General features: G+C 45.0%; 7 protein-coding genes across 21 annotated transcripts in view; 4 read left to right on the forward strand and 3 right to left on the reverse strand.

The window, feature by feature from the left end:
* The first annotated feature begins 8,693 nt into the window (after positions 1 to 8,693).
* Positions 8,694 to 17,680, forward strand: LOC121463855 (olfactory receptor 15-like). Of its 3 annotated transcripts, none has more exons than XM_041676374.1 (2): positions 8,694 to 8,704; positions 14,835 to 15,759. In XM_041676374.1, exons 1-2 carry the CDS (start codon positions 8,694 to 8,696, stop codon positions 15,757 to 15,759), a joined length of 936 nt encoding a protein of 311 aa, XP_041532308.1. The 3 variants fall into 3 exon arrangements, with proteins under 3 accessions (XP_041532308.1, XP_041532309.1, XP_041532307.1); XM_041676375.1 differs by lacking the exon at positions 8,694 to 8,704 and adding an exon at positions 17,665 to 17,680 and having other exon boundaries at positions 14,821 to 15,731; XM_041676373.1 differs by lacking the exon at positions 8,694 to 8,704 and having other exon boundaries at positions 14,821 to 15,759.
* Positions 17,681 to 21,925: 4,245 nt separating this feature from the next.
* Positions 21,926 to 32,478, forward strand: Znf174 (zinc finger protein 174). Its single transcript, XM_041676097.1, has 3 exons — positions 21,926 to 22,948; positions 24,031 to 24,253; positions 27,851 to 32,478. Exons 1-3 carry the CDS (start codon positions 22,547 to 22,549, stop codon positions 28,447 to 28,449), a joined length of 1,224 nt encoding a protein of 407 aa, XP_041532031.1. The 5' UTR covers positions 21,926 to 22,546; the 3' UTR covers positions 28,450 to 32,478.
* Positions 32,479 to 33,156: 678 nt separating this feature from the next.
* On the reverse strand, positions 33,157 to 55,362 carry Znf597 (zinc finger protein 597). Of its 8 annotated transcripts, none has more exons than XR_005976470.1 (4): positions 42,446 to 42,679; positions 41,565 to 41,691; positions 38,334 to 39,544; positions 33,157 to 33,317 (listed from the first exon to the last, which is right to left on the reverse strand). XR_005976470.1 is itself a non-coding variant. In XM_041676093.1 (4 exons), the coding sequence occupies exons 2-4, from the start codon at positions 54,912 to 54,914 to the stop codon at positions 38,433 to 38,435; spliced, it is 1,257 nt and encodes a 418-aa protein (XP_041532027.1). In that variant the 5' UTR covers positions 54,915 to 55,001; positions 55,229 to 55,362; the 3' UTR covers positions 37,779 to 38,432. The 8 variants fall into 8 exon arrangements, 5 of the variants coding, with proteins under 5 accessions (XP_041532027.1, XP_041532026.1, XP_041532029.1 ...); XR_005976469.1 differs by lacking the exon at positions 33,157 to 33,317 and adding an exon at positions 34,055 to 36,067; XR_005976468.1 differs by lacking the exon at positions 33,157 to 33,317 and adding an exon at positions 34,055 to 37,601.
* Positions 55,363 to 55,562: 200 nt separating this feature from the next.
* On the forward strand, positions 55,563 to 76,926 carry Naa60 (N-alpha-acetyltransferase 60, NatF catalytic subunit). Its single transcript, XM_041676098.1, has 7 exons — positions 55,563 to 55,714; positions 66,691 to 66,806; positions 69,578 to 69,707; positions 72,134 to 72,230; positions 72,926 to 73,160; positions 74,063 to 74,406; positions 75,603 to 76,926. Exons 2-6 carry the CDS (start codon positions 66,697 to 66,699, stop codon positions 74,217 to 74,219), a joined length of 729 nt encoding a protein of 242 aa, XP_041532032.1. The 5' UTR covers positions 55,563 to 55,714; positions 66,691 to 66,696; the 3' UTR covers positions 74,220 to 74,406; positions 75,603 to 76,926.
* Positions 76,927 to 77,823: 897 nt separating this feature from the next.
* CUNH16orf90 (chromosome unknown C16orf90 homolog) lies at positions 77,824 to 80,921 on the reverse strand. 2 transcript variants are annotated; one of them, XM_041676100.1, is made up of 3 exons: positions 80,021 to 80,921; positions 78,842 to 79,195; positions 77,824 to 78,312 (listed from the first exon to the last, which is right to left on the reverse strand). In XM_041676100.1, exons 1-3 carry the CDS (start codon positions 80,079 to 80,081, stop codon positions 78,155 to 78,157), a joined length of 573 nt encoding a protein of 190 aa, XP_041532034.1. In that variant the 5' UTR covers positions 80,082 to 80,921; the 3' UTR covers positions 77,824 to 78,154. The 2 variants fall into 2 exon arrangements, with proteins under 2 accessions (XP_041532034.1, XP_041532033.1); XM_041676099.1 differs by lacking the exon at positions 80,021 to 80,921 and having other exon boundaries at positions 78,842 to 79,388.
* On the forward strand, positions 80,798 to 117,136 carry Cluap1 (clusterin associated protein 1). 5 transcript variants are annotated; one of them, XM_041676086.1, is made up of 14 exons: positions 81,110 to 81,140; positions 82,189 to 82,296; positions 85,206 to 85,317; positions 87,632 to 87,716; positions 89,034 to 89,213; positions 95,843 to 95,938; positions 97,645 to 97,728; positions 102,076 to 102,209; positions 105,967 to 106,108; positions 107,377 to 107,449; positions 111,409 to 111,516; positions 113,624 to 113,679; positions 113,882 to 113,938; positions 116,696 to 117,136. In XM_041676086.1, exons 1-14 carry the CDS (start codon positions 81,119 to 81,121, stop codon positions 116,843 to 116,845), a joined length of 1,407 nt encoding a protein of 468 aa, XP_041532020.1. In that variant the 5' UTR covers positions 81,110 to 81,118; the 3' UTR covers positions 116,846 to 117,136. The 5 variants fall into 5 exon arrangements, with proteins under 5 accessions (XP_041532023.1, XP_041532022.1, XP_041532024.1 ...); XM_041676089.1 differs by lacking the exons at positions 81,110 to 81,140; positions 82,189 to 82,296 and adding an exon at positions 80,798 to 80,924; XM_041676088.1 differs by lacking the exon at positions 82,189 to 82,296 and having other exon boundaries at positions 81,020 to 81,140.
* Positions 117,137 to 126,173: 9,037 nt separating this feature from the next.
* The window catches only part of Nlrc3 (NLR family CARD domain containing 3), a 16,671-nt gene continuing 2,538 nt past the window's right edge, over positions 126,174 to 140,306 (reverse strand). Inside the window, exons 3-17 of the mRNA XM_041676614.1 lie at positions 139,301 to 139,387; positions 136,419 to 136,502; positions 135,579 to 135,662; positions 134,014 to 134,097; positions 132,584 to 132,667; positions 131,948 to 132,031; positions 131,359 to 131,442; positions 130,802 to 130,885; positions 130,221 to 130,304; positions 129,737 to 129,820; positions 128,256 to 128,339; positions 127,764 to 127,847; positions 127,107 to 127,190; positions 126,684 to 126,767; positions 126,174 to 126,393 (exon numbers count right to left, since the gene is read on the reverse strand). Coding sequence (XP_041532548.1) covers positions 126,315 to 126,393; positions 126,684 to 126,767; positions 127,107 to 127,190; positions 127,764 to 127,847; positions 128,256 to 128,339; positions 129,737 to 129,820; positions 130,221 to 130,304; positions 130,802 to 130,885; positions 131,359 to 131,442; positions 131,948 to 132,031; positions 132,584 to 132,667; positions 134,014 to 134,097; positions 135,579 to 135,662; positions 136,419 to 136,502; positions 139,301 to 139,387 — 1,258 coding nt within the window. The 3' untranslated portion in view covers positions 126,174 to 126,314. The remainder of the gene's footprint in view (positions 126,394 to 126,683; positions 126,768 to 127,106; positions 127,191 to 127,763; positions 127,848 to 128,255; positions 128,340 to 129,736; positions 129,821 to 130,220; positions 130,305 to 130,801; positions 130,886 to 131,358; positions 131,443 to 131,947; positions 132,032 to 132,583; positions 132,668 to 134,013; positions 134,098 to 135,578; positions 135,663 to 136,418; positions 136,503 to 139,300; positions 139,388 to 140,306) is intronic.

Below are 140,306 nucleotides of genomic sequence, written 5' to 3' on the forward strand. Positions count from 1 at the left end.
ACCTGAGCTGTGTCTCCAGCCCCTCTGCTAATTTTTAGGTTAAATTGTCATTTAACATGTTAAGGGAAATACTTTCTGGATATTAAACCATAACTTGCACATGAATATGTAAGCAGTCGGTTTCATAGTCATGTCTTTTTAAATTTAGTTTTGGTTACATTTATTTGTTTATGTGTGGAGGCCATAGGACAGCTTGAAGGAGCTGACTCTCTCCTTCCGGCATGCAGGTACAGGGTATCGAACTCACCGCGTAAAGCTTCTGCGGCAAGCACATTCACCCCCTGAACCATTTCACCAGCCCACATTTATTCTCTCTCTCTCTCTCTCTCTCTCTCTCTCTCTCTCTCTCTCTCCCTCCCTCCCCCTCCCCTTCCCTCCTCCCCTCCCCCCACGCTCCATGTGTGTATGTGTGTCTCTCCCCCCTCCCCCCTCTCTTGGCATGTCTGTCTCATGATGGATCATGCTGGATCTTCTGCAGTGGGAGTCACAGGTAGTTGCAAGCTTCCTGATGTGAGTGTTAGGAACAGAAATCATCTTTACCACAGCTGAACTGCAGAGCCATCTTTCGGTCCCACTTCCCAGTGACTCTGATAGTATTTGCTGCACATGCTGAATGACAGCTGGGAAACGGACAACCGTGTTATTTCCCTGAATTTCAGCAGACGTTGTTTAGGCGTCTGGCTAATCAGCTGCACGCTGGAGGTTTCTACAGCTGCCCGGGTTCAGTAAATTCTTCCATTTGTCAGCATCTAAGGACCTACGAGGACGCAGGTGAACAGCCAGAAGAGCATGCACACTGGGGTTGTGGAAAGTTCCGGAGTGTCAGAGATGACGTGCTGTCATCCCTCATGCAGACGTAGTCACTGGCCCCACCCTTAAGCTATAGTTAAGTTTCTTCAGGTAGGCATGATCAAGCGTTACCTCAGTCTCCAGCTCCTCTTTCCAAGGAGTTTGGAGTCAAGATGAAAGTTCCAAGCTACTATTTTTTGTCCCCATTCTCTGATTTTTCTTATTTTCCTCTATTTTAAATATATTTTATACTTCACAAACCCAAGGTTTCACATGTGCTAGATGAGCACTCTGCCACAAAGATAAAGTCCTAGTCTTACGCATTTATTTGTTCATTTATTTACCCATTCATTCATTCATTCATTTTGAGGTAGAAAAAGTCTCACTGGTGTTGGCAGAAGTCGCCTAGTGATTCCTGGCTACACAGACCATGAAATAACCACTCAGAAACTACATTATTTAAATCACTGTTTGGTGTGTTAGCTCTAGGTTCTTATTGGCTAGCTCTTACATCCTAAACAACCCATCTTCATTAACCTGTGCATTGCTATGTGGTTGTGGTATACTTGGTAAAGTTCCATCCCCAGAATCTACATGGCTTCTCCTGACTTAGCCCTTTTTCCCCAAGTATTTAGTTTAGATTTTTCCTGCCTAGCTCTATTCTACCCTACCACAAGCCAAAGCAGTTTTTTTATTTATTAACCAATAAAAGCAACACATATACAGAAGGGAATCCTACATCTACTCCCGTTTTCTGTTTAAATAAAAAGGATGGTTTTTAAATTAACATAGTAAAATTACATATAAGAGAGGTAACAAGCAAGAATTACAGTTATTACATTTATATTTACTTTATTTTTCATCATAACTAAGTAAAACTATAACTATCTGTGTTTTAACTCCATCAAAGACTCCAGAAGGATATAATATTACCTAAGTAAACAGGAAGTACACTGTAAGCAACTTCCAAAACTCTAGAATTTACAGGGACATCTTGCTGCTGGAGCATCCATATTTAGTCTACAGACCCATAGTATCTGGCAGACTTTTTCACAAAGCAGGAAGTTTGAAAATTGTAGTTATAGCACCCAGTTGGCACCTGACAACTGTCTATAACTCCGAGATCTAACACCATGACACAGACATACATGCAGGCAAAATGTCAAAGCACATAAAAAATAAATACATATTATAAAAATTATATATTTTACCCCAGTGCATATTGTAGTAGGACTTTCCTGTCAGACTTTCTATTGGGGACCTCCAGCAACCAAATAATGACACTGAGACTTATTATTAATTATGAAAGCTTGGCCTTTAGCTTAGACTTATTCCCAACTAGCTCTTACAACTCAATCAACCTATTTCTATTAATCCATGTTTTGTCACATGGCTTTTTACTTGTCTCCACTCCGTATGTCCAACTCCTTCTGTGTCTTGCTGGTGACTCTCTCGTGCCTAGATTCATTCCCTGAGTTCCTTTCTCTCCCAGAAGTCCCTCCTAACCTCACCTGCCTAGCTATTGGCCATTCAGCTATATAACTCTTTTTTATCTTTTTTGATTTTTTGAGACAGGTTTTCTCTGTGTAACAGTTTATGCTGTACTGGAACTGGCTTTGTAGACCAAGTGGCATCAAAAACACTGAGATCCGCCTGCCTCTGCCTCCCAAGTTCTGGGATTAAAGACATGTGCCACCACTGCCCAGTCCTTAGCTTTTTATTAAACAAGTCACAGCCACACAACTACACACAGTTTAGACAAATATCCCACAAAAATATGTATTTAAATGCTAATACACTAACACATTCCATGGAACAGATGCTTGAGAGTGAACACAGAAGAAAGGGAGTAGGGACTGAGAGTGAAGTTGACACAGGAAATGATAACAGTTCACTGATGGAAGCCCTGTCTGGCAGAGAACAAGGGCAGTGTCCACAGGATTCTGCACAAGAGTCATCGTATTAAGATTAAGACATAGAACAAAAGGAAGAAAAACTAACTCTATGTAATCACTAATTATTTATGGGACACAGTTATTCTTTTATTCTTCTTTTGAGCTCAATTAGTTCTTTGTGTTTGGAGAGAGAGGTCAGTCGAAAGACTAATTTGGTTCTTCGGGGACCTCTTTCCTGTGTTCTGGCCACACAGGCCCTATGTGCTAATTGCCTGGGGTGGAGGTGGTATGGATGAGTAGGGACTGAGGCTCCCTGTCTCTTGGGTCCCTCAGTGTCAGCCCCATGAGTCGGGCCTCTGGGTGGCAGATCCAGGCCGCTCAGAAGGTCAGGACCAGTGTTGGCTTAAAAGCCAAGGGCTCTTCATAGGAGCACAGTGGACAGCTCACAGTGCTCTGGACTCATAGGCTGATCCTCTGCCTCCACTGAGCACCAGGCAGAAGGATGAGGGATCCGGAAGTCACAGGTATAGTTCTGCAGACAACCCCTCAGCGTTCATTATTGGAGAATCCAGAATATAGGAGAGCAGAGGAGAGACAAAAGGAGAGGGGACAGAGTCCAGGAAAACTGGAAGGAGAGAGAGCAGGAGTGACAAAGGCTTTTAAATACGCTCTGTTTTTTCCCTTAGGATAAAGGCTAGCGGGATAGAGCTGCATCACCTCTTTTAACTAGGAAGAGAGACATAAACGAATATATTTGAGCTGATAAGGAAAATATTAACTCGGCTCTGTTCAAAACTCTAGCAAAACTCATCTATAGACAACTGGGAAAGAAAATGACAAATAATAGAAATAAAAATGGAAAACAAGCCAGGCGGTGGTGGTACATGCCTTTAATCCCAGCACTTGGGATGGATGCAGGGACAGGAGGATCTCTGTGAGTTCGAGGCCAACCTGGTCAATAGAGTGAGTTTCAGGACAGGATCCAAGCAAAACAGAGAAACCTGTGTCAAAAATACAAAAAAAAAAAAAAACCCAAATAAACGAATAACAGCAAAAAAAAAAAAGGGCACAGGTAATCAAAGTCCCTTTCTGATTTTAAAACCCTGCCCTAGATTTAGAGTCCTCTGGCAGCAAAGACTCAAAGGCAGGGGACAGCACCTCCTGGAAGGCCTGCAGCTGAGCAAAGAGAATTTCTGCTGTGTCAGCAAGTGGAATCTCAGAATGTCCAATCACACCTTCTCCTGATTCTCCGTCTGTTGTTGTGATAAAGCAGGAAGGCACTCTTCAGCAATCTTGGGTCTTTAAAACCCCGTTATAATAGTAAAGACTTTCAAAGAACAAAGAGCAAACAAAACCCTCCATTAGCACCTAACAAACCACAGCATCAGGCTTCCCTTCCAGGACTGTTCTTCCTACTCTCTCTTTTCTAAAAAGTACATTCTCCCTATCCCTTCCCAATGACAAGTCAGGCAGGACCCTCTGAAGAAGGAAGAGCTAAGGCAGCACCCAGCAGACAGGTGCTGCTTTAGTGTTACCTTAAAAACCCTGTGTTCCTTAGGACTGCTACAGGGGCTAGCTCATGGTCCTTTCAAACAGGATATTTAAAACTTTATCTTTATTTTCTGTATGAGTATTTTGTTTGCATGTAAGTAAGTTTATTACATGTGTTCCTGGTGCCTATAGAGGCCAGAAAAGGATTCTAACAAATCATGAGAGCAGAATCAGCCTTTCAGAACTCAAAGAAGTTGCCCATTAAAATCCTGAAGGGTTATCGATGGTATGGTATGTATAGATTAATTTTCCAAACTCTGCAAAATGAAACACGCCCATTTGCAAATTTTGTTTCTTTGATTTTCTTTTTTTTTCTTTTATTTTTTTTTTATTTTTTTTTAATTTATTTATTTATTAAGGATTTCTGCCTCGTCCCCACAACCGCTTCCCATTTCCCTCCCCCTCCCCCGATCAAGTCCCCCTCCCTCATCTGCTCGAAGAGCAATCAGGGTTCCCTGACCTGTGGGAAGCCCAAGGACTGCCCACCTCTATCCAGGTCTCGTAAGGTGTGCATTCAAACTGCCTAGGCTCCCACAAAGCCAGTACGTGCAGTAGGGTCAAAAACCCACTGCAATTGTTCTTGAGTTCTCAGTATTCCTCATTGTCTGCTATGTTCAGCTAGTCCGGATTTATCCCATGCTTTTTCAGGCCTAGGCCAGCTGGCCTTGGTGAGATCCCAATAGAACATCCCCATTGTCTTAGTGTGTGGGTGCACCCCTCGTGGTCCTGAGTTCCTTGCTCGTGCTCCGTCTCCTTCTGCTCCTGATTTGGACCTTGAGATTTCTGTCCGGTGCTCCCGTGTGGGTCTCTGTCTCTGTCTCCTTTCATCGCCTGATGAAGGTTAATATTCCTGAGGATGCCTATGTGTTTGTCTTTGGATTCACCTTATTTAGCTTCTCTAGGAACATGAATTATAAGCTCAATGTCCTTTATTTATGGCTAGAAACCAAATATGAGTGAGTACATCCCATGTTCCTCTTTTTGGGTCTGGCTTACCTCACTCAGGATAGTGTTTTCTATTTCCATCCATTTGTATGCAAAATTCAAGAAGTCCTTGTTCTTTACTGCTGAGTAATACTCTAATATGTATATATTCCATACTTTCTTCATCCATTCTTCCGTTAAAGGGCATCTAGGTTGTTTCCAGGTTCTGGCTATTACAAACAATGCTGCCATGAACATAGTTGAGCATATACTTTTGTTGTATGATAGGGCCTCTCTTGGGTATATTCCCAAGAGTGGTATTGCTGGATCCAGGGGTAGGTTGATCCCGAATTTCCTGAGAAACCGAAACACTGCTTTCCAGAGTGGTTGCACAAGTTTGCATTCCCACCAGCAATGGGTGAGTGTACCCCTTTCTCCACAACCTCTCCAGCAAAGGCTATCATTGGTGTTTTTTATTTTAGCCATTCTGACAGGTGTAAGGTGGTATCTTAAAGTTGTCTTGATTTGCATTTCCCTGATCGCTAAGGAAGTTGAGCATGACCTTAAGTGTCTTTTGGCCATTTGAAGTTCTTCTGTTGAGAATTCTCTGTTCAGCTCAGTGCCCCATTTTATAATTGGGTTGATTAGCCTTTTACGGTCTAGTTTCTTGAGTTCTTTATATATTTTGGAGATCAAACCTTTGTCAGTTGCAGGGTTGGTGAAGATCTTCTCCCAGTCAGTGGGTTGTCTTTTTGTCTTAGTGACAGTGTCCTTTGCTTTACAGAAGCTTCTCAGCCTCAGGAAGTCCCATTTATTCAATGACGCCCTTAGTGTCTGTGCTGCTGGGGTTATACATAGGAAGTGGTCTCCTGTGCCCATGTGCTGTAGAGTACTTCCCACTTTCTCTTCTATCAGGTTCAGTGTGTTCGGACTGATATTGAGGTCTTTAATCCATTTGGATTTGAGTTTTGTGCATGGTGATAGATATGGATCTATTTTCATTCTTCTACAGATTGACATCCAGTTTTGCCAGCACCATTTGTTGAAGATGCTCTCTTTTTTCCATTGTATACTTTTAGCTCCTTTATCGAAGATCAGGTGTTCATAGGTTTGTGGGTTAATGTCAGGGTCTTCTATTCGATTCCATTGGTCGACTTCTCTGTTTTTATGCCAATACCAAGCTGTTTTCAATACTGTAGCTCTGTAATAGAGTTTGAAGTCAGGGATGGTAATGCCTCCAGACAATCCTTTATTGTATAAGATTGTTTTGGCTATCCTGGGTTTTTTGTTTTTCCATATAAAGTTGATTATTGTCTTCTCCAGATCTGTGAAGAATTTTGATGGGATTTTGATGGGGATTGCATTGAATCTATAGATTGCTTTTGGTAGAATTGCCATTTTTACTATGTTGATCCTCCCAATCCAAGAGCAAGGGAGGTCTTTCCATTTTCTGGTGTCTTCTTCAATTTCTTTCTTCAAAGACTTATAGTTCTTGTCAAGTAGATCTTTCACTTCCTTGGTCAGGGTTACCCCAAGGTATTTTATGCTATTTGTGGCTATCGTGAAAGGTGATGCTTCTCTGATTTCCCTCTCTGCTTCCTTATCCTTAGTGTATAGGAAGGCAACTGATTTTTTGGAGTTGATCTTGTATCCTGCCACATTACTAAAGCTGTTTATCAGCTGTAGGAGTTCTTTGGTAGAATTTTTGGGGTCGCTTATGTACACTATCATATCATCTGGAAATAACGAAAGCTTAACTTCTTCCTTTCCAATACGAATCCCCTTGATCTCCTTATGTTGTCTTATTGCTATTGCTAGAATTTCAAGCACTATATTGAAGAGGTATGGAGAGAGTGGACATCCTTGTCGTGTTCCTGATTTTAGTGGGATGGCTTTGAGTTTTTCTCTGTTTAATTTAATGTTAGCTGTTGGCTTGTTGTAAATAGCTTTTATTATAGGACCCTTGTATCCCTATTCTCTCCAAGACCTTTATCATAAAGGGGTGTTGAATTTTGTCGAATGCTTTTTCAGCATCTAGTGAAATGATCATGTGGTTTTTTTCTTTCAGTTTATTTATATGGTGTATTACATTGATAGATTTGCGTATGTTGAACCAGCCCTGCATCTCTGGGATGAAGCCTACTTGATCATAGTGGATAATTTTTCTTATGTGTTCTTGGATTCGGTTTGCCAGTATTTTATTGAAAATTTTTGCGTCGATGTTCATGAGTGAGATCGGTCTGTAATTCTCTTTCTTGGTTGGGTCTTTTTGTGGTTTTGGTATCAGGGTAACTGTAGCTTCATAAAAGGAATTTGGCAATGACTCTTCTGATTCTATATTGTGAAATACATTAAGGAGTATAGGTATTAGTTCTTCTTGGAAGTTCTGGTAGAATTCTGCATTGAAACCATCTGGTCCTGGGCTTTTTTTCGAAGGGAGATTTTTGATAACCATTTCTAATTCTTCACGAGAAACCGGTCTATTTAGATCATTCACCTGGTCTTGGTTTAGCTTTGGTATATGATACTTATTTAAAAAAATGTCCATTTCTTTTGTATTTTCCAGTTTTGTGGCATACAGGCTTTTGTAGTAAGATCTAATGATTCTCTGAATTTCCTCTGTGTCTGTGTTTATGTCCCCCTTTTCATTTCTGATCTTATTTATTTGCGTGTTCTCTCTCTGTCGTTTAATTAGTTTGGATAGGGGTTTGTCGATCTTGTTGATTTTCTCCAAGAACCAGCTTTTTGTTTCACTGATTCTTTGGACTGTTTTCTGTGTTTCTATTTTGTTGATTTCAGCCCTCAGTTTTATTATTTCCAGTCTTCTACTTCTCCTGGGCGCGTCTGCTTCTTTTTTTTTCAAGAGCTTTCAGGTGTGTTTTTAAGTCCCCAATGTATGCATTCTCCGTTTTCTTTAAGTGGGCACTTAGTGCTATGAACTTTCCTCTTAGCACTGCTTTCATTGTGTCCCATAGGTTTGAGTATGTTGTCTCTTTATTTTCATTAAATTCAAGGAAGACTTTAATTTCTTTCTTGATTTCTTCCTTGACCCAGGTGTGGTTCAGTAGTTGACTGTTCAGTTTCCATGAGTTTGTCAGTTTTTTGGGGGCAGCGTGGTTGTTGCCTTCTAACTTTAATCCGTGATGATCTGATAAGACACAGGTGGACACTGATATTTTTTTGTATCTGTGGAGGTTTCCTTTGTTTCCGAGTATGTGGTCAATTTTTGAGAAGGTTCCATGAGCTGCAGAGAAGAAGGTATATTCTTTCCTATTTGGGTGGAATGTTCTATAGATGTCTGTTAAGTCCATTTGCTTCATTACCTCCAATAATTCTCTTAATTCTCTACTAGGTTTCTGTCTGATTGACCTGTCCCTTGGAGAGAGAGGTGTGTTGAAGTCTCCTACTACTAGTGTGTGTGGTTTGATGTCTGCCTTGAGTTCTAATAATATTTCTTTTACATAAGTAGGTGCTTTTATATTGGGGGCGTATATATTCAGGATTGAGACGTCCTCCTGATGAATTGTTCCTGTTATGAGTATAAAGTGACCGTCTCGGTCTCTTCTGATTGATTTTAGTTTGAAGTCAGTTTTGTTAGAAATTAATATGGCCACACCTGCTTTTTTCTTAGGACCATTTGCTTGAAACACCTTTTCCCAACCCTTTACTCTGAGTAGGTGCCTGTCTTTGTGGTTGAGATGTGTTTCTTGCAAACAGCAGAATGTTGGATCCTGTTTTCGTATCCAATCTTTTAGCCTGTGCCTTTTTATAGGTGAATTGAGCCCATTAATATTAAGTGATATTAATGACCAGTGGTTGTTTACTCCGGTTATTCTTTTTGCTTTTGGTAGTAGAGATTGTGTGTCTCCCTTCTTTGAGATGTGCTCGTGAAGGGTCATTAGATGCCTGGGTTATTGTAGGCAGTGTTGGCATTGTTGGATTCCTTGGGTTGCGATTTTCCTTCTATTACTTTCTGTAGGGCTGGATTTGTGGCTACGTATTGTTTAAATTTGTTCTTATCCTGGAATGTCTTGTTTTCTCCATTGATAATGAACGATAGCTTGGCTGGGTATAGTAGTTTGGGTTTGCATCCATGGTCTCTTAGCTTCTGCAGAACCTCTATCCAGGACCTTCTGGCTTTCATAGTTTCCATCGAGAAGTCAGGTGTAAGTCTGATCGGTTTACCTTTATAAGTTACTTGCCCTTTTTCTTTTGCAGCTCTTAATATTCTTTCTTTAACCTGTATATTTTGTGTTTTGATTATTATATGGCGAGGAGATGTTTTTCTTTGATCCAGTCTGTTTGGTGTTCTGTATGCTTCTTGAATATTTAAATGAATATCTTTCTTTAAGTTGGGAAAGTTTTCTTCCATAATTTTGTTGAAAATATTTTCTGGGCCTTTGAGCTGTGACTCTTCTCCTTCTTCTATTCCTATTATTCTTAGGTTTGGTTTTTTTATTGTGTCCCATAGTTCCTGAATGTTTTGTGTTGAGAATTTGTTGGCTTTGCTGTTTTCTTTGATCTGTTCGTTTATTTTCTCTATGGTGTCCTCAGCATCTGAGAGTCTTTCTTCTAGCTCTTGTATTCTATTGATTATGCTTGTTTCTGTAGACTCTGCTCGTTGGCCTAGATTTTCCATATCCAGCTGGTCCTCAGTTTGTATTTTCTTCTTTGCCTTCATTTCAGTTTTCAATTCTTGAACTGTTTCCATTACCTGTTTGATGGTTTTTTCTTGGTTTCCCAGGGTATCATGTACGTATTTACTCATTTCTTCAAACTTTTTGTTATACTTCTCATCCATTTCTATAAGGGCATTTTTTACATGTTGTTTAAGGGACTCTATTATCTTCATAAAGTCAATTTTTTCCACTTCTTCTGTGTTAGGTTGTTCAAATACTTCTGTTGTAAGATCATTGGGTTCTGATGTTTTCATGTTGTTTTTCGGATTATTGGGTGAATTCTTGCCTTGGCGCCTGCCCATCTCCTCCTATTGATCCTATCCAATGGGTCCTTTAAAAACCGGATCAGGTTTCCCTGCTGGCCAAGGGCTCCGCTTACAAAATGCCCTCACTCTCTTTCGTGGTTCCTGCTGCAGGCCAAGAACCCTCTCACCCCTCCGAAGGATCTTCAGGACAGGACCAGGCTCCCCTTGTGCCAGTGACCTGGCCAACCAAAGGCCTACCTCTTTGATTCAATTGTAGTAGGGCGATCTGCTCTCCTTATTGCACGCCTATCCCCGCCGCTTGGGTCTGCTGCTGCGCTGGTCCCCGAAAGCCTCTTCCTGTATGCGGTGTTGCTCCGCCGCGTCTGGCCACCGCTCCGCCTCTGTGCGCCCTGCCGCTCCGCCTCTGTGCGTCCGGCCGCGCCGCCGCTCCTCTTTGATTTTCTTTTCAGTTACTTCCTGCAGTTAGTAGAGTTTCACTGTATAAAAAACCAATAAGACATATCCTTATAATTTCCTGTGCTTATTGTCAAGTGATGGAAAATCTTTTTTTTTGAGTCCTTGCTATTTACATGGTGCTTTTTATGCAATTCTGAGACTTCTATCATGCTTCCTACCAATAGGAATTTCATCATTTCCTTGTGCTAAAGGGCTTGGTAGACCCATATGGGATCTAATGTGTGTTATATATAAGGAGTGGTATCTATTTCTAATTATTTCTTGTAACTATTTAAGTAAAAAAGTCAATTCTGCATCATCTGGAGTAAATTCAGCAATTTCAGAATGTAAAACAAATCTTTCTGCATATTGGTAGTCAGTAACTATAATAAGAGGGTCTGAAATATATAATAATACTATGAAAATATATATAATTTTGACTTTTGGGCAGAATCACAAGGGATTTGAGCCACTTTATTCTAATTTTCTGATTTTTAACCTGCCTTTCCTGATTTGTTTGCATCAGTATAGAATATAGGGGCTCCAGATATTAGTGTTTCCCATACATTGTGAGCAAGGATACTCTCAGTTATCTTTATAAACAGAATTCTTTTGCTTCTGTGGTATTTGTGGTTAATCTCTCCAAGAAATACTGCAAATTCTTAGTCAATGTTCATTTTCTGCCCATAAAGAGGAAATTTCTTCATTATTAATGGTACTGCAATTTCTGCTGGGTCTATTACTGTTAATTGATGAAGTCTCCGGTTTGTTTGTTTCTTTTTTAGATTAATCTCAAAAATGTTCTTCTTTATAGGTCTTTTTTTTACTCTGCTTTTGTGGTAAAAGTATTCAATCTAAGATATTATCTTCTTTCTGCATTAAAATTCCCGTAGGGAAATGTGTAGAGGGTAAAATGGCCAGGACACAATCTAGTTCTGGATTCAAACGATCCATTTGTGCATCCTGTAACTTCTTTTCTACCAAAATCAATTCTCCCTCAGCCTCAGCTGATAATATTCCTGAACTTTTGAATTCCTTGTCACCTTGTAAGAATTGAATTAAATTACTTAATTTTGAGTTGTCAATCCAATTGTAGGCTATAGCCGGTTAATGGTTCCCAGCAATTTTAGAAAGTCATTCAGAGCCCATGATTGATCTCTGCTGATTTGGAGTTGAATTTTTTGTAAACCTATTTTATACCCTAGGTAATTAATACAATCCCATCTTGTGTATTTTTTTTCAGAAGCAACTAATAATCCCCAACAAGGCCAAATGTTCTTTACTTCTGCAAAGATTTTTCTAAAGTATCTACATTTGAATCAGCTAGTAATATATTGTTCATATAACAGTAAATTATACATTGGGGAAACTGTACACAAATCATTTCCAACAATGTCATACAAAATACTGGCACAGGATGGGCTGATTAACATTCCTTGAGGGAGGATCTTCCACTGATACCTCTTAAGAGAATGAGAGGTATAAGTAGGCACAGTGAAGGCAATTTTTTCTCAGTCCTTTTCCTGTAAAGGTACAGTGAAGAAACAGATTTTTATATTAATAAACATAATAGACCAGCTTTTAGATATAGAGAACGCATGGTAATTCCAGGCTTCAGAAAGAACATTGGCTAAATTATTTTATTTATGGATCTCAAATTTGTTAACATTCTCCGTTTTCCAGAATTCTTTTTAATAACAAATATATGAGAATGCCAAGGTTTGGTAAATACTTCAATATGTTGACCATTCAGCTATTCCTGTACCAGCTGTTCTAAGGCCTGTAATTTTTCTGATGTTGAAAGCCACTGTCCCACCAGAAAGGTTTGTCACTTGACCATTATTAAGGTGGGGCTGTTGGTACCTCTGAAAGATCAGCAGCTGTTATGCTCTGTCCTTCTACATGAATGGCCGGGGACTGTTCTTTATAAAACCTTTAGTATTTTCCCCAGAGACATCTTACTTTATGCTTTGCTTCTGGGATTGGAGGAATGTTAATCTGGGTATTCCATTGCTGTAACAAATCACGTCTGCATAAATTCATTGCTATATTAGACACATATGGCCTTAATTTTCTTCTCTGTCCTGCAGGCCCTATACATTCAACACATCTTGGACTTTGTTTTACCTGAGATAAAGTTGCAATACCCAAAAGCTGAACATTTACCTCCTGAAGAGGCCAATTTGGATGCAAATATTCTGTTGTATTTATTGTTACCCTGGGTCTATAAGACCTTCAATTACAATGTCATTTTTGCATATTTTTAGCTTGGGACTATTATCATTTTTAGAAGTTTGCCAAAATATTTACATTATGGTTTCTCCTGAAATATTTTTTTATCTTCTAAAGCTGTTCTATCATCCAGAGAAGTATGGTTTTTTTTTCAATAACATTAGATCCGTTAATTGCTCTGAGGAGGAGTTTCCCCCATGATGGCAAGAAAATGACTGAACCAACATAGACATGGAGGCCTGTGATAGCCCCCCACCAAGGCAATTCCCAATGACAAAGAGTTAAGGTGTCTGTTCCTTGTTGATCTGCATTCATTTTGTTTGGACTAGAAGAAACGTTGCTTCTAGGAATACCATGTCTACAATTCCTTTTAGATGACCTTGTTTGCCACAATTAAAACACTTGACATTTTGATTTTTCTTCAAGCCTGTTGAAGTCACTTTTCCTATCCATGCATCATATATATATAGTCAATATTCAATCTCATATCATGATATATATATGTATATATCAGAACCATTTTCTATGGGTGCTGATCTTACCTTTAATGCCCTAATTACTCTTTCACATTGTGAATTAGCAATTTCAAAAACCAAAGACTCAGTTATTATTTTTCTACCTTCTGAATTTGGTATCATTCTATTTATAGATGAAGTCAATCTTTCCAAAAAAAAAAAGAAGAAGAAAAGAAAAGAAAAAAAAAGGAAAAATTAGTGAGGGTTTCTTTTGTGCCTTGTTTACCTATAGTAAATGAGTCCATTCTCTCTGACTCCTTCAATTCTGTCCCAAGCATTCAAAGCTGTTGAATGAAATAGAGCCAGGGTATGATCATCATATAAAGACTGACTGTGTACATCAGCATAATTTCCCTCTCCAAGAGGTCAGTCATGGGAAATGTCAATACCTCTAGCCCTACTTCGTTGTTGAAAGGTCCCAGCCTCATCTCTCCACCAGGCCCTCCACTGCAATTGTGGACCAGGTTCCAATACTGCTGTACCCGGGTCTTTCCAGTCTTGTGGAACAATTCAGTTACTAGTTGACCATGAATCTAACATTTGCTTCAAAAAGGGCGAATTTGTACCATATGAGATATCACTTCCTTAAATCTCCTGAAATCTAACATTTCCACAGGAATCCAGTCAGTTCTCACACAGTCCTGGGGATGCATGTCACTTGGGAGTTGTTCCCATAAGGTGAATGAATGAATTGAGGTTAGTTGTTTGACAAACTTGAGCTGTTCCTTTAATTGTAAAACTGTAATGAAGAGGTTGCTTGTCAGTTAAATACCTCTGCCTTTCTATGAATATCTCTATTATCTGTTCTAGTTAAGTTTGGGATTGTAACTTATCAGTCAAAATGGCAATATATTCTCCAGTAACTTCTATAGTAAGTTCTAGAGTAAGGCTTATCTCTTTGTACTCATATCAACTGACTTGGCCTTCATAACAACCAATATTTTAGGATTAAAACAAGAATTACCAAACAAATAATGTTTAAACTGCAGTTGGCCGAAGAGGATGTCAGATCCCCTGGAGTTAGATTTACAGACCGTTGTGAGACTAGAGTACTAAGAACCTACTTGAGTCATCTACAAGAGGAGTATGTGCTCTTACTTGCTGGGCCATCTCTCCCGCCTAAGAAACAAAATTATCATAAATATCCTGTAAGATTTGTCAAAATTCAGAGTGTGTTTTCCCCTGCTCAGAGCACAGAAATCTTTACTGCAGAAACTGTGTTTAGAGAATGTCTGTATCTAATTCTACCTTGCCAGATCCCTCTGTCTGTCTTCCTACTGCTCTGGACTACTGAGCCCTACCCATTGTCTGTCTTCACAAGACACTCCTTCATCTCTGTGCTAGGTCCCTGTTGACATGCCCACTCATCTGACACCAAGGGGTCGCTGAAAGCTTCTGCCTGGAAAGGCTGGATGGCTCCTTATCTGTGGAGGCTGAAGAACATTCTGGATGCAGATTCAGCAGTAGCTGCCTCTCCCCTTTTTTCCCCACAACAGTTTTCCAGAGCAGCTTCCAGTGTCTGAAGCAGCCAGGGATGGAGGTGGACAGCAACAGCTCCTCTGGGAGCTTCATTCTGATGGGTTTATCTGAGCATCCCCAGCTGGAGAGGGTCTTTTTTGTAGTCATCCTCTTCTCCTACTTGTTGACCCTGGTTGGGAATTCAACCATCATCCTGCTTTCCCGTCTTGACGCCCGGCTCCACACACCCATGTACTTCTTCCTCAGCAACCTCTCTTCCCTGGACCTGGCCTTTACAACCAGTTCAGTCCCCCAAATGCTGAAAAATCTATGGGGGCCAGACAAGACCATCAGCTATGGTGGATGTGTAACTCAGCTCTATGTTTTCCTTTGGCTGGGGGCCACTGAGTGTATATTGCTTGTGGTGATGGCATTTGACCGATATGTGGCAGTTTGCCGGCCCCTGCACTACATGACTGTCATGAATCCACGGCTCTGCTGGCTGCTGGCTGCTGTCGGCTGGCTGTGTGGCTTAGGCAACTCGGTCATTCAGTCAACTTTCACGTTGCAGCTCCCATTTTGTGGACACCAGAAGGTGGACAACTTCCTGTGTGAGGTGCCCGCCATGATTAAATTGGCCTGTGGAGACACAAGTCTCAATGAGGCTGTGCTTAGTGGTGTCTGTACTTTCTTCACTGCTGTCCCACTGAGCGTCATCCTGTCCTCCTACTGCTTCATTGCTCAGGCAGTGATGAAGATCCGTTCTGTGGAGGGACGACGGAAGGCCTTCAATACATGCCTCTCCCATTTGGTAGTGGTCTTCATCTTCTATGACTCAGCTATATATGGGTATCTGCTTCCACCTAAGAGCAGTAATCATGACCAAGGGAAATTCATTTCTCTCTTCTACTGTGTGGTTGCACCCATGTTAAATCCCCTCATCTATACTCTGAGAAACAAAGAAGTGAAGGGGGCACTGGGAAGGTTGCTGAGGAAAGAAAGAGAAGCCAGATGAGGAGAGAGCCATCTTCTTTATTCCATACTGCTTGTTTTCCCTACATTCCTTATTTGAAGCTTTGTCCTCAGTGAAGTCAAGGCATGTTCCTGACAGACTACACTTTAGGAAGATGGTTAGTCTCATTGAGACATTCTCTTTATTTACCACAGACAACAGGGTACATATGGACTCTTACTAGTCAAAAGGTTATTGCCCTAGCACAGACCTGTTTCTCTGTCTGTTACTGAATTTTTTACATTCTAAGGAAAAAAGCATGAAGTTTACTATATTCCCATGAATTCAGGTTCTGCTTTATCAACTTCAGATGAAAATAGAATTCATCTTTATTTCTTAGCCATCCATCATCTTGGTCCAATTGTCTGTCTAGTCTCAAACTACAGGCTAACTGTTCTTCCTCTCCATTCTGTCACCTGATTAACCCCTTCGGTATGTGCCCATAAAATTTGCTTTCTACCTAATGTAATAATTAATGAGAAACCTTTGGCAAAACTACTTGCCTTTCAATGCTAGTCCCATGGTACCTTGATTTGGCTTCATTTAAATCATTCCAGCTAACAGCCATAGCATCAGGTTTGTTACCCATCTGCTCAGTGAAGGTCAGAAAAGCAAAACAGCCAGCAAACTAATGTGGCTACTGGGATTAAAGGTGTGTGTTACTACTGCCTGGTCTGTAAGGCTGACTGGTGTGGCTATTTTATTCTCTGAACTTCAGGCAAAATTTTTTATAAAAATACAAATGAAATGCCACTACACCAGAGGATGTGGTTTGAGTCCCAGCATCCACACGGTGGCTCGCAACTGTCTTTAACCCTTGTTTCAGGGGATTCAATGCCGTCTTCGGGCCTCCAAAGGCACTAGGCATAGATGTGGTGCAGAGACAAAAGTGTAGACAAAACACCCGAGTACATAAAACGTAATTAATTAAGTAAAAAAGAAATTCTCAGCTGAGTGATTTTTAGGATACACTTTTAATACTAACAGTTGGGAGGCAGATGCAGGTGAATCTCTGGGGTCAAGGCCAGTCTGGTGTACAGAGCCAGTTCCAGGACAGCTATGGCTGCATAGAGAAATCCTGTCTTGAAAAACCAATAGAAATCGATCAATCCATCCTGAAAAAAGAAATTATTATAAGAAAATAAAATGATTGCAGCTGTGTCTACAGTTCAGTGACATAATAGAACACTTGCCTGGAATACAAGAGGTTTGGGGTCATGCAAATCAAAACAACTCTGAGATACCATCTAATACCTGGATGAATAGCTAAGATCAAAAACACCAATGATAGCTTATGCTGAAGAGAATGTGGAGTAAGGGGAACACTCATCCATTGCTGGTGGGAATGCAAACTTGTGCAACCACTTTGGAAATCAGTATGGTGGTTTTTCAGAAAATTGGGAATAAACCTACCTCAGGATCCAGCAATACCACTTTTGGGCATATACCCAAAAGATGCTCAATCATACTACAAGGACATTTGTTCAATTATGTTCATAGCAGCATTATTTGTCATAGCCAGAACCTGGAAAAAACCTAGATGCCCCTCACCGAAGAATGGATAAAGAAAATGTTTCACATTTACACATTAGAGTACTACTCAGTGGTTAAAAACAATGACATCTTAAATTTCGCATGCAAATGATAGAATTAGTAAGCTCTTTCCTGAATGTGGTAACCCAGACCCCAGAAACAACCTAGATGCCCCTCAACTGAAGAATGGATAAAGAAAGTGTGGCACATTTACAAATTAGAGTACTACTCAGCGTGGAAAAAAACAATGACATCTTGAATTTCGCATGCAAATGGATGGAATTAGAAAACACTATTCTGAGTGAGGTGACCCAGACCCAAAAAGATGAATATGGTATGTACTCACTCATAAGTGGATACTAGCTATAAACAAAGGATATTGAGCCTATAGTTCATGATCCTAGAGAAGCTAAGTAATAAAGTGAAATATATATATATATATCCACCTGGAATGTGGAAACAGACAAGATCGACTGAAAAAATTGGGAATGGAGTATGGAGGTGGGGGAAAAGAGAGGATTTTAGGGGAAGAAGTGCAGAGAAGGGGAGGGGTGAGGAGAACTTGAGGGAATGGGATAGTGGAGAAAAAGGATGGACAGAGATGAGAGCAAGGAAAGAGATATTTTGATTGAGGGAGCCATTATAGGGCTAGCAAGACACTTGGCTCTAGAGAAATTCCCAGGAATCCACAAGGATGACCCCAGCTAAGACCCTAAGCAATAGAGGAGATGGGGCCCAAACTGGCCTTGTCCTGTAGTCAGACTGATAAATATCTCAAATATCACCATAGAACCTTCATCCAGCAACTGATTGAAACAGAGGCAGAGATCTGCAGTGGAGCACTGGACTGAGTTCCCAAAGACCAGTTAAAGAGTAGGAGGAATGAGAATATGAGTAAGGAGGTTAAGACCATGATGGGTTCACCCACTGAAACAGTTTACCTAAGCTAATGGGAGCTCACCAACTCTAGCCGGACTGGGAAGGAACAAGCATAGGATGAAACTAGTCCCTCTGAATGTGGTTGACAGTCGCATGGCTGGGGCAGACTGGGGAGCCACTCGCAGTGGTACCAGTATGTATTCCTACTGCATATACTGGCTTTTTGGGAACCTATTCTCTTTAGATGATACCTTGCTCAGTCTAGATATAGTAGGAGGGTCCTGGGACCTTCCCCCAAAGCAATGAGCCTTACACTCTCTTAGGATTGGATGGGTATTGGGTGGGAGGGTATGTAGAGGGAATGGGAGGAGGGAAGGGATGGGAACTTGGATTGGTATGTATAAGGAAAAAAGATAGTTTGTTTTCTTTTTTAAAAAAATAAAAACCTAAACCTTTCAAAAGAAAATGATTGCAGCTGCGTATTCAGCTCAGTGATATAATAGGACACTTGCCTGGAATACATGAGGCTTTAGGTCCAATCCCTAGTTCTAAATAAATAAACAAATAAACAAATAAATATTGTGGCTGTCTTGATGGCAAGAGTGTTTGATTGGCAGATGTCAAACCCATCCAACACAGCCTCAGTGGCAGTAGACAGGAACAGACCCCAACAACTGTCAGGTGGGGTGAGCTGGTGGAGAGTTGTAAACACTACTCCAGCAGCCCCTGAAGATCCTGCAGCAGCTCCAACTTCAGCACCACCATGTTGGGGAGTATTAGTTTAAGAGTTGTTGCTTTTGTTTGTAAGCCATTTGTTTAACTCTGTGAAGCTGTGATTCTTTCCCTGTCTAAAACACCTGATGGTTTAATAAAGAGCTGAATGGCCAATGACAAGGCAGGAGCAAGGATAGGTGGGGCTAGGCAAAGAGTATAAATAGAAGGAAAAAATGAGGACCAAGGAGAGAAAGACACTGGGGGCCAGCCACCCATCCATCCAGCCACCCATCCATCCAGCCACCCATCTATCCAGCCACCCATCCATCCAGCCACCCATCCACCCACCCATCCAGCCACCCATCCAGCTACCCAGCCACCCACTCGTCCAGCCACCCATCCAGCCGCCCATCCAGCCACCCGTCCAGTTATCCATCCAGCCGCCCATCCACCCACAGAGTAAGAGTGAAAGTAAGATACACAGAAGTAAAAAAAGGAAAAAGCCCAGAGGCAACAGGCAGTCAGAATAATTTTTAAAAATCTGACAACAAATAAGCCAAGCTTGGCATTCATAACAAAAAAAATAAGCCCCCTTGTTTGATTTAATTGGGAGATGGATCATGGGGCCCCCCAAAAAGCCAAAAGAGCAAAAATATTGCACTACATCACCATTGCCAGACAGAGTGGGGCAGCCTACTTAGGTTGGCCTTTAGATGACCCCACCCAGGAACATCATATCCCTCCCTGCTCGGGAGGAGCACCTTTCCGAGCCACAGGGTCCCTGGAGCAGCCCTGACACAGCAGAGTCTCCCAGGCTAAAGCTGCAGCTGTCTGTGGTGACAGAGGTACAATTTCTAGGCTGTAATGAAGTCTTCTCTGGGCATCCGAACCTCAGCAGAAGTTCCCACGGACTACCCAAGACCGGATTGGAGGTTTCTGAACATCTGTGAGATATGCCGTCAGGACAGGTGTGTACTGACAGGACAGGACAGCAGGAAGTGAGAGCTGTTTGAGTGGCAGCTGCCTTACCTTTTCATTTCACGAGGTCCCATCTGTCGGGAATGTATTTCCTGAGCAATTGAAGCGCTCAAAGAGCATAGCCCTGTGCCTACATCACTGCACAATTTCCCTTTCCTCTAGCATTTTCAGTTTCAGTTCTTCTGTTAAGGTCTTTGGTCCATTTAGAGTTGAATTTTCTGCAAGGTCAGGGTTTATTCTCATTCTTCTACATCTGAACTCAGGATTTACTTAGCAACCCACATAAGCCATTACAATTAAGTAAATAAGTCTAAGGCTGTCTAGAAATATATCCAATCAAATTGCTTCCTGGAAAAAGATATAAAAGCATAGAAACCTGGAACTGTTGTCTCTCCATACAATGGAATATTATGTGAGGACAATACATCCAAACAGAACAGGAACCAGGTACAGGTACAGGTTTTAAGGGTGGTGAGAATGTCTAATAACTAGATAGAGTGGCCATCCAGCACTGTAAATAACAGTGGAATTGCTCACTTTATATCGCTTATTTTTATGTTGTGTGAAATTTTACTTAAAAATTTCTGTGTTCCTGTGTACCTGTGCATGCTTTGGTAGGCCAAAGGTCAGCTGTGGAGGGCATTTCTCAGAAGCTGCTCACCTTGTGTCACCCTCATCCTTGTGACCCTGCCATCCCCTCTGCCATTCCTAGTGCCGGGGCAGAAAGGTAAGAATTATTTTTAAATAATTCAGTAGTGGACATCTTGATTAGGTTTTTGTTTGTTACTTGCTTTTAAAAGATTTCTGGTTATTTTTGTTTTGTTTTTCCAAGACAGAGTCTCACTGTGTAGCTCTGGTTGTTCAGGAACTTACAGGCAGACCAGGCTGGCCTTGAACTCACAGAGATCAGCCTGATCCTTCCTCCTGAGTCCTGAGATTACAGGCGAAGACCACTATGCCTGTCAGCTTTTTAAACTTTTTAAAGATTTATTATTTTGAATTATTCGTATGTCTGTGCTTGTAGGAGGGTATGTACATGTGGGTGCAGGAGAGTAGGCTCAGCTGGAGGCTAGAGGTGTTGTTGCAGCTCCTGGACACAAATGGTTTTGAGCTGCAAATACAACTCAAATCCTCTAGAATAAAGCAGCAAACGCTTAACCACTGAGATGTCTCTCCAGGCCTCTTGCATTTTTGTTTCTTGTCTGGGCTTTATTATTATTATTATTATTATTATTATTATTATTATTATTATTATTATTATTATTATTTCTTTTTGTTTTGTTTGTCCATCTTGTTATTTTGAGGCAGGGTCTTTCATTGTTCTGGAAATTACCACCTAGGCTAGGCTAAGTGGCCCGGGAGTTCCAGGGCCCCTCCTGCCCTCCCTCCACCTCCCCTGCACAGGGATTCTAACAACTCACTACCACATCCGGTTTTTTCACATGGGTTCTCATGCTTCTGTGGTAAGCACTATTTCCACTGAGCTAACTCCCATCCTCAAGAAAAAAAAAATTAATTAAAAAGTTTTCTAGTTCATGCTGACACATGCTGGCTGAGTCAGTGTGAGATTAGACCAAGGAGAGTAGGAAAAATCCTAGCGGTGAGGTCAGAGAAAGCCAAGGTAGGTCCTGCTCTGGATGAGAATTTCAAGGCATATCCACCTCCCAAGTCCAGCTTCCCAGCACCCCACGGACGGATCCGAAGAGGTAGGACTTTCCAGCCAGTGTGAGGCCTGACCTTAAGCCCTCCACACCGCGACCGAGCGGGCGGAGGACCGCTGGAGTCCCAGACTTCCTGCACCCCAATCTTACCCGCAACCAACCAAGTGATGTAGTTAACAGTCTGGGGTACGAGTCAGGACATTGCGCACGCGCCAGGACTCGTCACTGAACTACGACTCCCGGGAAGCACTGCGACTGTATAGATCACGTAGCCAATAAACAATTAAAAATGTTACAGGGACCCAATCACGTAGGGGAAAGGGGAAGCCAAGGTTGCTCTTTCAGCCAGTGGGTGTCTCCGTGGCCCAGCTCCGGCCCCGCCCCCAGCCCATGTTCTTGGGGGGGTCCTGGTCTCCAGGCTCCGGACGGATGGGTCGCCCGCTGAAGGGTTCTGAGCTGCTCAGCTCGCCGCAGGTGGATACTGGAGCTGACACCCAGCACCGCGGTGGATCTGCACGCCCCCTTGCTGCAGCAGCGCCTGGCTGAGCTGCTGGAGCTGCACTCGCTACCCTTGGCGGGCTGTGGCCTCGCCTAGCTCTGCGCTTTTGCTCTTAGATGTACTGGAGGTTGGAGTCTGCAGGATGCTGAAGAGTTGGTGTGAGCTATGCGCATGACAGCTTGAACTTTCTTGGGGATTCCTCTACCAGCCCGTTAGATCGTGTCATGCATGTCACCAGATAACAAAATTAAATATTCCCTCCAGTGCCCTTTTGGAATATTTTGACTTCTCTCCTTAAAAACTGACGAAAAGACCAACTCCTCCCACTGTCAGGAACTATCTTGTCTTCAGAGTCTGGGATAAGGGCTTGCAAATGAGAAAGCTATCTATGTCTCTGCGGTCCTTCCACCCCTAATGCTCCCAGAGGAGCTTCGTTCCTACCGTTTTTCTAGCCTTCAGAGAGATTTCTCCAGAGCAATGACCCAGAAGACTTGATTAGAGTGACGTTGTTTCCTGGGCCCCCAAAATGGCAGCTAAAATGGAGAAAACTTTGAGTACCTACACTGAGGATTCTGACAGGCAAGAGAGACACATCATAATGAAGCTGGAGGAGAAACGTGGGCCCGCTCAGCAAAAAGCTGGCCCCGATCCTGAGCTTTCCCGCCAGAGCTTCAGACACTTTTGTTATCAGGAGGTGTCTGGACCCCAGGAAGCGCTCTCCCGCCTTCGACAGCTCTGCAGACAGTGGCTGCAGCCTGACCTACACACTAAGGAGCAGATTTTGGAGCTCCTCGTGATGGAGCAGTTTCTGGTCATCCTTCCTCCAGAGATCCAGGCGCAGGTCAGGCATCGATATCCAATGAGCGGCAAGGAGATTGTGACGCTGGTGGAAGATTTGCACAGAGCGTCCAAAAAACCAAAGCAGTGGGTAAGGAGGGTCCTTTTTCTGTGTGTCCCAGGATCTCTCTGTCTTTTGGGGTAGTGTTTTGTCTCATGATCCCAGCTAGTTAGAGATTCCAGAGGAATGGATGGCTTCAAAGTCGCACCCAGCCTCCAGGAACTCCCATTCCCCCTAAAAACGTTGTAACAGGGTTTCAGTAAACCCAGCCACTGGCACCCAGTGAGGAGGTAGAAGACTAAGATATTCCTTCATAGACTTCATGACCTTAGGAGAGGAGTTTTAAGATTTTGGTGAAGTTTTACTACAATCAGAATTCTTGTCTGACAGGTCTAGTCTGTTCAATAGGGAACTAATTTGGGGTGAAGTTCCGTGGACTTTGTTCCAGTGAAGGGTCTACCATATTGCCTTTGAATGGGGAAGTCTCAGCTCAGTTCCGTGGTGTTGCTGCCCGACCCCATCCCCATCCCCAAAGCCAGCCCCCCAAAGCTGGAGCCTCTGAAGGAAGCAAGTCAGATGTGCTTTGGAAAATGGCACTGTGAGGGAACAGGTGAGTTTGTCTTCTTAGATCCGAGTACCTTGGACCTCTTTAGCAGAGAAACCTACCAGGTTGGAATGTTTTCCAGTGGCCCCTTATGGTATTGTTTTCTGTTCCCAGGGGTACAGAGGGGAAGCAGAAGTAGAGAGGGTTGGGATATGGAGCGGGAACAGTGGTGGTGACGGCACTGTTATCCCTGAGTCTGACATTTTCACCAACTCCTTCGGAGGAGCTTGGCTGTGAATCAGCCCCTTTTCCTTTCATGTATCTCCTTTGAAGGTCTTGGTGGTATCCGTAAAATTTGAACTCCAAGCCAGGCGGTGGTGGCGCACGCCTTTAATCCCAGCACTCGGGAGGCAGAGGCAGGCGGAACCCTGTGAGTTCGAGGCCAGCCTGGTCTACAAGAGCTAGTTCCAGGACAGGAACCAAAAGCTACGGAGAAACCCTGTCTCGAAAAATCAAAAAAAAAAAATTTGAATCCAGGTTGTAAAGGGATCACGCTATAGCAGTGAGCGGCATGCTCCCCCGACAGTCCATCAAGGAATGGAGAATTAATGGCTAGCCCTTTTCCTAGGTGGCTGTTTGTCTGCAAGGGCAGAAGGTGCTCCTGGAGAGAACAGCAGCTCAGCCTGGAGAACAAGAACTTCCAGACTTTGGGCCCCAAACTCATAGCAGAGATATTCAAGAGAACTCCCTGGAAGAGCCTTCCTGGGAAGGGTCTCAGGCCCAGCTGAGTCCCCATCACTGGGAGAAATATCCCTTCTACCAGGAACCAGTTCCCAAACTGACTGAGACAGGTAAACACTCTATACTTGGGCCCGCTCATCAGCTCTGTTTCCATCATAGCATCTCATGGTTCTGCAAACGTGTGTTGCACGTGACCACCTTTTAAAAGTTTACTGTGTGTGTATGTGGGGGGGGGGGGTCTGTCCACAGTGTACATGTGGAGGTCAAAGGACAACTCTATGGAGTTATTTCTTACCTTCTACCCTCATTTGGGTTGTGGAGATCAAACTCTGGTCTCTGGGCTTGAGAAATAAGTGCCTTTATTTACCAAGTCATTTTCCTGGCCAGTGCACACCTTTTAAAATTTTAGAGACAGGATCTCACTATGCAGCCCAGCCTGGTCTGGGACTCAGTATGTAGACCAGGCTAGCCTTGAACTCACAAATATCCATCTGCCTCTGTGTCCCAAATGCTGGGATTAAAGGCCTGCATGGCTATGCCCAGCCTGTTTGGTTTTTTTGCTTGTTTGTTTTTGGAGAGCTACTGGATTAGTCTGCAAAGTGGTTGCACCATTAGAGGCTTCTATCAACAAAGCGTGAGGGTGCTCTCCACATCCTGGCTAGCACTTATTCCCAACAGCTTTTATTATGATGATGTAATAGCCCCTGAGACTTCGATTGTCATTTCCTTAATGAGTTATGATATTTAAGCATTATTTCATATGTTTATTAAATTATATATCTTGGCCAATAGATGGCTTGGTAGGTAAAGGCACTTGCTACCAGGCTTGACAACCTGAATTCAATCCCTGGGGTATACATAATAGAGGGAGAGATATTTCTACAAGCTGTCCTCTGACCACTACACATGCTTTGTCATACAAACAGCCACCCCCTAACACACATACAATAAACATAATTAGACGTTTTAAAAAGGAAATTGCATATCTTGTCTTTTGTTGGTTATCAGGTATCTTGTAGCCTAGGCTGGCTTCAAAGCCACTACTTAACTGAAGCTGAACTTGAACTCCTGATTCTGCGGTATCCACCTCCTAAATCCTGTGAAGACAGGCCTTTGCCTTCACTCCCAGCTTATGGGAAAATTGTAGCCCTATACTTGACCCATTTTTCATTTGAGCTACTTGTCTTTTTATTGTTGAGCTTTAAGTGTTAAAATAACTGTTCTGGATCCTAGACCTTGAAGACGATGAGAATTCATGAATGTTTTCCTTCTCGTTCCGTGAATTATCCTTTCAGTTTCTGATGGTGTTCCATGAAGCACAAATGCTTTTGAAAGATGTTATGAATTTTTATATATTTCGTGTGCATCTGTGCACATGTGGAAGACAGAAGAAACTTTGGGGACTGACATCTCTCCTTCCACTGTGTGGGTCCCAGGGGTCACACTCGGGTCAGGCTTGGCCAGAGCTGCCTTCACCCAGCCATCTCACCAGCCCAAATGTTTTTCATGTTGATAGTCTAATCTTTTTCTTTGCTTGGGCTTTTGGTGTCATGGTAAAATACCATTGGCAATCGAATGATTCAGATTTGCAGGTATGCTCTCTCTAAAGAGTTAAGTTTAGTTCTTCTGTGTTTATATCTTTGGTTCATTGTGAGGTAGTTTTTTGTATGTGACATTTCATATGTGTTATTAAGGTTACTATAACAGAGTCCTTAGGCTGGGCAATAAATAACAAATTTATTGCTAACACTTTTAAAAATTAAGTACTCAGCTGGGGAGTTGACATAGTGGATAAGAGTGTTCGCTGAGTTTCAATCCACAGAACTCCCCCCAACATGAAAAATAAGGCCTATTTGTCTGCTCCTGTAATGCCGGTGCTTTGGGGGTGGGAGGAGACAGGAGAGTCAGTGAGAGACCCTGTCTCAAGAGAATAAGGCAGAGAGTGATAGAACAGGACGATTGTCATCTGCTTTCTTCACTTGTGCTTTATAGACACACACACACCTGCACCACACTCACACTTTAACACACACACAGACACCTGAACCACACTCACACTCTAACACACACACACACACCTGCAACACACTCACACTTTAACACTCACACACACACCTGCACCACACTCATACTCTAACACACACACACACACACACACCTGCACCATACTCACACACGCTAACCCCCTTGAATTACTGGATTACTAAAAAATGACTCCTTTCCCATCTAATGTTTTTAAGAACCTCAATGAAGCCAGGCATGGTGATGCATGCCTGTAATCACAGCACTTGGGAGGTAGAGGCAGAAGATCAGGAACTTAATATCATCTTCAGTTACCTAGTGAATTTGAGACCAGCTTGGGCTATGTGAGACCCTGTCTCAAAAAATGAGCAAAACAATCCCTTGATGAAAATCATTTGGCAATAACTATTTGAGCTCCTCATTAAATTTAAATGAATTAAAATTCAAAATTCAGTTCGGCAATGCAAAATTCTAATTGGTATTAATATAAAAATCCGGAGTCAGATATAGGGGTTAATGCTGAAAGACCAGAGACAAAGGAGCAAACCATAGCCACTTCCTACCTCGCAAAATCCTCAGCCTGAAGAGAGGCAGGCTCCCATCTCTGCCTGCCTTACATTCCTCTCTCCGCCCAGCCATGTATTACTTTCTGTTTCCTCCTCCCAAGTGCTGGGATTAAAGGTGTGCACCACCACTGTCTTGCCTCCAAGTTAACTCTAGTGGCTGGCTCCGCCTTCTGATCTTCAGGCAAGCTTCATTTGTTAGATCACAAATATCACCACACCACCTCAACCACCTTAGCTCTGTTTCAAACACTCAACAATCACATCTGCCTGGCAGTGCCATGTTGAATGGTGTATGTAGCATGAAAACACATTTCCCATTTCGAGGTCCTGCTGGAAAGTGCTGTTGCTGATTCTCCAGTTTCCCTGGTCCATTCTAGTTCACAGCCGTCTTGATCCTCAGTTCTCCCAGAAGGTGGACAGCGTCTCTAATTAGGCCTCATACCTACTATATAGTTCAGTCTCTGTACACCTAGATATCAACACTGTAATGAGAAACACACAGCAGTCACTGGCTTTATTATTCTTTTGAAGTGAGGGAGGTTGTCAATCTTAGTCCCTGTAAGGGAGGGAAATTTATTCAGATAATCTTTAAGTACTGGAATTTTACCCTTTAGCCAGGTACAGCTGTACATGTCTGTGGTCCCAGAAACTTGGAGGATCACTTAGGCCCTAGAGTTTGAAGCCAACCTAGACAATACAATAGACCCGGTCAGTAGTAAATGGTCACTGTCTTCTTTGTTGTTGATATTTCATTCTAATGTCTTTCATTTTTTGTTTGTATTTTTCCTTGCTATTTCTGTTTTCCTATACCTTTCTCCCCCAAAATAGGAAGGACAGAGGAGAATTTGGTTCCTAACTTTACTGTAGATTAGGGGCACTCTCAGGAACTAGTTAACGGTACAGACTTCCAGGCCTAACCTTCAGATTCTGACTCACCAATGTCAGGGGTGAGGAACCTTTTTATGGTTCAGAGGAGTCTGATGGCTTGTACATTACCTGCAGAAGGCGGCCTACCCTGACAACCCCCCCCCCCCCCCGCCGCCAACAAACTTCATACTTCTTTTGCTGAAGCTCTTTCTTCTAAGCACAGAAAATGAAGCACATTATTTTTTATTGTAGAGGCCTCCAAGACGAGAAGAGACAAGGAAAACCCACAACAGGAAGGGGCAAAAGGAGCAGAGACACATGCGGTGTCACCCGCGAGTTCCAAAGTGGGTAGTCTGCACGGCCCTGAGCCAAGACGGGTGAGCACGAGTGAACCCCGATTGTCACAGAGGCAGGCCAGACCCCCAAATGCTCAGAAGGCATTTGCTCACTACCAGAGGCATTGCAGAGAACTGGACTATATCAGCAACCCCCTCAGAGGCTACCCACTGAGAGAGTTAAAGAAAAGCAAAAGAGGCAGAAGAGGCCTGAGCAGCCTTCTGCAGTGTCTTAGCCACCAGGCGGCCCACGCGGCAAAGAAACCTTACAAATGCGATGACTGTGGGAAGAGCTTCACGTGGAATTCAGAGCTGAAGCGACATAAGCGAGTACACACAGGAGAGAGACCCTACGTCTGTGGGGAGTGCGGAAACCGCTTTGGGAGGCAGTCAACTCTGAAACTGCACCAGAGAATCCACACTGGGGAGAAACCATACCAGTGCAGCCAGTGTGGGAAAAGCTTTCGCCAAAGCTCAAATCTCCATCAGCACCACAGGCTCCACCATGGGGACTAAACAGGTGCTGGGTACTTTAGAGGCCCAGGGAAGGGTGGACCTGTCTCTCCTTTTCCTTACTTGCAGGTAAATCACAGAGCAAGGCGCCCTTGGGGAGTGATGGAGCCTGTCTGCAAAGCCACCTGATCTGGGTGTTGGGGAAGGAGAACTGTATTCTCGGCAGAGTGGGGACTAGTTACTGAGAATAGTTAGGCTGAGCAACAAGCGGTTTTAATTAATAATTGGTCCTTAATTAAATTCTTCTTGTTGCTTTGTCTTACAAAATACAGTTCTCATGTGTACTCTTGAGCAGTTCACTAGAATTTCAAGAAAACGCTCACTAGTAGTCTTTCTGCGACTAACCTTTTTGTTGTTGGTGGTGGTTTTTCATTACTTTTTATTTATTTTTGAGGCATGGTTTCTCTGCCCTGACTGTCCTGGAACTCACTCTTTTGGCCAGGCTGGCCTCAAACTCAAGAGATCTGCCTGCCTCTGCCTCCCAACTGCTTAGATTAAAGGCGTGCGCCACCAAGTGGTAGATAGCACCTTAAAAAGTTGTATTTGAGGGATCCTTTTTATAGCAAACTTTTAATTTACTTCAGTCCAAGATACAAGGAAAAGCTCCAGGGAGAAGTAAATACTGTTCTGGTAGACAGGGGAATTCTGCCTGTTCTTTCTCAAGTAAGACATTAGCTTTAAGACTGTGACTGGCATTTTCAGTGTTTACACTTGGATTATGGTGATGGCTACACAACTCAGTGACTCCAGGAAGATTACTGAAATAGGTGAATGTATGATAAGTACTTGCAGTGACTCCAGGAAGATTACTGAAATAGGTTAATTTATGATAAGTACTTGCACAACATTTTTTAAATGACAGAATACTTTATTTATATAGTGTTAGTGTTTCAAAACTGGGTCGGGAACACCATCCTGTGCCAAACTCTTGTTTCCTCAAAGTAGACAGTAGAACCCAGTCAGTATCACTCTAGGTGAAGCATGCTCTTCCTCGGTCAGGCAGACAGGATGCATACTTTGTACAAACAGTAGGAGGTGGCCGTCCTCCTGAAGGCAGCAATACCAAGTCACTGCCTTTATCTTCAGTATTCAGCCTGTCCTTACTTCTTCCCCAGCCTGCATACGAGTACTGGCTGGAACCTATAGTTCTCCCCACCAAGCACACATACCCTTCCCTCAAGGGCAGCTTCACTGTTGTCTCTGGGTAATTTCTGAGTCTCGGTCATGTCTGTATCCGTCCTATAGCTGCTGTAACAAATGACCGCGAGCTTGGTGGCTTAACACAAAATTTCTCTTGTGCGACTGGAAGCTAAAGTCTGGAATCAGCTTCACTTGGCCAGAATCACCTTGGGCAGGGCTTTCTTTCCTTCTGGAAACCCTGAGAGGTGGATCAGCTTCCTTGACTTTTTCAGCTTCTAGCAGCCTCCGACATTCTTGGACTCATGGCCCCTTCATCCTCAAAGTACATTTTTATGACTCTCCCTCTTGCCTAACCTTGTCTGACTCTGGCCCTCCTGGATCTCTCTTAGAAGGATGCTTATATTTGGCCTAGGAGGATAATTTCCCCATCTCAAGATCCTTAATAACACCCACCAAATGTTCCTTTTGCCATTTAAGGTGACATTCGCTGGTTCAGGGATTAGGATATGAATGTATGTGGAAGACCATCATACCATGTCTTTGTATCTTGGGTCAACTTGGTCACCCAAAGGGGTGAGAAGGAACTTAGAGTTGTTTACAAGGGTCGGCATAGGAGACTTCCTAGAGTTTTGCGTCTTGGGGTATTTTATAGAGCTAGTATGTTTCCTCTCTTCAGATTACACATCAGTGCTTGTTTAGTGTCTTTGGGTACCTGTTTGACTGTAGACAAACTCGCAGTCAACATCATTCTTTTCCAAAGGGTGTCGAGACCATGACACCAATTGCCTCCCTGCCTCTAGCCCAGTTTCCCTTTGCATAGGGCTCACGTCAGACAACTGATGGCAGTAAGTCTGGGCTCAGATGTGGGGTCCCCTTGTCTCCTTTGCCTGTGCACCTTCACCAGAGCCTCAAGTCTTGACCGACTTTCCTTGCAGCCAGCTTCCTTTTGCAGGACCCCAAAATAAGAAAATAGCGTTTCTCCCCTCACATGCACCGCTTGTTCCTAGGCATGCCGTTGGTTCTGCCCAACACATGCAGGTGTCAGGTTCGGGGTGACTCCTGCTTCCAGTGTTTGACCCCTGAGTGACCCCCAGGTTGACCCATGGAGAAAGGAAGCACTGGCAGACAGTGGAGGTCTGCACATCTGAAGAGCATTTTCCCATCCACAGCGGATAAGGTGCAAACCAATCTCACAATACAACTGTCCCTCTCAACAACACTGGCAATGACTCCTCACAGAATAGACTAAATATTTCCCTCTAACTCTTCCTGAAATTGAAATGCTTCCTTCTTATTGCGTCACTGAAGCACTGAACATACCAGAAAACTTGTGCGTTTGTAGCACACAGCGCAGTGGGACAGTATAGTATTCACCGCTGTGCAAGTGTCACCGCGAGCTCATGTTAGGGCACTGTCAGTATCACAGCGTTAGCAGTCACTCCCTGGTGCCCTCACTCCTGTGCCTGTGGATCCTGTCCATACACACTATCACATGTCAGCACTTTATTCCTTTTATTTCCTAGGAGCCTTGCATTACATGAAGGGGCATTCAGCTCAGCCAGACTGATGGACATTGTGGAACTCCACTTTGGCTGATGTGAGCAGAATAATGCTGCTGTGAACATTGATATGTTTTTAATTCCTCTAGGGTACATGCCTAAAGGTTGATTTGCTAGGTCATGTGATAATCCTGTTTAACTTTTCTAGGAAACAATCAAATGGTTTCCAAAGTGGATGCATATTTTACATTTCAACCAGCAGTGTATAAGGGTTCCAGTTTCTCCACTCCTTCAACATGATTTATTACTGCCTTTTGTTAGTTTGTTTTGAGATAGGGTCTTATGGCTGGCATACAACTCACAATCCTAAGGATGATCTTGAACTCTTGATCTTTCTGTCTCCACCTCCCAAGTGTCAAGATTACAGGCACGTGTCACCATGTGCAGTGTTCCTGGAATGTGTCTTGATTATTGTTATCTTAGTCAGTGTGGAATGTGTGGAATGATCTTGACTTTCCTTTTCCCCAATGATGTATCTGTTTCTTATACGTTTATTTGCTTTGAAGAAATGGCTATTCAAAACTCCCCTCCTTCCTGGTGTTTTGAGACAGCGTCTTGCTGTATAGAACTCACTATGTAGATCAGGCTGGCCATGAATTTGAGATAATCCTGCCTCTGTTTCCCAAACCTTTTGAGTTTTGTTGTTTTTGAAATAGAGTCTTGCTCTGTAGGATAAGCCAGCTAGGCTTACCTTGAATTTGCAGCAATCCTCCTGCCTCAGTCTTGAGTCCTAGGATTACAGGTGTGACCCACCATAACTGTCTCTGTGGCCAGTTAAAATGGATTGTCATTTTTGTTGCTGGGTTGTAAGAATTCTTTAAATATTCCGGAATGATGTCCTTATGAGATGTATGACTTGCCAACAGTTTCTCCCATTCTTTTGTAATACAGTCTGTTTGTTTGTTTTGGTTGAGACAGGTTTCTCTGTAGTCCTGACTGTTCTGGAACTCACTCTGTAGACCAGGCTGGCCTTGAACGCAGTGATCCACCCGCCTCTGCCTCCCTAGTACTGGGATCAGAGGCCTGCCCTCCCACTGCCCAGCCTGTAATACATTCTTGTACAATTGTTGTTTTGCAGTGGGGGTTGATACAAACTCCTGTGTAACCCAGGATAGCCTCAAACTTGCAATCCTCCTGTCTTACCCAAAGGGATGAGGGATTATTGGCGTACACTCATGCCCAGCAGAACACATCTGTAATGAAAACAGCTGTCACTTGCCAAAATCCAAGGGACCAAATTTTCAGTTTCCTAATTTCCAGTAAAACAGCCTGACATTCCTATGAATTAAGAAGTTTAGGATCGGAGACTGGAGAGATGGCTCAGCAGTTAAGAGCATTGCCTGCTCTTCCAAAGGTCCGGAGTTCAATTCCCAGCAACCACATGGTGGCTCACAACCACCTATAATGAGGTCTGGTGCCCTCGTCTGGCCTGCAGGCATACACACAGATAAAATATTGTATACATAATAAAAATAAATAAATATTTTTTTTAAAAAAAAGTTTAGGGTCATCTGGGCAGTGGTGGCACACTCATTTAATCCCAGCACTCAGGAGGCAGAGACAGGCAGATCTCTATGAGTTCAAGGCCAGCTTGGTCTACAGAGCGAGTTCCAGGACAGGCTCCAAAACTACAGAAAAATCCTGTCTCGAAAAACCAAAAAGTTGTTTAAGATCCTTGGAACACAGTTTATACCAGTTCCTCACAGTTCTCTGTGTCAACCATACATGGCTTGCAATCCCTAAGGGAAATTTAAATATCTATTGAGATCATTCTGCTGTTTAGGCTTTGGAATAAATACGTTCCCACTGAAATAAAGATGGTATTAGTTACTTCATAAGCAACAGATGTTGGTAAGTACCTGGCATACATTTTTTTTTCCAGTCATAGGGATTGAACTAATTTAATCCAGCGAACTCAGAGATTATTTTTCTATTGTTGTTGCAATTTTAGGGAGAAGAAAACATAATGTTCAGAATTCAGATACTCTAGACCACATCTCATAGCCAGCCAGACAATTAGGAGTAGGTCTGATTACCGTTTATTGTTTCTTTAGTTTCTTAGGTCTTTCGTTAGTATAATTTGATGTTTTGAGATGGGGTCTCTCTGTGTTGCCTGGGCTGGCCCCAAACTCTTGGACTCAAGCAATCCTCCTGCTTCAGCCTCTTGAGTATCTGGAGAAAAAAGCACTTGTTATTTTTTTTCCCTTGGGTTTCTGTCTTGGTCACTGTCACTTAGTTGCTATGACGAGACACCGTGACCATGGCAACTTAGAAAGGAGATCATTTACCTGGGCAGTGGTGGCGCACGCCTTTAATCCCAGCACTCAGAAGGCAGAGGCAGGTGGATCTTTGTGAGTTTGAGGCCAGTGTGGTCTACAGAGTGGATTCTAGGACAGGGCCCAAAGCTAACAGAGAAACCCTGTCTCGACAGACTCCACCGCTGGACAGCCAGCTCCAGCAGCCAGCGCAGTGCACAAGCACTGATGGAAGCAGACACCAGAAGTGGCCTCAGGTGCCAGCTTCCTGCCCGCTGGCAAGGCAAATGGCACATGGTAGACATGAGCTCCAACCTGTACCACTGGGGGCTGCTTGGCCAGCCTACAATCACTCCAAGGCCTGGGAAACCAGAAGAGAGAATTTACCATATTCCTCCCCAGCTGGTCTGGTCTCTTAGAGAACCACTGCCTGGTGGAGCTAGAGGTACTTGGTCCTGTACTGCTACCTTGCAGCTAAGACTGGAGTGCTGTCTTGGAAAAATACTAGAACTTTATACTGAATTCCAGGGAACGAAACACGTTATTTCCTTTATCAAGTGGGGTAAAGTAATTCATTCACATTTTCTAAACTATTATCCAATTAACTTTTTTGAACTTACCTTTACTACAACCTAAAGTCATTGACATATACATTTTAAGTTTACAACCTTGCCATCATCACAAGATAACATTTATTGGATGATAATTTGCACATCAAATGCACACAGTCACAGTTGAGAGACTCCAATCTAGAGCTAAGACCAATGGGAATGTGTTAGAAACAGTAAAGCTGAAAGAAACACAGAAAGCGCATATGGAGAGCATTAACTAGTCACCAAAATAAATAGACATGGGAAAAGTATTTTTAGGTTTCTATAAATGAATTAGGTTGTATCCCCGTTCTCCCTAGACCATTCTTACAGACAAGAATCTCAATTCAAAGAGACAAACACCTGTAGTTAGCCTTAAAGAGATAGATAATAGTCATTTTATATTACATAAATAGTTCTAATATACAAGACTAAAACAGTTAAATATACACCTAATAAACAATTTTCCATTTTAACAAATAGTCAAAGCAAAAGTAGTTTCCTAATGAAATCACTGCAACATTCAAAATAGGTTCTTTTTTTTTTTCATAAAAGCTATACCCTACATCTCCCTTTGAATACATATACAGTAAATCAGATTATTTAAAGCAAAGTATCTTTTCAGATTGTTTGGCATCTTACATTACAGTCACCAGACACTACTACTTAATTTTTTTAAAGAATTTTTTATGATTGACTTAACTTTATGTGCAATGGTGTGAAGGTGTCAGGTCACCCAGGAACTGGATTTACAATCACTTATGAGCTGCCATGTGGGTATTGGGCACTGAACCTGGGTCCTCTGAAGAGCAGTCGGTGCTCTTAACCTCCCAGCCATCTTTCCAGCTACTACTACTTAATTTTCTGGAACTTGAGGCGTCAAAGACAAAAATGTCATTTGTTTTAACTGCCTGAGTTACTAAGCCAGCTCTCTTCAGGGTCGCAGGGCACGTGAACAGATTGTTATTTGTAGCAGCACAGTTCTCGACAAAATGATTCAACACCACAATATAAAGTGCAAACACTGGCATCTAACTTCCACTGGGAAATGCTGCTGTCATCAGTGATGACAGTTTAGCACAACTCGGTATGCACAGATCATACTAAAGATCATATTAAAGATCATATTAAAGATCATACTAAAGAGCTGTCTTAGTCACTTGTACATCATCACAGCAGCAAAACCCACCAAGTTTGAGTTCATTTTTTCCACACTTCAGAGTGTCAACACCCCCCTCCTACACATGTAGTTAGCAGACATTCAGAGTGTCAACAGCCCTCCTACATGTAGTTAGCAGACCATTCAGAGTGTCAACAGCCCTCCTACATGTAGTTAGCAGACCATTCAGAGTGTCAACAGCCCTCCTACATGTAGTTAGCCGACTATTCACAGCAATACACATACATTCCATTTTTATCCCTATATTGACGGTTTCCAATATGTTATTAGCACCTAACATAAGTTATCCTGGGTTAAGAGATTTCTTATGTGATCTATCCTAGTGGGCAATACAGTTAGGACGATGAAAAGGCCATTATCATGAAAGTAGCTGAAATACCATTGCAGCTCTTCCTTCAATTCCTTGGGTGCAGAGCAGCTTGAGAATAACATACAACTAATGTTTTTAGAAACAAGTACACAATAAGGAAGCAACTAACAATGTGCCTATTTCACAGTAACTGTGTTTTCCTTTTCTCTGCATACCAGTCACCAATAATATACCACAGGCCATTTAATTCCTCTCACATATAGTGATGACTTTTATAAAAGTGTCTCTTTTCTAATCTTCCAAGTCTGGAGAATGCAGAAAGCTGCAGACACTGAGAGGTGATGTGAATCCACGTGGAGAGGTGCGGCAGCGCCTCAGCACAGACTCACCTGCTTGTGTTTCCCTAGCAGCAAAGAAAGAGGGTGACAACTTCCATCTTTAGGTCAGCCACATTTGTCTGGGTACCTTCTGACACAATTCTCGTTTGTTCTTTAGTAAGGGCCTCTTTGCCAGTTCCATTCCCCATCCTGTAACTCAAGGTCTTCACTGAAATATTAGAGCCTACACAGCAGCACACCGCTTCCCTGCTGAGAGACAGACAGTGGGAAACCGACACTCTTGTGGCTGTTTCATAACAACCACATCCCAGAGTTAGCTAAGACTTAAGAGAACCTTCTCCGACGAAGGGCTGAAGAGACCAGAAGGCTATTTTAAATGTGAGACCCCCCCAACTTCCTGACAGAATGATGGTTTATATCCTAAATTTGGAGAAACAGCCAGGTCTGGCCTTGACATACAGATCACACAGTCTCAGCTGTGGATAAACTGAAATAGTGATCTCCAGGAAAGGGACGACAGATGAGGCAAGGCTGTTGGTTCCGTTTCCTCACTCAGCAACAGTGATCTTCCCATCTCTAGTAAACACGAAGCGCTTAGCTGTGCAGCTGCATCTTTTTGTACATAAAATCCTCAACCTGCTCTTCTGTAGAAGAGACGAGTCCCAGGTACTACATTTTAGCCACTGACCCTCAAGAGGGCTTTATTTTTGTGCATGAAATTTCCTAGCAGTAATTCCATTTTAGTAAATACCACATTTTTACGGTCTATTTAGACAGAATGAAATCAATCATAAATGCATATCAGCCAAAAGACCATATAGTTTTAATGATAGGTATATAATCAATTTTGTTGTAAAGTGTAGTTCTGTAAGAATGTATACTCACAACATTCTTTGGTTCTTTTAATAACCACACTATATGACAATATTTTGCTCTAATATTTATCTGTGATACTAGTACCTAAAGACATATGTGTTATCAGTTATTTTGGTTAAAAACTCAATAATCCTATTGTATTTTTCTTTGGAAGTGGACAGGAAATGTTACAATTTAATAGTCTCTAGCCACTTCGTGGTGTCATACACCTTCCAGCACTCAGGAGTCAGAGGCAGGCAGATCTCTTGAGTTCGAGGCTAGCCTGGTGAACAGAGGGAGTTCCAGGACAAGCAGGGCTATACACAGAAACCCCGTCTCAAAATGGGGAAAAAAACAAATCTCTGGTTTGATACAGTGACAAGAATTTCAAGCATAAAGCCGTAGAGAGTCTTCTGTTGCTTTTTAAGAGCAACGAAATCTAGTTTTGGATAAGAATACGGACATAATGGGCTTCAGGTAGTAAGTCCCAGGGCAGCCTCCATGCCTGCAGTTCCCCTCCCTCCCCAGCATCCCTGTCTCCTAGTGTTAACCTGTGGCACAAATACCAACAGATAGTGCAGTGTCACAAAATGTGTGGCCTTGGGAGTTAGAAAGCACCTGAATTTCGATGTCAGCCTCACCAGTGTGACGTTTTGTGTGCTTAGCAAAGCATTGACTTTACCTTCTGAAAGCTTCCATTTATTTGTAAAACATGGACAGTCCTTTTCTCTCAGAATCTGTTGAAGATTAAATAAAATAATATATCCATACTATTTAGCATGTTCTCTTCAAAAAGTAGTTCTAATTACTCATAGCCAGCCAGGATGTGCTTCAGTGGAGATCTAGAGGCAAATCCTTTCAGAGAGGAGCAAGTACTCCCACGAAGTTTAACTGCTAGAGAAGTCAGGGCTTGCCCCTGCCATCAGGTCTGAAAATGGGAAATCCACAAATAATGTTATCCAGCTGTTAACTAGCTGCATATGATGGTACATACCAGTAATCCTAGCACTTGGGAGATGTGAACAGGAAAACGATGATTTTTGAGGCCAGCCTGGGCTACACAGCAGGAACCCACACACACACACACTTAAGAAAACAAAAGTGGCCCATTTGGTAACTTTATATGGAGTCCTTAACTAGAAATTCACAGTTCAAACAAAATAGTCCATACAAACATTTCACTGAAATAATTTTAACAAGAAAAGTACAAAAACAAATATAAATACATTCATTTTCCTAGATACTACATGTATAGAACTGGCAAAAAATAAATAAATCTCCTCTTCCTAAAATTCTTAGAAACCAACTTTTTTAAAAAAAAATGTAGAAATAACCTTCATTTTAACAAAAACTGAATTATTCTGGTTTTTGAGACAGGGTTCCACATTTAGTTCTGGCTGTCCTGGAACTATGTAGACCAGACTGGTCTCAGACTCTCAGAGATCCACACCTGCCTCAGCCTCCCAAGTGCTGGGATTAAAGGTGTGTGCCACCACACCCAGCAGTCAAAAGCCAAATTTTAAAGTTTTCTGTTTCTCTGGCTCATATAAATGAAATCTGATCAAGAACTGAGTTCAAATCCTTGCTTCACATGCTATGTATGTAACATTATGTCGCCTCAGTTCTAATCAGAGGTAATAAATAATACTGCCTACGTTACCTGGAATGTGTGTAAAGTGCTTGCTTAGCATAACACTGTACATAAGCGGTTTCCCATCATAAAGACACTGAGAAGCTCACACAGTGGCAAAGCTTGTATTTACTTGGTGTTTCTCCTGTGGGTTCGTTTGTGAGTGATGAGATGCAGATTCACTCGGAAGTTCTTCCCACACACCGTGCATTTGAAGGGTTCTTCTTTGATGTGCTGCTTCTCATGGGATGCAAGTTCTGAATCTAAAGCAAAGGTTTTTCCACATGTCTTACACTTATGAGGTTTTTCCATGTCATGAATGGTTTGATGAGAAACAAGCTCTGAGAAACAAGGAAAGGTCATGTCACAATCAAGACACTGTAAGGGTTTGAATCTGGAGAATGAAAAAAAGTCTTCATCATCAATACTGCAGTTCTTAGAGTCCTCCTTATGATCCTTCTCAGGGAGAGCAGGGTACGAGGGGTGCTCCAAACTCTTCTCACACTGGGTGTGCTGGTATGGGGTGTCTGATGAGCCTGTGTTTTCAGGCAAAGCCAGATTTGTTTCCTGACAGTATGGTTCATCACGTTCAGCACATTCATAAGATTTTTTATCAGTATGACTCTTCTGATGTTCCGCCAATCCTGGGAGCCACATAAAACCTCTCCCACATACATTACATGTATACGGGTTCTCCTTTATATGGCTCTTCATGTGCCGGGACAGGTGTGACTGCTGCCAGAAGCTGGCAGCACACTTGGTACACTTGTAAGGCTTCTCACCAGTGTGGATTCTCTTATGTGTCCTCAGGTTGGCTCTGTGACTGAAGGTCTTCTCACAGGTACTACATTTATACTTTTTCTCTCCTGAATGGATTTTCTGATGCAAAACAAGGTATGTGTTATCACTGAAGCTTTGGTCACAGTCAGGACACTTGTACACATTTGTGGCTTCTTCCCAGGGAACTTCAATAATATCAGAAAGTGTTTTGACTCCTAAACACTGAGATAATTCTACTAATGGGGTTTGGTTTTCAATGGTAACTAAGAGGCTTATAACCTTGGTCTTACAAGTCAAAGTTCCCCCTGACATCTTCCTTTCATGCATTCCAACGTCATGCTCAGATTTTTCAGAGTAGTGGCCATGGGGTGAGGCAATGGAGTACGTTTCTAGAGACAGCTCTTCAAGTTCCATAGACTCTAGGCTTAACTGCTGATTGGTCTCAATCTTGTCTTCCCCTCCTGATGATAAAAGCAAAACAAAGGAAAACATAGACACCACCTTTACATGACACTAGAGAAAGAGCAAGTTAAAGTAATTACTCTGAAGACCAGAAACTGAACACGGATTAGCTAATTACCCAGACACTAATAAATACAAAAAATCAGGAGCCAACAGGCTCTCTTGACTTCCAAAAATCAAAAGTCTGTCCATGTGGGTGGACTGCAAGGTTCCAGGTCAATCTGCAAAGAGAAGGGGCAGAGAATGACTCTAAGGGTCTGGTAAGATGGGTACTGAGGACAGTCTTGGTAGGCGGTGCCTAATGGAGTTTTTTTTTTGTTTATTTAGGTTTTAGGAATTTTTCTTCATCTCAAATGAGTTGAGTAGTCAAAACTACTAGAGATCAGACATATTTATCAGAAAAAAGAAGACAAACTATTTTTCTACTTTAATAAACATCCAAATATTAAAAATAGTTTTATATCCTAGAGGGTCTCTAAAATTTCATCCTTCGTGGAAGAATGATAGTAAAGGTGCTGTGTAGACTTCAGGGAAATATTCTTATCTCAGGGAGGGCTAACAAAACCTAAACCTAGCACAAAGAATTCTTTTTAAATATTTTTCCCAACACAGCCATCACTAAATACCCATAGGTGTACAGCTGCAGATTCAACTAATTGCAAACTGAAGATTTTCTTTATTTCTTTTTAAATCACATCTGGAGGGGCTGGAGAGATGATTTAGTTGTTAAGAGCACTGGCTGCTCTTCCAGAGGCTCTGGGTTCAATTCCCAGCACCCATATGACAGCTCTCAACTGTCTGTAACTTCAGTTCCATGGGATCCAACACCCTCTTCTGATGTCCTCTGGCAATAGGCATGCACACGGTACACAGACATACATGGAAGCAAAATATTCACATACATAAAAATAAATCTTTAAAAAATCAAAACAAAAAATAATCAACATCTAAAACTCCAGTCAAACTTTGCCAGGCATACAAGGAATAGGAATCCTCAACTCATAACAAGGAGAAAAAACAGTCAATAAAAATAGATCCAGAAATGCATATGATTATAATGAGTGTGTCCACATGCCTTTAATTCTAGCACTTGGAGGCAGAGATGGTAGATCTCTGTGCATTCAAGGCCATCATGGACTACATAGGGAGTCCAGGACAGCCAGGGCTACAGAGAGGCCCTGTCTAAAAAAAACAAAAAACAAATAAAATCAGCAAAGAAAGTAACTATTACAAATATACTACATATTTATAAATATACTTATTTATATTATAATACATGTATAACTATAAACATAAATTTATAAAACAAACATTTAAGAGAAAGTGGAGAACAACATGAACATGACAAAAGTGGAAAATGTAAGTCATGAATTATGAAAAATAGTTTAGGTACTCAACCCTCCACAAGACATATTGTCTATTCATGTGTAAGGATGCTGCATATGGTTACCCTTCGGTGAGAAAAGTCAAAACACCCCCTTAAAAGAAAATTTGTTCCCAATTTTTAGCAAATGACAGTAATCTATACCTAATGAAGTTTTTCAAGTAAAGCTGACTTTAAAAATTATTTCAGGGAATTACAAGGTATTGGTACATAGTATATGAAACCATGGTCACCACCGTAGACTGGGTTTCTTTCAAGAAATCATTTAAAGGCTCAGGAGATGGCTCGGCAGATAAAATGTTCACTGTGTAAACTAAGGAGTTTGAACCCCAGCACCAATAAAAGACAGGTAGATGTGGTCCACCTGTTACCGCAGCATTCAGAAAGTGGAGAGGGGATCCCAAGGCAAGCTGGCTAGCGGGACTCAGTAAATAGAGTATTGAGTGACTGAGAAAGAACACTTGACATCCTCTGGCCTCCTCTCTCTCTCTCTCTCTCTCTCTCTCTCTCTCTCTCTCTCACACACACACACACACACACACACACAGGTCCCACTTCACCACCAATGTGGACAAGTCAAAAAATTCTCATCCTAGAACTGATGAGAGTTCCATAATACAGGAAAACTGTTTTACCTGTCGAGTCCAAATCCTCAAAAGGCTCCAACGAGGCTTCTCCGCTGTTGGTCTTCTGGGCAGGCTGCAAACTCACACATTCCTCTTGAGAGAAATACACATCCAGATCTTCAAACAGCAACGGTCCCTAAAACAGGAGACCCCTGTTAGTACAAGAAGCTAGCAGTCAGTTCAAGTGTTAATCTAGGAATGCTGAAAAAAGCCAAACCTTTCACATACCAAAAAGAAAGGGCTTGGTGTAAAATATTCCTAGACGAGGGATTCTACGAGTAGGATTAGGAGGGAAATCATAAACGTAAATTTTCAGACAGTGGTGTGAGGACCAAGACCTCACCGTGAGAATGTAGCTTTTCCCGAAAAAAAACGAGTGAACAATTCTTGGGGAGAGAAAGTGAGGTAACAGTGCGCTGAGAAGAGGGGAAAGAGGAGGGGGAAAAAAAAGACTGGCCAGCCCAGTAAGAAGCCTGAGATGGGTTTCAGGAATTTCCTCCATCCTTTGCAGTCTTGTCTGTCTTCCTCCTCACCGTGATTGCTCAGCCCCTCCCACCGCTTCAAGATCTAGTTCGCTCCTAATTTCTAATCGGCGCGTTGCGGTTATTAAAAAAGCACCTAGACGTTATTATCATTGTTCAACAGGTGTGGAGCCTAGAAATCTGCCACTTGAAGAAGCATTCCCGCAAGACACTTTGAGGACTGTTACACACCCCTTGTCCAGAGCTCTGCTCCCCATCTGGTGATTCTGAAGAGGAAGTCGGTAAGCCTAGGAACGAAGACAGCTTGGTTTGAACGGGCTATCTGAGGCAGCCACGAGTGGGGACCTGTGTGTCTAACCCAGCTCCGAGGAGGCCAGGCAGCTGTAGGAAAATAACGACAGAATTCACCTGGTCATCTGACGTGGGGCGCGTGGACGCCATCTGAGGAAGCTAAGGGGTCCTTCTTCAAGTCCCCACGATGGGACAACAGATCAAGCGGAGAGAACAGTCCCTAGAAACTACGACTCGGCTGCCAGGCCTTTCCACTCTCCCCTCAGGTTCCTCGAAACCCTCAAGCTCCTTTGAGAATCGGAGGTGACGGCTTCTTCCAAAGCAGCCTTGAAACGGACCCGCTCACCCGCTCTGGGGCACAGACAGTTTCACCCTGCCCCGCAGAAGCGGCCCGAAGCCACGCCCAGCCGAGACGCGACAAAGAGGCGGAGGCCACCACAAAACTCCCACGCTCCCACGCTCCCCACGCAGAAGCTGTGGGGAAACCGCCGGAAGCGACGCGCCCCCGGCTCACCATCCTGCATCCTGATTGGTCAGCGTGCTCCCAAGGCGGCGTTCCCTCTTTAATGGACCAATTGAGCAGCTTCCCGAAGACCAGCCTCGCACCGGGAAACTGAGAGACGTTACTTATTCCTGAGCTTCTACAAGCAGCTATTTCCGGTTCCGTCGGCTGGGTCTCCGTGGTGAGTGCCCGGCCTGTTGACGGGCTCAATTGGAGCTGTAGGATGGCGTCCGAGGTACCTGATGATGCCAGAACAGAGGCGGGAACACCCTGGAGTCGGTCACGGAATGTAGCACACAGACGCTGTGGGCCTGAGGTTTTTATCCGAGCGGGTGAGGTGAATGAGAGGCTTCCAGGACTAGCTTGGGCTCGAGCCCTGTGTCTCAGATGGGTTGTGGGGTCACGGTTATTAAGAAGTTGCCTTGTGCAATCGGAAGTTCAGGCCAGGTTACCCCGGTTGCTAGTGTCCGACCCAAAGTATTTTAGGGGCACCGGGCATTGTACCTCACAGACGTATTCAATAGAATGACTGGGACCCTTAGCTGATATCGAGCTGATTTCCATCGTTTTGTACCTCACACTGGACCTGCTTCAAGCAAATGTCTTGTAACCGACATTGAGTAGTGAATTATAGATTCAAAATAAGAAAGTCGCTCTTTCCAGAACTGCCGCTAATTGGATAACTGTATCCAAATGTTTCCTTTATGGTATTCAGGGTGAACCTATGGCTTCACACATCGTAGACAAACACTCCACCGCAGCAGATGTCTCCGGGCCCCACCCTTTCTTTTTAAACTTTAAAAGAGGTTGATTCAGGCTCACCTCGAATTCACCGTATGGCCCCAGCAGGCCCTGTATTGAGGATCGTCTTGCCTCAGTAACCCTTTTGTGGGCACCCACCCAGACTGGACAGCTTTTAACTTTGCTCTCCTCCACTGCAGAGTTCATGGTGCTTCTCGTTGGTAATTTAAAATATAAAATTTTTTAAAAATTGCCAGTTTCTGAAGGTGTTTTGGGGAGGAGAGCAACAACAAGATTAGTACCTTGAAAATTCTGAATAAATCCCAATTCTCTCTCACTTTATCTCTTTAGAGATAGGGTCTTACTCTATGACCTTGTCTGCTCTAAAACTTCTGAAATTTGTTAACCAGGCTGGCCTCCAACATAGAGAGCGACCTGCCTCTGCTCCCCAAACTTCTGGGAGTAAGGAGAGCACCACCATGCCCAGCACCAACATCATTTTTTTTTTTTTTGAGACAGGGTTTCTCTGTGTAATAGCTCAGGCTGGCCTCAAAAATCACAGAGCTCTGCCTGCCTCTGTCTCCTGATTGCTAGGATTAAAGGTGTGCGCCACCACTGCCCAGCAGCCAACATAATTCATTTAGCATCCTGATAACAACAGTGGAATACAGATGATACATGCTAAGTTTTATTGTCTCGTGTGTCCATCCCACATTTATCAAGAATGAAGACTCACTAGGGCTTGGCCTCTCTGCTTCAGTGCAGTGCTCTGGGAGAAGAAAAAATGGAAGTAGAAACCCCTACACATCACCAATAGTTATTAAAGGGCCATCTACTGATAACTAAGTGTCTGGAAATGGATCACTAGAGAGGCTACATAAAGGGCCCCAGGATAAAAGAGAAAAATGCTTCAATGGCAGGCAAAAGAATAAGAACAAATTTCCCTACAGACCATTTCAAAACACAACAATACATTGAGGAAGTATGTAGAGTCCTAAAGCAAAGGGATGTCTTGATGCAATTCATGGCCATCTTTCTCCTCTTGTTTTGTGCTTGACATTTTTTTTTTCATAAATGTCTCACTTGGGCTAAGAAGAATCTCTTGATACAGAGCTATGGTCCTTTATTGAATCCTGTATCGATTATTACAAAGATATAAGCAAATTCCAATAACCAGAAAGTAATAACTTAGTCTCTAACCAGAGAAAAGGTCAGCCCTAAATTGGGTGAGTCAAAATTGTCCTCAGCCCACTTGGGCAGTGGTGGCGCACACCTTTAATCCCAGCACTCCAGAGGCAGAGGCAGGTGGATCTCTGTGAGTTCAAGGCCAGCCTGTTCTACAGAGCAAGTTCCAAGACAGCCAAAGCTACACAGAGAAACCCTGCCTTGAAGAGCCAAAAAAATTTTTCCTCAGCCCTTGTGTTAAGTGCCAGGCCAAATAAGTGGAGCAAAAAGCATGAAACATGCAAACTTGGAACTTGCTTAAAGAGATGAGACAGAAGAAAGTCTGTGGTGAGCAGAGATGGGAACCAGTAGTGTACTTGCCTACTATGGTGTGGTCCCCAGCTCCACACCTCAGGTGTGGTGATGCACGTGCCCTCTACTAACTGGTACCTTACAAACTGAGTGGGGCAGAATACCAGGAGTTCAAGGTCATCCTCAGTTCCATGAGATCTTTCTCAAACAAATAAACATGTCTTCTTGATACTTTTGACTATTACCTGACATCTGGAGTACTATTTACTATTTATTGCTTGTCTTGCTATTTTCCTACCACCATTTTTTGCCTCATTTGTATCAATTGAATATATGAATAATTTTCTCCTTTCCACATTATGAAGTATGTTTCTTTCAAAAATTTTTTTCTGGCTACCTAATATATGCAGTTAAAAATGAATCCAAATCTACTTCCCCTAACAGTATATTTCTCTTGAGATGCCCAATACATTGTAATAGCAAAACACTCCCATTCTGCTGAATTTTTATTATAAATGGATGTTGAATTTTTGCCTAATAATATATGATTTGTTTATTAATGTATTAAGTAACTGTGCCATAGAATGTTAACCCAACCTTATAATTCCTGAAACAAATTTAAAAAACTTAAACATCCTTCCATGTAAATATATGTGCATAGCCACTCAGACACACACAAAATCTAAAAAAGTCCATTTGCAAGATTTTCCATTTTGATCTTTAATGGTAATATCAATGGCAATAGTAAAATCTATATGAATGGAAGTTTTCTCTCTAGCCCAGTGTCTTCTTTCTGAAGATCTCAATATATAAAGATCACATCTTATTTAATCAAAAGTATTGTCTGGCATGGTGTCACAGTCTTTTAATCCCAGCAGTCAGGAGGCAGAGACAGGCAGATCTCTGTGAGTTCCAGGCCAGCCAGTGCTGCATACTGAAACCCATCAAAAAAGAAAGACTGGTATGGTGCTGTATGTCCTATAACCCCTGCACTCAGAAGTTTGAGGCCGCAGGATGAGCTTGAGGCAAACTGGAGAGCTATAGCAAGAGCCAATCTCTTTCTCACACACATAGAAATAAAAACTTTTTTTCAATTATAAAAGTAGACCATGTTACTTTTTAAATTGTTATTACTGAAAGATAGATGGGATTTTTAAAGACTTGGTTGGAGGTTAATGAGTATATCCTTCATTAAATAAAAGTTATTTGAATATTCCAGTTACTCTAAGGAAATAAACAAGTATTTAGTATTTCATCATCTCTTGTCCAGTTGTCAGGCCTAGTCTCAATGTTAGTGGAGGACCAGAGCCTCCAAGGTACATAACATTCTGACACCAGACACTGCAGTTACCTGGTCAACGTCTCCCACCTTTGGTCCTCACTATAAGTGGTATTATCCATGATGATCCATCTTGTATGAATATTTTTGTCTGCACCTATGTCTGTATTCCACATGAGTGCCTGGTGCCTGCAGCGGTCAAAAGAAGGTGTCGGAGCCCCTGGAACTGGAGCTACAGGCAGTTGTTAACTACTGGGAGGGTGTTGGAAGATGAGCCTGGGTCCTCTAGAAGAATAGCAAGTTTTCTAAACTGCTGTGCCATCTCTCTAGTCCTATTTGTGTTATTTCATAACAGAAAACTTTCTTTGGATTTTGGAAGTAAAATATATTGACTCCTGTTTTTCCAGGATTGGATATATTTTTCTTTTAATAAATGTATATTGTGTGTGTGTGTGTGTGTGTGTGTGTGCATGTGTGCATGAATGCATACCCGTGGAAACCAGAGAATAATTTTCAAGTGTCAGCCAGGCCATGGTGGTGTGTTCCTTTATTTCCAGCACTCAGGAGGCAGGTGGGGGGGGAGCTCAAGGTCAACCTGGTCTTCAGTTCCAGGACAGCCAAGGCTACACAGAGAAACCCTGTCTCAAAAAACAAAACAAACAAAAATTTTGAGTGTCACCTTTAAGACCACTGTCTACCTCCTTTGAGATGGTCTTTTTTTTTTTTTTTTTTTTTTTTTTTTTTTGCTGGAGCTCATCATTTAGGCTAGACTGACTAGTCAGGAGTGCCCAGGGATTCTGCTGTCTTTATCTCACTAGTACTGGGATTACAAGCACCCAGCATTTCCATGTGGATTCAAGGACTGAACTTAGGTTGTCCTGCTTACAAATGCTTTACTGCTTGAGCTGTTTTCCCAGCCCTCTGCTGGTTTTGATCCATGTGGATAATAATAAATCTTTTAGAAATACAAGCCTGGATAATCTGCTCTACCTCATGGTAGTCATGTGGACTATTCTTCTCTCCTGAGTACTTCCAAGGCATGCAGTGGCATTTCAATTGTATTTTAATAAATAAAGACTTCCTGAAGATCTGAGAGTAAAACAGTCCCACTGCTTAGCCTTACAGACCAGATTGTGGTAACCCACACCTTTAATCTCAGTAGCCATTATGACACGCACCTTTAATCCCAGTAGCCACACTAGTTGCCACAGAAACTGGGCGGTGCATGCCTTTAATGACAGTGTTGCACGCCCTGAATCCCAGCCCTAAAGAGGATTATAAAATGGGAGGAAACAGCTCTTAGACAGTCTCCTTCTGAAATTCCAGGAGGCAGGATCGCCATTTCAGATTGAGGTCGAGGCAAAGCCAGTAGCTGGCGGTTTTGCTTTTCAGATCTTCAGGTTGAACCCCAGTTTCTGACCCTGAGCTTTTATTAATAGCTTCATTTGGTGCCCATCGTGGAGCTCAGATCAGACGTGGCTACCAGCTAAATTCAAACATTAGTCAGCAAAGAAAAGAAACTAACCAGGATTCCCTCAGTAACAGTGAGTGAGCAGGGAAGAGCCCAGTGCCAAATCCCAGCCACACAGCACGGGAAATATGGTGTATCATTCTTGGTTAAGAAAAAAGGTTTGATCAAGGAAGACCCCCTGAAAAATCCTCCAATGGGAACAGATGACCCAGATGATCCAACATTTCAGAGTAGATTTGTTGCAGTTTCCTCTGAGTTTTACATCCAAAACAGTTTCAAGACTGAAACGATCCAGACTTGCAGAGTGCTCGAATAACGAATGGAACCATAATCTTAAATTTTCTTTGGGTCCCTATAAGCTTATCAGCACCTTCAATCAGCCTGGAAAACTATGCCCACATTCCCAAAAATGGATTATGGATGTTTGTTTTTGTTTAATGTGTTGGCTACAAGTTATTATGGATAATGGTCAGGAAAAAAGCTAAACAAAGAAAATTAGATTCAAGGTTCTTGTTTTGAAGGGGGGAAAAAAAGGCCAGGCGGTGGTAGTGCATACTTTTAATCCCAGCACTTGCAGTAGGCAAATCTCTGTGAGTTCAAGGTCATCCTGGTCTACAGAGCGAGTTCCAGGTCTGGTTCCGTAGCTACTGAGAAACCTTGTCTCAATATAAACAAACAACAACAACAAAAAAAAAAAATAGGAAGGAAGGAACTGGAAAAAAAGTAAGGAAAGGAAAAAAGGGGATATAAATATGATAAGATAGAAAGGTAGATCATTGAATCTACTTTTTAAAAGCAACTGTTAGTTTTGAATGTTTTACATTGGTTTTGCTTTTATATATCGTATGCAACTTTTGTATATTGATACAAATTTGAGATTAATTTTGGGAAAACGTATTGTACATACATTTCTAATTTCATTCACGGTATTGTACCTATACAGCTCATTTAACAATGTAATGCAAATCTCTCGTCCTTGAGAGTTATTATTATCAACTGTTTAGGATAATAAAGAAATATAGGTTAGTATATTTCTTTCTTTATAATCACCTAGTATAATCAAACTTGTAGTCACATTATGTTTTCAGGGTCAAACAAAGATAATTTAGATAGAGATAGGTCATCTTCAAACACTTTAGAGAAAGAATATGGCATTTAAGATGTTTTAATAACCTAGGTTCTTCTTTTTTATGACAACGAGACATATCTGTTCCTGGCATCACCAGTCTACTTCAGAGAAGATAATGGGAAATGAAGAAACTCCACATGGAGTTTACTTTCTTTGTGGCAAAATTAAGCCACTGGGCAAGAAAATGTCCCTGCCTCAATTGCTGGCATCATACTGTCCTAATTAGACAAGAAGGACACAAAATATCCTGCTTCACAGAAAAGTCTGCCGAATATGCTAGGCCTGTAGGCCGAAGATGGCTGCCCCAACGTTGCAGAGGAACTTTGTGTGACTGTCTAGGCAGCCAGCTATTTCTGTCATTACTCACATTTTTTGGAAGTCGCTTGCCTGCACTTCCTGCTTACTCAGTTAATATTATTTCCTTCTTGGGTCTCTGAGGGAGTTGAAGATTAGCTAGCTATAGTTATAATTTATCAGACACAGAAAGAAAGTTATGTTTGAAAGTAAATTAGGTACAAGACTTTGGACTCACCAAGATATAGATATAAAATATTTTCTCTGAATTTGTCAAATGAAAATGGACTAGACATTATTGATGTATTTATTGTATACAGTCACTGTACTTACTGTATATAGGTTTCTTATATTAGTTACAGCCTTTTTTAATTTTAGAAAAAAGGGGGAAATGTAGTGGCATTTCAATTGTATTTTAATAAATAAAAGCTTCCTGAAGATCTGAGAGTAAAACAGTCCCACTGCTTAGCCTTACAGACCAGATTGTGGTAACCCACACCTTTAATCTCAGTAGCCATTATGACACGCACCTTTAATCCCAGTAGCCACACTAGTTGCCATAGAAACTGGGCGGTGCATGCCTTTAATGACAGTGTTGCACGCCCTGAATCCCAGCCCTAAAGAGGATTATAAAATGGGAGGAAACAGCTCTTAGACATGCAGTCTTCTTCTGAGATTCCAGGAGGCAAGATTGCCTTTTCAGACTGAGGTTGAGGTAAGAGCCAGTGGCTGTTTTGCTTTTCAAATCTTCAGGTTGAACCCCAGTTTCTGACCCTGAGCTTTTATTACTAGTGCTTCAAAGGCAGAAGTAGATGTTGGTCAATAAACTGTGTATCTGCTGAGCTTACCAAGAAGAAGCTTATTTTTAAAGTTTGTTAACTAGGTCCTGGAAAAGATGTGTTTAGATGTTTCCTGGAAAGGCTGCTTTTGAAAAAGTATTGCCAAGAAAATTGTGATCCAAATGAAGGACTTGTGGATTTTAATGATGAATGGTGTCATTGAAACCAATTTGTTCCTTGGCTTTTGTCCTCAACAGTTGGCATACTATAAAGGCCCTGGGTGGATATTTCATTGCAAAATGAGGACAGCACCTTTCAGTGTTGTTGAGAAAATAAAAGAATATATTTGAAGGACTAGCAGAGTATTTAACATGGCAACTATATATTCACTCACTCAATGCTAAAAACCTACTGCTTCCACAATAAACACTTTTTAAAATCCCTCCCTTCTTCCCTTCCTCTCTCAGGCACGTATGAGTAATAGCAAATCTTTAAAGCAGAGTGTGTTCTGAATCCACAGTACCTGGTTCCTCTGTAAGTGAGGAAAAGAACTGAACTTCAAAGCTTGGCCCACATTCTTTGTTTTTGTTTTAGTATGTGCATGTCTACACTTGTGTGTTGCAGTAAGAATGCATGTGAGGGCACAGGACAACCTTGAATGTCACTCCTCATTCAAGGAGGACTGTTCCCTTTTTTGTTTTGGGTTTTGAATCCTTTCCTGGCCTGGCACTTGTGAAGTTACCTAGGCTGGCTGGCCATCCAGACCCAGAGATCTACCTTCCTCTACTTCCCCAGTGCTGGTATTACAGGCATACCACACCTGTTATTTTTGTTGTTTGTTTTTATGTGGGTTCTAAGGATCAAATTCAGGGTTCTTGTGCTTTAACAGCAAGTTTATGCAGCCCCACTTTGTTTTTGAAACATGGTCTCATGGTCCTCTAGGCTAGTCTAGAACTTGTTATTAAGCCGAGGCTGGTCTCAAATTCCCTGCCTTGGAAGTCCTGATTACAGGTGTGTGTCATCCCAGTCCAGAACACATTTGGATTTTATTTCTGAAGAGATAGTATTTTAGCATGAGAATAAGATCCATGAAAAAATATTTGGAAACTGGTGAACATGATTACCAGAGATTTCTAGTAGAATCAGAGGAAACATTTCACTAATCATTCTTTAATTCTATCTAAAATGTTTGTCACACACATGCACTGCTTTTTAAAAACTGGCTTAATGTCATAAAATTACTTTGTGTGAAGTCAGACTTAAAACATCTTGGATACTCTTTATAAAAATCATGTGAGGTTTAAATATGATTTTAAATTGAAAAAAGATGGAACTGGACATGTTGGCAACTATCTGTATAATACCAGTACTTGGTAGAGGCAGGAGAATCAGGAATTCAAAGTCAGGCTTGGCCAGATGACAAGTTCAAGGCCAGCCTGAGTTGCATGAGAACATGTCTGAAGAAGAAATTGAGAAAAATAATCAAACATACTAAAGCTATACACAAAAGTAAATGGTCCTTTTCCACCTCTGTTGTCTAGGCAAGAGCACTCACTGGCCATGTGTCCTGCTATGAATGAGAAGTCATTGGTAAAAAGCTACCTAGCAGACAATTAGGTTTGTTCCCAAAATTAAAATGTGGCTAATTAAAAACAATTTTAACTAATACTCTGGAATTTTTCCTAAAGAAATGTACATGGTCCCCAGCTTAGCATTCCTCCGCTCAACAGTTTCTCGGCTTTCCACTAACAGATCATTACACATTTAGTGGAAATCATACTTCATCTTTTGGTCATTTTCTAAGCTATGTGATACAATACTTTGCTGAGGTGTTGAGAAGTGGGTGCTACAGCATCCAGTCCATACTATGAGCAGAGCAGTGTACTTACTATATTGCCAAGATTGTTTGGATATAGACAGCCAACAAATGACACGAAATGTCAATATTCTATTATAACACAGGCTTTGTGTTAGATGATTTTTGCCAAAACTAGAGGCTTATTTAAATGTTCTAAGCATATTTAAAGTAGGTAAAGCAACGATGTTTGGTAGGTTAGATATAAATTCATTTTTTATTATTTTGTTTTTTTTGAGAGAGGGTCTCATGTAACCCAAGCTGCCCTCAGATTCACTATGTAGCTAAGGATCACCTTAAATTCCTGACTATCTTGTTCCAATTCCCAAAGTTATGGAATTATAGATATGCATCACCACTCCAAGTACCTGCACAGGTATATACACACATGCTTGTGAAGACTAGAGACAGATGTCAGTGACTTGCTCTATGGCTCTCTACCCTTTTTTGTTTTTGTGTGAGAGACAGGGTCTCTCACTGAACTTGGAGCTTGTCATTTTAGCTAGACTGGCTAGCCCCCCTGATGCTGCGGCTCTGGGGTCGACACTGCGCCAGTTTATGTGGGTGCCAGGATTCTGAAAGGGCCTCATCCTTGCACATAAAGCCTTTCCCTGACTGAGCCTTCTCCCCAGCCCTAATTCATTTTTAGCTCATGATACTTTTATCTTATAATGGGTTTATCAGTGTATCCTTATTGTGTATCGAGCAGCCTCAGTAATCAAAGTATGTAGCTGTGTCTTCTGACTTTCAATATTCCTCATCAATGCCTAAACAGTGTTAGGATAACATGATCACCAGTCTCTCCCCATCATCCACCGACTCCCTTCCTCAGACAGAGCAGAGGTAAGGCCGTGGGCTGGTACCTTCCAGAGAAGGTTTAGTATCTCTCAGGGATGGAGTAAGAGCAGTACTGCATCCTTCTGCTAGGGGCTGGATAGAGCATGAGGACCATGAAGACGACTAAGGCCGACTACTAAAATGCCTACTGATTCTGACTTTGGACATTCTTGGGACTTCAGAGAAGGACAGAGCCAAGCATGTAGTTGAAAGCTTGCTGCTGAACCGGGGCCAGAGAAGCCCGATTCCATCCCTGTCTCCAAGGCTAAGGAAGCTCTAGGGAGAACTGAGGCAGAATTGAGGATTTCTCTTTGAGGGCCCGTGCCTGGCAGCTTGCCAGCTTGCTCCTACTGCAGTACTTCTAGCAGTCTGTCTGTCAGGGAGCCAGAAGTGAAGGGGCTGTGAGTAGTCCAGGGGAGAGCAGAATGACATTAATTGATTAAACCTTCAAGATGACTTTAGAACCGAGGCTCAGGGTAAACATACCCACATGGGAGAGCGTAGCATGCATTTATGTATTTATTTATTTTAGGAGTTAGCTACCTTTCCTGTCATTGTAATACAAGTGTTGACTTGTCCCGAGGATAAATGAGTTTTAGGGCTGGGAGATGGCCTAGTGAATAAAACACTTGTTGCACAAGCCTGAGAAGGAAATTTAGGTCCCTGGAGCTCATATAAAAGCTGGACAAGTACTGTAGTCTCCTGTAACCCCAGCACAGCGGAAGGAGAGACAGGGAATCCCTGTGGCCAGCTGGGTTAGCTGGGATTGGTGAGCTCCGGTTTCATAGAAGGACCCTGCTTCAGTAAAAAAGTGGAGAGCCATCAAAGAAGATATCTGACATCAACCCTGGTCACATGCACCTGTGCCCATACACATTCAGACATGCTTGTGCATGAGACAGGATCTCATCAGACACCATGAATTTTTCGAATATGTGCAGCCAAGGCTTTGTCCGTTTATTTTATAACCCTGGAAGCCAAAGAATGTCTTTACTCTGCCATCACCCAGGATGTGCTTCTCAGTCTTTAATGACCTGTGAATGCTGTGGGACGCCACTTCTGAGGTAAATACAAATTCAGACAGCATGAGAGGGTCTTCATTTTTAACAATCGCCAAGGTGATGCGGATGCTGTACCCCAGCCCAGATAATGTGATGAGGATGCAGGCAGGATTTTGCCTCTTCTCGGTCACCGAATGGGTTTCCCATTATATCCTACCAAGTAGGAAGTGGGGGGAGAGAGAGAGGAATTTCCTTTTCATAGCCTCACCTTTTTACTTTGAAATTTTCAATCTGAATATTGAGTAATGGAGTACGCATTTAGCATAGTTTATCACTGATATTTTAGCGGTGTTATTCCAAGGATGTGACACAAGTTGCATAGATCACATTCCTCTTGCCTCGGCCTTTCCTGAGCTGGGGTTACAGGTGTGTGCCAAGATCACACCAAGATCAATCTTAGATATTTTTCTGCAGCGAAATTAATTAGAAATAATTTCAGTAATGACACACAAAGCGTAATTGTCTTGAAGGCTCAAAATGACCTGAATGGATCTAAACATGCTCTTCCGAGCTACTTGGATACAGCGGCATGTTTGTAATACTTCGTTCCACAAAGTTGGAAGTTTAACAATCTCCATTTTGTCCGAGGGATTTTCCAGTCCTCCTTGACTGTCACAAAAAGAAACTAGAAATACAGGCTGCTTTACATAAACTCTGCCAGCCATACACATCATGCTACACAAGCAAGAGAGTTAACTATTCGTGGCTGATTTATATCATCTTGTTTCACTACTCTTGGCTGTGTGTGTGTGTGTGTGTGTGTGTTACGGAGGACGGAACTCAGCCCCATACATAAGGTAGGTAGCTTTCTACCGTTTAGCTACAAATGCAATCCCAAAATTCTAAAATTTCAAGAACACCTTACTTTTTATTTTATTTTATTTATTTATTTATTTATTTTTTGGTTTTTCGAGACAGGGTTTCTCTGTGGTTTTGGAGCCTGTCCTGGAACTAGCTCTTGTAGACCAGGCTGGTCTCGAACTCACAGAGATCCGCCTGCCTCTGCCTCCCAAGTGCTGGGATTAAAGGCGTGCGCCACCACCGCCCGGCTACCTTACTTTTTAAAATGTTAAAAGAATATGACTTTGATGCTTCAAAGATAGCGCTGATTTGCAGTTAGAGACACGAAATTTGAATGTGTTACCTTGGCTGTTAATGACATCTTCTCGGGGTTATTTTAGCCCTCGCCTGGACAGATTCTGTTCTTTTGGGATTTTCTGTTTTTTGTTATGTGGATTATTGTAATTATCTGAAAGCAAAGGATAAACTGTTTGTCAACATGGGTTCCCTGGTAACAGGAACTGAATTATCTTTGGATTACACTGGATATCGAACCCCCACCCCACCCCCGTCCTGAAGGCTACTGTTACCTGCCCGTTGCGGTGACAGCCCCAAACTGCCCTTTCGAAGCTGTCAGCGCGGGGCGGTGCCATTGAGGAAAGGCTTCCACGATTGCAGGCGCCGGCGTCTACTAACCTCCAGGGAGAGAAGAACAGTCCAGCGGCGGGGCCGTGCGGTTCAGCGTCTGGGAGGCCTCTTGCCTCTTCTGACCTGCTTGATCACGGAAGGGCGCAGAAACCGCGACCCGCGTCCACGCACGCACGCAAGGGCGGCTCAGCACCTAGCAGTTGTCCTGCGCTTCCGCAGCCGGCGCGGGCAACTTTAGGAGCCGACGAGCCTGGGGCAGCAGGCCGAGCCCGCTCCCAAGATGGTGGCGTCGGCGTCAGGGAAGGCGGCGCCACATGGTGCAGCGGCCAATGATCTTCCGGGCTGCGCCGCCGGCGGAGCACGAGAGGCGGAAGTGCCGCGGGGCCGCCTTCTCCGTCCCGGCTGCGGCCCCTGCCGGTTACATAACCCGTCGCGTGGGGTAGGGGGGCCCGCAGTTCTACGTCCGGCTTCCCGTCTCCCCCAGGATGTGCTGAGCCCCGCGACGCCGTCCGCTGCTGCCGGCTCCCGTCCGAGGTGAGGCAGCCGGGGCCTCGGCGGGTGCAAGTCGGGGCGGTGGGGAGGTCGCAGGCGCGACCCCGAGGACACTGGCCAGCCGTGGGAGGCCGGGTTTCCCGGAGAGCGCGCCCTTCTACAGACCCCTGCGCGGACGCGCTTCTTAGCGCCCAGTTTGTTTCCGTGGCGGCGGCGAGGGGCGCGGAGGGGGGCGTCGGGAGTTGATCTTTCCGGGGTCCTCAGTCAGTGATCTCAGGAATTGGAAGTGGAAAGGCGGCATCCTCTGGGTTTGCTGGAGGTGAGGGGTCTGGTCGCCTCGCTTCTCCGTGCAAACTTGTTGCACCGGTGGTAATTGCCGGCTTGCTTGCACTTGCGAAAGCCAAGGACCCTGCTTGGGGTCCCTCTGCGTCTTTTCATTCCAGCAGTGCTTTTAGCATTCCGGCAAACGGAAGCCTTCCACTTCTGTTTACTAGCCAAACTGACCCTCCATAATCGACTCTGAATTGGAAAAACCACTTGCCAAGTAGAAGAGGAGATCTGTGGCCGGTGCTGTTTGTCTTCTGGGGAAATTGGGGCGGGGCTGTGGAGGGGGTACTCCAGGGCTTTCCTGCGTCCCCAGCAAATGCCTTCCTGCCCCACTGTCAAAGCCCAAAGCTTGGGGATTGCAGGCTGCAGTAAACATAAACTTTGGCTGCTATATTGATCTGCTAACTCTGCCAAGTCCTTGAGCCATGTGCTTTTGGGTCATTCTTGTCACCCTTTGGGCTTAGGAGAAAAGAATAACAGCCTACTACCAAGGTGGACTGACTGTGGTGTCTAGAGTGATAATCAAGAGAGAAAGTTGCCAGTTAGAGAGGTTTTCTTTTGTCAAAGTACTGAAAACACAAAATCCCTGAATTAGTGCTTGTCTGACCCAGCAGGCAAAGTCACATTGCACCAGAGATCATTTATGCAAATACTTGAGTCCACATAGCCATGTGACATGGAGGAAAGTTTTATAAGTCCTGTGACTGCGTTACCAGGTGAAACGTTAGGAGGAGGGGGTCCAGAACCAAACAAGCAAACAAGTACACACAGATGCGTACCGGCCCAGCAGTGACGTGCTCAGTTAGTATGGGTAGGGTTAAACACTAGAGGGATCTGAAGGGTCATCTTAACAAAGTGGTAGCATAAGTCTTCCCACCTCCTCCTTTTAGAGTAGTTTGAATAGAACAGCAACAAGAATAATGTGCAGGACATAAGCCCCTTGAGAGTGGGGGATGCACAGCTGTGGTTTGCTAGAATTCCAACTCACAGACCTAGACAGCTCCATGTCAGACTTCCCTGGCTGAGTTTCTATGAAAATTGTTAAAATTTGTCACAAAATCAGGGCTGGTCTGGTGTCAGCGCACCAGCATCAACATAAACTAGACAATTTTGTTTGTTATGACTGTGTGTCCTATCTTTAACCTCTTTTAGTTGTACCTTGAAGAGACTTGGTCACTATGTGTGGAGAGTGTCTTTAGATTTGGCCTGTCTAAGTTGCTTCTGACAGGAATGGAAGATGCTTTCTGGATGTCAGATCTGAGGAATTAAAGATCGTCCTGAACCAAGAGCAGGAAGCAGAGGTTCTAGATGCCCAGGGAGATGCTGGTGATGAGAGACTCTGGGGCGCTCAGTGTACATCTTCGTGCAGCACGGTGTGGCAGCCTAAGAACTCGCCCAGGTGGATAGAGAGTCGACAGGTGGAGACAGGATTCTTGAGAACTTGAGTTCAGGCCCAGTTCAAACACGGACTTTGATTCAGGAAATGATTTTAAGAAACTTTGGTAACTTCAGGGCAGATTTCCTTGCCTGCACATCATTCTTAGCCTGGCCTCTGATGAAGGCTGGCTGGCAGGACAGTTAAGGATCTGTCTGAAGCCCAGATACTCACACTGCTTACTGGCCCATGTGTTTAAATAGCAAACACAAATACACCAAGTTTATTCTCTTCTCTGAGCACAAAGAGGGTTGCTCAGAATTTATGGGAAGGAGGAATTCCTGTAGAAGGTGGTTTGGGATCTAGAGTAATGTAGATCAGTGCTTTAAGTAGCTCTAGAGTACCTCAGTTCAGAGGTTGGCAGGAGCATATCAGTAACCCTCAGGTGGGGTCCAAGCTAAGACTGAAGACGGTGACAGCAAATGAAGTCAGAGTCCACCTGGCCAGCAGAGAAAGCACCCTCAGAATGACAGTGACATTCAGCCAGATGTGGTAACGCATGCCTGGATCCCAGTATTCGAGGGGCAGAAGCTGGTGGATCTCTGAGTTCAAGGCCAGCCTGGTCTTCATAGTGAGTTCCGGGGCAGTGAAGGCTACATAAAGAGACCTTATCTAGAGGGTTGGAGAGTTGGGGGGTGATGAGACTCAATTTAAGTGTTACAACAGAGATTTTCAAATTATTTTCAAAGCTACCTGTTTTGTCCAAAAATAAACTCTTAATACTGCCCTTTATTATTTATTTATTTAGGTTTTTCAAGACAGAGTTTCTCTGTGTAACAGCTCTGGCTGCCCTGAAACTTGCTCTGCAGACCCAGGCTGGCCTCAGATTCATAGACTTCTGCCTGCCTCTGTCCCCAGAGTGCTGGAATTAAAGGCGTGCACCACCACCGTTCGGCCTTGATACTGCCTTTTAAAGCCAGCATCCTAGGAATAGCATGGTATTTTGGGCATTGATGTTAGAAATAAATGTCAGAACACAGATTCAAAGTTCCAAGAAAGAGGAGGAGGTGGTTATGAGTAGAGACTAAGAACAGATCGTGGGGAAAGTGCTGGTTGCCTTTGTTTCCATAGGAGATGAAGATATTTTGCTGCTTTGACAGACTTTTTAGGACATGGGCACAGATTTCTAATCCCAGCATTCGGGAGATTTGAAGCCAGCCTGAGATAATAATGAGTTTTCAAGTAAGCATGAGCGCTATAGCAAGACCCTGGCACAAGCAAATAGACTGGTTTGGACTGGTTTGGAACGCTCCCAGTTGGCTTTCTTTGTTTGTTTTTGTGGGGTGGTTATTGTTACCAAAAGAAAAAAAAATGGAAGGATTGGAGCAAAAAGGCTCACAGATAAGAATGCTTTTCTTTCAGAGGACTTGAGTTTGATCCTTGACCTACATGGGCTGCTCACCACCACCTAAACTCCAGCTCCAGGAGATTTGTTGCCCTCTTCTGTCCTCCATGGGCCCTGAGCACCCATAGAGTGGTATATACACAATAATAAATACATCTTTTTAAATAAATGAAATGAAGTTGGTGTGATGGCTCATGCCTGTGGCCCCAGCTCTGATGGATGAAGACTTTGATCCTGGGGGTTAGGGGTTGGAGATGTGGCTCAGTAGTCACTAGTGCTTGCTGTTCTTGCAGAGGACCCTTTAGATTCCGATTTCAGGCACTCATTGGCAACTCACACAGTGTTCTGTAACTCCAGTTCACAAACATACGTGCCGGCAAAACACCCACATACATAAAATCAAGAGTGATGCCAACCTGTGCTAACTGGCACAGACTGCTAACAATGCTGTGACTCAAACGGGCACTTCCTTATTGTTCCTGACATGGGGTTGATTAGGGCACAAAGGCCTGGAAATGGGTGGGTGATTTTTTTCCCTTCAGTACTAAAAGGTGTTATTTTCTGGGAAGGGTTAATACCATAGGGTTCCTGTCATTCCTGTGGCATTCAGAAGTGCCATGGCGAGCTGCTCATGTCTGTCTCTGAGAGACCCTGCTGGAGCCACAGTTGTAACGTGTTGATCAGTGCTTCCCCCATTAGCTGCCGCTTTCCTGCCCTGACTTTCAGTTACTTGCCTTATCCTCTGGCCTCTGAAATGTGTAAAAATGCACTGCCTAGCCACTGAACAGAGTCTGGCGCACATTGATGCCAGCAGCTGCTCGCAGGCAAGCCCTCTCCTTATGGAAAACCGTCTCCTCCACAGGACCCGCAGGAAGCTAGTCACAGTTGGGGGCGGAGGGTGAGGTGAGCACAGGGTTTTTAATTTCTGCCTTCTGTTGTACTTTTTTCTTAAAAAATATTTTATCTGTGTGTGCGGGGCGGGTGGGGGGGGAGAGGGCATGTGCAGTGCCGACAGAGGTCAAAAGAGGACATCAGATTCCCTGAGACGGACTTGGGTAAGGGTGGTTGTGAGTGAGTGTGAGGATGCTGGGAACTGAAGACCGGTCAGTGCTCCTAACCACTGAGCCAGCATTCCAGCATTTCAGCCCCTGAACTTGTTTTCTTTTTTTTTTTTTTCTTTTGCAGTAGAAAGGATTGAACCCAGGGCCTTGTACACACTAGACAAATTCTTCACCAGTGAGCTGCAACCCACACATTTTCACATCCCTTTACTTCTAAAAATAGGAGAGTTTTTTAAAAGTCTTTTATGAATATTGTTACCTTAAAACTTGTGAAAGCTTTTAATTTTGGATTTTGTATGACCCTCTGTTCGCTGCTTACACAGGAGCCCTTTAAGATGTTCTTGCAAGGCTGCTCTGCAGTCCACCTCCAGGTGCCTGCTCGTGGCTTTGATCTGTGGCCAGCACGGACATCCCCAGCATCAGCGCACGGGCTTTAGAAGGCAGCTCTTCATCCGCAGCGCTTAGGAGGTCTTAGTTGCACTCATAATTTGAAGACGCTGGAAAGTTTCCTTGTCATTTAACAACCCGTGAGAGTTTCGTTGGTTTAGCTGGGTTTTTTGTTTGTTTGTTTGTTTGTTTTCTGAGACAGGGTTTCTCAGTAGCTGTGGAGCCTGTCCTGGAACTCGCTCAGTAGGCCAGGTTGGCCTCGAACTCACAGAGATTCACCTGCCTCTGCCTCCCAAGTGCTGGGATTAAAGGTGTGCGCCACCATGCCTGGTCTACAGAGATTATTTTAATCTAAAACGTGTTCAGAATTTTCACTGTATCCAAAAGTCTTTATTTTTGTTAACAAAATAACCCAAGCTCACTGCAGAAGGCTCAGCTAATATGAAAGTGAGTAGCGGAGAGCATAAGCATCCGCCGTAATTGTTGAGGAAATTCAGACAGGTGCATGGTGATCTTTTTAGTCGTCCTTTAAGACCTGCTGCTGCTTCTGCTTAATAGTAGAATGGGTACTCAGGGTATCTGGGGCCTGGGTTTGATTCTGCGTGCCAAAATAACAACGAGTTGACTTCATGATCAGGAGGGAATTTATACAGAACTTAACACTGTTATCTGTTTGTTTATCCTGGAGGAACATGAATGGAAACAACAGGAGAGAGAAAGCACTTTAAAAACAGTTCCCACTAAAGTAGAAAAAGACAAGATCTGAGTAAAGTGGGAGTATGGGGACCATGGGAGAGGGTTGAAGGGGAGGGGAGAGGCAGGGAAAGAGGCAGGGAAGGGATCAGAGAAAAATGTAGAGCTCAATAAAATCAATTAAAAAATAATTAATTAATAGGCCTGAACTAATAGGCCAACCAGTTTATAATTAATGTTATAGACCTCTGTGTATTTCTTTGGGACTGGATGGTTGCAGGACCAGGCAGGACAGAAACCTTCAGTCAACAGCTAACTAACAAAGGATGTTTGAAAATGACATATGCAACTTGTAACCCATGTGATTTGATGGTAACACCAATAGCAGAAGATGTCACACCCATTAATCACAGAACACGGAGAAATAAAGGAAGCTTCCTGCTGCTAGTTCTCATAGGGAAAAAAAAAACAACCCTTAGAGATGGAAAGATTGATAAGACAGGGGGCTAGCCTGCTGCAGGGAGGGTGCAGTGGAGAGGTGCTGAAACCAAATTCTCCTGTCCCCTTGCTTTCTCCCTTAAACTGAGTAGCCAGCTTTCCACCACCACCCCACCCCACCCCCCCGTGTCCCCTACCAGCAGGAGGGGTTCTTGTAGCTGCTGTCTCTACAGCAGCAGAAGAGCTCTTAGGGGGGATGAACCCTACAGGAAGTCCAGCCTGATGTTAGTCAAGTATACCAAGCAGCTGTTTTCTTGTCTGTTCCAGACAGGGTCTTGTGTGGCCCAGGCTGATCTCAAACTTTCTCTGCATCTGAGGATGATCTTAAACTTCCCAGTCTCTAGCCCAAGTGCTGGGTTCTTTCATTTGTTTGTTTTTGAAACAGAGTATTGAAATGTAGCCCAGACTGCCCTAGAACCCTTTATAGAGTTCCGGTTGGTCTTGAACCTACCAACCTTCTGCCTCAGCCCCCTGAACGCTGGGGATTATAGGTGTGTGCCACCACTCTCAGTAATATTTTATTAGCTTTTTATTCCCACATTCTGAAATCTAGTATTATCTCCAGGTGGATGTTTTCAAAACCCTTTCTCTGAATTGAATTAGGAATTTCCTTCTGAGAGCACTCACACCCTTTGGCAGTTCCTACCCTGACCTCAGCAGTGTTCTTCCGTGGGCTCCGTCTAAACAAGCCTCGTCCTGTGCGTGCTATGCAGTGACATACACCTGACAGACAGAAAACAATCATCCGCGCTTATTTTTCAGTACCAAGAATAGGAGATGCCCTTTTAGAGTTGTTGACAGCTCGGCACAAACAAGGGTCATCTAGGAAGAACCTCAATTGAGAAACTGCCTCCATCAGATTGTCTGCAGGACCTTTGTTGAGAACGATTGGTGTTGGAGGGCCCAGCTCACTGGGGGTGGTGCCACACAGGGGTAGGTGGTGCCACACAGGGGTAGGTGGTGCCACACAGGGGTAGGTGGTCTTAGTTGCACAAGAAAATAGTCTGAGCACACCGTGAAAGGCCAATAAGCAGCGTCCGTCCAGTCTCTGTTTCAGTTCCCACTTCCAGGTTCCTGGCTTGTGTTCCTGCCTTGACCTACCTCAGTCACAGCCTGTCTTCAGAATGTGTCAGCTAAATAAGCCTTTTCCTTTCCAGATTGCTTTTGGTCAGAATGGTTGATCATAGCAATAGAAAGCAAACTGAGATAGACTTGCCCAAAGCTTTTGAGTGATCGGCCATAGGGTTTGGTCTCTGTGCCATATCTTTTGGCCTCAGTCTTGCGTGCTCTTTTCTACCTGGGTCCCTGTTTTTTCTACTCATCCAGCCTGATGTTGAACATGAAAGAGCTGCCAAGTAGTCAAACAGACACTACTTAGACCTCTTCTACTGGAACCCGGTGTGTCTTTGTGTACTCCTGGGGAGGATGCTGGAGAAGAGCTTCTGCTGGTTTTCCTGTGGTCTCTGTGGTTGGAGAAGGAAGTGGTGCCCTTCCCAGATCAGTTGGGAGCACTGCTCACATTGACTAATGCACTTTTGTCATGGGATTCCTCTAGCAAGTTATAGTTTAGTGTATAGTAAATGGGACCCGAGTGTGCCATCCTCCTCTGTGTGGCCAACAATTTCTGAACTCTGCTTATCGCTGTGACTATAGTCTCCTGAGCAAAGCCTAATTTTGTCATACAAATCTAGTAAATTAATGATTAGGGATATTTTTAGTTTGAAATGCAGAGGTTAAAGATTGGGTCTGGACTCTGAACCTCACCATCTCATGCTGTCTTTACATGAGATATAATCAACATGTGGCCAAATATGTACTTAGTAAACTAGATCTAGGTGGATTGGGAGTCAGAGGCGGCTTGGTACTGTTTGGTGTTTTGAGCTAGGGTCTGGCTCTGTATTACATGCTGGTCTCAAACTCACTCTTATCCTGCCTGGACCTCCTGAGTCCTGGGGCTACAGTGTGCACGATCCTATCTGGCTTCCATATGTGTGTCGTGGTGTTTTTGAAATGGTCTCATGTATTCCACACTGATCTCAAACTCACCCTGTAGCCAAGAATGATGCTGAGCACCTGAGTCTCCTGTCTTCCTCACCCAAGTGCCGTGACTAGCGTTAGTGTGCATTACCAGGCCCCGTTCACGGAGTGCTGAAGATTGAGCCCAAGGCCTTGTACTTGATAGGCAAGCACTCTCCTGAGCCAGACTCTCAGCCGCATTCTGTCTGGTTTTGATGACCCTTAAGCACCTCTTCAGTCTCTCCTCCATGACCATTACTTGATTGCTAGTACCGTCCTAGAATCCAGTCCTAGAATCTCCAGGTGGAATCCTGTATCGTTATTTTGTGTTTGAAGTGATGTATCTCAAATCATATGTGCTGTTCAATATATATGATATGGTCTTCCTTCAGAGCATGAAGACTTGGGTTTTAAGAGGGATGTTGTTTGGAAATAGAGAGGTGGGTGTTTGTTTCTTGTCACTCTAAAAATTATTCAGTTTCCTACTCTGCGGTTTTGGAAGGTGCATAGGCAGCTATGGAGATGGCTCCTCACCCACAGGCAGCTGCTCATTTGAACAGATGAGCTGTGAACAGTGTTTGCTTCTTCCCCCCTTTTAGGCCCTGAGCCCATATTGCTGATGTACTAGACAGTGTCCTGTATCTATCAGTAGTGTGTGTTTCCTTTTTTTCTCCTTCTTTCCTAAAAGAGGGAGCTTAAATTTCATTTTTGTTGGCTTTTCAAATCAGTGACCCTTGTGTCTGTGGATTCTCACAGGGCCCTTTGGGCCTGTGGTTCCTGCCTTGCATGTGGGGAGCTTTTAGTAACCTTGTCTCATGCTTTGCTTGAGGAAAGGCTGTGACAGTGGCTGCCTCTGAACGAAGAGATGAGAGTCTGAGAAGCGCTGGACCGAGCAAGGAACAGCACAGATAATGAGAGGGGTCCTGAGGAAAGGAGGCCAGACAGCACTCTTACGAGCAAGGGAGAAATGGGGCGCAGTGAGCAGGAAGGGGTGTCGGAGGAAAGCAGGGGCAGCAGGTGTGTGGAGGAAAGCAGGGGGCAGCAGGTGTGTGGAGGAAAGCGGGGGCAGCAGGTGTGTGGAGGAAAGCAGGGGGCAGCAGGTGTGTGGAGGAAAGCAGGGGGCAGCAGGTGTGTGGAGGAAAGCAGGGGGCAGCAGGTGTGTGGAGGAAAGCAGGAGGCAGCAGGTGTGTGGAGGAAAGCAGGGGGCAGCAGGTGTGTGGAGGAAAGCGGGGGCAGCAGGTGTGTGGAGGAAAGCAGGGGGCGACAGGTGTGTGGAGGAAAGCGGGGGGGGGGAGGCAGCAGGTGTGTGGAGGAAAGCAGGAGGCAGCAGGTGTGTGGAGGAAAGCGGGGGGGGGGGAGGCAGCAGGTGTGTGGAGGAAAGCAGGGGGCAGCAGGTGTGTGGAGGAAAGCGGGGGGCAGCAGGTGTGTGGAGGAAAGCGGGGGGCAGCAGGTGTATGGAGGAAAGCGGGGGCAGCAGGTGTGTGGAGGAGGCCTTGCAGCAGGTGTTCATAAATTGATGGTAATATTGAAGGTGAGGGAGGTGGCACACACATTGTGTTTGTAGCCTGCCGGAGAGGAGTCTCTGTGAAGGCTACTGTTGACAAATGTCAGAGGAGCCATGCCTGGCCTGGAGAGAAAGGTGTGCGACTGATCTTGTAGAAGTTCCCAGCTTGTGTCATAGTTGCCACGACTCTGAGAAGATTTTGGAATCTTCCTGAAGGCATGGCTGAGAAATTGAAGCATACAGCTGCCCTGAGGCCCAAGGCACCACCACACTTCAAAACAAACAACCCCCCACCCCAAAATAATCAATCATTTGAAGTAGAAATCAGGATGCCTTCTTGCTCCAGAATATCTCAGCCTGTGTCTCCAGGAGACACCTTGTCCTGTGAGACCTCCACCTCATCAGAAAACTAAGAGCCGTTTCATAATACCTTCCATCTACCAACCAGCCTGTGTTTAAGGTTCACTGAAATGTTTTGATTTTCTTTTTCATGGTACAGGTTTAGATATTACATTTGATTCTCCATCTTCTTTTCTCTTTTCATTATTTTTCATTTTTCTTTTATTTACTTTTGTGTCTTTGATATGATTGACCTTGTGAAGAGACCAGATGTGAAAGGTAACACATCTGTTTGTTGGATATCTCTTCCCTTATTGATGTATGTACAGCACCCCCTGCAACCAGGAAGTTGGGTCTGAAGGCTGTAGTTAGGTCTAGGCAGTGACTTCCCAAACCCGCAAAGGCTTGGCTGGAATCCTACTGGTCATAGCTGCAGGCACAGGGCTCTGGAGAGATTGGCCTGTAGGCTTCGGGTCTCTCCCTGTTTGCACACACTGAGTTCTGGGTCTCAGTTCCTCCAGTCTGTGCCTTGCACCTGCCCCTCAGCAGCCCTTACCTGTTGACCTCACTTTTTGAGTTTTGCTGGACTTGGAGCTTTCCTCTTGAGATTCTACATGGTGATCCTGATCTGTTAGCATTTCTACTTTCATCTGGTTGTTCTGGAAAGTTCTCCTCAGCCATGGGAGATTAACGACACAGTCCCTCCCAAAAAGATAGGATAATTAATTCCTTTGAAATACTTGCTTCCAACTTAAAGAAACAGGCTGTTTTCCCTTTTGGTAGAGTTCAGTACTTGATTTCCTCGGCCCAGGCTACAGAATGAGTTCCAGACATGCATGAACAACCTAGGGAGACCTTACCTCAAACTAAGACAGGGCTGGCAGCATAGCCGTGGGTGTGATCCTCAGCCTCCCGCACTACCCCATAGTCATTAGCATCAAAGTTTCTCTTACTAGTCATGGAGGAGAAGCAGTATGTAACCTCCCCTCTGGTGGTGAAACCAGTGCTATTTGACCTGAATAGCTGATTATTCTCTAGGTTCTACCTACCAACTGCTGACAGAGTTTGCTGAGCTCATGTCTTCTCTGACACTGGGCCAGAGTCAGACTTGTTAGGGTCATTTGCCTCCTCCAAGTGAAGGAGCAGCAGTTAGGAGATAAAAGACCAGCCATGCAGGAGCTGTGGTCACTCTGGGGGAAAGCTGAAGGGTGGGGTGCAGCTCAAGCAGAGAGGGGAGAGGCATAGACGAGAGGCAGTCGGCTGCTCTTCGTGTGCAGAGTGCAGGCAACCACTAGAACATTCTTTCCATCACGGGAAGCTCTTAGCAGTTCCCCCCTCACCCACCTTCTGGGTTAGTTTAGAGAAAGAACAGGTAAGCAAGCCTTCAGGTGATGCTGTCTGCTCTTCCCACAGGTGTGAATGACAGAGGTGGTGCCTTCCAGTGCCCTCAGCGAGGTCAGCCTGCGTCTCCTCTGCCACGATGACATAGACACTGTGAAGCACCTGTGTGGCGACTGGTTCCCCATTGAGTGAGTGTTGGACATTGTATCCCCAGTGGCTGGGATACTCTGAGACTGGAAGAGGCAACAACGGGTCTGGCGGGACCATACTGGTCCGTAGTTGCTGTTTAAAGTTAGCAAACTAGGCAGTGAGCCTCGAGCCTCCATATTGGTCCACTGCTCACCTTCCTTAAAAGGCCCTGCTGAGAAATGTTACTTACAAAGATTCCCAGTGCTGCATGCAATCAGGAAATTTAGGACCAACCTCAGTATAAAAAACTGATTAGATTCATCAGGATATGTATATCTAAATGCAGTGTTGATGATATTGTGGCATATGCCTGGAGTACTAGAACTCAGGAAATGGAAGCAGAAAAGGGTCGGGTTCAAGGCCAGCCTGAGCTACATAGTAGGTTTTAAGCCAGAGTGGACTATATGGGAAAGACCCTGTCTTTAAAAAGGGTCATTAATCATCCAGGAACAAATCTGTTAAAGTAATGTATTTACTGACACAATTCCTTCCCTCCCTTCCTCTTTCTTTTACCAAATATTAAGTGAAAGCAGACTCAAGAACAGATGCATTATCATATTCCACTTTCACTTAGAAGCCTGCCTAGATAAAAACCTCGGTATACTGTAGAGGAAGGCAGAGGATCCTGCCCTTCGTGAGAATCATGGCCAGCACTTTAGTAAGACATGTTAGCAGGAGATGACAGTAACACATTTGACCTGAGTGAAGCATGGACTGCCCTAGAGACTATTGAACAGAGTGTTATCTACTCCTAATGGGTTGAAGCTGGAGAACACAGTGAGGCCCATTTACTTAGATTCCGCTTGGACTCTCTGTAGCACTCCCTCTCTCTGGGTATAGAGAGGACCCTTCTGGAATGAGGATGTCTTAGTTTTATCAATTGTTGTCACCAAATCTCTGACAGAAACAACTTAAGGATGACAAAGGTTTATTTTCTACACTGTTTTAGAAGTTTCAGGCCATTGTGACAGGTGGGGGAGGGGGGACAGCTCACATTACAGTGGACAGGAAGTAAAGGAGAGTAGTGGCAGAGAAAGCTACAAGCAAGCTATTGCCCCTAAGGGCATGAAGCCCTCAGTGACCTTCTTTCTCCAAGCCGCTCCACCTACCACGGTTCTGCAGTTGTTCCCAGTGCAGACTTGGAGTCTGTTGGTGCCTTCGCAGACACGCTCAGAAATGTGCTGTCCTCATCTCATGGGCCCTCTCAGTCTAATCAGGGTTCTAGTGCTATTAGATCTACTGTCAGACAAATAGGACAAAAAGTTTCTTCATGGCCACCGCCTACAGAGAAAATCAGATTGACTTTGTAGGAAAGGGGCTCTTCTGGCTTCTGTGATTCATCCTGGAGTGGAAGAATTCTAGGTGCCATGGCTGACCTTAGGGGAGAGAATGAGAAGGAAGAGGCAGGAGGCCTGAGAGGTTCGCTTCTGGACTTTCGTTGTGGGGATCATTTACCGAGACCACAGAGTGTACTGAATTAAATACTTCCAGCGTTTTGAGGTGGAGTGGATTATTAGTACCTTGGGTTCCTGTGTTTTTACTTGCCTTGTTTCTAGATTATTGTATGATACGGAAAAACAGTTTTTTTAGCGAGAAAAACAGACACAGACCTTGAAACCTGAAAGCTAAGCAGGGTCCTGAGTTGTTGGTATTTCATGACTCCTCGACTCATTCATACTTGTTACTCCATCCCAGCAGGAAAATAGGGGGAACCCCCTCCCCATGCATCTCTGTTGAAATATAAATTGCCAGCTTCTTAGGAATGTGGGCTAACAGTGCTTTATGAGATAAAACAAACTATCCTTCCAGTTAGTAATCCTACTACTGAAAGAATACTAGGAAATAAGAGTGTCAGTTAAGTGTAGCAATGAATGAGGCCCTGCTGAGGACTGTCTGGAATTAGATAGATCCACACTGAGTTGTAACCTATACACCCCTTAAGGACCTTACTGTCAGCCTCTCCTGTCCCTTAGCCATGTGTCATGACCACGCCCGTGTTAGAAAGGTGTTGTAAACTATTGCACATACCCATGAACTTTAGAAAGGTATTGTAAACTATTATACATACCCATGAACTTTAGAAAGGTATTGTAAACTATTGTACATACCCATGAACTTTAGAAAGGTATTGTAAACTATTGTACATACCCATGAACTTTGGCTCTTCCTTGAGTCCCCTTTCCTGATCTTCAGTGCTGAAGTCTCACAGAGGATCGTTTGCATGGTCAGTTCTCTCCTTCCACCGTGTGGGTCCTAGGTATTGAACTCAAGTTTCAAGGCTTGACTGCAAGCACCCACACCTGCTGAGCCATTTCACCAGCCCTCACAGAATTTTTTTTATGTATACAGTGTTCTGCATGCCTGTATACCAGAAGAGGGCGCCAGATCTCATTATAGGTACCTGGGAGGCACCATGTAGTTGCTGGGAATTGAACTCATGACCTCTGGAAGAATAGCTAGTGCTCTTAACCTCTGAGCCATCTCTCCAGCCCCATGGAATTCTTCATAGACCACTCAGGTCACTGAGGGCCCTAAGGTCTCAGCTCACACTGAGGCTGCCTTGTGCTGTCCCTCCAGGAACTGTCTGTGGAGACAGTTTGATTGGAGGGTTCCTCTCTTTTACATTAAAAATAAAATTTTTTTTACATCAAAAATTCCCCTTTGGATAGGTGGTTACTTTGAGAAGACAGCTATGAGGCTCCTAGAGACTAAGTGATAGGCAGGGCAGCATAGGGTCTGGTGACTCACTGGAGTGTGCTCTCTCCCTCAGGTACCCAGACTCATGGTATCGTGATATCACATCCAACAAGAAGTTCTTCTCTCTTGCTGCAACCTACAGAGGTGCCATCGTGGGAATGATAGTAGCTGAAATAAAGAATAGGACCAAAATACATAAAGAGGTATGTCTATGCCGCAGTGACTTGGCCTTTGTGGCCACTGGAGAGGGATGCTGCAGTGGAGTCGTTGCCCACTCCGGCCTGTGTCTCAGCAGCTTGTGAGCTGAGGAGTCAGAGCAGCAAACGGCACTCGCCCAGTGGGTTATTTATATGGAGGTGAATACACGGACTTTTTCCTAAAGATTTACGTATTATTTAATTATGTGTATGCTTGTGTGACTATATAGGAGTATTTACTTGTAAAGAACAAAGAAGATCCCCCTAGAGTTAGAATCATAGGTGGTTGTGAGCTGCCCACTATTAAACTCGGGTCCTCTGCAAGGGCAGTACATGTTTTTAACTGCTGAGCTACTTCTCCAGCCCTAGTGGAATAATATGAATAATGAATAGAACCTACTAGTGGGCTTAATAAAGATGGCCATTTTCAAACAGAAACAAGCAGAAATGATAGGTTGGGAATCTGCCCTGTTGCTGTGTGCCATGAAAATGCCTGGGATTTGTGCTGCTGGAATGTCACAGAAGCATCAATGGTACTGTAATTTGTGGAGGGAGATTAGCAAAAATGTTATTTCTCTTTATCCAATTTCATAGACCACTCACAAACTTAGCTCCCCAGAACCCTCAAGAATTTGGATGACTGCTTTCAGGGCAGAGTGTAAGACCACAGCTATAAACCATGTTCTTTGTGGCTGAATTCTGTTAGGAGTCCCCTGGTCATGGCAATCGAACAGTATTGTTTACTTAAGGAAAGGGAATCCCATCAACCAGCAAATGATTAGATTTGGCTCGAGGTTATTACTTCTTGTTTCCTTTTCTCCTTCCTGCCTGCCTCCCATTTGTTGGTTTGTTCATTTGTTCTTTGTTTATTAATTTAGGGACGGATTTCATTGTGTACTAGCTAGCCTGAAACTCAGACCTACCTGCCTCTGCCTCTCAAGTGCTAGAGTCCAAGGTGTGTACCCCACACCCAGCTTGCTTGAGATTATTCCTTTAAAAATTCAGGAAATGAGATTGGAGCTGCAGCTCAGTGGTAGAGTGCTTGCCTCATCCAGTCGTAGTGGAAGAGGAAGAAACATTTCTTCTAGGAACCCAGACCACTAAAGGTTACCCCATTTTATAAGTAATTCTATCTTGGTACATTGTTTTGTCTAGCCCAGCTTCCTCCTGAGCCACTTCCTCACATTGCTCACTGCTAAGATAGGGAGAAAGCAAGGGCCAGTCCCCCTTGGATCTGCTGTCTTGTTTCACTTGCCCACTCCTGTTTCCTCGTGATCCCTCCTTGGGGCTTTTTCTTAGTGATTGTCCACTTCCACCATGCACACTGCCCGAGGCTCTCTTGACTGGCATGCTTACCCTTTCCACACATATTTGGGGGCCCTTCTTTTGGCTAGCTAGGGCTTCTGTTAACTAGAGCAGTGAGTTTATCCTCTCCCCCAGTTTGCTATGTCCAGGTTCACTGTAGTGTGGAGTGCTGGGCAGGGCCAGGGAGCAGGGCCTGGCCCAGCACATGCATAGCACATGGAGCTACTTGGTGAATGGGAAGCAGAAAAGCCAAGTCATCTGGTGTCCTTTCTGGGAAGAGAAGACCATACAAATGGCAGTGTTCCTTTTTATTAAGTGCTTGGAATAACATGAGAATCTATCTCATGGTCAGAGTCATGACTCAGGAAGCGATTGTGTCCTTAGCGTCCTCTATCACAGCACAGAGTGCCACTCGCCCGGCATGGGCAGCAGAGCAGGGTGCGTAGCTGTCTTAACCTGCTCTTCATGGTCACCAGGGACAGCATGTTTCTCTTTACAAACCTTTAAAACAGCACTTGGACCTTGGACTGGTGATATGGTTGAGCAATAAAAACCTGGCAGGCTGAGTCCCCAGCACCCACGTGGAGGGAGAGAACCAGCTCCCCCAGTTGTCCTCTGACCTCCACACGCGATGCTGCACATGCATGCTCACCCGACCCAACTTTTCACTTGCCCACTATCGCACATCATGGCGACTTTGTCACTACTTGTTGACAACCTGTATGTGACCACTCTGGACAGTTAGACTCTTTTGTTCTTTTGTGATAGGATCAGACGTATGACCTTGTGTGTGCCAGACACACACTCTACTGTTGAGCTACATCCCCCTCCCCAGGCTGTCTTGCTGTAATGCTCCTAGTTCTGATGAAAAGTCCCAACCTAGTCCACCATCCCAAACAAAGCTCCTGGGGGTGCCTTCTCACTGTGGCAGCATCCGCCAACAGGGCCTACACCCTCTTGTCTCTGTGGGTCAGCGGGGTGTACTTTGTCTTCTGTGTTCTGCCCCTTCCCACCTTGTAACTGCACATGCCAGGATATGAAGAGTGGACACAGAACCAGGTAGGTTCTGTTTTGAGCTTGTATATGCCGTCATGTTGCCCTGACTTTATCTCTGACTTCCCCTTTAGGATGGAGATATTCTAGCCTCCAGCTTCTCTGTGGATACACAAGTTGCATACATTCTAAGTCTGGGAGTGGTGAAAGAATTCAGAAAGCACGGCATAGGTAAGAGGCAGAAAGTTCATGGTTTGAACCACTGCTGCCCCCCAAGCAGTTATTACCCCGTACCCCTGTCAGTTACTTCTGAGATCTTCAGCTCACAGAGGACCCTCAGTCTCTTCCTTGTACAAACTTGGGGACAGATAATGTCCTCCCAGTGCATCTCCCCACCCCACTGGCCTTCATTGTTTTCCATCCCTCCCAGATCTGTCATGAACAGATCAGCACCAACTCCTAGGACAGCCTCAGGAGGGCACAGACCTCCCTTCCCTCGCCTATGTTGCCAGACATGGTCATGTGTACTGGCGAGATGTTCTGTTCTGAGTAAGAACTATAAACAAACAGAGAAACCGCACTTTCCAGACACTGTGTTACCAGAGTCTCGCCCTACTCCACCACACAGCAGTGAGTAGAAGTCCTTTGTTCTACCCAGACCTGTCTTTCTCACCCTCTGGGTTCTGGTTTATACTTTTTGTTGTCTGAAAGGTTGGTAAGTGTTCTCTGTGGACCCAGAACTCCTCCAGGATACATCTTTGGTCCACAGTGATAAGCAGCTCATGGGAGGGGCTCGACAGTGGGAAGTGACCAGAGGCTGGTTTCAGATCTGGCAACATAACCCTCTAGACTCCTGCAGACGCCATGGCTTCATCTATGTCCTCTTAACTGCCCTGCTGTGGGAAACCTTCCTCTCCTTTCCCCAGGTTCCCTGTTACTAGAAAGTTTAAAGGATCATATTTCAACCACTGCCCAGGACCACTGCAAAGCCATCTACCTGCATGTGCTCACCACCAACAACACAGCAATAAACTTCTATGAAAACAGAGACTTTAAGCAGCATCACTATCTGCCCTACTACTACTCCATTCGAGGGGTCCTCAAAGATGGCTTCACCTATGTCCTCTACATCAATGGCGGCCACCCTCCCTGGACCATCTTATATCCTTTACTGCTGGAAAGGAACAGGAGAAGGCTTTGTTGCCGTTTCCTGGCTAGAGGGCTGGAAGAACCAGAGAGTCACTGAAACTGTGGCCACCTGGATGACAGTCACTGGCTTAGCTCACAGCCTTGTTCCTTGAGTAGCTCAGGGTATGCACAGGTCTAATGCACCTGATTGGCTGCATACGTTAGGAAAACTGGCACTCCCTGGCAACTTCAGCCCAGCAAGAAGATTGGGTTTTAACTCTACTCCACTCAAGAAATATGGAAAGTGTCCTCTTGTGGGGGTCATCAGTAAATGAGCAGATACAAGCCCCACCATATGCAGCCTGTGATGGTGAGAAGAAAGTGAACAATGGCAGAACACATGGGTTCAGACCTTTCTCGTGGAGCTGCATGATCCAAGGTGCATTCACCCACCTCCAATTCTCTCCTCTAATGGTGTCCTTATTAGGTGGAAAGGAAACGAAATGTCCCAGCACCTTGGGGTAGTAATAACCCAGAATACACTACATGTACCTGTGAGTGTTTTGAAGAAGTGATTCATTTTAGAGGAAAGTAAAACAGGAAAGAAGTGACCCCAAGCTCCGTAGGGCCTAGCTCATGTGAAGTCGGGCATGTATGGTCATCCAGGGGTTGGCACTGCTGATACATCTCCTTGTTGGGGTGGGCTCTGTCCCTCTGGAGAACTAGGAACACTTGTCTTGTAGATCCTGCCCTGGTCTTTGTGATGATTGCCCTATATGCTCTACTGTACATTATTTCCCAAATTGATGGTCCACTTAATGAGCCTTTCTGGTATTTTTGAACAATGCTGTCATTGATCCATCTCCAAGCAGGCTGCATGTGGGCAGGCAAGGCAGATGATGGGGCATATCAGTACCTTCCTTGACAGAACCCACAGACTACATCCAGCACCTGGGCTCAACACTAGCCAACCTGAGTCCCTGCTCCATCCCACACAGGATCTACCGCCAGGCCCACAGCCTGCTCTGCAGCTTTCTGCCATGGTCCAGCATCTCCACCAAAGGTGGCATCGAATACAGCCGTACCATGTGATGCCATTGGGGCAGCCTCCCCCAGGCCTCTGTCCTCAGCACTTTGTGGAGCCTATTTTCCTGTCTGTCTGACTTCTGCTGTCTTTTGCAAGGAGCTGGTAGCCACCTGCCGGCCCATCAGCCTGCCCCAGGTGCAGGCCCGGTGCTATGCTGGCTCAGGAGCAGAGTGGATGCCTGGTCTTCAACAGGTAGGCACAGATGGCAGGACCTGGGTAGTCTAGTGCTTACAGAGACAAGAAGTCTCTAGGCAGATACTGTAAGCAGTTCACTGAGGGTCCAGAAGTGGTTTGAAGAACAAGGGGCCAAAGACCTCAAACCACTCGAATTTCTTTTTACTCCCTGGACTTTGTCCATTTGCATGCACATGGGCACATTTGTGGAGCAGAGCTCAGCACGGGTCCTCTTCCTCAGTTACTGTCCGCCTTACTTTTGAGACAGGGTTTCTCGTTGTGGAGCATCGAGCTCAACATGGTCATCTTCCTCAATTATTCTCTACCTTACTTTTGAGATAGGGTTTCTCATGGAACTTGTAGCTCACTGATTTACCTGCACTGGCTAGCTAGTGAGCCTCAGAGATCCTCCTGTCTCTGTCTCTCAGCTGCCTACCCAGACTTTTGTGTGGGGGCTAGAGCTCAAACTCAGGTCCTTACATTTTATACAACTCTTGCTTTGTTTTTATTTTATTTATCTCTTAAGAATTTAAGGGCATTGGATTCTTGGAACTGGGGTTATAGGCAGTTGTGCCATGCAGATCCTGGTCCTTGTACCCTGGTCCTTGGAAAGAACAAATGCTCTTAAGCACTGAGCCATCTCCCCAGGACCGGAACAGATTTTTCTTTCTTTTTTTGTTAAAATGGATTCTCATGATTCAAACATTGGGAAGGTACAGAAAGACCAAGCAGCTCCTACTGGACATTTCGCATTCCCTTACGAGATGCACCCAATGATGTCGACCCATGTCTGCTCCTCAGGATTTTACCCAGACTTCCACTCTTACCACCAGGACTGTCACCAGTGCGTCTGTGTGTGGCATTGTCCAACACCCTGCATGAGCTTCCTCTGCTGACAAATTGTACATGATATTCAGCCTGAATACAACCATTTGGGTTGCCGAGAATTGGTCTCCCAAGCCAACAGAACAGAATTGCAGAAGTGGGAGAGGTTTGGGTACTGCAGAGCCCACTCCATTGATAACACACCCAAGTGTGAGCGTGGCAGTGCTTGTATTTGTGTAGCGTTCCGAGGAGCTTGCTGGCCACTGGTAGACTGTGGGCTGGAGAAAGGCTCATGCTTTGGTATACCTGACTCATCTAAAGCCCATAGGCCAGGTAACGTAGGTGAACATCCTGCAGTGTCTTCATGTGCCCTGCTCTCTTCCCTGCAGGCTCTCCTTCCTGCTTCTGGAAACTTCTCCTTCCTCCAGGAGTCTCTGTCCTGCCTCCATGCACTGGCACCATCCCAATGGCCTGGCAGGTGTTGGCTACATTCACTGGAAAAGGGCTTGCCAGGCCTCTTCTGCCTCCTCCATCTTCCCTTCAAAATGGATTGAACTTCGCTGTGAAGAGAATGTGGACACCTTTGACCCTGAAGACACAGGAAGCTTAGAATAAAGAGGCACAGGAAAGAGAGTACCAGGTCTTTGTATAGGAATCCCTAAAGAAGCTTAAACGGTGGAAGCAGTTGTCCATGAAAGGCTGGAGGCTGGGGAGAATGAGTAGGGCTAGCCCTTCAAGAGAACTTAAAGCTTCAAGACTCAGCCCTCACCATAGACAGTTAGATGGACAGTCCCCTGTTCCTCAGGCCTCCCACTACCCACTTCCTATTGTCCAGAAGGATCATCCTGCCTGGGGAATCCTGGCTTGCTCTCCATATAGCTGACCTACACTAGGAGCCGAGACAAGGACAGGTAGTTAGCTGTTGGCTTCTGGGTTCCTTCCTTGCTCATCCTTCTAGAAGCTGAAGCTTCAAGGTCTGGCCAAGTGCAGAGAAAAGGAGGCTGAGCTCTGCATTGGGCATCTCTGCTACTGTGGACCATGGGACTTGGCCTTGGGCACAGAGGGCAGTCGGTGCCTGTGGACCTTAGGCCTCCGAGGCAGAGGCTCTCCTCAGTACCATGGATTGTACTTGCAGCATCCCTTCCCTTGCGCCCCCAAATGTTTGTTGCCAGAGCCCTGCCCAGTATTGCTGCAGTGTCACTGGGGCCCTTGTAGGGCGTCCTCACAGCCCCTCACTGCCAGACTGATTAGGAGCAGCTCTATTGACAGGCCCCATTACTGAGTGCTTCCCTCTCAGCATCTCCTGGCTCGGGGCTCTCAACCCTAGAGCCAGCCCAAGGCTGCTTGGCCTCAGAAAGGAAGGATCTTCACAAAGCAGGAAGGCCAAGGCAGGAAAAGCATTCCCTTCCTCAACAGAACTGGCCAGCAGGTGGCTGGTGTCCTGACTGATCTTGGTTGTGTACTGAGGCTGAGCCCATGTCCCTTCCCTTTTCAGTCAGTGGTGATCATGTGATTTTCATTTCTGCCCTGTGTGGTCAAGGAAGAACCTTCCAGAAGGTTCTGACTTGGACATTCTTAAATCCAATTCAAAGGCCTCTACCTGTCTTTCCCTCCCTTCTGTTTCCTAATTACTGCAGTGTCCAGCCCAGTGTTGAACAAATCATAGTGTGTAGTGGTCTCATTACAAACAAATAAATCATTTCACTAGTCTCATCCTGTCTCTAATAGCTGGCTCTCCACATTTTGTGCTCTGCCTGTGAAGGCTGGGGAGCTTGCTTGCCACTGTCTTCCTGGTGGCCCAGTCATGCAGGCAGCTGTCCTGCAGAGGAGTGTAAACTTGATGAAGGCTGTTTCTTAACGATCCTTAGTAGCTGTCTGTCAATTCATACCAGCAGTGTGGCTCTTAACTTTGAGCTAGGACCTGGTTCAAGTAGGAAACTGTATAATTAATTCCCTTCTCCAACCTGTCCGTCCCCCATCTCCATCGTAGCTTAGAGAAGGCTCCAAAGGTAATACAGGTCAGTGGAGGCCTTGGCTCTATTCCCATCCAGAATGAGTATGTCTCTGGTGGATGTTGAATGCTGTCTGGAAACAGTTTATGTGGAGGATAGTGCTGGCATTATTGGGAGGCTACAAAACATCCTCCAGGGTACAGAATGGGCCTGCAACAAAAATTTGATCCAGTCCCAAATGTTACTACCCAAGGCCATTAACACCCATGTACCTGAAGTCTAGTCCATCCAGAAGAAGGCCTGTCCCATGGCCATCCTGACAAGTTTCTATGGGGCCATAAATTCATCTAAACCCCTGGTGGGATCAGTGTGGGGTCCAGGCCAACATGCCTGCCTTGGTTGGTCCCCTCCTGGTTCCCTCTTTAAACCAAACCCACATTTCATCCCTTTGTCCCTGGAATGCCATGCCATGCCCTGTGTTCAGGCCCAATGAGACTTTGCCTGCTTTCTAGAGCTACCATGTTCAGCAGCCCCTCACCTACAGAGCCTCCCCAGACAGGCTCATGACTCCATTACCCCAGGAAAAGCTCCCTTGAAGGATGCAGGGCAGGTTTGACTGGATTGACTTGATGACAGACAAGAAGATGCAGGCCTTGGCTTTTTACTGAGGGAAGACCTGAGGACTCCCTGGCTCTCAGGAACCAGATTCTCTGCTCAGCCTGGCCTCTCAGCTACACGTGGCTGACTGGAGTTTGGGCAGGCTGCAAGGGCATGGGCATGCTTCCATTTCTTCCGTCCCTCTCAAGGGACTTCCTCCTCCCTCCCTCATACTTTGCCCAGACTAGCCCAGGTCTGATGCTGGGCAGCTGTGGGGGCCATCTCAGTGGGAGGGCAGCTGCTGGGACTGCACCCTTCCTCAGGAAACCTGGCCTCCGCCTCCTCCTCGGCCATCCTTCCCTTAATGTCCCCAGCCCTGGCACTTTGGATCCTTATGTCCTCTCCAAGGCCCCAGAGCGGGTTCTCTTGCACAAGGGACACATGGTCTCCTCCAAGGCTCTCCAGGACCTCTTGGGCCTGAGTCCCAAGCCCTCAGGGGGACCAGACTGGGAGGGGACACCCTTGGCTGGGTCCATGCTGGAACTGGAAGCTGAGGAAAAAGGAAAGAGAAGTCACTCAGAGGGACCCAATCTGAAACCCTACCTTGGTGTCCCTGGACCTTATAACCTTCAAGCCAATTGAAGAGCTTGGTGTTACGTCCTTGAAAGAACTATTGGGGGGGGGGGATGTCAGTGGGTCATGAACTCTTGTAAAATAAACTGAGGGAGAGTTGCCCAAGGTCCATCAAAATACAGAACAAGGATTAGAACCCAGAACTCTTAGTCCCAGATCTCTGCCTTACACCCCCCATCCCAATGGGTTCCAGCTGTGGTCCAGCTGCCTACTACCACCCTGAGATTTCATAAGACTTAAGAGTACATCCCAGTGCAGAGTCAGTAGTGGGGCACACGGATAGAAAAATTCAAGATTTCAGCCCCCGGAGGAAGACTACTTTAGTGTGTCCTGGCCACCATGTCCTTTCCTAGTTTTTGGCAAGAAGGCTGGGGAATGGAAGAGGCCCATCTGAGTTCCCTTGCATCTTTCCCTCGTGTCTCCAGTCCTTCCTTAACAGAGCTCACCTGTATTTCCCAGGCTGTCCCTGGGCAGTTGGGCTTCCAGAAGGGTTGAGCAATGGCTGTTACCTGGACCCAGGGTCCCCTGTGGCAAAGACAGGGGCCAGGCCGAGCCTTCAGGCCGTGGCAGGCTGCCCCCAGCCATGAGCCGGCCTAGCCAGTGGCTTCCACATTGCCCAGCAGGCTGCATGTGGCCTGGCAGGTAGAGAGCCAAGCTCCGGAGGTGACGCAGTCGGAAGTTCTTGGGCTTGCTTGCCTGGGCACCAGGGCCCTGCTGCTGCTGGGCCCCCAGCCCTCCCTCGTAGATGTTGGGTGGTGTGTCAGGGTGGCTGGGGCGTCCTGGGGCCCAGCTCACTCCATCTGCAGGAGAGAGATCAGGAGGGTGGTGGCCAGTGCAACCAGCATCTGGGTAAAAAGATGCAAGTACCAGCATCTATGGCAGACCCCACCCCGGGCTACCCAGCCTCAGATCCTGTCTATCCCCATTTTTCCTGTTTGCTCCCCTAGGGGCCTAAGAAGCCCAGGACTTTGGCACTGAGATCTCTTTCAGCACTTCAAGCCCTTTTTTTGTGTGTGCCCTCTACCCTAGAAAGAGTATGCTGGCGCCAATATAAGCAAAGAGGGTAAAAGAGGGCATGAGTGGCCCAGTCATACAGCCTAGATTGGGAGTTACTCCCCTCCCAAGCATGCATGTCCCTGGGATCTTCCCAGTAGCTTTGGGCCCAGGTTAGGACAGAATGGCATCTCTGCTTTTGCTTCTCCCTGCAGCCAGGCACCTTCTCTTATTCGAAGCTCGGAGAATGCACAGACCAAGGCTTCCATGGAGGGCCAGTATGGTGGGGGAGGAGTGGCCAGGCCTTGTGTGCAGCAGGGCCTGCTCTCCCCTGCCTAGGGGCTGGGTCTGCAGGTCTCCCATGGCAACTGGCTCTTATGATGTCACAGTAAAGACTAGTCTTCTTGGCCCCCTTAGTTTGGGAGAGAATGGTGTCAGGTCAGGGGCAGGGTGGGAGGAGGGTAGGGGGGTGGGTTAGAAACTTAGGGTAAATCCACTGCTCCTCAATTTCAGAGGAAGACACATTAAAAAAATTAACTTTGGAATGCTGAAAAATCATTCTGTGGGGTGACCTTTGGGGAGCTTCGGCTTCCTCTTCTGTCACTCAGAGAAAGAGGATTTAGGATACAAACCTGGAGAGATCTGAGTCGCACTGAAAAGGTGGTTCCGGGTGACCCTTGTCCAGTTGTTCATCTTCTCACAAGTTGTTAGTGTGTAGATAATGCCATTTTCCCCCTAAGCATGTGAACAAACTGGAACTCTTGCCTTGGTGGTGGAAATATAAAACTACAACTAAATTTGGAATCAACTCAGTAACAAAACCGTAACGTTTCGTTCTCTGTTTTGGTTTATGAACCATTGTTTTTGTATATAGATATAGTGGAGTTTCATTTATTTGCTGTAGATTTCTCATTGTTCCAAAGCCATTTGTCGCAGACTATTCTCTTTGTCCAAGTGCACTGTCGCCTATGTTGGTCCTATTCCACATCTAAGTCCTCAAGCATCTTACTCCTGATCTCCACCACAATGTCCCGGTCAAGGGCACCTTTACATTCTCCGCTTCCCCATCTCGGGGCTTTGCCTTCCTCTTCTTCCACCCTTCTTGGCCCAGCTCATCTCTTCTTTCCCATGTCCTTCTTTATCGCGGTTGCCCCCAACTTGTAGCAGCCACCAGGGAGGATTCCCTGCAGAGCTCCGCACTGGGGCGTGATACATCAGCACTACTACTCCGACCTCAGAATCAACCAGTTTCCAGGACAACCCCTGGATCATGGGTCTGGAAACTGATTTTCGGCCTGTAGTGAAGACTGACAAGCAGTACGTACACGAAATCCTTCCGGGTGCAGTTCTCGAATTCTGCCGAGGGTAGCATAGCTTCATTCCTGTCATTCTGTGGCTACTTTATGAGTCTTTGTGCGGTTTAGCTGTTTTTAACAAATACGAAGGAGACTCGGCCACATAAAGTGATAGTGTTCTCTATAGAAGTGAGGCAATGGGAGCCACAAAAGGCCCGGAGCCAAAACTGCTTGATGAACGGTAAGAAGCGCCTCCTGCTGGTCTGTGTCGTGCGCGTGCGCGCATTGCACCGCTTCGCTTCCTGTCTTGTTTGGCCCTGACCGCACGCTGTCCAAGTGCCCTGTGGGTTGCTATAGAGACCGGCGAGCGCTGGGCCTGCGAACTCCAAAGAGGCGAGCTTCGTGCCCCGGTGGACTTTTGCAGACCAAACCGCCATGTCTTTCCGCGACCTCCGCAGTAAGGCTGCACCGGCTTGCCCGTGGGCTTCCCAGAAACTCGGAGCTCCCCTGATAGACCCCTGTCTGAGCCGTAGGCCCCAGACTAGCCTGGGCCTGACGGAACTCTGCTGCACCCTTGCAAAGTTCTGCCTGTCACTGGGCGCGAGTGGCTAGAACACTTGGAATGTGTTTCGAGCGGCTAAAGAACTGAATGTGTTTAATTTTTACCTCATTTTATCTCAGTTTGTCACAGACACATTCGCAGCCGCATTAGAAAGGTCATGGGAAATGGAGACTTTTTTTCTGTGTTAGAGTTTGTAGAAAGAAACAATAAAGTCAGGGAGGTGACTGAATGGATGGCTATTTATGCTAGTTGTTTTGTTTTGTTTTATCGTCGTTGATTGTTGTTAATTTTTGAGAATTTTTTAAAACAATCTGTCACATACTGTTCTTTTGGGGCATTATGTTGTTTATTCCTAGTCAATGCCTGTGCCCTGAGTCCAGAGATGAGGAAGCAGGCAGCAACAGGTCAAAGTAATTTGGGCAAGAAAAGGCTAGAACGAGCGGCTTAGGCGGTTTGCATCCAGGTTGTCAGATCGCCAAACACTGAGAAGAGAACTTTGCCCGAGAGTGGGGAAGTGGGGTGTCCTATTAGTCCCTGCTCTTCGGAGACCGTTTGTTATGGGTCGGGCTGTTGCAGTTCACCCCTTTTGTTTCTGTATCTAACTGCAAGTAGTCTAACTTCTCATGGTTCGCACAGCTGGAGAGAGTGGCAGGACTGTGTGACCCAAAAGCTTGCCTCCCTCGCGGCCGAGTAGCAGCTATTAGGATCAACCTCGAGTGTCATGTCTTCCGGGGTCTGACGGTGTTCCAGACAGTGTCATGATGGCGGTCCCACGTAGTTTTTGATGAGGCCAGCACTTTGCTAGGGTCGTTGAAAAGCGATGTACTGAAAAGAATATTCCAGAAGAGTGTTTCAGAATGTTTACCTTAAATAAACACTGTATAGCTGTGTAATGGAGACTCTGTCCCCATCCAACAGTGGAGAAATGCTAGCTTCCCCTTAGCAGGAGGAAGTGTTTGGATGAAGCCTGACTGGAGGGGAGACGGCTACTTCTTCACCACCATCTTTCTCTTCCACCATCTGGTGCAGTCCGCCCTGCTTTATCGTACAGGTAGCTTATTTGGAATTGTCAACAGGACGTTTTGAATAGCTGTCTTCAGGAAACATGCCTAGACATCGCACTGCCAGGAAACTGTTCACCAGCTCAGTGTATTGTGGGAACTCAATATGAGATGTTGTTGTGTTCCTTTTGATTTACCGAGACAGGGTTCTCTGTGTAACAAAAACCTTCACTGACTAGAACTTACTTTGTAAACCAGGTTAGCCTCGAACCCACAAAGATCTACCTGCCTCTGGTTGTGTTCTTTTCTTTTCAAGACGGTTTCTCTGTGTAGCCCCAGCTGTCCTGGAGCTCACTCTGTAGACCAGGCTGGCTTTGAATTTACAGAGATCCCCCTGTCCTGAGTGCTGGGATTAAAGTCGTGCACCACCACCCGGCAGCTGTGTTCATTTCTAAATCCCACTTTCTTTTTCTTTTCTTTTGTTTTCTTTCTTTTTTTTTCGTTTTGGTTTTTCGAGACAGGGTTTCTCTGTGGTTTTGGAGCCTGTCCTGGATCTAGCTCTTGTAGACCAAGCTGGCCTCGAACTCACAAAGATCCACCTGCCTCTGCCTCCTGAGTGCTGGGATTAAAGGCGTGTGCCACCACCACCTGGCTTTTGTTTGTTTTCTTCTACTTTCTTTCAAGCAGTGTAGCTTTTTTAGGTGCTTCCAACTTACACTGTTCACTAATATGTTTTTACAGTAAATATAAATACTGAAGACAGTTTAACCATTTTCTTAAAATTTCTGTGAATTGAGGTAACTGATTTTTTTTTTTTTTGTGGTTTTTCGAGACAGGGTTTCTCTGTGGTTTTGGAGCCTGTCCTGGAACTAGCTCTTGTAGACCAGGCTGGTCTCTAATTCACAGAGATCCGTCTGCCTCTGCCTCCCAAGTGCTGGGATTAAAGGCGTGCGCCACCACCGCCCGGCGAGGTAACTGATTTTTGAAATTTATGTCATCAAAATACTATAGGATCACTGAAAAGAACGTATGATTTTGAACAATTTTTTTCTCATGATGTCTTATGAGGCTAGGTAGTTTTTATTTAGTTGTTTGTTTGTTTTTAATTAATTAATTTTATTTCTTTTTACATACCAATCCCAGTTCCCCCTCCCTCTTCTTCTCCCGCTTCCCCTCGCCCCACTCCTCATCTGCTCCTCAGGAGGGTAAGTCCTTCCCTGGGAAGTCAACTAAGTCTGTCCATCAACTCCTTGAGGCAGGACCAAGGTTCTCCTCGTTCCCCTCCCCGGAGCCTAGGCTGAACCAGGTTTCTTTCCATAGAGAATGGGCTCCACAAAGTCAGCTTATACATAGAGTAGCGCCTGACCCCACTGCCTGTGGCCCCATCTACTGTCCAAGTCACACCGTTGTCACCTGTATTCAGGGGTCCTAATTCAGGCCTATACAGGTTCCCCAGCTGTCAGTCCAGAGAAGTGAGCTTCCACTAGCTCAGGCCAGCTCATTCTGTGTATTTCCCCATCATGGTCTTGACCCCTTTGCTCATATTCTCCCTCCTCCCTCTCTTTGTTTGTGCTCCGGGAGCTCCGCCCAGTGGTTAGCTGTGGATCTCTGCATCCGTTTCCATCTGTTTCTTGAAGAGGGTTCTAGCTTCTCTTATGGACTATATAGGCTGGTTATCCTTTGATTTATATCTGGTATCCACTTATGAGTGAGTACAAATTATATTTGTCTTTCTGGGTCTGGGTTACCTCACTCAGGATGTTTTTTCCTAATTCCGTCCATTTGCCTGCAAATTTAAAGATGTCATTGTTTTTTACTGCTGTGTAGTACTCCATTGGGTGAATGTGCCACATTTTCTTTATCCATCCTTTGGTTGAGGGGCATCTAGGTTGTTTACAGGTTTTGGCTGTTATGAATAATGCTGCTGTGGGCATAGTTGAGCAAATGCCCTTGTGGTGTGAGTGTGCCTCCTTTGGGTAAATACCCAAAAGTAGTATTGCTGGATCATGAGGTAGATCGATTCTTAATTTTCTGAGAATTCGCCATACTGATTTCTACAGTGTCTGTATAAGCTTGCACTCCCACCAGCAATGCAGAAGTGTTCCTCTTACTCCACATCCTCTCCAGCATAAGCTGTCAATAGTGTTTTTTATCTTCGCCTTTCTGATCAGTGTAAGATGGTATTTCCGAGTTGTTTTGATTTGCATTTTCCTGACGGCTGAGGATGTTGAACATTTCCTTAAGTGTCTTTCAGCCATTTGAGATTCTTCTGTTGAGAATTCTCTGTTTAGATCTATACCCCATTTTTAAATTGGATTCTTGAGTTCTTTGTGTATTTTGGAGATCAGTCCTCTATCAGATGGGGTTAGTGAAGATCTTTTCCCATTCTGTAGTTTGCCATTTTGTCTTGTTGACTGTATACTTTGCTTTACAGAAGCTTCTAAGTTTCAGGAGGTCCCATTTATTAATTGTTGCTCTCAGTGTCTGTGCCGCTGGGGTTATATTCAGGAAGTGGTCTCAGTGTCTGTGCTGCTGGGGTTATATTCAGGAAGTGGTCTCCTGTGCCCCATGCATTCAAGGTTACTTCCCACTTTCTCTTCAGTGAGGGTCAGTGTGGATGGATTTATGTTGAGGTCTTTGATCCATTTGGATAGTTTTTATTTGAGGTAGTAAAAAGGCAAATAACAAAAAGAAATGAAAGCCTCAACTAATCCCTAGAACCCGTTTCCCTGAAGAAAGTCTACTCCATTGAACTTAGGTGTTTTCCAGGTGATGGCTTAGGTACTGTCAGTTGTGTCTCCCTGCCTGTCTTCTCACAGAGTTGATGGATTGGGCCCCTCAGGCTGCCACTAAGGTGGGGAGAACCAGTAAGAAGGGAAAGCAGAGACAATGAGATTAACTGCTTTCAAAGTGCTGCCATCTGACAAGGACTGATGGAATTGTGTTTTATATTGGACAGATTTCACAGAGATGATGAGAGCCCTGGGGTACCCACGACATATCTCTATGGAGAATTTCCGCTCTCCCAACTTTGGACTTGTCTCTGAAGTCCTCCTGTGGCTTGTGAAAAGGTGAGGGTACACCTTATTCATGTCTTAGCATGAATAGTGCTTTGTTTGTTGGCTAATTGGGAACAGGGAACCGTCATGATACAAAAGGAAGAGTATAGTGCAATCCATGCAGGAGGGACTGAGTTGTAATTTGTGAAAAGTCATCAGAGCTGCCAGGCATGATACTGCAAGTAAATATCTGTGAGTTCGGGGTCAGCCTGGGCTACATATCAAGTTCCAGGCCAGCCAGGGATACATAGTGAGAAATGCTCTCTCAAATTTTAAAAATTGAGAGAAAGAAATCACCAGAGTTTACAGAACATGGAGGGTGGGATTATCCTTATTGGAGTGCTGGTACAGGCTGCTCTTCAGCCCTCACCACAATGGCAGGGACTTTCTACACTAAGGATATACTGCATTAAAAATACTGCAGGTGTGGCTGAAGAACCGGCTCAGACGTTAAGAGCTTGTGCTGGTCTTGCAGGGGACCTGAGTTTGATTCTCAGCATGCACGTTGTTTTGGAGTTTTTTGTTTTTCGAGACAGGGTTTCGCTGTAGCTTTGGAGCCTATCCTGGAACTAGCTCTTGTAGACCAGGCTAGCCTCAAACTCACAGAGATCCTCCTACCTCTGCCTCCTGAGTGCTGGGATTAAAGGCGTCAGCCACCACCGCCCGGCCTTGTTAGCAGTCACGTAGGATGACTCACACTGTGTATAACTCAAGCTCTGGGAGGACCTCACAACCTCTGACGTCAGTGAGCACTGGTAGTAATGTGCACATGCTTACACACAGACCCACACACACATAATTACAAATACAATACTAAAAATATAAAGCAATAAATAATATAGACTTTTCATTGTGTTAAAAGTCTTATGTGATAAGGATTGGCAACATTTTGTGTTAAGAATCAGAGGGTAAATGTTGTATATGTTGTTACACATAAAATTTAGTCTACATGAGATGCCTGTTGAATATTTTGGAGTTACAGGCAGTTGTAAGCCACCTGACATTGGTGCTAGGAACTAAGGGTAGGTCCTCTGGAAGAACAATATATGCTCTTTTTGTTGTTCTTGTTGTTGTTATTTTTGTTTTTTCGAGACAGGGTTTCTCAGTATAACAGTCCTAGTTTCTAGACCACTGGCCACCTCACCAGCCCCTCTTCTTTGCTTTTAAAATGTAAAAGCTATTGTTATCTCTCAGACTATACAACTACAGCTGAGAGTCACAAATCTTCTGAGCCCTGGTGAATTAGCAGTAAATAAGTAATTTCAACAACCCTGCCACTTCTAGAGTGAACTGTTTAGCCCTCGTGTCTGTCTTGGGCAAAGGGCTATTAGCCCGAGTCAAAATCTTGGTTATTTCATAAAAGTTGGAAGTTCGAGATAGATTTAGTTTGTAATCTGAGTCCCGTATTTGTTTGTTTACTTATTCCTTATTACTTTATTATTGTATCTTATTACTTTATTTATCTTTATTGCTTTATTTTTTACTTGTCTCCACACTCGTATCATGGCACACATGTACGGGGGTGGAGATCAGAGGACAAGACTGTTGAGCTGATTCTCTCCTTCCATCTTTATACAGGTTCTGGGGTTAGAACTCGGGTTTCTAGGCTTACACAGCAAACTCCTTTACCTGCTAAGTATGTGAGAATACACCTATGTATGTGGGTTTATGCTAGCCACCACATGCATGTGGAGGTTAGAGAACTAGTTGGTTCTCCTCTTACACTAGGTAAGCCCTGGAGAGTGAACGCTGATTGCTAGGCTTGATAGTAGCCCTGTTTACCCACTGAGCCATCTGTGTTCTGCCACTTAAATCTCATTCTTTTTTTTTTTTTTGGTTTTTCGAGACAGGGTTTCTCTGTGGTTTTGGAGCCTGTCCTGGAACTAGCTCTTGTAGACCAGGCTGGTCTCGAACTCACAGAGATCCGCCTGCCTCTGCCTTCCGAGTGCTGGGATTAAAGGCGTGCGCCACCACCGCCCGGCTTTAAATCTCATTCTTGAGTTGGAATTTTCTCCCTGAGTATTTTGTTTGCTCTTGAAGTTTTTGCTTAATCACATTGTCTTGGTTGGAGCTTTGGTTGGAGCCTGGAAAACCTCATGTTAGCAATAATCATCTGCCTTCTCTTTAATGGGCCTTTTTTGCTTTGTTTGTTTAGTGGCTTTGTTATATTTTAGTTAGGGTTTCACTGTATAAGCCTGGCTGATCTGGACCTCACTGAGATCTACCTGCCTCTGCCTCTTGAGTGCTAGATTGTAAGTGTGCACCACCACACCTGACTTTAAGGACTTTATATTGGATTGGCTCTTGCTTGTTTTTTTTCTGACAGATATGAGCCACAGACCGACATCCCTTCTGACATCGAGACCGAACAAGACCGAGTTTTCTTCGTTAAAGCAATTGCCCAGTTCATGGTTAGTTCACAGTCATTTTATAGAATTATCAAATAAATTAGAAGATAAATTTTATTTGGTACTGTTTTTTAAATTGAGTATCGTGTTTACTTTCTAAAACCATCCCACTGCCAGGTTTCTGTGGATCCATTTCGCCAAAGTGTGTGTGTGTGTGTGTGTGTGTGTGTGTGTGTGTGTGTGTTGAGACAGGGTTTCTCTGTAACTTTGGAGCCTGTCTTGGAACTCACTCTATAGACCAGGCCAGGCTGGCCTCGAACTCACAGAGATCTACCTGCCTCTGCCTCCCAAGTGCTCGGATTAAAGGCGTGCGCCACCACCCCAACTTGTTTATTTTGGGATAAGTAATTTTTTTTTTTGGTTTTTTCGAGACAGGGTTTCTCTGTGGTTTTGGAGCCTGTCCTGGAACTAGCTCTGTAGACCAGGCTGGTCTCGAACTCACAGAGATCCGCCTGCCTCTGCCTCCCGAGTGCTGGGATTAAAGGCGTGCGCCACCATCACCCGGCTAGTAATATGTTTTATGGTTCATAAATTTTTATATCACAAACTTATACGGAGTAAAATGACGCTCTGCCATGTCTGCCCGAGGCTGAGTTCCAGTCATAATAACTACTGTTTAAAACTCAGCCCAGAGTGTGCTTATGCATGTTTAAATAAATCGTAATAATATATACATATATTAATATTTATATTTAATTACATATAGAAACAATAACAATATACATATATATTCCCATTAACTCATGCTGTGTAGCATCTTGCCTTCCTTATTTAGTAGTTTATTTTGAAGAACTTTCCAATGCATATAGAATTTTCCTCTTTCACTTGAGTTATTATTGCTTACATGAGTATCTTACAATTATGTTATCTGTATAGGTATTTACATAGTTTATAACTTTTGCTGTTCGAAAGAATTCTGTAATAAATAGCCTATGTGTTTAATTTTAGCTGTGAGTTTATGCTTACAGTTAGTTCTTAAAATTGAAATTACTGGGTCTAAGGTACATGTGTTTGTAGTTTGGATGTCTTTATCATAATATGAGACATTTGTAGTGTGTTTTATCCTTATTCACTGAGTTCTTTCAGTTGGAGGCAGAGATATTTTCAAATTCCCTACATGGGATTTGGACAGAGCCCTAACCTTTAACTGGGTATGATAGAGCACATTCTAATCCCATTACTTAGATAAAACAGGAAGAAGTGAGAGCTCACATCTAACCTGAACAGTTGGATCGTGAGTTTCAGGCCAGCCTGGGTTACATATTAAGACCCTGTCTGAAGAAAACCAAACCAAACAGAACTTTGTCTGTCTCAAAACAGGCCACAAAGGCACATATAAAACTCAATACTAAGAAGCTTTATCAAGCGGATGGGTATGCCGTGAAAGAACTGTTGAAGATCACATCCGTTCTTTATAATGCAATGAAGACCAAGGGCATGGAGGGCTCTAAAGTGGGAGAGGAAGACATCAGCAAGTTCAAGTTTGACCTTGGCTCTAAGGTAAGGATGGGGAGAGTTGGAGGTAGAATGTGCCTGACCGGCGGCACTCCTTTCCTTACTGGTGGACTCGGGGCGTTTCCATCTGTGGTAACAGTTTATTCTCATTAGTGTGGGGATGAGAGCAAAATCACAATAAATCTGGTTGTTTGAAAGCCTGCTTTTATCAGATGGTAAGGATATAGGTATAATCAAAGAGCGACGTCCTTGGAGGAGTCAACTGCGAACAACCACGATAAGATGTGGAAGATCTGAGCGGTCAGCCATGGAGAACCGCAGACTGGTGTGGGGTGGAGTTTGTGAGGGCAGGGCTGTCATAAACAGGGCCAGCCTTGGGGCCTCCCAGGTTGAATGTATCACAATCCAGAACAGAAGAACCAGGCGGCAGACAGGGCTCAAAGGGAAGGTCCACAGCATAGCACAAACTGAGACTTTTTTTATCCAAGGAGGTTAGGGAAAAAGACCCACCTCTTCTGAAGGTTTTTTTATTCTCTCATGATGTGCCTGTCATGACATTCCATCTTCCTTTGTTCTCCACAGCTTAAATACCCAACAAAACCTTTCAGGCAATACAGGAGCCACACAAAAGGACACACTCCGTTTCTTAAGTAAATGATTAAAAACAGAGTCACCCAACAACTCACTGCAGTAAATCTAAATATCTTGTCATGGAGCAAGGAAGTAGCATTTTTTTTTTATTAATCAACTCTTTAATTGACAGGCTGCAAATTGAAAGAATTGATCATTTTGTTATCTGTCCAGAGAGGTCATCTTATAAGGAATTTTTTTTTAACTTTTTTTTTTATTGAGAAAAGGAGAAAAAAAAAACAAATTTCCTCCTCCTCCCAGCCTCCCATTTCCCTCCCCCTCTTCCCACCCTTCTCCCCCTCCTCCCACCCTTCTCCCCCTCCTCCCACCCTTCTCCCCCTCCCCCCACTCCTCTCCCCCTCCCTCTCCAGCCCAAAGAGCAGTCAGATTTCCCTGCCCTGTGGTAAGTCCTAGGTCCGACCCCCTCCGTCCATTTCTAGGAAGGTGAACATCCAAACTGGCTAGGCTCCCACAAAGCCAGCACATTGCGTAGGTTCAAAACCCCGTGCCATTGTCCTTGGGTTCTCATCAGCCCTCATTGTTCGCCATGCTCAGAGAGTCCAGTTTTATCCCATGCTTTTTCAGTCACAGTTCAACTGGCCTTGGTGAGCTCCCAATAGATCAGCTGCACTGTCTCAGTGGGTGGGTGCTCCCCTCGTGGTCCCGACTTCTTTGCTCATGTTCTCCCTCCTTCTTTCTGCTCCTCATCGGGACCTTGGGAGCTCAGTCCAGTGCTCCAGTGTGGGTCTCTGTCTCTGTCTCCATCCATCACCAGATGAAGGTTCTATGATGATATGCAAGATATTCGTCAGTATTGCTATAGGATAGGGTCATTTCAGGTTCCCCATCCTCAGCTGCCCAAGGAACTAACTGGGGACCTCGGCTTGGGCATCTGGAAGCCACTCTAGGTTCAAGTCTCTTGCCAACCCTAAGGTGGCTCCCTTAACTAAGAACCGTGCTTCCGTGCTCCCCCATCCAACCTTCCTTCATCCCAATCCTCCCCCTTCCCCAAGCTCCCCCCATTCTCCCCCTATCCCCCCTCTCTCCCCATCTCCCCTTACCCCCATCCCACCCCACCCCCAAGATCTCAATTTTCTCCCCGGCAATTTTGTCTACTTCCCATAGCCAAGAGGACAACTATATGCTTTTCCTTTGGTTCACCTTCTTACTTAGCTTCTTTGGGATCACCAATTGTAGCCTCCGTGACCCTTGTTTATGGCTAGAAACCAATTATGAGTGAGTACATCCCATATTCATCTTTTTGGGTCTGGGTTACCTCACTCAGGATAGTGTTTTCTATTTCCATCCATTTGCATGCAAAATTTGAGAAGTCATTGTTTTTTACCGCAGCATAGTACTCTAATGTGTAGATATTGCACACTTTCTTCATCCATTCTTCCATTGAAGGGCATCTAGGTTGTTTCCAGGTTCTGGCTATTACAAATAATACTGCTATGAACATAGTTGAACAAATGCTCTTGTCATATGATCGGGCATCTCTTGGGTATATTCCCAGGAGTGGTATTGCTGGGTCCAGGGGTAGGTTGATCCCGAATTTCCTGAGAAACCGAAACACCGATTTCCAAAGTGGTTGCACAAGATTGCATTCCCACCAGCAATGGATGAGGGTTCCCCTTCCTCCACAGCCTCTCCAGCAAAGGCTATCATTGGAGTTTTTTATTTTAGCCATTCTGACAGGTGTAAGATGATATCTCAAAGTTGTTTTGATTTGCATTTCCCTGATTGCTAAGGAGGTTGAGCATGACCTTAAGTGTCTTTTGGCCATTTGAACTTCCTCTGCTGAGAATTCTCTGTTCAGTTCAGTGCCCCATTTTTAATTGGGTTAATTAGCATTTTAAAGTCTAGTTTCCTGAGTTCTCTATACTGAGAAGCTTCTGTAAAGCAAAGGACACTGTCACCAAGACAAAAAGGCAACCTACTGACTGGGAGAAGATCTTCACCAACCCCGCAACAGACAAAGGTCTGATCTCCAAAATATATAGAGAACTCTTATAAGGAATTTTAAAGGCATTATAAATCCAACTTCTGAGGAGTCTAAGAAAAAACAAGGAAATTGTATACTGTATCCTATACTTCTGAGTGCATCAACATTTTGTTGTTTTGTTTTGTTTTGTTTTTTCGAGACAGGTGCATCAACATTTTGAACTAACATTCTGTGATCAAAGATCATAAAATGCTGGGCTTTCTTGGACTCAGAAAATGCTGTTTAGACAGGGAGAGGTGTGTCATAAGTTCTTTAGTTTGGGCTCAGAATTACCATGGACCTTCAGTATCAGCTCAAATGTCACTCCCAAGACACAGCCCTTTAAATCTCAAATGTGCTTTCTGCCCTGTGTGCAGCCCTTGACCATAAAAAAGAAACTTGTAGCTTTTACTTGGGGTTATGAAGTCAAAACATTTTCTGTAGCCCTGGTCAGTTAGAAAATCTTTTCCCGAGATGTATCTGCATAAAAGCTGTTTCTGCTTCTAGACCTTGATTAATTAATTACTCAATGTCACCTGTGTGATTTCAGGACCCGACATTTTTATATATAAAAAGCTAGTTGGCTAAACTTTGTGTCTTCCGGTTACATACCCGTATCATAAAGCTGAGGTTAGGAATTTTTGCAGAGAGTTAATCGTTGTCCTAGGTTATCGGACAGATGTAGCAAGGAAACCGCATGCAGCAATTAGGTTGCTTTGCACTTTTAACCCTGGCTCAACAAATCAGACAGCTCATCTATATGTTCTTGTGAACTAGGTTGCTTTTCTGGGAATAGTTTATCTTAAAAGCCATTAGCAAGGCATCTGGTCTAACCTAAAGTTATCTTGAAGCTTTATATCAGGTAATAGAGCACAGCTATCTTGGCAGCTGGGGAAATACAACTGTTTTCCTAGAGTCAGTTTGAGCTGTGGTCTAAAACAGCTCCTAAGGGGAGCTTATAAACCCTGACCATATAGCATTTCTTTGTATTCATTTCTATTCATCAGAACTATATATAAACTACCATTATTAATATCAGTTAGACAATAAAGACGAATCACCTTGACAACACGCAGATAAAAGTGCCCAGTAGATTGGGAGGTATTCCCGAGATGAACACACTGTGCGTGATACAGGGACATTTGCAGTAGCACATGCCCATGTGAGGTGACAGACAGAAGCAAGAGATATTCCCGAGTCTGTAGTCTCGTGGCCCTGCCTAACAAGGTTTCCCATCAGAGAGTTTTCCTCCTGGTGAGCTGACACCTTGACTATTAATTACCATCTGATGTTCTTACGTCAGGGTACACGGCATGGATGATTTCTCAGCAGAAAGGAGAGGGAAGGGACAGGCCATGAAAGTAGGAATGGGGACTAGTGTCCCAAGATGAGAATGTGTTTCGGATATTTGAGAAAAAGAGCAGAAGCCCTCTGGTAGAAGCAAACTCTGACCTGGGAAAAAGCCTTTGGCTTTACTCTGAGGTGGAAAATGGGGTTTGCAGCAGAGATGTATAGGCCTTGGACTTCTTCTCAGCCAAACATGGTGGCATGCACTTGTATTCTCAGCTGATTGGGAGGCTGAGACTGAAGGGCCCTTTGAGCCCAAGAGTTTTAGGCCAGTCTTGGGATTAGAAAGTCCCCATCTCAGAGAAGGTAAGATCTGGGGATGTCGGTGGTAGAACTCACTCTCAGGGCTGAGCTGTCAGGTCTCTGAACAGCTTATGGAAGCAACAAACCAAAGACAGCCAAGCTGTTATTCACTTCCCACGGTGGTATATCAGGACTTCAGACTAGAGGAAACAGCAGCTGTCCCCCACAGTGGTATATCAGGACTTTAGACTAGAGGAAACAGCAGCTGTCATTTCATCTCTTCCCATGGAGTGGTGCCCATCCATCTAGGACCAGACGCCCCAACAGAAGAGTCTGGGAATTCCACAAACCTGAGATGAGGAAAAGGGTCAAGAATGGAAAACTAAGCCAGGTAATAGTGGTGCACACCTTCAATCCCAGCACTCAGAAGGCAGAGACAGGTGGATCTCTGAGCTCAAGGCCAGCCTGGTCTACAGAGTGAGTTTGAGGACAGCTACACAGAGGAAACCCTGTCTTGAAAGAAAGAAAAGTAGAAAACTACGAGGCCATATGTTAGGGTGGAAAAAATATCTTCAGACTTTCTGCTGCCATCAAAAGTTCTTCGCAGAAGCAACCAAAGAGGTTCCCAGCACAAGGCTCAGCTGGGAAACTGAGGAATGAAAAAGGCCCAGCTAAGAACACACATTAATCTGGTGCCAGGACAGCTCTCTGAGGCCTGCCAGAGGAAACATTGTGGTTGCCATGCCTGCACCTGACAGACATGTACTAGGAGCCAGAGCTCACAGTCAAGGTTCAGATATTTTAAAAGCTAATTTATGTGTGTAGCATCACAGTGGACAGGAAGGTTAGTGGTTAACCTGGGACTTGGTTCTCTCCTTCCACCATGTAGGTCCTTGTCATCAGGCTTGGTGGCAAGTAGATTTTACCAGCTGAGCCATCTCACCAGCCCAGACATATTTTAATGATAGATTGTTACAGGTTTTGGGTATGAATTGAGGTAGATGAGACAACATGAAGAAGATCCTCAAACTGTGTTTCCAGGTATGATGTGCTGATGTGCCAAGGGCTGCACCTGGCTGTATTCCTCAGAAGCCACTGGCCAAAGTGGCTAATAATCAAGGAAATGGGCTCTAGTATTATGTAACTTTTAAGTAATTTAAAGATGAAAATAGCCAGCGTGGCTAGTAAAATTTTTGTTCTGAGTTTGGCTGTGGACGTGTTAAGCTTTCAGTCCCTTCAGATGTCCCAGAGAAGATGCCTCGCTAGAGTACAGTTGTATGTGATGCTGAAGCTGGACGTTAGAAGGCACCAACATGCAGGGGATTAGAACTGTAGGGTTAGAAGTGTCTGTCAGAACAGAGATGCCAGAGACTGGACTGTTGTCGAGAAGTGGAAACAGTCAGGAAAATCTTAGAGGAAAATGTGGGTACTTGCTGCTAGGCAGGCAGGAAAAGCGGGTAAAGCTGGAGGGTGGTAGTGTAGGTGGGACCAGAGGAAAGGAAGAAAGTAGTCTGCCAAGAGCAACAAGGGCGAGCGAGCTGTTGCTGGCAGGTTAAAGGTCAGGAGAGATGGTAAGGGTTACTTGTTCATGGAAAGGAGAGAGAGCAAGGATTCCTGTTGGTGTCTCGACTTCTTGAGAATGTAACATACTGAAGGAAGAAGGGGACGTGCACACCTGAACTCTGAGTCGTCATCAGAGTCGTTGGCGGTCACCTTCCTGCCAACAGTCCCCCAGGGCAGCCCAGGAGACTCTAAGTACTTAGCAGAGTTGGTCTCTCCTGGCATCATCACAGCTCTTTGGAGGAAAGGCGAAGGCCTTGGCCCTGGGTACTGCAGGGGAAGGAATGTCTCTCAAAGTAGTTGAGTCCAAACAGCTTCCTTGCGAGAGGGGTTGAGAAGGTATGGAGTCAACGGCATAGACTCTGGGAGTCAGGCAAGTCACCAAGCAGACTGGTTTATTCAGCAATGGGGGAGTCTTCTACAGCCTCCTCCCAGCACCCATGCTGCCTTAGTTGACAGTGTGTGGTCATCCCTCATTGGCTAGACACCATCAGGACCTCTGACAGCGACTGTTGCTAGGCCCTTGGGCAGACTCCCAGGTTGGCTCATCTCTTGGCCTTGTAGGCCTTATCTACCTATATCTCAGCTTGCCTCTGGTCATCCTATTAGGGACCCAATACAAATAGGGGAAGCTTGTCTGCTTTCTGTTGCTTGGACCTCCTACTTGTGAATTCAGTTTGACTTCACATTTGGCTTTCTGAGAGACCAGATGTCCTGAAGTAGGTCCCATTTGAACTTAGTGTTTCCTAAGTTGGTGTCCTAGGAGCTGTGTTCTACAACAATAAAACAGCCTGCAGAAACACGTGCTCTGTAGTTATATACCTGTCTGAAGGAAGTGGTTGGGGTTCACAGAGTGGCAGCTGAGTGCCTGTTGAAAATGCGGGTTCTGTATTTGCAATTTTCCTTCCAGATTGCGGATCTCAAAGCAGCCAGGCAGCTTGCTTCTGAAATCACTGCCAAAGGAGCGTCTCTGTATGACTTGCTGGGCAAAGAGGTTGAGCTGAGGGTGAGTAGTGTTCAGTTAAGGAATAAAGGTTTTCTCTTGCTTCCTGCTCTACAGTTCTTTCAATTTTTACTCAACAGTATCTGATTGACTGGGTTAACATATGGAAAGTTAGTGTAGGATATGAACACTTTCTTGATTATAATGGAATTGCCAACTGGTTTTAATCTTTTTTTAATTAAAAATATTTTTTCATACCATATGTTTTAATCGTGTTTTTCCCCTCCTCCAACTTCTCCCAGATCTCCCCTCCCTTATATACCCAACTTTATGTTCTTTTTCTCTATAAAAAGCAAAAGACAACCAAAACAAAACAAAAAGCATGGAGTCCATTTTGTGTTGGCCAACTGCTCATGAGCATGAGGCCTGCCCTGGAGTGTGACTGATACAGTGTCGCTCTGCCTAGGAGCTATCGATTGCAAAGAAGTCCTTGGTTCGGGGTGGGACTTTGTGCCCGCTTCCCTTCTTTATACTGTGATTGTTAATATCTTTAGCTCCTAGTTCAGGATTAGTGGATATATAGTGTGAGACTGTGACTTTCTCCCTTGTGCCTCTTCTCTGTATTGTTCTCACTGGTGTACCTGTCACTCCCTGACTCCCAGAATCACTGTCCCCAGCCTTATCCAGTGATCTTTATCAAACTGACTTTTTTTGCTGGTGTCACTACTGTGGAATATGACCCCGGGCATTAGGAGTTTCAAATGTTTCCCAGATGGTTATAACAAAAGTTTGTGGTCACTGATGGGAGTAGCACTTCCGGGTAGTTGGAAGAAGATGTTGCTGTCAACTTAACGTGCAGTCCAGTTCAGTCTTATAATGTGCACCATCTGCTCCACTGAAGGCAGCTGTTAAGCACGGTTCCCAAACCTGGGTGAGCACTGGACACACCCCCACGTCCAGGCTGTTTACCATCACAAGGCAGCATCAGCTTTTGACAAACAGTAGTTTGGGAACCGCTGGGTTAAGAAGGAAAGTACTCTGTGTACTTAACAGTGAGGGTGTACACACTGAAGGGGTTGAAGGCGTGCATTCTCAGTCTAACTTTGTTTTTACTTTAAACAGACTTCATTTCCTTACTCTTTCAAGTATGTCAGCCTCCATTGCTCTCTCGCTGTTTCCACTCTAGGGACCAGCAGAGCGGAAGCTTAGTTATATGGGCTGGTGGTCCACAGACAGCAGCGATCTTATGCTTAGTTCTCACAGGGTGGGTCATCTGAACAGGAGCAAATTCAAGAATGAAGGTAATGGGTAGTCATTTCATGTTTGCCATTGGCATTAGGGGCATGCAGGGTCTTGAGCTGACAATAGAGACTGAGTCTGGAGAATTGAGGTAGGCCTCGGAGGACATTTAGAGAAAGTGATGGCGAGAGATGTTTTCTACAGAGATGTGCACTAGTGTAAAATTTTGCTTTTAATTTTCTTGGGATGTCAGAGATTGAATTCTAAGCCTTATACGTGGTGAGCCATAGTCTCTACCACTATGTCAAATGTTAGAGAATTAGTGTGACATGTGTATCCCGTACTTTTGGGGGGCATCAATGGGCATGAAGGTGAACATCGGTAATCCCAGCAGTTTGGGAGTCTGAGGATGGGGAGATCCACGTTCAAGCACATCTTAGGAAACAGCAAGGCTCTCAAGAAAAAAATTGGCAGAAACTAAAAATTGAACTCCTTGTTGCAAAATGTGTAAGTTGTTTTATCTCTCCTAGGAAATGAGAACAGAAGCCATTGCTAGACCTCTAGAGATAAACGAGACTGAGAAAGTGATGAGAATCGCAATAAAAGATATTTTGGTAAGATTACGCTGCTAATATTTGTTGTTTTTACTTGTGGGGCTCAGCCTAGAAACGGATATTTCAAGGGAAAGTTGGAGGACAGTTAGGATTCCTATATTTTAGCTACTACTTCTCCAGCAGTTTCTCGAGTTGTTAACAGTTCATCAGTTTTAAAGCAATTAAACAGTTCTTACTTCAATATTTTGGTAAATACTATTCGATTTTATTTATCCAATTCCTTGCTGCTGGGTATTTAAACAAGTTCCGGGCTTTCTTTTTGTCTCTGTACAGAGGAGGGTTAGAACTCAGGGTCTTGTGCATGCTAGGCAAGTACGTTACCTCTGAGCTACATTGCAGCCCTCGTTCTTCTCCCGCTCGCCCACACCCACTGTTAGTTTTGTCAGAGAAGCACACGACTCTGGACGCATCCTCTACCCGCGTATGCACATGTCCGCCCTCTCACTGTCTAAGCTCCTAGTGTACCTAGCCCCTGGATCTTGACTGTAAAATGCTACTCTCCACTAGTGGGAGCCAGGGAACCCACGAAAAATGACTCATTTCAGAGCCGATTGGGAGAAACACGACCTCTTATTGTGCCAGGAGGAACAGGGGCATTCAAAGGTTACCAGAAGTCTGTAGGAGAGACATGATGCCAACTTGATAAGGTTCTTCTGACCATGCCAGGGACTGTTTGCACATCAACATAAATGAATTACAGTAGTTTATTATGTAGTATAGATCAGTGAAATAGGAAACAATCAATTCTCAAATTAAAAAGTGCTTCAAGAAAACTACCAGTACAATACTTTTTTTTTTTTTTTTTTTGGTTTTTCAAGACAGTTTCTCTGTGTAGCCCTGGCTGTCCTAGAACCTGCTCTGTAGACCAGGCTGATGTCAAACTCAGAGATCCACCTGCTCTGCCTCCTGAGTGCTCAAATTAAAGGCATATGCTACCACACCTGACTTTACAATACTTATTATTACAAAGAGAAAAAGAGCCATTTCTTGTGTAGAATCCTAGCGTCACTCCTCAGTCAAGTGAGGAAGTAAAACGTCATAGCAAATTGTTTGTAATTATGACACCTCATAGGACAAAATCTCTTCTGTGTTGTGGTATTCCTGCCAAAGATGCATGATCTGAATCGGTCAGACAAAGCAGACTGGGAATCATCCTATCAGTTAGTTGGCTGGTGCTTTCCAAAAAAGAACATTGTAAAATCCAGGGAAAGCTGAAGAGCATTCGAGACTAGAACAGCACAGAAGTGTGGCAGCAGATTGCCATGGTGGTTCCTGTCTGCTGTGGATGACTTCCCTAGCAGCGAGACAGGAATGAGCCTGAGATAAGACAATGGCCGCGTGCTGTGCTCATGTCTGGTTTTCATGTACTTAATAGGAAATACAAAGGGATTGAAGGTGATTGGGCATCAGTGACTGGCAGTTTCCTCACCTAGATCAGAGGAGAATGCTTTGTATTATATCATAGTCCGTCTTTTCTTGAAATGTATGATTATTTCTAAACTTAAAAACCTGTAAATAACCATATTTTATGCATGCAAATATTCTAACTGAATCACATGAACATGGCCAGACATGCTATCAGCACTGAATTATAAAAGCTGGTTCTCTAAAGCCAGGCGGTGGTGGTGCACACCTTTAATCCCAGCACTCGGGAGGAAGAGGCAGGCAGATCTCTGTGAGTTCGAGGCCAGCCTGATCTACAGAGTTCCAGGACAGGCTCCAAAGCCACAGAGAGACCCTGTCTTGAAAAAAAAAAAAGAAAGAAAACTGGTCCTCTAGAAGGGGCACTGTCTGCTCTTTAGTGGACCTTGAATGTCAGAAGGTATTTGCCCCTGATGCCTGGTAATTCTAAAAGCCAAAGTACTTAGGATTGTGGTACAGAGGCCAGTTATCTCAGAAGACTGGAAACGTTTATACATTGATCTTTCTTATCTGAGGACTAGATTAAAGACTTTAAGGTCAGATAATCCCTAAACTATAATATGACTTTGAATCAGAGAGTCATCATTATCAGCAAGGTTGTTGATTAAGGGTACTGGAAAGATGACTCAGCAGTTAAGAACACATACTGCACTTCCAGAGACCCAAGTTCAGTTCACAGCACCCACAAGGCAGCTCAGAACTCCAGGGAATTCGATGCTCTCTGTTCTGACTTCTGTAGGCTGCACTCACATGTTCATAAATGTATACAATGTGTACTTCTACAGGCTGCACTCACATGCTCATACACATGTACAATGTGCACTTCTACAGGCTGTACTCACATGTTCATACACATGTACAATGTGCACTTCTACAGGCTGTACTCACATGTTCATAAACATGTACATATACAATGTGCACTTCTATAGGCTGCACTCACATGTTCACAAACATGTACATATACAATGTGCACTTCTATAAGCTGCACTCACATGTTCATAAACATGTACATATACAATGTGCACTTCTATAGGCTGCACTCACATGTTCATACACATGTACAATGTGCACTTCTACAGGCTGCACTCACATGTTCATACACATGTACAATGTGCACTTCTACAGGCTGCACTCACATGTTCATACACATGTACAATGTGCACTTCTACAGGCTGCACTCACATGTTCATACACATGTACAATGTGCACTTCTACAGGCTGCACTCACATGTTCATACACATGTACAATGTGCACTTCTACAGGCTGCACTCACATGTTCATAAACATGTACATATACAATGTGCACTTCTATAGGCTGCACTCACATGTTCATAAACATGTACATATACAATGCGCACTTCTATAGGCTGCACTCACATGTTCATAAAAATGTACATATACAATGCGCACTTCTATAGGCTGCACTCACATGTTCATAAACATGTACATATACAATGTGCACTTCTACAGGCTGTACTCACATGTTCATAAACATGTACATATGCAATGTGCACTTCTATAGGCTGCACTCACATGTTCATAAACATATACATATACAATGTGCATAATTTTTCCTTTAATCTTGTTGACAAAAGACTCACTTTCCTGTTGGAATTAATTCACATTTGTATTTGAATTTTTAATGCATTTGTAATAAAGAGTACCAGAGTGGAACCCACCTCGCCATCAAGAACTTCATGCAGGGTTAGACAGCCAGAACATGGAGAGGAGGTTCGTCCACACCCAGGTTGTGCTCCTGCTTCCTGTGGACTCAGTGCTCTGAACCACGAGACTCCCAACAGCCAGCTTCTCACAGTGTAAATAAGAGGCCAGCACCTTTGTTCTCACCATGTCCACTTCAGCCGAGCTTGCTCTTGGAAAGATAGGAATGTCTGTGGACTAGCCAGGGTCTTTGACCCCTGTGGTGCCAGCAGCCCAGAGCTTCTGTCCCATTGCGCCTGGACCGTCTCTCAGAGCTCCGCCTCACCAGAATGTCTAGTTGCTGCTGTGCGAGCCACATTTGCACTGACTTCACCAGTAAAGCAGTTTCTCCGTTTAGTTTTAGTTTTTAGTGAAGCTGCTTTACCGTAGAGAGAAAAGGAATCGTCTTTGTCCATCAAAGCAGACAGTGGGTCAGAGCTGAGGCTGGTTCATGAGGGTTTTGGTTTTGGTCCCCTCCTGAACCAACCCTCTGTGTATGTGTCTCTGTGTGTCTGTCTGTCTGTCTCTGTGTGTGTGTGTGTGTCTGTGTCTGTCTGTGTCTGTCTGTATATCTGTGTGTCTCGCTGTGTGTATGTCTGTCTGTATCTGTGTGTCTGTGTGTGTATGTGTCTGTCTGTATCTGTCTGTCTTTTTATCTGTGTATCTATGTGTCTGTGTGTGTGTCTGTCTGTATATCTGTGCGTCTGTCTATCTGTGTGTGTATGTGTCTCTGTCTGTCTGTCTGTCTGTCTGTGTGTGTGTGTGTTTGTGTCTGAGTGTGTCTGTGTGTCTGTGTGTCTTTGTGTGTGTCTGTTCCCTAGGTTGGTAGTTTGTAACCAGGGAGCTGCCCAAGTGAAGGCAGGCTGGTAGTACAAACTGGTCAGTGCCCAGTCCTAACTGAGCAGGTTGGACGCAGATCCTAGGCCTCTCGTCTTTATTAGGACATTCTTTTTTTCCACTTTTGTTTGCTTCCATGGACAGAAACACCCACTTTTTATGAAAAGAATTGTAATTTTTTCCCCTCTGGGTCATCCTCCTTTCACTCCTGACTCTGGAAATTGTTAGATAAGTTGCAGTCAGGGAGGGGAAGTGTTTTGTTGGTTTGCTTTTGTGTATGGTTTGTGTGATGTTGCTTTGCCCAACATATTAAGGAGTCCTGTGCCCAGGGTCAGGTGACAGTCCTCCCTGGCACTTTATCTCACTAAATTTCCTATTCAATGTAGGCACAGGTTCAGAAGACTAAAGACCTGCTCAATAACGTGGCCTCTGATGAAGCTAACTTAGAAGCCAAAATTGAGAAGAGAAAATTAGAACTGGAAAGAAATCGGAAGCGACTGCAGACTCTGCAGAGTGTCAGGTAGAGTGTGTGAGTGGCAGGCGTCTGTGAAAGTGGGAATAAGCCCGAGAGCACCAGAGAGCAGCCTCATGCACAGAGAGCCACAGTTTCTTCGCTGTCTGCGCTACACTCGCTCACTCTCTGTATTGCCTTCAGTATGTCTGCGGCGTGGCTGAACTCTGGAGCCCTCTTGAAAGTTTTTGTGCTGTCTTGGAACATAAGACAAAGTAAACCCAGATGGTGGGAGTTGTACCAGACTTGGCCTTCTAAAATCTCGTCATAAATTACATTGAAACAGAGCATACATCCATCTTTTGGTTTGAATAGATTTTAGACTTTTCACTTTGATGATCCCTCACCTGTCACCAGTTTATCTTCCTTATGACTGACTCAGTGGAAAAACAGGTCTGGGGAATAGAGAAGTGTAATAGTGGCCCAGAGCATTGCCTATGGCAATGGAACCTTTGTGTATTCCTCATATTTTCTTTGTGCTCTTCCCTATACTTGGTTTGTATCTTCCCTCCTTGGCCTCAGTGTTTTTTGCCCTTCTTTTCATAGTTTTGGGAGTGAGCTTTGGCAAACATTAGGCACCAAGAGCCCTCCCATTCATGTCAGGGACTTGCTCTTTCTGCTGCTGAAATCACTGCCACGAGAGTCCTTGGACTCACTAACAGAGTCATCTTTAAAGCATAATTCATTCTAGTTAAACCCGAAATCATGTTCGTTTGTTTGTGTTTTCAAAACAGGGTCTCACTATGTATCTCTGGCTATCTTGGAATTTATTCTGTAGACCAGGCTGGCCTCTTGATCACAGAGGTTTGCCTGCCTCTGCTTCCCAAGTGCTAGGACTAAAGGTGTGTACCACCACACCCTGGAAGTCCTTTTTAATAGATAAGTTGCTTTGTTCTAGTTTAAAAGATTAATGCTCTCTTTCCCTCTCTATTTCATCCTCTGTCTTACTTTTTCACTTCGTGACAAAAGTGACCATGACCGAGGTAACTTATGAAAGAAAGCATTAACTGGGCTTACGGTTTCAGAGGTTAGGGTCCATGATGGAACAAAGTCATGGCAGCAGAAACAGCTGAGAATTCACATCTTGATCTACAAGCAGGAGAAAGAGAACACACTGGGGAATAGAATAAGTCTTTTGAAACCTCAGAGCTTGCCCCCAGTGACACATCGTCTCTAACTAGGCCACACCTCCTAATCCTTCCCAAACAGTCTCACCAACTAGGGACCCAGTATCCAAATATATGAAGCTGTGGTGGCCGTTCCCATTCCCACACCACATTCCCTAGGGACTCCTTGTGTCATTCTAGAAACCGCTCAGAGTTTGCTTGGGTAGCACATACACTAAATGGAACAATAGGATTGGCATGGCCCTGCACAAGGATGGTTCCATATTTTAGACATGTGTTCTCTATTTTGGGGGGAGAGGGTTCAAGACAGGTTTCTCTGTGTAACAGCCCTAGCTGCCCTGGATGTCACTCTGTAGACCAGACTGGCCTTGAACTCACAGAGATCCACCTGCCTCTGCCTCCTGAGTGCTGGGATTAAAGGTGTGTGCCACCACTGCCTGACTGGCATGTGTTCTCTTGATGCTGTGAATAAGCATCTCAGAAGCCAGAACTGATATTCCAGTTAAACTGACAAAATCAAAAGTGGCTCAAGGAATTTGGGGAGCTGTGTAGGACAAACATCTAGCCATAAGTCTGTGTCTTACTTGGTTGCTGACATCCAGCATTCCTATTAGGACACTGGTACCAAGAGCTTAACCCAAGTCCAGGCTGTGGTGTACTCAGGGGAACTTGAATCTGAGAAGAGAACATACTCAGCTCAGGTGGATATGTAGGAGAAGCAGCTTTTCTGAAAAGAGATGCAGTGTATTCCTTGGATTTTTCAATAAAAGATTTTGAGGGGAGAAACTGTTTCAGTCTCCCAACTTCTGGACTAAATGGTGTCTTAGCACCTCAGCCGCCAGAGGAGATGGGACTATAGGCACATACCTCTACAGCTAATTCTCATTTTTAAAAATGTATGCGTATGAACATTTAGCCTGCATGTATACCTGTGTACTGTGTGCATGCCTGGTACAGAATCCGGCAGAAGGTTTCAGAGCCCATTGAGCTGAAGCTGCAGATCATGAGCTGCCAGGTGGGTGGTGGGAACTGAACCGTTACCACTGGAAGAGCAGCCAGTGCCCTAACTGCTAAGATAGCTAACCCCTCGTGTTTTTTAAGAGCAGAGTATTGCCATTAAGATCAGTAACAAAGCCAGACATGATTTTACATGCCTGTAATCCCGGCACATGGGGGAGTGTAGTAATAGGGGCGGCAGGGCTGCGTCCCCAGCACCCCAGCTGCCTGACTAGCTTATGCCCAAAATAACAACACACAAACTGTATTCATTTAAACACTGCTTGGCCCTTTAGCTCTAGCCCTTACAGGCTAATTCTCACATCCCTATCAACCCATCTCTAATAATCTGTGAGCACCGGTCTTACCGGGAAAGATTCAGCATGTCTAACCTGGCGGCTTGCTTCATCGCGTGCATCTGCCCGAGAGAGCGGAGCATGGCATCTCTCTGAGGCGTCTGCTCCCGAGAGGAGAGCTGTGGAGTCTGAGCTCACTTCCTCTTCCTCCCAGCGTTCTGTTCTGTTTACTCCTCCCACCTATCTTCTAACCAATGAGGGCCAAGCAGTTTCTTTTTATTTAGCCAGTGACCTTCCTCCATCAGGGGAGCAGGAAGGAAAGAAAGAGAAAGAGAAGGGAAAATTAATACTAAGAGGAAAAAAAAAAAGAAAATTTAGCCAACCAGTTGAAATTAGGCTTTACGTTGCAGGTTTTAAACTTTATTTTGTTTTGAAACAGCTAAGATTTGCAGTGGCCTATTTACCTATTTGGAAGACTACATTTTATCATATCCATAGTAGAGTATTATACCAACTAAGATCATGCATATATTTAACTTACTGATTTTTGAGCCAGGCAGTAGTGGCGCACGCCTTTAATTCCAGACTTGGGAGGAAGAGGCAGGCAGATCTCTGTGAGTTCGAGGCCAGCCTGGTCTTCAAAGCAAGTTCCAGGACAGCCAGAGCTACACAGAGAAACCCTGCCTCGAAAAACTAACTAAATAAATAACTGATTTTGAGAAATGTGTATGGCACATGACCCTATTAGACCCTGTAATCCATTGATATGAAATCAACAAAACTAATGCTAATAGATTTACTTTTTAATTTTTATTAAGACTATACTTTCCTGATTGGGTGTCATGATACATGCCTCTAATACCAGTACTTGGAAGACAGAGGTCAGAGCTATATAGTAAAATCCCATCTCCAAAGTATACACACACACACACACACACACACACACACACACACACATTTCTATCTTTATATTTGGGAAAATCTAGAAGGGGCTTAACATGGTAACTCACATGTGAAATCCCAAGACTCAGGAAACTGATCAGGAATTCATGAGTTCAAGAATAGCCTAGGCTACATGAGACCCTATCTTTAAAAAAAAGGGGGGGGGGAGAATGTGTGTTACATCCAATGCATGTAGTTGATGGTTTATAAGTAATTTTTTACTTAATTCTCCTACTTTCAGTTTTTTGAAGGTGAGGGTTATAAAGAACATATGGTTAAAAGCAAAGCTTCGTTTGGTCGGTAGAGAGGAAGTTGGTCAGAGTGGAGGACCGTCTCTGCTGCAGTTGGAAGGAACGACAGACAGCAGTAGATATTAGCTCTCTTTCATTCCGTTGCTCCTTTTAGGCCGGCCTTCATGGACGAGTATGAGAAAACTGAGGAGGAGCTGCAAAAGCAGTACGACATTTATCTAGAGAAATTCCGGAACTTGGCTTACCTGGAGCAGCAACTTGAAGATCATCACCGGATGGAGCAGGAGAGGTTTGAAGTGAGTCTTCTAGCGTGTTAGTCCTTGCTCTGAGCCATGTCAGTTTGTACATATGGTATGAACCTGCAGGTCCACAGACTCCTCCAGTTCTTCTGTTTATCTGACTACACGGCATGCATTCTTGGTTGTCAGGTATTTGATGTGTTAACAGGGTTTGGGCAGTGAGAAGTGGAAATGGGTCAACTGTGACTTGTGCGATGATCTGGAAGGGCCCGTGTTTGCGCTGATCTTTCCCATGCCTAATCCAAGGCTGTTTTTTTAATGCTTAGAATACCAAACAAAATTTAAAAGCCAGTTGTTTAGCTTCATTGGTGTTTTGCTTGTGTACATGTTTATGTGTTCTGTGTATACATGTATGTTCATTTTCACGTGTATGGGTGCATGTGCGTATGGAGGCCAGAAGTTTACATCTGGTATCTTCCCTTCTCTGCCTTACATATTGAGGCAGAGTCTATATTTGAATCCAAAACTTGCCTATTTGGGGGCTGGGAGGCCAGTATGTTGCTGTGTTGCCCAGACCAGCCTCTTGCTCCAGCCTCCTAAGTGCAGGGACTATAACATACATGTCACCATGCCCAGCTTAATCAGGGCTCCGTTTGACAACATACCTGACATTCTGCCTGCTTCTAGCTGTACACCAGGAACTAAGGCCAGTATTTCCTTGTTGTCTTGCCTTCCAGACCTGCCCATTAGCACCTTTAGATTAGAGTGGTGATACAGCACAGGCAGAAACATGGAGACAGTTCTGCTTTCTTTTGTTCTGAGCAGAGAGCTTGCCTATCTGTGTTAGACATATTTCCTGTGCCCACTGCCCTTGCAGGCACACGTGGTGGTTTCTGCTGTGCCACTCGTTTCTTTCAGAGTTAAGTGGTAGTGAGAGGAGGGATGGGGCCAGAGCATCAGATGTCTAGGCCATTCCCACAGGCTGCTAGGTAGGTGGCAGAGAAAGAGCACAGTTTTAGGGACCTCACAGGTTGCCTAGGTAAGCTTCTTAAAACTATTTTAAAGATTTATGAATGTCTATTATGTGTACCGGTATTTTGCCTGCATATATGTCTGTGCACCATATGCAGTGCCCCCAGAGGCCAAAAGAAGACATGAGATTCCCTGCATTGGTGTTTCAGATGGTTGTGAGCCACTGTATGAGTGCAAGGAATTGATCCAGGGGCTTCTGGAAGAGCACCCAGTGCCATAAACCACAGAGCCATCTCTGAATCAGATTGTCTACTAAAGGTCACCACTCTGAATCTGGGCCTTCTCCTCCACAGGAAGCTGAAAATACTCTCCGTCTCATGCAGAATAAGCTAAAGGAGGAGGAAAAGCGGCTGCTCAAGAGTGGAAGTAAGGCTGTTTGCTCTGACTAGTGTTTTCAGCCTTAAGAAAATTACTGTGTGATTAAGGTTTTTATCCAGTGGGGGAGAGGGGGATGTGTGCACCACACTCATATACCAACTGTGCAGTGCAGCAGTGGGAATGCCCTGGAGCACACATTCAAATCAGAGGACAGCTTTGTGATTGGTTCTTTTTCCTTCCTGAGAATTAAACTCAGGTCAGCAGGTTGCGTGGGAGGTATGTAATAAGTTGTATTTCTCTGGTAGAGTTACATTTAAAAATATATATTTTTTAATTTTTTCTCTCATTTTTTTTATTGTGATAAGAACAATAGATGTGATTGGCCTTCTTAAACACTAGCAAATCTGTCATTGTTGACTAGAAATGCAAAAAAATTTTCTGAAAGCAATTTTCTCGCAACTTTTATATTAGGTACCATTTGAGTTTACTCAAAAAGCTTGCTTCTCACAAAGACTGAAATGGCAGACACGGAGCTTGCATGGGTTGGAACCAGGTCCTGCATATATGTCATATGTTATGACTGTAGTTTGGTGTTTTGTGAGACTCCTAACAGTGGGAGCTGGATGTATCTCTTACTCTTTTGCCTGCTCTCAAGTCGCTCTCTCCTCCTGCGTTATCTTGTCCAGCCTTGATATGAGGGCTTTCCCCTTGTCTTGTGTCTGTATTGTTGTGTCCTATTTGGCTCTTGGAGACCTGCTCTTTTTTGAAGAGGGAATGAAGGTGGGATGGATGGGGTTGGGGAGGTGGAGGGAGCGAGGGGAATGAAGGGAGGGAAAGCTGTGCTATGCTTGGGATATACTGTATGAGAGAAGAATCTGTTTTATTCTATTTTGTTTTGGGGGGGGTTTTGATTTGCTTTTTTTTTTTTGCTTTTGGTTTTTGGTGTTTTGGTGTTTTGTCTTTCAAGACAGAGTTTCTCCACATAGCTCTGGATGTCCTGGAACTCACTCTGTAGACCAGGCTGGCTTCAAACTCAGAGATCCGCCTGCCTCTGTCTCCTGAGTGCTGGGATTAAAGGCGTGTGTCACCATTGCCAGACTAGAGTCTATTTTTCAATAATAATAACAAAGTTTGCTTCAACATTACTAATATCCATTTCTTATGATACCTCTAACATTTTTGTCTGTTTAAATGCTTCAGTTAGCTTGAATGAATAATTATGAAAGACAAATTGTTCCTAGTAGGATGAATGGTCCCATTTTAGGGCAAGCTGAAAAGTCAATTGTTGCATACAGTATCAATAAAGGGGCCACTTGCTTGTTGGCAAACCCTATACACAGTCATCCAAGAGTGCTCAGCAAGCCTCTCGGCTATAGAAAAATGTACTAAACACGAGGCCTAGATTCTGGGAAAGGTACTCTTCATGACGAGCTCGCATTGCTTACCAGGGTGACACCAGGGCATCAGTTCTACATTGGGAACCATAGCAGTGTGTGGTCTTCCCGCTACACCACAGTTATGTTGTGTGTTCCTGCTACACCACAGTTGTCTTGTGTGGTGTGGTCTGCTGCTACACCACAGATGTGTTGTGTTGTATGTCTTCTTGCTATACCACAGTTGTGTTGTGTGGTGTGGTGTTCCTGCTACACCACAGTTGTGTTGTGTGTCTTCCTGCTATACCACAGTTGTGTTGTGTGTCTTCCTGCTACACCACAGTTGTGTTGTGTTGTGTGTCTTCCTGCTATACCACAGTTGTGTTGTGTTGTGTTGTGTGGTGTGGTGTTCCTGCTACACCACAGTTGTGTTGTGTGTCTTCCTGCTATACCACAGTTGTGTTGTGTTGTGTTGTGTGGTCTTCTTGCTATACCGCAGTTGTGTTATGTTGTGTGGTCTTCCTGCCACACCATAGTTGCGTTGTGTTGTGTGGTGTGGTGTTCCTGCTACACCACAGTTGTGTTGTGTGTCTTCCTGCTATACCACAGTTGTGTGTTGTGTGGTCTTCTTGCTATACCGCAGTTGTGTTATGTTGTGTGGTCTTCCTGCCACACCATAGTTGCGTTGTGTTGTGTGGTCTTCCTACCACAACATAGTTGCGCTCTTCTGACTCACTTCTCTTGCTCTTTCTCTGTTTTCTTTATGAGATGTTTTCATTCCTGTGGTCAAGACAATACACCTGGTCTTCTAGCTCCTTCCCTGTTTGTGTTTGTTTCCCTTTGTACCTGCTCTCAGAGAGCCCTAGAAAGCAAGCAGGGACTTCTGGGAATCCTCTAAGAGCAGGTTTAGAAAACCTAAAAAGTGTTTCCAGCCAAGAAGCTCCTACTGCTTTATTTCTAGGCCAGTCAAGACAGAGGTCAGTGGGATAGTGAATTGATATATACTGCATGGAGTAAGCATTTAGTATCCTAATTTTCATGGATGAAATAAGAGGGAAACTGAACTGAGTGGTGATTTTGTGTTATAGTTACTAAATTATGTTAATATGGATTAATTTTCTGTATAAAGACTTTTAGAAGATGTTGGTGATCTTGAAGGATGTTCTTTATGACACTGTCACCAGCTCCCAGGCTTTCCCTCCTGAGCTGAAGAACACAGCTCTTCTTTCTCTGACTAAAGAAAACAAGTTCCCTTCCCATCACTGTATCCCTTAACAAGTGAATACAGTTATCTGATACAGGCACAAAGCTAAGCCTTTTGGAAGACCAACAACTGCTGGATTTCTAAGCTGACTTCTAAATCAGTGTCAGAGCAACAACTGCAAATCCCTCCAAGTCCCTCCTTTCCAAACCCCCATCACTCCTTGGGTTTAGTAAGGCACTGTGGCAATGAGAGCTTTTTCTTCCCATTCTAGTCTCCCTCTGCTGGTTCTTTCTAGAAAATATTCGACCTACAGGCACAAAGACTAAACAAGTATTTTTATCATGTATATAGTCATTTCAGGGCTGAAGAGGTTAACTCAGTGATTAAGAACACTTGCTGCTCTCCCAGAAGATACTAGTCCACTTTCCAGTGTCCACACCAGGTAGCCCACAACTGCCTTTAACTCCAACTCCAAGGGATCCCAACATCCTCTTCTGGTCTCTACAGGCCTGCCACACAAACACACACACACACACACACACACACACACACACAGAGGAGAGAGAGAAAAAGTGGCCGGGCGGTGGTGGCACACACCTTTAATCCTAGCACTCGGGAGGCAGAGGCAGGCGGATCTCTGTGAGTTTGAGGTCAGCCTGGTCTACAGAGCGAGTTCCAGGACAAGCTCCAAAGCTACAGGTAAACCCTGTCTTGAAAAAAACAAAAACAAATAAACAAACAAAAAACAAAAAGTGATGGCACTGAAATAGCCTTTTATAGAATACATGCATGAATGCCCCCCAACAAATAAAATTTCTTTAGAACAGTTTTTCTAATTAGTTCTCTGTGTGTAGTGTTAGGGATTGGCCCCAGAGCTTTGCAGAAGATAAGGCATGCTCTACCACTGAGCCATAGCCCCACCCAGTGGATGCCTTTATGCTAGACTTTCCCAGTGAAGAATGTCTGTCTCAGGACAGCCCACTCTGATGCCCAAGGCTGGGCTCCCTGCTTACCTCCCACCTGCTTTGTCCATTTTCATCCAACCCCACTTGTTTATCTTTGCTAAGGCCGAGGCTCTTGAGTTAGTAACAGCCTGGCACAGGACAGAGGGCTTTACCCCATTAACCAACGGCTTCCAGCTACCTTGACAGCCAGCTGCTCAGTTGGTGAAAAATTCAGCCTGCCAATGCTTTTAAGGCATCTGGTCCATATTCTTTTTGCTTTGAAAAATTGCTCTGAGTAAATACAGCATATTGTGATCTGTGCTAACACCTCACTAAGTACCTGAGGAAATCCAGGAGTCTCGTAAGATCTAATAGATGAAAAGGGGCTAAGAAAGGCAGCTGCTTTTGCACTGACACCTTAATAGACAGGAGATCTCTGTAGTGAAAGAACTGTGCCTTCATTCTGCCTTCTGGTGTTCCTGCCAGGTAACGATGACTCAGACATAGACATCCAAGAGGACGATGAGTCCGATAGTGAGCTGGAGGAGAGACGGCTGTCGAAACCTCGAACAGCCATGGAAGTGCTCATGCAAGGTACTGTAACTCCTGTTTCCTCAGAACACCAAGGGCGAAGTCGGGTGAGTGCTGCTTAGCATCGCGACCCGCAGGGTACTGTGCTGGTCCCTTAAGTCATTTCTGCAGCCTCAGTTTATTTTGTTCCTCTGGATCTTCCCTCAAACTGCTCATTGGTAGTCATTGCCTCTAACAGTTCTTTTGCCTGATTTCACATAGCTAAGCTGGCCATGAATATCACATTCTATTGCATAACTATAACCTTAATTTTTTTGGATTAGATATTTAATTTCACTCCTTTTCTTGTATATACTTTTTTCTGCATATATGTGAATATTTCTTTAGTGCACATCTTTCAAATGGGATTCTTGTGTCAAATATTCTATTTTTTTAAATAGACTTTAATTTTTGTTTTTGGTACAAGGTCATGCACAGGATGGCCTCAAATTCAGAGTCCTTATACCACAAGACTCCTGAGTGCTTGGATGGCAGGTGCCACCGTGCCCAGCTGTAAACTCTAATTTCGATTGCTACTCAATTGCTCTATATTGGCCTTTAAATACATTTCTTACCCACCACCCAACTACCGTTGGTACTTTTTTGGTCTTTTGAGGCAGGATCTCATTATGTAACTCAGACTGGAGTCCCACTCACAATCCTCCTGCCTCAGCCTCTGAAGTGTTGGGACTGTAGAGAGTTGTTTACACCTAATAAATTTCAGAGGTGTAAATTTTGTGTTATCTTTTGTTGTTAGCTGTTCTATGTATGCTGGGCCCAGTGGTCATCATTGTTGTGTGTGATTCCCGTTGGGTAATTAGTTGCTGTGGGTTTTTTTGTGACCTTTCACCTTTTTCACAGCCTCAGACACAAGCTGAGGTTTATAGTTTGTCTCCCACTTGATGGAGGGGAGCCATACTAGAAAAAGGTGTGTGGCCAACTGTGTTAATCTGAGAAAGGCAATGATTCTTTGAAACCCTGCTTAAGTTCTGAACTTGCAGAGCAAAATCATGTAGTCCAGTTCCAAAAACTATGGCAAGGGCCCTAAGTTTCTCTTGGAAACTTAGACCTAGATTCAAGCACAGGAGGCACTGCTTCATAAAAGAAGAATATTTTTTTTCGACCAATACCGTGGAAGTTCTGCTTCGTGTAAGCTAATAATGGAGCCCTCAGTATCCTCAGCCACTCAGAGGATGTGTTTTAAAATACTCTTGAATGCTGGGAAGTGGTGGTGCACACCTTTGATCTCAGCACTCAGGAGATGGAGATAGGTGGATCTCTGTGAGTTCGAGACCAGCCTGGTCTGCAGAGCTAGTTCCAAGACAGGCTCCAAAGCTACAGAGAAATCCTGTCTCAAACAAACAAGCACTCTTGGTTTATGGTTGTTTGTGGTGCTAGAGATTAAATCCATGGCCTTAATTAAATCCATGGACAAATGTTCTACCACTTATTCATACCCCAGCTTTTATGTATAATTTTTGAATGTAAATTTTTATTAATTCATTTGTGTATGTGCACAGACATGTGCACACATGGGTCCATATCCAAAGAAAACTTTTGGGACTCATTTTTTTTCCTTCTGCCATGTACATTCTGCAAATTGAACTCAGGCCATTATGCTTGCTGGCGAGTACCTTTACCTGCTGAACCGTCGGACCAGCCCATGAGGATTTTTTTGTTCTTGTTGTTGTTGAGACACAGTACAGCTCACTGTGTACCTCAAGCTAGCTCTGAATTCCCAGTAATGCTCCTGCCTCAGTCTTCTGAGTGCTGAGATTACAGATGTACACTGTCACACGCTGAATTTTATTGCCCTTTTTTTATCTGTCGTGGTAGATTTGCAGAGCTGACCATGGCGGCACAGCCTGTGATGCTGCATTCTAGAGGCTGCAGCAGGATCAAGATTTCAAGGCTAGCCCCATCTCTATAGTGAGTTTCTTTCTCAAAGTAGAGGGATAGAGTTACAGGAAATTATTATTTGTTGGTAATTCTAATTAGCTGGAGCTTGCTTAAGTACATTTTTTAGTATGCTCTTTAGTATTTCCCCAGTTTTCCAAGGAAAAGCAAGTCTTAAATGTCATTGCCTGCCTTATTTTCCAAGAATCTCATAATTCATGTTTTGTTTTCTCAGGAAGGCCCAGCAAACGCATCGTGGGCACAATGCAAGGTGGAGATTCTGATGAAGATGTAAGTCCCAACACCTTCTCGCCACTCCTGTGCCGCTTGGTCCTGGGGCTGTCCTGACAGATTGGCTCAGGTCTGCCAACAGTCAGAGACAACCTTCCCCACACATCCCTCAAGTGACAGTGTGATTGCTTGTTGCTCACTTCACACAAATGTCGCCCTTTTTCCACCTTCTCACTCTTCTTTCCATTCTCGCTTTCCAAAGACGGAAGCAGCACCAGCCCTCTTAGGTAAATGCAAGAATCCCCGCTCCAGGAAGCAGGTTGGTTTTCATTTCTTGCCTCATCTGTTTGTTGGTGTGTGCTGACCTGTTCAGGGTCAGCAGAGCCCCTCTCCTGCAGGGCAATGCTTCCTCTCTCGGGCAAGAAGCCCTCTCAGTAGATGCTGTGGTGAGAGAGACGGAGTGGCCTCTTCTGTTACCACATAGAAGGGTCAAACACTGAGACCAAAGATGAGAAAGACGGGGCAGTCGTCAGGCCCTGAACCATAGCCCAGAAATGAAGTCTGGTGCCAGTGCCAGGGTCAGGGCCCAGCACTGGCCTTTCTTCAGCACCATCCCACGACTCTGGAGCAGGAGCAGGGAAGAGGTGTCTCCTCAGACCAGGGCCTCAGAGAGGCCTAGCTGCTGGTGCCTTGATAACTGAGTAGAGAACTTGGCGGAAAGCGATGTCGGGGTTCTCAGGACGGCAGGCTGAGCATGCCCCGCCAGCTCCTGAGCCCTTTCTCTGCTGCAGTCCCTGGCAGTGTTGCTTGGCCCATGTAGCACAGGTTACTGGAGAGACACCAATCCCAGGCCAGTGTAAGGTACAGACCTATGTCTGGGGCACGGCACTGGTGCCTGCACAGGGACAGAACAGGAACATATGCTCTCATATGAGGCTTGGCTAATAAGTACCACAGCACGGTGTTGCCTAGATTCACAGGAACAAGCTGGCCCCCATCCTGCTGGGCAGGATACAGAGAAACTTGTACCTGGAATTCCCAAGGGCCAGTTGATAGAGAGACAGGGAAATCACTCAACAATAACTTTCTTTTTAACAGAGGAGGCTCATGATAAGGTCCTGTCCACCTGGGTCTGAAACAGAGAGGGTCTGGCCTACAGGAACCAGTGCTTCGTGGAAAGTGGTGTCTGCTCTGTTTTATTTGCTTGCATGTTCTGCAGAATGAATGTGTCTGCAGTGGCTTGGGTCTTCTGCTAATTTCGTGGAGACTGTTCACACAGTTCCTCTGTCATTGGCTTGACTTCATGTGTCTGTTCAGCATGTATACCTGGGTTCCGTCAGTGTCAGGTCCTGGGTGCAGCAGGGAGAACACCAGTCCTTGCCTTTGGGATCGTGTGTTCTAGTAGCAGTCCAGCAGACATTCCACAGAGACAAGGGATCTTTTCACACGTCCAGGCAAGGCCTCTATTGAGAAATTGAAGCCGACCTGTATGAGTGAAAGGGTGAGCCATGTTGAGGTGGGCAGAGCCCCTGGGCCTAGGGGTGGACACCTACAGTGAGGCGGTGGCAGGATGGAGGGCACTTGGCGAGAGGTGAGAGACAGTGGGGGTGATGCAGAGCCATGCAGGATGCCATAAGGACCTGGGAGACAGGCCATGTTGGGGAGTTGTCAGCCCAGGGAGGAAGAAACTGAGGTGCCAAGTGTAACTGTCTACGTTGGAGGGGAGGGTGTTCTAGCCAAGGCCACAATGGTGTTAGTACTGAGAAGCAGTCAGAGTCTGGGTGTTTCTGAGACTGGACCCATCTTGTTTTGTTAGTTGATTGCACCAGGGTAATGAAGAGAAATGCAGAATGCTTCAGTGGTGGAACTAACGAAAGCCTGGGGTTTTAACTTCCTGAGACAGAGGTGACTTGAAGCCACTTAGAGGGCATATTAGGAAAAGTTTGGAATTTAAGAAACAGGGCTGGGCCAGAAGTGGAACTTAGGAGCCAAGCATATTTAGATGGAAGTCGTGATAAAGATGTGATTGCACTGTTTGGGGAGCAGGAAGAGAAAAGAGGAGGCCTCCAGTCCTGAGCTACCTCTGTCTTGCAGAGGCCAGAGAATTAAAGAGGATTGGGCAAAGGAGTTGGAACGCACTCTGCAGAGAGCTAAGGATAGAGGGCAGAGTGGAATGTTTGGCATAGAAGATGGGGAAGAGGACTTCAGGAAAGAAGGGTGGGTTGGTGACAGAGGTCCCCACCTCTGTGGAGCCCACCGGATTGGCATCCTTTCCATCTTGATAAGGTTTGGGCTTATGGGATAGAGCCTGTTGTGCTTATGTAACAGGAGGGATACACTTGGGGACACTTGAATATAGCAATTTGTTCAAGGAGTTCATTTATTTTTTTCATGTAAAACAGGTCTTTCTATGTAGCTTAGACTGGCCTCAAATTTATAGTCATCCTCCTGCCTTAGCCTCTGGAGTGCTGGCATTGTAGGCTTGTACCACCATAGGCCTGGCTTTCCCAGGGATTTCTTCTGGAAGAGAAGCAGACAGTGAAGGAAAGCTAGAGAAGGTGGTAGCCCTTCAAAGAAGATAATTCTAACATGTATGTACTACTTGGAATAGTCTAGACTGGGCGGCCAGCCATCTTGGTATATATGGAGCGGAGGAGTTGGTGCTCCCTGGATCCGGAGCGTGAAGGAGCTAGGGCACCCTCACCTTGCCTTCTTATCCACATGTGCGCTGCTTCCTTGAGTCAGCCTCCCTTTCCTGCCCTTCTTGCTGTCTACTGTCTGCTGGGTCTCTACACTGCAGGAGGCCATTCAGCCCTTAGGTTCCTCAGCATGAGCTAAGAGTATTCCCAAGACATCCATGGAAAGCCACCTCCTGCTGGACAACCCTAGTAAAGGCTGGTGTTTGAGTTACTGGTTCTGTCCCCAGTCTAGTGGAGCTGTCCAGCTGGCAGTGTGCTGTGTTCACACAACCTTCCCCTGTTACTGCACTGTCCCTGAGAGAGCAAAGTGGGGTCTCTAAGAACAAGACACAGTGGGGAGCCAGCACCACAGCTGCATTTGCCCTCTTTTGCTCCAGGAAGACTCGGAGGACAGTGAGATCGACATGGAAGATGACGAAGAGGATGATGACGATCTGGAAGATGAAAGCATTGCTCTCTCGCCAGCTAAGCCCAGGCGACGGGTCCGCAAGCCTGAGCCCCTAGACGAGAGCGACAATGACTTCTGACCTTCTTGCCAGGGGACCCAGGCAGACTCAGAGCCTCAGAGCTGTAGGTAAACAGGGAATCAGCAGACTGGAAAGGTAACATGTATCTGGTTCACTACACCATCTGGGCTTAACCATTATCAAAACCAAGCCCAATAAAGATACTCTTTTGTCTTATTTCCTAACACTTGGGAAATGCATGTGTTCTAAGTAATTCAAATCCACAAGAAAAGCTTTGAGGATAAATATAAACTGACACCATGTAAGTCTTGGCTGTTATTATTAAATTAATTTTTCTTGGCGTTCAGGTCACAGAAAGGCTTTAGATTATGAATGTTTCGTTTTCTCTCAGAGGGCTGGTATTCTTCTGGGAGACAGATTCACTTCAAATGACATGCCGCCTTTACAGTCCCCAGCCTGGGCTGGATGGGAACCACTAGCTGGGTGACTCAGCAAATGCAGCTCCAACTCCTACTGCTGCCAACTCCTACTAGCAGGCACCCACCACGTGAGTGTGTGTGTGTGTGTGTGTATACATGAGTGTTACGTGTGCACATGTTCATGTGTGAGCAGGTATACATGTTTATGCTGATATGCGTGCATGTATGTGTGAAGGCCAGAAGACAACCTCTGGTTGTTCCTCAGGAACTGTCCACCTTTGTAGGGAGTAGGGATGGGTCTCTTGGGGACCTGGGAGGTCACCAGTTAGCCTAGACTGACTAGACAGTCTGATCTATGTATCTGTCTCTTCTCCACCTTCCCAGAGCCAGGATTTTGAGAACACATTCACAGTGCCTGGAATTTTTGTGGGGGTTTTGGAGACTGCACTCAGACCCTCATGCTTGCATGGCAAGCGTTATATAAACTGAACTCTATCCTCAGCCCAGTTGGCGTTTCTTATTTTGTTTCATTTGTTTCATAAGGACTTACTATGAAGCCCTGGCTGGCTTAGAGCTCCTATGTAGACCAGTCTGGCCTTGAATTTACAGAGGTCCGTCTGCCTCTGCCTTAGAGTTCTGGGATTAAAGGTGTGCACCACTCCTGGTGTGCAATGTCGCGTGCATGTGGGAAGGTGGAGGACAACTTCTCGCCAGTTCCCACTCTTCATCTTTTTTGTTCACTGTTGCATAGTGCAGGCCAGCTGGCCCACAAACTTTTAAGGGGCCAGTCCCCACCTCTCATTATAGACACACTTTACTACATTCAGTTTTATGTAAGATTTGTAGTTTTATGAGATTCAGATTATGTAGTTTTGTGAGGATTCAGACTCAGGTCCTTGTACTTGGACAGCAAACGCCTTCTCAGCTAGTGCCTCATCCACTAGCTCTTTCTTCCTTTCTTTCTTTCTTTCTTTCTTTCTCTTTTTCTTTCTTTTGTTCTTTTTTTTTTTTTGCTAGTTTTTTGTTTTGTTTTTTTGAGACAGGGTTTTTGTGTGTAACAGCCCTAGCTGTCCTGGAATTAGCTCTTGTAGACCAGGCTGGCCTTGAACTCACAGAGATCCGCCTGCCTCTGCCTCCCAAGTGCTGGAATTAAAAGCATCTACCACCATGACCTGGCTAGCTGCTATTTCTTAAAGGAGCTTTGTCTAAAGTCTAACAAGATGCTAGTCTGTGGCATAGAGATGCAAGTAGTTGTCCTGCACCTGAATGTCTTCCTGAAGGAGCCATCAGAAAGGGAAAGCACCAGTACTGATTTGTGTTTCTTATTTGAAAAATAAACCCGAACTAATTTGGTAAAGTGGTACTCAAAATATTTCCATGTGAAAAGAAAGCAAGAGATAAGTAAAATTAACTTTACTCTTCAAACACTGGCTGGGGAGATGGCTCAGTGGGTATGGTCATTTTCTACACCAACCCGAGGACCTAAATTTGGGTCTGCAGAATCTACATAAAAAAACTGGGTGTGGCCAGGCCCGCTACTGCCTATCTTTAAAGAGGCAGGCTGATCTCTGGGAGTTCAACACCAGCCTGGTCTACACAGGAAGTTCCAGGTCAGCCAGGGCTACTCAGTGAGACCCTGACTAAAAAAAAAAAAAACAATAAAGTAAAAATCTGAGTGTGACTACACACACCTGTAACCCCAGCATGGTGTGACTGGAGCCTGTTGGCCAGCCTGCTCCAGTCTGAAGAGACGCTGGGAAGATGATGAGGCTTTGGGGACAGCTGTATTGAAAAATTCCTTGAAGTGAGGCATCCCAGTTGGGCATTTGTTTAAGAAGATACAGCACATCAGGAGGTGGGAGTAGCAAGTGGTGGAGGCTCTTTGGAAATCTATGATAACCAGTGTCTGCATAGTGATGTCTAGTAATGGCTGCAAATACACAAACTTTCTTTCCAGAGAAACCTTTGAGCAGAATGTGTTCATTTCTCTCTACATTCTTCTCAAATTCTAGTAAAACCAGGGGGAGGAAGGGAGCAGAGAGGGAAGAAAGAAGGAAAGAGGAGAAGTGGGGAGGAAGAGGAAACTTCCTTGGGGGGTAAATCCACAGACTACCCAGAACCAGAGCAGAGAGCTGTCAGTCAATAGCAACTTCAGTGCTGTGGGAAACAGACGGGAACAGTAAAGCTGGAGGAGCCACTGGAGTGTCTTCCCCAACAGATAGAAAAGTCTGAGGTAAGAGTAGCAAGGTGCGGCCTATTCGCCTTTGAGCTCCATGGAACCCTGAAACACAGCCTGCTCCAATACTGAGGGCACCTAAGAGGTGAGTCAGCGGCCAGAGGGCCAGACCGCCAGACACCCCACTCTCTGGGACCTCCCCAGTGGGACAAAACCCAAGAGCCCCTCCCCAACTCCCTCAGCCGTCAGCCGTTTTAGCCAACCAGCAAGTTTTCCTGTGGCTGGGCTAGCCCCCAACCCAACCCACCCCCAAGCCTGCCTATTTGCCTGTGAGCTCCGTGGAATCCTGAAACACGGCCTGCTCCAATACTAAGGGGACCTAAGGGCCTGCAAGCTCGTGGAACCCTGAAACACAGCTTGCTTCCATACTGAGGGGACCTAAGAAACAGCCACAGCAAGGATTGGACCAAGATGCCAAGACACTGCTGGCCTCATTTGAAGGAAGAGATGGGTAGGCACCAATGCAAGAAATCCTCCAACATCCTAAAAAGCAACATGGTAACATCAGAATCCAGCAGACACACAACAGGAAGACTTGATCATTCTAACTCAGAAGAAGTAGAAGAAAATGACTTTAAATGTAACTTTATGAAAATGATGGAGATCTTTAAAGAGGAAATGAAAAACTCCCTTAAAGAAATGAAAGAGAGAGCCGGGCGATGGTGGCGCACGCCTTTAATCCCAGCACTCGGGAGGCAGAGGCAGGCGGATCTCTGTGAGTTCGAGACCAACCTGGTCTACAGAGCTAGTTCCAGGACAGGCTCCAAAGCCACAGAGAAACCCTGTCTTGGAAAAAAAAAGAAATGAAAGAGAAGACAAACAAAAAATTGGAAGAAATTAATAAATCCTTCAAAGAAAACCAAGAAAAAGCAAACAGGTGAAGGAAACAGTTCAAGACTTGAAGACTGAAACAGAGGGAATAAAGAAAACACAAACCAAGGGAATTCTGGATATGGAAAATCTGCATAAACCAACAGGAACTACAGAGACAAGTATAACCAACAGAATACAAGAGATAGAAAAAAGAATCTCAGGTGCTAAAGATACTGTAGAAGAAATAGACTCATTGGTCAAAGAAACATTAAATCCAACAAATTCTTAACACAAAACATTCAGGAAATCTGGGACACCATGAAAGATCAAACCTAAGAATAATAGGGGTAGAAGAAAGAGAACTCCAGCTCAAAGGCCGAGAAAATATATTCAACAAAATTATAGAAGAAAACTTTCCCAACCTAAAGAAGGATACTCCTCAAAGGGTTCCACATAATAGAAATAAAAGGGTCACTGCCAAACTCTTTTTATGAGGCTACAGTTACCCAGATACCAAAACTGCACAAAGATTCAACCAAGAAAGAGAATTACAGACCAGTTTCACTCATGAACAAGGATGCAAAATAAAATATTGGCAAACTGAATCCAAGAACACATAAAAAAAATCCATCATTATCAAGTAGTCTTCATCTCAGAGATACTGGGCTTGTTCAATATATGAAAATCTATCAATGTAATCCATCATATAAATAAACTGAAAGAAAAAACCATATGATCATTTCATTAGATGCTGAAAAAGCATTTGACATAATTCAACATCCCTTCATGATAAAGGTCTTGGAGAGATCAAGGATACAAGGATCATATCTAAATATAATAAAAGCAATATACAGCAAGCCAACAACAAACATCAAATTAAATGGAGAGAAACAAAGCGATTCCACTAAAATCAGGAACAAGACAAGGCTGTCCACTCTCTCCATATTTCTTCAACATAGTTCTTGAAGTTTTAGCAATAGCAATAAGACAACAAAAGGAGATCAAGGGGATTCATATTGGAAAGGAAGAAGTCAAACTTTTCGTTATTTGCAGATGATATGATAGTGTACATAAGTGACCCCGAAAACTCTATCAGAGATCTCCCACAGCTGATAAATACCTTCAGTGACGTGGCAGGATACAAGATCAACTAAAAAAATTAATAGCCCTCCTATACACAAATGATAAGGAAGCTGAGAGGGAAATCAGAGAAACATCACTTTTCACAATAGCCATAAATAACATAAAATATCTTGGGGTAATACTAACCAAGGAACTGAAAGACCTATTTGACATGAACTTTAAGTCTTTGAAGAAAGAAATTGAAGAAGATACCAGAAAATGGAAAGATCTCCCACACCCTCGGATAGGAAGGATCAACATAGTAAAAATGGCAACCCTACCAAAGGCAATCTATAGAGTCAATGCAATCCCCATCAAAATCCCAACACAATTCTTCACAGACCTTGAAAGAACAACAATCAACTTCATATGAAAAAAAAAAAAACAAAAACCCCAAGATAGCCAAAACAATCCTGTACAATAAAGGAACTGCCAGAGGCATTATCATCCCTGACATCAAGTTCTATTACAGAGCTACAGTAATAAAAACAGAGATGTTGACCAATGGAATTGAAGACCCGGATATTAACCCACACACCTATGAACACCTAATTTTTGACAAAGAAGCTAAAATTATACAATGGAAAAAAGAAAGCATCTTCAACAAATGGTGCTAGCATAACCGGATGTCAACCTGTAGAAGAATGAAAATAGATTCATATCTATCTCCATGCATGAAACTCGAGTCCAAATGGATTAAAGACCTCAATATAAATCCAACCACACTGAACCTGATTGATGAGAAAGTGGAAAGTAGTCTTCAATACATGGGCACAGGAAACCACTTCCTAAGTATAACCCCAATAGCTCAGACACTAAGAGCAACAATAAATAAATGGGACCTCCTGAAACTGAGAAGCTTCTGTAAAGCAAAGGACACAGAAAATAAGACAAAAAGGCAGCCTGAATGGGCAAAGATCTTCACCAACCCCACATCAGACAAAGGACTGATCTCCAAAATATATAAAGAACTCAAGAAATTAGACATCAAAATTCTAAATAACCCAATTAAAAAAATGGGGTTCTGAACTAAACAGAGAATTCTCAACAGAAGAATTTCAAATGGCCAAAAGATACTTAAGGAAATGTTCAACTTCCTTAGCTATCAGGCAAATGCGAATTAAAACAACTCTGAGATACCATCCTACACCTTTCAGAATGGCTAAGATCAAAAACACTAATGATAGCTTGTGCTGGAGAGGATGTGGAGTAAGGGGAACACTCATCCATTGCTGGTGGGAATGCAAACTTGTACAACTACTTTGGAAATCAGTATGGCGGTTTCTCAGAAAATTGGGAATCAACCCAACTCAGGATCCAGCAATACCACTCTTGGGAATATACCCAAAATATGCTCAATCATACTACAAAAGCATTCGTTCGACTATGTTCATAGCAGCATTATTTGTAATAGCCAGACCTGGAAACAACTTAGATGCCCCTCAACTGAAGAATGGATAAAGAAAGTGTGGCACATTTACACATTAGAGTATTACTCAGCGGGGAAAATAATGACATCTTGAATTTCGCATGCAAATGGATGGAATTAGAAAACACTATTCTGAGTGAGGTGACCCAGACCCAAAAAGATGAATATGGTATGTACTCACTCAAAGTGGATACTAGCTATAAACAAAGAATATTGAGCCTATAGTTCATGATCCTAGAGAAGCTAAGTAATAAGGTGTACCTGAAGAAAAACATATATGGACCCACCTGGGGGTTGGAGACAAAAAGGGTCGCCTTACAGGATTGTAAGCATGGGAGCAGGGAGGGGGTAGATGGGGGAGGAGAGGGGGAAGAGGTGGGGAGAAGGGGAGGGGTTGAGGAGGACTTGAGGGAAGGGGACAGTCGAGATGGAGGGGGGACAGATATGAGAGCAAGGAGAGAGATACCTTGATGGGGGGGCATTATGGGGTTGGCAAGAAGCCTGGCTCTGGAGAAATTCCCAGGAATCCACAAGAATGACCCCAGCTAGAACCCTAAGCAATAGAGGAGAGGATGCTCGAACTGACATTGTCCTGTATTCAGATTGATGATTATCTTAAATATCACCATAGAACCTTCGTCCAGCAACTGATGGAAACAGAGGCAGAGACCCACATCGGAGCACTGGACTAAGCTCCCAAGGTCCAGTTGAAGAGTAGAAGGAATGAGAATATGAGCAAGGAGGTCAAGACCATGAGGGGTTTATCCACTGAAACAGTCTACCTGAGCTAATGGGAGCTCACCTACTCCAGCTGGACTGGGAAGGAACATGCATAGGACCAAGCTAGTCCCTCTGAATGTGGTTGACAGTTGCATGGCTGGGGCAGACTGAGTGGCACTGTGATTTTTCTCTGCTGCTTGCACTGGCTTTTGGGATCCTATTCTCTTTGGATGTATACCTTGCTCAGCCTAGATATAGTGGGGAGGGCCTTGGACCTTCCACAGGGCAAGGTGCTTTGCCCTCTCTTAGGATTGGAGGGAGGTGGGGTATGAGGGTGTGTGGAGGGAATGGGAGGAGGGGAGGGAGTGGAAACTTGGATTGGTGTTTTTTTTTTTAAAAAAAAAGCTAATAAAATCCGTTAAAAAAAAAGAATAAAAGTAAAAAAAAAAAAGAAGAGTAGCAAGGTGTGCTCAACAGCAGAGGGCGTGCCTCAGCAGCAGAGGGCGTGTTGCAGAAGCTGCAGAAGACAGCAGCGGAGATTGTCCAGTTAAAACAATGGGAGGAAACCCAAACTGCTGTTCTGCTTAGTGCTGTCTTGGTTCCGGACTCACATTTTGGCTTTGGTGATGCAGCTAGACCTTGTGAACCCTTCTCTTCGCTAGCCAGAGAGCTGTGAAGTCTCGATAGTGGGTTTGGACAGAACTTTTGGAAGTGGACCATCTAGTTCTAGTGAGTCTTGCTCTCGTTATCATTGGAAGGCACCCTCTGTCCTCACAGTGTTTGGACTTCAGACTTCCACACTAGGCTTCGACAGGCTACCCCTTTCCCAGCATTTGTCTACTGACTGACTGAAGTCTTCCTGTCTGCTGAGCTCCAAGGTAAGCCACAGGCCTAAAGCAACGTTGTTGTTGTTGTTGTTGGCAGTGTGGGGGATGGATCTCAGGACCTACTCCACTGAGGGGGGAGGATATAGCCCCAGTCTGAGAGCTGGGACAGCCTCTCACATCGTAAAAGTGCCAAAAGAAAGAAAATAGCATTCTATACCCAGAAACAATATGCTGCAAAACCAAAATGAATGCACCTTCAGTTTCCAAGTAGAATTCTTTAAGATTATGTGTTTGCTCCAGCCTAGAGCCAATCCAGGACTTTGTACTTCACTGCTAAGCCCCTTTCATTTGTTTAATTTAAAACCATCTCCAGACCATTGTAACATCTTTGGAAGTCAGGCCAGCTTGGTAGACAGTCCTTCCATTTGGAGTTTGTGTGGTTACACCTCTACAGTGTGGGCAGAAACGTTCTGTTGCTGCTGCGTCTTCAGGCAGCATGATGCTCATTTGTCCCATGACTGTGAGGTTATAGACAGTCACAGTCACTTTATTTTCTTCTGTTTTCTCGAGTCAGGATCTCATGCAGCAGAAACTGATCTTGAACTCACCGTGTACCAAAGACAGCCTTGATCTCCTGATCCTCCTGCCTCTGCCAGGTGCTGGATCACAGGAGCGCGCGCCATCCTGTCTTGAGTCTCGTCATCCTTGTCACAGTGGCATTTGCTGAGCCACTTGCTCAGGTGCTCTGTTCTTGTAAAGCCAGGGACCCCTCCTGTCAGCCTCCAGGGTAACTTACCCGAATACTCATTTTTATATATTTGGGTTGGTTTTGAGAATCTCACTATGTAATTAAAGGTGTCCTCAAATTCATGACCCTTTCCCAGCCTCTCAAGTACTGGAATTACACGTGTGTGCCTCCATGTCTATCTTTTGATACTTGTTTTTGTTTTTTGTTTTTTGTCTTTTTCCAAGACAGGGTTTCTCTGTGGTTTTGGAGCCTGTCCTGGAACTAGCTCTTGTAGACCAGACTGGTCTCGAACTCACTCCGCCTGTCTCTGCCTCCTGGTGCTGGGAGTCTAGGTGTGCGCCACCACTGCCTGTACTCACCTTATGGTCTTTATAAGCATTTACCTTAGTGGCTTGGTAAAGTGAAGTTCATTGTCTGTTTCACTCAGACAATGGAGGAAATTTGCCACATGCACACTTATTTGTCTCCAAGGGGAAGCGATAGCCACTGTAGAGGTTTTAGATGCCTAAATACGGGATAATGACATCAAGGTATCAACACTGAATTTGCAATGGAATACCAGTATGCTGGACTCCAAATATGGCAGACCATTCTAGATGTCTGAGAGATCTTAGAGGAGAATTCAGAGACTTTGGAGACTTATTTCTGACTCTAGAACCTTAGAGTTAACCTTTGATTTATCTCCACAAATTTCTCATATTTTCTCCATATGTATATAAGGGTCACACCCCAAAACTTTTTTCTTTTCTTAAGAAAAATAATGGACATATTCTCACCTTCGCCAAGCTAATGTGCTTAATGGGCTGGAAGGCTGCAACCTTCAAGATGGCAATGTCAGCCACAGGAGCACACGAGGGCAGAAACACATTTGGTTTTGTTGTTGTTGTTTAAGCTGGGGCTCTGAAGACCCAGGATATGAATACGTCTGCACCAGCGTCCTGCTTTGTGGAGCTTTGAGATTTTATCCCTGAGCGCCCCTTAGCAACAGCTCCTTCCCTTCCCTCTGCGGTCAGTGTCCATCTTCCCTCTGCCTGACCCTGGGAAGGAAAGATGCGCGTGGCCTTTGCTGAAGCGCCCTTCCTTCCCCTGTCCAGGAGACCAGCTTTAGAACTGGCTGAGCGGCATTCAGATTCCAGGAAACTGTGCAGAAATTGAGGTCACTCTGATCTGAAGCTTCCAGCTGAATCTCTGTGGTCCCCCAGGAACCTGCTTTCCTTACATTTCCACCATGCATGTCTTGGTAGCCTCTGAGATCATCCTGGCACCAGATTCCCCAATGGGATTTCCCTGGAGACTAGAGCAGAAGAGTTAGGGCAGAATTGAGCACCTGCAGGTTGTCTTTAGTACAGGGATCATTGCTCTAATAAATTCAGCCCTTGGCCTTCTGGTGTGTGTAGGGTCCCTCTTACACACACCGCTCTGGCATGTTCCCTAGTAGACCTAGTTTCCCTGTGGAGTTGCTAGAGTGTCTTCGTATCATCTGGCTTCCAGAAGTGGGCTAAAGAAAGGCAGAACCTGCTCTGGGAGCAGTTCCGAGGCTCAGCAGAAGTAGCTGGGAAGGTGGGTGCCACTGAGTGTACTCACTTAATATGACGCAGACCACGGTTCTCAGACAACGCAGCAGCAACGTATATGGCCCCATCCATCCCCAGTGAGTTCTCCTGGAGACTAGGCAGAGAAGAGATGGAGACACCCTAGTGAGCCATCAGGACAGTAGACACGTAAGGAGGCAACACTGCCCTGAGATGGATGGAATAATAATTCTGGGCTGATTGTCCACAGGCGCCATAGCAGCTGCAGCCAGGTATTCTGCCCAAGGCCATGAATGCGGATTTTCAGTAAAGGAGAATGAACAAAGCTGACTTAGTGGACGTGGACAGTGATGGTCAGGACAGTATGGTCATTTAATATCCAGGAGGAAGCAACCAGAGGAAAGGGTGTTTCCTCCCAGAAGTGCTGGCAAAAGTTGGCTACTCTGGGTTGCGCGAGGGCCACACGATCACTTACTTGAGTCTCCGGAGACTGGAGTTTAACTTCAAAGCATTTGCCAACGCCTTGGCACCAGCTACCCCGATGTCATTTCCTCGTAAGCTGTCAGGGCAAGCAAGAAGCCTAAGGTGCAGGGATAGGCTGAGTGGTGACACTGCTGTCCCTCCAGATGGGTGTGGGCTTGTCTGGACACTCCAGTCACAGGAGTTGGGAGCGGCTTCTTCCTAAGCACTTATGGAAGGAAGCCTGTTCTTTCTTTCTACCCCGGAGAAGGAAAACCTGGGCTGAGATGGGAGAGGTAACCTCCATCCAGAGGTCTACAGTACACTGTGGTTACAGGGATCCTGGGTAGTAGGGAAGACATGGGTAGGCTGAGAGCCTCAGAGCTTGAGCCCCAGCCACCCAGGAGGTGGCTGCTGGTTTCTATGGTGTGTGTATGGGGGGTCCTATTAAATAGAGCCTTTGGTCATGTTTATCTGGGGCAGGCCCAACCCAGAGCATAGTGCCATCGTGACTTCAGGGAAAGACGAAGTGGGAACAGGGGAGATGGAGCATATGACCGGAAACAGTCATGACAATTATGTGAATAGATGTTTGTCTTCATGCTTATTCCTTTTGAATCTGTATTTTGATTTCTTTCAGCAAAAGTCTGTCAACAGAAACTGGAATACTCACTCGAGAATCTCTAAGGTTCTGTTCACACCCAGGGCCTCCCCAAGTGCCTGGGCCCCTTGGGTGCCAATGGAGGCCACCTGCAGGCTATAAGAGGGAGTGCGGTCAATGTGGGTAATCAGCTCCCTGCGCTCCGGCCCTCTGCCCTGGGCCAGGCTTCCCTCCATACTCCATACCCCTTAGCTAGGGCTAAACGTTGAGAAATAGCACTAAGGATTGTTTTCCTATGATTCTTCCAAGCGCACTGCGTCTCCCCGCTATAGTCTAACACCTAGGAACAAGACCTAGACACGGGATGGGGTAGAGGTGGTCTTCCAGGAGGCCTGGGGCGAATGCTGTTTGTACCTTCAGTCCTTCCTGGGTGCTTGAGTGCCCAGTCACTTTTTAATATGAAAACCCAAACAACCTTCCCAGATGGATAAACCGAGGTGGCTGTGTGACATGGGGTGCTGGGGGGTGGTGATCTGCTGAGCTCCCTACACCCAGGGGACTTACTAGAGAGCAGTGAGGGTCGTGTTCACCTTCAGGGCCCCGGCCACTGCAGAAGCTCCATCATCCCCTATGGCATTCTCCTGTAGGCTGAACACAGTGGAACCTATTGGTACCCAAGGGGCTCAGGCCAACACTCTGGCCAAGGCCTGTGGGTTTAGGCCCTTTACACTCAGCATACCCACGCCCAGTCATCTTCTGGAAAACCATTGTGCCATTGGCCTCATATTAATGCCCAGTGGAATCTGGGAGTCTGTGTGAATCTGAACAAAGTGCCAAAGGCAGACAAGAAAGGGGACATGGGAATTACTGTCAACAAGGCTTGAGACCAAAAGGTATGCTTTGAAAACCAGTGGGAAGATTGGCCCCAAGTCCTCATTTCTGCACCATTCATGCTGGCTAGGATTTCTGGGTGTTTTCTCCTACTTCCATTTGGAGGAGAAGAGCAAGTTCTGGGACAATAGATGAGTTTAGGACAAATGGACATCGCCGTGCGTCAGGAAGCATTCGTGTTCGTTACTCTAGTGAACATCTAAGTGTGTCCCATGTGTTAAAGACGCCAAACAGCAGACACAGTTCTGCCGTATGGGGTAGTTTTTGTCAAGCGGACACAAGCCAGAGTCCTCTGAGACTAGTGAGCATCAATTGAGAAAATGCCTCCATAAGAATAGCCTATAGGCATCTCTGTAAGGTCGAGGCTAGCCTGGTCTACAAAGCAAGTTCCAGAACAGCTAGGGCTACACAAAGAAACCCTGTCTCATCTCAAAAAAATGAAACTATAAGTAAATAAGAATAGGTTGTTTTGCTGAACATAGCGGACAATGAGGACTACTGAGAACTCAAGAACAATGGCACGGGTTTTTGATCCTATTGCACATACTGGTTTTGTGGGAGCCTAAACAGTTTGGATGCTCACCTTACTAGACCTGGATGGAGGTGGGTGGTCCTTGGACTTCCCACTGGGCAGGGAACCCTGATTGCTCTTCGGGCGGACAAGGGAGGGGGACTTGATCGGGGGAGGGGGAGGGAAATGGGAGGCGGTGGCGGGGAGGAGGCAGAAATCTTTAATAAATAAATAAATAAATAAAAGATTGTCGGGGCCCTTGTATCAGCCCTTGGCATGTATGTACACATACACGATATAGATCACTAAAGACCACATAAGTTTCCTTATGTCAAAATGTCCAGAGTGGTTGTGTTTTGCAAGGATGGAAGTGAGGCTGGAAAGTACAGTACACAGCATCTCGGGGGGCGGGGGGAGGGTGTCTAAAATTGGTGGTTGTGATGGTTGACAGCCGGTTTTTATGGTGTGTGGATTATATTAGTAAAGCTATTACACACACACACACACACACACACACACACACACTGCGGGTGAGTGAGGGCTGAAATAAGTCTGTGGTCTCATGGTAGAGGAGACTTGTTGAGGGTCCTCACACCAGCCCTGTGCCTGGAGACTCCCCCTCATCCCCATAGGCCACACTTACTCTAAAGTTGTCAGGGTCCTGTTCAGCTGCAGTGCTTGTCCCAGGGCCCTGGCTGCACCAGCCTGGATGAAGTTCCACTGCAGACTAAAAGACACAGACATGTGACCATATGGCCCAAGAATGGAGGTGGAGGCCTTAAGGTATCCAGGAGGGTCTGGTGACTGGGTGAGTCTGTGCAGGATATGGCATAGGGATTCCTAAAGTCCCCAGAGGACCAGTGTTTTATCAGTGGTAGCCATGGGAACAAGCTCAAATATTCTCCATAAAGCATAGGTCACCCCAAGTCACAGCCTTGACATAATCTAGGTCTATCTGAGGATAACCTCAGGAATCCAAACCGAGGCTGGGGCATGCCTGCTGGAGGCAGGTAGCCTAGGAAGGCCTTGGGCATGGCCCAAAGCCAGGTTCCATTTGCCACAGTTGGTTTGGTAGCCCTGCAGCTGGGGGAGTGGGGGTTGGGGAAGGGTGGGGACAGTAGACTTACTGCAGATGAGTGAGGGAGTGGTTTTCTCCTACAGCTACTGCAATGGCCTGGGCACCTTGGTCATGGAGGAGGTTGGCCGTCAGACTGCGAAAAAGGGAACAGGAGCAAGTAGAAGCCACTGTGAACCATCCCACCATCCTGGTCACTAGGGGGTCCCCGTCATTCCCCACCCTCCCAAGGGGCACACTGTCAGCACTGGCATTAGGCTTGTGTGGCTTGTGCTTATGGAGAACTCTGGTGTGCCAAGATTCTAGAGAACACCCATGTTAAACCCAGTGAGTGGCTACAGGTCGTGCAGCCAGGACATGCAGCACTATGAACAAGATTTGCTACCTATTGGCATGGCCCCGTGCCAACTCTTTCAGGTCCTCTGCCATGTGCTTACCCATCTCTAGGTGTTCTTGTGCCAGGGTTACCAGTGATACCAGGTCTCCAGGCTGCCCCTTCCCAAATGAAGTCCTAGTCCAGCCTTGTGAACTGTGAGGATGCCGAGGGTCTAACCCATTACCCCGGTGTCTAAGTAGGTGAGGAAGCACAGTCTCCCTTTGACCTCCACCCTCCCAGACCCAATTATTACGTACTCCAAGTGCCTCAGAGTGCTGTTCATACGGAGGGCTTGAGCGAGGGCCCTGGCTCCCTCTGGACTGATGGAGTTTTCTCGTAGGCTGAGGAGAGATGAGACTCTCATCATCCAGTCAGGCAAGTGAGGCTTCTGCCCGAGTAAGCTCAGATGTCTAGGCTTTCCAAACCCCAGGAAACCACAGACAGGCCCTGGGCCTCCTGGGCCATCTGGGCTGAAATATGAAGGAACCTGTTGCTGCCAGCTAGGGCTCTAATCCGTGCCCACTCGGGACCACAGCAGTGCAGGAATGCACAGGAGGAAAGGGACAAGATCTGCGTTATGATGGGCAAATGGCACCTGAAGGGCTCTACAGAGAGGGGCGTATCCACTGGGGGCCACACTCACAAGGCAGGAAAAGGGGCAGGGTGATACGTTCTAGAACCAAGCCCATACCAACTACAGTGTTTTCTACAGCAGTTTTCTCTGTCCCAGCCTTTCTTTCCAAGACCCAGAGGCTCTGCATCCCCACTGGTCAAAGGAGCAACATCTGGGCTAGGGATTTGGGGCAGGACTTACTTGAGACTAGAGAGTGTCTGGTTAACATGGAGGGCTCGCATCAGCACGGCCACTCCGGTGTTACTGATGGCATTGCTCTGTAGACTGCAATAAAAGACAAGACAGTGTTGATGTGGCTATCCCAGGACCTGGAGCCATACCCGATGGGCTCAACAGGGAGTTGGGGACCTGGGGATTGCTCTTCTCATCCCTCTTTCCTCGCCAGTCACTCCACTTTCTAGCTCCTGCTGGGTAAAGCCAGTGTGGTTTAGCATAAGCCCTGAAGCTTAAGCTGACATGGGAGCTGCGTATGTCCTCAAGGCCGTGAATGTTACCCTGCTCCAGAGAAAGCCATGCAGCAAAAACCATCCTAAAGTGGCAGCGGCATCCAGCCTGCCCCTGCCCAACCTACCAAGACTTTCCTGCAGCCCCGGGGGCTTGCTTATGACAAGGCACGTGGACCTTGTCATTCTGAAAAGTGCTGAGAAGTGGGGGTGGCAGATGGAACAGGACATAAGGTGGGTGGAGGGGCAGGAACAGCACAGTGCCGGGGCTGGGGTTGCTAGGGTGGGTTGACTCTCACGGAAATGGGATTCTCAGGCAGACTTACTCCAGGTTCTCCAGGCCCTGGTTCACCTTCAGGGCCTCAGCCAGGGCCATCGCACCTCCATCTCCAATGGTATTGCTGGAAAACCTGCAAGAGACAATGGTGATGGGCTGGGTCTAGGGGTCAGAGCTCAGGGGAGACTCTCTCTGTCTCAGGAGTATTCAATGCAGTTCATCCGGCCGCAGTCTCCGAAGGTGACCCTTATCTTCCTTGGCTCTTTGGAAAGATCTAAGGTGTTTGTGGGACTTTATGTGAAGATGGCCAAGCAATGATGTTTCCTCCTGAGAGCAGGGAGACAATAATGTAAACATGCCCATGCTGCTTAGGGCTCACAGAGTTCTGGGAGTCTGGGTTTCGATTCTCCTTGTCCAGTGTTTCGTGCTTCCAAACCAGCTAACCTGCATTTGCCCACACATCAGTTTATCTAAATCTCCTTTATATCCCTCTTTCCAACCATTTCGTCACCAATCCATCCACTCATCTCCTGTTCATCCAAAGACCATCCATCCACACATGCATCTTCTCATCCCTCCATCCTCCCTCTATCCTGTCATCCACTCCCCTGTTCACAATACGCAGTGTGCTCCAGCCTTCTGCTTGGCACAGAGAACACCAGTTTGGCCCTTCGGCCTTTCTCACATGAGTTCCTTTAGACTCTTGTTCTGCTTCAGGGCATCTGCCATCTGCTGGGCTCCCTTGGGCCCAATTAGGTTCTTCTGTAGCCTGTGGGAGACGAGAGGGATCCATCAGCAAAGTCAGCCACAGTCACTCCCAGGTCAACACCAGTCTGAGTTTTGGGTGGAGAGGTCAGGGACAGAGAGGGTGCCATCTCCGTTCACAGGGCAGTGGAAAGGGGTCTCACAAAGGATCTAGCTGGAAGAGTTAAGGGAAAGGGCAGCCAGGAGTGGGGGCTGATGGGCTCAACAGCCTCCTGTACGCAAGACTTCCGCACTCAAGTCTGCAGCTAGCAAAGTACATATCTGGACCAGCACGCCGCCTCCCACCTGCAGAAACGTCCCTGGGAAGAGGTATAGGGGACAGATGGGGAAGGACCTCACCTGTGTAAAACACCTTGTGTAAAAGGAAAGACACGGGGGGGCTAAGGATGGCTCAGCAGGTAAAGGTGCTTGCCACCAAGCCTGGAGACCAGAATTCAATTCCTAGGCCCCACATGATGGGAAGAAAAAAATGACTCCTGCAAGCTGCCTTCTAACCTCCATACTTGTGCCATAGCATGCATGCGTGTATGTGCAGACACACAGAAATAAAACATAAAAAATGTACCTATACTGGACGTGTCCAGACACCTTTTTTTAAAAAAAGGAGAAAGTCATCTCCCTCTTTGTAGAGTGTTTTCTTAGGAAACTATAGGTTGCAAATCCATACTCTGTCTGCTTGCAAGCTCAGTCAGCCGCCTCTGGCTTCACAGCCCAGGAATGTGTTTGGTTTGGGTTTTGAGACAGGGTCTCTTTATGTAGCTCAGGCTGGCCCCAAACTCCCAGAGATCTGCCTGCCTCTGCCTCCTAATGGGATTAAAGCCATTTGCCACCACACCAGGCCTCCTGGGGTCTTTCTAAGGGTCTTGAGGCCTTCATTTCCAAGACAAATATCAAACAAGGAAGTGTTCCTGTTCCTGTCACTGTGGAAATTAGCCTGGGTGCACAGCTCCAAGTTGTGCTGTACCAGATCGTCATAAAGGTAGGAGCAGTTTCGTCTGGGCAAAGCAGTTCAGGGGCACAGTGGCCTCTCTCCCTGTCTGGCAAGCTCAGGGTCAGCTGCCAGCTCCTCACGCTTGACAACAAATCCTCATTAACCTTGGGGACATGCATGGAACGAAGGGCAGGACCTCTGTCTTTGCAGCCTCGCTGGCCGTTTACAGGCAGTGCTCAGAGAGGAGAGTAGTGTCCTTTTCCTGTGGCTGTGGGCATGATTTCCTGGGCTGGCAAGAGTTTTTATTTTCTCTGAAGAAACAGGTGGAGCAGTCAGCCTTAGGACTGCCTCCTTTCTCTCTCTCAGGGGCAGGGCAGAGGCTCAGGAGGAGAGAGGAGAAGCAAGACTTTGTCACTCACTGTAGTATGGAGATGGTCTGGTTGGAGAAGAGGGCCTCCGCCATGCACATGACACCATCATCCTTGATCACGTTGCTCTGGAGGCTACAGAGGTAAGAAGAGGTGTGTCACCAGTGGCCCGGCCTCTCTCTGCAGTGGGGATACCTGCCTCAGAGGTCCAAGACAGAAAGCAGCTGACTTCCATGAAATGATTTGCAAACAATTATGGTTCATCACCCAGGAAAGACTTAGCCCTCCAGTATTGAGTTTCTAAGTAGCCGCCTGTCAACTAGGAACAAGGTGTCTACATCAATTAAAATTCAATTCCATTCCTAGGTGTATTCCCCAAGTAATTAAAGACAGGTACTTGAATACTTCTACACAAATGTTGCTAGCAGCATGTAGCTAAAAGGCAGAAGCACACTGAATGCATGAATGCATGGACAGTCTGTGCCTGGCTGTGTAAGCAGACTTCTCCACCCATACAGTGGAACATGAGTCAGCTACGAAGTGCAAGAAAACAATATGCTACAGAGTGGATGAACCTGAAAACATGCTAGTAGAGATGACAGACGTGTGTGTGTGTGTGTGTGTGTGTGTGGTTTTTCAAGACAGGGTTTCTCTGTAGCTTTGTACCCTGTCCTGGAACTAGCTCTTGTAGACCAGGCTGGCCTCGAACTCACAGAGATCCGCCTGCCTCTGCCTACTGAGTGCTGGGATTAAAGGTGTGCACCACTGCCGCAGAGCCCAAAGTTCTTATTGTATAGTTACATGTATATGAAATGTCCATAGAAAAGGAATAAGTAAATATTAACAGTCAAAAATATTTTGAAAATATTTTGACAGAGGCGGTGGCTGCACAACATGTGAGTGTACGAAATGCCAATGACACCAGGCTGTGATGGCACATACCTTTAATCCCAGCACTCAGAAGGCAGAGGCAGGTGGATCTCTGAGTTCAAGCCAGCCTGGTCTACAGAGCAAGTTCCAAGACAGCCATGGATACACAGAGAAACCCCATCTCAAAAATAAAATAAATGCCAAAGAACTATACACTTCAAAATGATAAATTTCATAGCATTAAATTTCATCTGGTGCTAGGCAGTAGTGGTGCATATCTTTAACCCCAGCACTTAGGAGGCAGAGACAGGTGGATCTTTGTGAGTTCCAGGCCACCCTGGCCTGGAGCTCACTTTGTAGGCCAGGCTGGCCTTGAACTCATCGAGACTTACATAGCTAGACCCTATTTCAAAACAGTAACAACGAAAATTTCATTTGAATAATAAAATTAGAAAATCAGAAAAGAACGATAGTATACCCTCAACTAGATGGACACAGCCACAGGCTCCTAAAAGGGACACAGTAAGCCATACCCAAGCACTGTCATCTTCTGGAAGGCAGGCTGCTTATTGCCCTGAGAAATCTTGGGGCTTACGGAAGCACACAGAGTTAGGGCCATCTGGAACCTGAAGCTTGCTGGCATCCCAAAGCCCCCATTTTAAATCCTCTCCCACTCCACAGTCTCTCCTGTAGCCAAGGTTTAATTTTCTGGGCCCTCTCTTGAGGTCAGGAGTAGAGCCACATACCTTAGAGAGGTTAGAGTTCGGTTGATCTTCAGAGCATCTGCCAGGGCCTTAGCTCCCTGGGGTCCAATGGTATTGCTCCGGAGGCTGGTAGAAGCAAGAGGAAAAAAAAGATGACCGGTGTGGGAAGAAAAATCAAAATAGCACTGACATTTTAAGTCTACAATTCTTAAAGGGAAGGAACTGGGGTTAGGGATTTCATGTTTGATATATGGCAGAAATTATGTGTGTATGTATGTGTGTGAATATACGAGTGTATATATGTATGTGTATGTATGTACGTGTATGTATGTGTGTATATGTGTATGTATGTGTGTATGTGTGTGTATGTGTGTGTATGTATGTGTGTGTATGTGTGTGTATGTGTATGTATGTGTGTATGTGTGTGTATGTATGTGTATGTATGTATGTATGTACATATTATGAATAAAGGAGTTCCCCAAAGCAGCCCGCCTTGGTGAGGGCAAGGGAACAGGATGTGGTCTAGTGAGCTAACTGTGGAAATGACAACAATGAATCTAGGTCAGGGTCAAAAATCAAGTGTTTTCTGAAATGAAGTTTAAGGGCTAAAAGTAGTGGTGATATTGCCTGCCCAGCTGTCCTTCCCACCAGTCAGAAGGACGTGTAGTCTGCAGGAGCTCAGAGCTCAACATGCTGTAGATGGGGCTCTGGGAGCTGGAGTAAGGTCAGGGAACGCTCAAGACATTTCACAGACAGGGAGATAGTTAAAATTCTCTTTATCCAGGGGCCTGTGGTGTCTGACTTACTCTTGCTCAAGACATTTCACAGACAAGGAGATGGTTAAAATTCTCTTTATCCAGGGGCCTGGGGTGTCCGACTTACTCTAGTGTGGTGAGACTTCTGTTGACGAGGAGGGATCTGGCCAGAGCTTTGGCCCCTTTGTTACCAATCTGGTTCTCAGTCAGGCTGCCAAGACAAGGGAAAGTGGTTATCGCAAGTCTGTGCCTCTCGTTGCCTCTTCTGTGATATTGGGCTCATGGTTAGTCTTTGTTTTCCCAACATCACCCATGAAACTATACAGTGACCAGGGAGCAGAAGGCAGGGATAGGAAGACCCCTGAACCGGAACGTGGAGTCAGAGTGGGCCTGATGACCTTCGCCCTGATGAAGGGCTCCAAGGAAATTTTCCCAGCATGCCACACAACAGCTGCTTGACAAATGTGGAGCAATGCGTTGGTTGTAGAAGTCTTTCACGTGGGACCGGCAAGGTGGTTCAGAGGGGGAAAGTACCTGTGGCTAAGCCTGACAACCCCAACTTGATCCCCAGAACCCAAACGTTAGAACGGGAGAACTGACTTAAACAAGTGGTCCTCTGACCTCCGCATACGTGCTGTGGTGTGTGCATCTACACGCATGCACACACACATACACACTAGCACAAATACAATAAATGCAGTAATTTCTATACTGCATTCTTTCATATAGACCCCGTCTATAATGTGACTCTCAAGGGGAAGCGAAACATTGTTGCTGGTTTCTTGGTGCAAATGCCCCAAACCACAGTTTTAAGTACTCGCTACTTGTGAAATTCCTGAAAACCCACAGCACTCCTAAACTAGCCCGAACTAGTTTGAGCATACCATTGATCCTAGCCTTTCTCTAGTACAAAACAGCAAATGGTAGAATTACCACAAAATTAACTAAGTTTACAAAGGCTCATCTTTATGTGCCTGGGAAGGTGGTTTCCGCAGCTGGCGGATCCACTCAGTGTTCCTGCCTGTGTCGCTGTCAGAAGTGGGGTGCTTGAGGCTTCTTTAGTTTTGCAAGCATCACCCCCCTAGGATAGAGCTGTGTATTAGAATCCCTGTGACGTCAGGATCAAGAGTATTCCAAGAGCTCTGTGGGATCCTGGTACCCGGGCTGACAGGAAGAGGAAGGGCACCAAGGGGAGCAAGCTCTTCTAATACTAACGGTTCCCCCTTTGTCCATTTTATTCCCTGGGGTTCTGGTTGACACACTGCTTTTCAGATGCGTTCTGTTGCTTAAAAACTTGAGCCAGGTGTAGTGATGCACGCCTTTAATCCCAAAACTTGGGAAACAGAGGCAAGTAGATCTCTGAGTGTCAGAGGCTAGCCTGGCTTACACATTAGTTCTAGGCCAACTGGGACTGCATAGTGATATTCTGCCCATAAACAAACAAACACACAGAGATAAATAAATTTGAATACTAGCCAGGTGCAGTGGTAGACGCCTGTTATTATAGAACTCGGAAGGTTGGCATCTTGAGTCTGAACTACAGAAAACCTTGTTTCCCTGCCCTCCACCTCAAAATGTTAGAAGAGCAGCCCACTTTTGTCACCACAGAATTTATACAATGTCATATAAATAATATCTCACAAGCAACCTTGTGTGTTTTTCAGCAGAATGACTTGGACACTGTAAACAAGTGTCTGTGAGGGCCAGAGAGGAAAAGCTTGTAGGAGAGGTGTTTGGCTTTCTTCAGAATCATTTTTGAGCCCCATTTGCAGCAAAATTAAATTGATTCTTTTGCCATGTGCTAGAAAGGCTAGAGCAGCCTGTGCACGACAAAGAACTGGCAATGAGAAGCTGCAAGATCATCTCCTTTCAAAGGGGTTCATCCTTCCCCAGCCAGGCAGAGCCCCCCTACACCTCATCCCTACCCCCATTCTCCAGAATGACCCCATAGCTCTGCCAGCCTTCCTGGAGCCCGCACACCACAAGCCGCCTCCCTCAAGTGTAGAGCTTTCGGAAGCTGTGACGTCAGCACGCAGGCTCTTCTCTAATCACAGCGTACTTGGTGCCACCGCATTTTATCTGAGCTGGGATCTCACCATGTGTAGGCCAGGCTCTCCTCCTGCATCCGCCTCTAGAGTGCTGGGATTGTAGGCATGGACATTACACCCAGCCAGAGACAAACTTGTAAACTTAAACTTCTTAGATTGGAGCTGACAATGCGGCTCAAGTAGGTAAAGTGTTTGCCTCGCATCCGTGATGCCCTGGGGGCCATCTCCGGCATGGCATAAACTGGGTATGGGGCACACTGCTGCAATCCCAGCTCTCGGGAGGCTCAGCGCTCAGGATCACCTTACCCATGTAGTGAGTCTGAGCAAATGTGACTACACAAGACCCCGTATCCAAAAACCAAAACAAAAATTGAGGCTGGAGAGAAGGCTCAGCTGTCAAGAGCACTTGTTCTGACAGAGGACCTGGGTTCATTCCCAGCACCCACATAGTGGCTCACAACTGTCCCTAACTCCCAGTCCAGGGGATCTGACGCTGCCTTCTGACATCTGAGGACACAAAGAGCAGGCCACGGGCACATCTGTACATGCAGGCAAAGCATCCATACATAGCAATAAAAAACAATTTTAAATTTTCACATTAAATTATATTTAAATTGAAAGTTAAATTTTAAATTAAACTTTTAAATATTCTAGTTTAAGATGTAGTCCTGTGCTCAGAATATTATCAGAGTGAGAAGGTGTTGGCTGAGCCAGGTCTGCAGGTGAGCAGGCACTGGGGACACCCCCAAGTCCAGGACAGAGTGTGCACCTTGGCCATCGTTTCCCTTGGCTTACAGACCAGGTGCCTGAGCCGTAGACACCTTCTGGAAGGGGGAGAAAAGAGCAGACAGCAACCTGAGCACTGAAAAGATACATGTTCTTGGGGTGCCCTGGTTAGCTGGGTAGAGAGGGAAGAGACCGCATCCCATGCGACAGGTGGGTACACTGGGATCTGTGTTACCTGATGTTTTGAATGCGACAGTCCTTCCCACTCAGCACACTGCCCAACAGCTCCATCACAGGGTCCTGGAACTGGTTGTTGTCCAGCCTGTCCGGGAGAAACCATGACAATGAGCAAGGCGGGGCTCCCATCCCCACTGTGGTCCACTGTTTCAGTGCGGAACTCCAGACTTCCCTGTGGGAGCAGCTGAAGCGGTTCCTGTGAGCTACACTGTCCCTCCTCCGTGGTATCTTACAGAGTGTTGTCACAACAGCTCTGACACCACTGTGTGGAACACTGTGGCTCTCTTTCCTTCTGATGCCCAAACCGCTCTCAGGTCCTGATTGACCCATGTCCGGCATCTTTTCCTCTTTGCTTGCTAAGTTCAGAGTATGGCTGAGGGTGTAGCTTCTGTCAACACTGACTGGCTTTGTGTGTGTGTGTGTGTGTGTGTGTGTGTGTGTGTGTGTGTGTATACAGCCCCTTGCATCACACTGCTCTGGCCTACCTCCTGCAGCTGTATATATGTGTGTGTGTGTTTGTGTGTGTGTATATATATATATATATATATATACACACACACACACACAAAGCCAGTCATTGTTGTACATTTGTATACATATGTGTGTGTATATATATGTATAAAATATATATATACATATATATATATAATTTTGTTATGGGCTGGGACAGACTGAGGGGCCACTGGCAGTGGCACCAGGATTTATCCCTACTGCTTGCACTGGCTTTTTGGGAACCTATTCTCTTTGGATGGATACCTTGCTCAGCCTAGATATAGTAGGGAGGGCCTTGGACCTTCCCCAAAGCAATGTGTCTTACCCTCTCTGAGGAGTGGGTGTGGGGATGGAGTGGAGGGAATGTGGAGGGAATGGGAGGAGAGGAGGGAGTGGGAACTTGGATTGATATGTATGATGAAAAAAGATAGTTTGTTTTCTTTTTTAAAAAAATAAAAATAAAAAATCATTCTTAAAAAAAATCTTGCTATATAGCCCAGGTTGTCCTGGAA

The sequence above is a fragment of the Microtus oregoni genome, unplaced genomic scaffold (genome assembly GCF_018167655.1).
Source record: "Microtus oregoni isolate MIOR12 unplaced genomic scaffold, Mior012 000027F_ref0000203, whole genome shotgun sequence".
Taxonomy (NCBI): Eukaryota; Metazoa; Chordata; class Mammalia; order Rodentia; family Cricetidae; genus Microtus; species Microtus oregoni.

What these genes read in the sequence shown, in the direction of transcription:
- CUNH16orf90 (XM_041676099.1), bottom strand. Translation starts at nt 79,268, where the DNA reads ATGCTGGTACTTGCATCTTTTTACCCAGATGCTGGTTGCACTGGCCAC. An exon ending in GGACAGCCTGGGAAATACAG is followed by an intron (nt 78,313 to 78,841) that starts GTGAGCTCTGTT and finishes CTTTTTCCTCAG; the next exon opens with CTTCCAGTTCCAGCATGGAC.
- Znf174 (XM_041676097.1), top strand. Translation starts at nt 22,547, where the DNA reads ATGGCAGCTAAAATGGAGAAAACTTTGAGTACCTACACTGAGGATTCT. An exon ending in CCAAAAAACCAAAGCAGTGG is followed by an intron (nt 22,949 to 24,030) that starts GTAAGGAGGGTC and finishes CCCTTTTCCTAG; the next exon opens with GTGGCTGTTTGTCTGCAAGG. An exon ending in TCCCAAACTGACTGAGACAG is followed by an intron (nt 24,254 to 27,850) that starts GTAAACACTCTA and finishes TTTTTATTGTAG; the next exon opens with AGGCCTCCAAGACGAGAAGA.
- Cluap1 (XM_041676086.1), top strand. Translation starts at nt 81,119, where the DNA reads ATGTCTTTCCGCGACCTCCGCA. An exon ending in AGTTTGACCTTGGCTCTAAG is followed by an intron (nt 89,214 to 95,842) that starts GTAAGGATGGGG and finishes TTTTCCTTCCAG; the next exon opens with ATTGCGGATCTCAAAGCAGC. An exon ending in GCAAAGAGGTTGAGCTGAGG is followed by an intron (nt 95,939 to 97,644) that starts GTGAGTAGTGTT and finishes TATCTCTCCTAG; the next exon opens with GAAATGAGAACAGAAGCCAT.
- Naa60 (XM_041676098.1), top strand. Translation starts at nt 66,697, where the DNA reads ATGACAGAGGTGGTGCCTTCCAGTGCCCTCAGCGAGGTCAGCCTGCGT. An exon ending in GGACCAAAATACATAAAGAG is followed by an intron (nt 69,708 to 72,133) that starts GTATGTCTATGC and finishes CTTCCCCTTTAG; the next exon opens with GATGGAGATATTCTAGCCTC. An exon ending in ATTCAGAAAGCACGGCATAG is followed by an intron (nt 72,231 to 72,925) that starts GTAAGAGGCAGA and finishes TCCTTTCCCCAG; the next exon opens with GTTCCCTGTTACTAGAAAGT.
- LOC121463855 (XM_041676373.1), top strand. Translation starts at nt 14,821, where the DNA reads ATGGAGGTGGACAGCAACAGCTCCTCTGGGAGCTTCATTCTGATGGGT.
- Znf597 (XM_041676091.1), bottom strand. Translation starts at nt 42,478, where the DNA reads ATGGCGTCCACGCGCCCCACGTCAGATGACCAG. An exon ending in GCCCCACGTCAGATGACCAG is followed by an intron (nt 41,692 to 42,445) that starts GTGAATTCTGTC and finishes CTCCTGTTTTAG; the next exon opens with GGACCGTTGCTGTTTGAAGA. An exon ending in TGAGGATTTGGACTCGACAG is followed by an intron (nt 39,545 to 41,564) that starts GTAAAACAGTTT and finishes TTTTATCATCAG; the next exon opens with GAGGGGAAGACAAGATTGAG.